The following is a 122494-nucleotide window of genomic DNA, read 5'->3' as shown; positions in this document are numbered from 1 at the left end:
AGAGAACTCCTAAACCTGATAAACAGCTTCGGTGAAGTAGCTGGATATAAAATTAACTCAAACAAGTCAATGGCCTTTCTCTATACAAAGAATAAACAGGCTGAGAAAGAAATTAGGGAAACAACACCCTTCTCAATAGTCACAAATAATATAAAATATCTTGGCTTGACTCTAACTAAGGAAGTGAAAGATCTGTATGATAAAAACTTCAAGTCTCTGAAGAAAGAAATTAAAGAAGATCTCAGAAGATGGAAAGATCTCCCATGCTCATGGATTGGCAGGATAAACATTGTAAAAATGGCTATCTTGCCAAAAGCAATCTACAGATTCAATGCAATCCCCATCAAATTCCAAATCAATCCTTCAACGAATTAGAAGGAGCAATTTGCAAATTCATCTGGAATAACAAAAAACCTAGGATTGCAAAAGTCTTCTCAAGGATAAAAGAACCTCTGGTGGAATCACCATGCCTGACCTAAAGCTTTACTACAGAGCAATTGTGATAAAAACTGCATGGTACTGGTATAGAGACAGACAAGTAGACCAATGGAATAGAATTGAAGACCCAGAAATGAACCCACACACCTATGGTCACTTGATCTTCGACAAGGGAGCTAAAACCATCCAGTGGAAGAAAGACAGCATTTTCAACAATTGGTGCTGGCACAACTGGTTGTTATCGTGTAGAAGAATGCGAATCGATCCATACTTATCTCCTTGTACTAAGGTCAAATCTAAGTGGATCAAGGAACTTCACAAAAAACCAGAGACACTGAAACTTATAGAGGAGAAAGTGGGGAAAAGCCTTGAAGATATGGGCACAGGGGAAAAATTCCTGAACAGAACAGCAATGGCTTGTGCTGTAAGATCGAGAATTGACAAATGGGACCTAACGAAACTCCAAAGTTTCTGCAAGGCAAAAGACACCGTCAATAAGACAAAAAGACCACCAACAGATTGGGAAAGGATCTTTACCTATCCTAAATCAGATAGGGGACTAATATCCAACATATATAAAGAACTCAAGAAGGTGGACTTCAGAAAATCGAACAACCCCATTAAAAAATGGGGCTCAGAACTGAACAAAGAATTCTCACCTGAGGAATACCGAATGGCAGAGAAGCACCTGAAAAAATGTTCAACATCCTTAATCATCAGGGAAATGCAAATCAAAACAACCCTGAGATTCCACCTCACACCAGTCAGAATGTCTAAGATCAAAAATTCAGGTGACAGCAGATGCTGGCGTGGATGTGGAGAAAGAGGAACACTCCTCCATTGTTGGTGGGATTGCAGGCTTGTACAACCACTCTGGAAATCAGTCTGGCAGTTCCTCAGAAAATTGGACATAGTACTACCGGAGGATCCAGCAATACCTCTCCTGGGCATATATCCAGAAGATGCCCCAACTGGTAAGAAGGACACATGCTCCACTATCTTCATAGCAGCCTTATTTATAATAGCCAGAAGCTGGAAAGAACCCAGATGCCCCTCAACAGAGGAATGGATACAGAAAATGTGGTACATCTACACAATGGAGTACTACTCAGCTATTAAAAAGAATGAATTTATGAAATTCCTAGGCAAATGGATGGACCTGGAGGGCATCATCCTGAGTGAGGTAACACATTCACAAAGGAACTCACACAATATGTACTCACTGATAAGTGGATATTAGCCCAAAACCTAGGATACCCAAGATATAAGATACAATTTGCTAAACACATGAAACTCAAGAAGAATGAAGACTGAAGTGTGGACACTATGCCCCTCCTTAGAATTGGGAACAAAACACCCATGGAAGGAGTTACAAAGACAAAGTTTGGAGCTGAGATGAAAGGATGGACCATGTAGAGACTGCCATATCCAGGGATCCAACCCATAATCAGCATCCAAACGCTGACACCATTGCATACACTAGCAAGATTTTATCGAAAGGACCCAGATGTAGCTGTCTCTTGTGAGACTATGCCGGGGGCTAGCAAACACAGAAGTGGATGCTCACAGTCAGCTAATGGATGGATCACAGGGCTCCCAATGGAGGAGCTAGAGAAAGTACCCAAGGAGCTAAAGGGAACTGCAACCCTATAGGTGGAATAACAATATGAACTAACCAGTACCCCGGAGCTCTTGTCTCTAGCTGCATATGTATCAAAAGATGGCCTAGTCGGCCATCACTGGAAAGAGAGGCCCATTGGACACGCAAACTTTATATGCCCCAGTACAGGGGAACACCAGGGCCAAAAAGGGGGAGTGGGTGGGTAGGGGAGTGGGGGTGGGTGGGTATGGGGGACTTTTGGTATAGCATTGGAAATGTAAATGAGCTAAATACCTAATAAAAATGGAAAAAAATATTAAAAAAAGAAAATATCCAATAAAAAAAAGAAAGAGGAAAAAAAAGAGATGTATTTGCAAGCTACAGATGACTATACCCTTTGTCTGTCAATCTCTTAACCCACAAGCCTACAAAATGTTTGGTATATTCACAAGGGACCCTCCATAGGTCACCTGTTCTCCCCAAGCTCTTGTGTATATTATCATCAGATTACAGTTTGCAGATGTAAAATCTCCCCAAGGTCCCTTCTGGCTTTAGCCAATCCCCATGTGACATTAACTTTCCTGTTCTAACATCCTATAGAAGACCCTCATCCCACCACACAGTGGTCTGTCTCATTTTCAGTGCTGATTTCATCTCAACACCACCATGTCACTCACCCACATCCATTGGCCAGGTGACTGCCATGTTCACAGACACAGCCATTAAACACTGCAGAGTCCACTTGCCAATTGGCTGACAGTGGTCATTGTAGACTTACTGTTTTTGTAGACTGTGTAAAGGTTATTCTTCTGTTGTTCCAATGCTGATTTTTCCAACCTTATATCATGTTTCAATTCAGGCAAAGCATTGAAATGATTAAGTAAAGAGTCTCCTGTCTCAAGTTTGTATAATCAATTCTTATCATTTATTCTCTGCCTTGTCAATAAATGCTGATCACACAATGGCTGGGCAGAAAAGAGAGTAGGGCAGGACTTCTACTAGCCAGAGGGGAGAGAAGAGGAGGAGGGAGAAAAAGAGGAGGAGGGAGAAAAAGAGGAGGAGGGAGAGTTGGAATTGGAGCCGTGAGGGGAGGGCCTGAGAAGACACCAAGGAAAGAAACATCTGAAACAGAGAGAGCTAGAGTAATATTAACCTGCAAGTATTACGGGATGGAGATAGGAAATAGACAGATTACCATAGCAAGTTAAGGTAGATCATTTAACTGCCTAGGTATGGAGGTGCAGCTTGCAAAAAATCTTAGTTTCTCTGTGTAGTTATTGGGGACTCACTAAGGTAAAGAAATACAGCTGTTGGATTAATTTACTGATTACATTTATATTAAAATAATTCATTTTACAGGTCACAGCTATGTGAACTCCGCTGTAACCAGGCTTCCTGCAGTCATGGTGGTCTTCCATGCCGGGGATTCCCAGGAAGCCGCCAGCATTTCTCAGCCTGAAGTTCATCTCTTCTCCTCCTTGGACACTCCCAGCCTTCACTTGCACTCTTTTATGACACTGTGGTGAGCTCACCATAACAAACACATGAATAGATATGTGTGTATGTCTTTCCATAATGTAACAACTTATGTAGTAACAATAGATTCATGTCAGTCTTACAGAGTAGTCCCGGAGTCCTTAATATAGAGCTGTTAGCAAATACAGATTTTTCCATCTCTGACCATGATTATATTAAGTCTCAAACCACATACATCACACATCATCATCATCATCATCATCATCATCATCATCATCATCATCATCATCATAATAATAATAATAATAATAATGTGTATGTCTGTGTGTGAGAGACAGAGGGAGAGACTGGGGGGAGAGGGGACTAAAGTGGGGTAAAGGGAGCTCCAGGAGGGTTAAAGAGTCCTACTGGATCTTACTAGAGAGCCACAGTGGTTAAAGAGCTAAATTGTAAGACTACGTAGTCTCAGCGTTAAGGAGATTTGTAGCTAAGTCAAGTTATAAAAGTGAGGTGTGGGATTGTGGAGGTCTTTTGAGGCAGACATATACTATATGCCAGTTGGTTCCTTGAAAGACACACATTGACAGTTCTGTGGGTGCCAGCACCCTTCCTCAGTCTGATGTGTTCCATTAGTTCTCCAGTCTTGTTTCTGATGGGGTTTTAATATATCCGTGGGCTAATGCCATGCCAGTTGACCCTGGTAAATTTATAAAATGGTAGTTTTTATTCTTAGGAGTAAGTTATTTGCCAGTCAGTGTCTGGTGAGCGATAGTGGACCAGCAGTGGTACTGACCTGAAAACCCAGAAGCAGAGCCATCCTGCTTTTATGACTGCCCTCAAAATTAAGCCAAATGCGGAGGGCAAAATCACCCAAGGCCACACACAGCCTGAAAGCTTCTGTTTCACACAATGGGAACCACTTACAGCACGGTACAGCCGGCTTGGGACAGGCACTTTCCTCCTCTTCCTTCTGTAGTGCCTTCTTAGCTTTAGAAAACTTACTTTCAAAATGCTGTTATGGAAGAACTGTCAGAGTTACAGAAAATACAGGAAATTGCAAACAGCCATTACAAAAAAACAAAATATTTGTGCCTGGCCCCACATTTATCCGGGAGTAAAATCATTGCAATAAAATCCTTGCTGCCATGATGGGTAACACTTCCCAGGCAGGTAAAGTGGGAGTATGAATTTCCTGTTTTCATGCAAGCAGTGCCTGCCTAGAGTGGAATTGGGTTGATTGAGGGGAGACCACTGACTTCATTCATTCCCCAGACCTCCTGTCCTGGCAAGTCTATAGAAGCCCTGTCTCCAAAAACAAACAAACAAACAAAAAAACAGAAGAGAGTCTTCTTTAAAATTCCTTTCATCCTTTATAGAAACAGAAAGAGCGAAGAAAGAGAGAGAGAGAGAGAGAGAGAGAGAGAGAGAGAGAGAGAAATTGCTTTCTAATCATGTGTCCTTGATGTCAAAAAGTCAAGCAATCTAAATAAAAAGAAAATCCTTTCTAAAAGGTCATCTTCCTACCCCTTTATAAATTTATCATAAAAAGTAATTTCCTTTCAGCTTAAAAGAGTAATTTTATAGCTCATTCACTATAACATATTCTTTTTTTTAATTAGGTATTTTCCTCATTTACATTTCCAATGCTATCCCAAAAGTCCCCCATAACCACCCCTCCACTCCCCTACCCACCCACTCCCCCTTTTTGGCCCTGGCATTCCCTTGTACTGGGGCATATAAAGTTTGCAAGTCCAAAGGGCCTCTCTTTCCAGTGATGGCCGACTAGGCCATCTTTTGATACATATGCAGCTAGAGACAAGAGCTCCGGGGTACTGGTTAGTTCATATTGTTATTCCACCTATAGGGTTGCAGACCCCTTTAGCTCCTTGGGTACTTTCTCTAGCTCCTCCATTGGGGGCCGTGTGACCCATCCAATAGCTGACTGTGAGCATCCACTTCTGTGTTTGCTAGGCCCCGGCATAGTCTCTCAAGAGACAGCTATATCTGGGTCCTTACAGCAAAATCTTGCTAGTGTAGCTCATTCACTATAATATATTCTTATAATGCCCCGGATATTTACTAAAATGTGCCTATCATTCATTCATTCATTCATTCACTCATTCACTTATTTTATCCACCTTTACTCATTCACCCACCAATCTGCCCATATCTTTCGAGTGCCTATGTATGTATTGATACATCAATCTCTTTATCTCCTCACATATCAATCCATGTAACCACCTATCCATCCATCATCCATTCACAGGTTTATCCATTCATCCACCCATGCATTGTGTCTATCCCATATATTCATGTTGATCCATCCATCCATTCATCCATTACCATATTCATTCTTTCATCCCATCCAACTATTCAGGTGCTCATTAATCATCCATTTATCCATCCACTCACACACCCATCCATCTGTCCATCAATCCATTTGTTTATCCATCCACTCACACAATCATCCATTGATCCATTGCCAGAATTCTTCTTCCTCCTTGCTGTTATCTCTCATTGTGACAAGTAATCAGATAACTCCTCTCTGCTCCCACAGATTTACCTCCCATAATCCCAAGTGGATACATCATACCCGCAGAAACTACTTATTTGTCCTCCCGACTGAAATATAACTTCTACAAAGACGTGAGTACACCTTATACACTTCCCAAATACAAATCTTATCCCTAAAGTGTTGTATGCGTATCATTTATTCTGATGCATCAACCTAAGGAATTTCAACTGAGTTCTAAAAGCAGGGTTTACTTACATACTTTTGTGTTCTTTTTTTCTTTTTGCTGTCACAATAGTATATCCAGGTCTACTTAGAAAGAGATTATGTAACCTTTCAAACTGTAATTTCATCTAGACAATGTGGAGTATCTCATTTAGAGGTCTGTGCTTTCATTGCATTCCGGAATTAATCTACTTGATGATTTTACCCCCCTGAAAGTTACTCTTCTAACTCAACAGAACCAAATGCATTCCTGATTCCCCCAGAAAAAGGGTATGCTTATAAGTCAGGGGATGTTTGGTGATAGTCAGATCTTGTCTTGGGGTTTCCTTGCTGTGAAGAGACACCATGACCCCACAGCTTTTACAAAGGAAGGCATTCAATTAGAGCTTACTTAGAGTTTCAGGGGTCTAGCTCATCATTGTCGTGGTAGGAAGCCTGGCAGTATTCAAACAGACATGGTACTGGAGAAGTCGCTGAGAGTTCTACACTACATCTGGACTGGCAAGCAGCAAGAGGAGATGGTGAGGCACTAAACCCAGCTTGAGCTTATAAGACTTCAAGCCTGCCCCCTAGTGACAAGCTTCCTCCACCAAAGCTACACTTACTATGACAAGGCCACACCTCCAATCAGTGCCACTCTCTGTGGGTCTATGGGAGTCCTTATTATTCAAGGCACCACAGCCCTCCCCTCAGGTTCACTTAGTGCCCTTCCTTGTTCACATTCGAGAGGTGTTCTTGGTGAGAAGCTCTGTGTGGCAGTGTGTGGTTCCAGAACTATATCTAGCAACTAAAAATTCTGAGTCTGGCAGCAGTAAGGAGTGTAGGAATGCAGCCTATCTTTCAAAACCCCAAACTGTTCCTATTTTTCCCTTAGACCAACTGTGTACTGTGGTTTTCTTTCCATGAAAAGCATGTGAAGAACCTAGCTGAGCATTATCACACCTGCCAATGTGTATTGATCACAGACTTCCCAGCCTGTAGGAATTTGGGCTGAAATCACCACTCCTGGCTTATAGCCTCCAGAACATGGGAAGAACAGCAAACTGAACTTTTGACCATCTGTTCATCATAGTCCTGCCTGCATATTCTAGAGCTCAAGGACCTAGGGATATCTCACGTCCTGGTATCTCACACCAGGGGATCAGCTTCCTACAGTGTTGAGACGTGAAGATAGATTGGCCTTAATGCTTAATTGCCCCTAGCAACCTCTTGCAGCAGGAAGGTCATTGGCCTTCTAGAAGTGAAAGCCTGAGCTTCCTCTCAATTAAAGGAGGGAGTGTGGGTCAGGAGAGGAAGAGGATGTCAGGACCTCTTCAAAGAAAGCAGACCACTTTGAGCAAGTCTGTCATTTGGAAGATCACAGACTTGGAAGGAACATGAGTGAATTTGTCATCATGCCATTCAATCAGCGCATGACCCTAGGGACAGCGGCAAATTCACTTTCCTATGAGCGTTGGAAGTCATAGGCTGATACAGAGGGAGACACAGATAGGAAGGAGAGAGAAGAGCAGTGCCAGAGTTGGTAGGGAAAAGCTAAAGCTCATGGGCAGCCTTCGGGCACATGATGATGAATGGTCTTCTCTGCACATCCTCCCAGGGGCTTTAATTCATTCTGTGCTAACACTGATGAGCCGTGAGGCACCATTCACTCCCCATGCCCTTAGAAAGGTTGTAGCGGCAGCAAAGCACCTTGCCATCCACGGGATGCTCACCTGAAGCTCATGGCACTGAGGTGTAGATCTGGGACACTGGTAGTGATTTTATCCAGACATCAAGATGAAGTGCTGTTCCAGGGCTCTCAGACACAAGAAAATTAATTGAATGCTGTGTGGAAATGCAGCCCCCTTAGTTTTTACAACCAACTGAGCAGGACCTTGACATTATTTGTCACCGTAAGAAAAGCCACTGTCTTATTTTCTTTCTTTTTAAAATTGGCACATTTATTTTTTATAAATCTCCCAAAGCACTCTAATTTCCAGGTTGTCTTGAAACCTATAAATGAATTCTACATTCTAGAACAACCCTGCAGTTGTTTTTGTTTTTGTTTTTTACATCATCCAGTATCAGCAGTGTCTTAATGCCTACTATAAAGTTGAGCTTAAAGCAGTCAAAGAGAGGTATAATGCCTGTAATTCCCAAACTCAAAAGGTGCTCAGAACATGAGGGTTGCCAGTTCAAGGCCAGTCTGGGCTACATAGTGAAAACTTGTCTTTAAAACCTGGGCTGAGCTTATCAGAAGCATTAGCAAACCAGATGAGGGCATACCATCTTAGGTTGATGGACATGTCAGTCTTTTCCCTTCCCTTGCAGCAACCTCAGCTCACCAAAGTACGAGCAATTATGCCATCTTCTCTGCCTCTTAGGCCAAGGATACAACGGTCATGTTGGGAAACTCTTCTTCAGGATAACCCTGTAAAGGTGAGCTGAACTAGAACTACAAGTTAACAGGTGCAAAGAATTCAGACTCCAGCTCATTTATCCTAATGGCTGCTGGGCCTGATGACAGCACTCTGGATCCAGCTATGGGAGTATGATATGGTGTGGCATGTGATTTAGAACTCCCTGAAAACTCCTGAGAGAGACAAAGGGCCCTTCAACATTCCCACTCCACAGAGCAGCTGTGGAAGGCACACACGGTACTTGAGCATCTGACGTCAAACCGCAGCAGTCAGGTAAGGACTGTCATTTCTTCTCCACAAACAGGAATTTACTGGTTTCCTTAACTGGGCAGTGACACCTGGCTTCCTATGTTTCAGCTGGGGAGGGTGTCCTTGCCCTGCCTGAGAAGGGGTGTCTGCAGACTGACATAGTCCCTGCCAAGAGATTATCTGGCATCCTGGATGAGCAGTTGGTGTATCCAGCTAGAAGTGGGAGTGTACTAGGTATCTCATAAAGAAACAAAAACTTAACACTGCAGTGTAGTTGAGCTGCATGTTGCTAAAAACTGGGATGGGGGAACTTTCTACCCCTCACTCTGCTTGCTCTGCCTTCCACTGTGCCAGATAAAGAGTACAGAAAACAATTCCTTCTCGATCCTAGTACTCAGGGTAAGTGCTTGCTGTCGGTGCAGTCAGTTTCTCAGAGGCTTGGTGGGCCCAAAGCAGGTCATGACTCTAATAGTATACGGATTCATATTTCCAAAATATCCACTTGATCTCTATGGTTATAGGAGAGACCCATGAAAATGGAAAGCTACAGAATGAACTCTTTGCTGACGTGTGAACTGGATATTAAGCCCCTTCTTTTGTCCACTTTGTCTTTGTGAAAACTGTCTATCTTCTAAAGCAACATGGCCAACATGGCTACACGTCAGCGGAACCTAACACCATGCTGAGAAGATGACTCTGGGTGGGTATGGCATATTCTGAATTCCCAGATGAGAGTCACTGTATAGCTTTGGCTCACAGAAAGTTATTTGCCACAGTTCACACCTTTAGACATTAGGAGAGTGTGCAGCCATATCACAGACACTGTGAAAGCAGGCGTGTAAATGGCCGTGAGCCTGACACAGAATCCAGTTATGGCTACATCTCTTTAATTGAATTGAGCTGACTGTAGTTAGTGGCCACATACACAAAAGTCCATAAGCCTTGACTCTATCCTGGACATGGTGCTCACTGGCTGAGATAAATAAGCCAGTACAGCCTGAGGCTCTCACAGGCTGAGGTGCTCACATTACATCTGGACTATAGAAACTGTCATCACTAGAAGTGGTGGTTTTAAAGTCTGTGGGAGAACCACTGTCTATTTATCTCATTTCTGTCAACTTGTGTCTCTTCTGTACATGTGTCTTTGGTTTATTCTGACTTAGGTAAATTGGCAAATTGTACGCTGACCTAGGTTTAAGTTTGAACAAAACCAAATGATTCTTTGAATTCTACCAGATAAGTTAATTAATTTTAATGCAATAAATTATTCATTTTTAAATCCTAGGAAACTTTAAGATGATTCTCAAATGAGCTGGAAGACTGGAGTGACCATTACCACCTCCCCCAACAGGAACATTGTAACTACAGTATGTTCTTTAACCAGGAATGAAACTCCAAAATCATCCTTCATAAAAGCTACCCTGTTCTGGTTTTCCTAGTTCTCCAGTCTGTCTGTTTTTTATCCAGAGATGCAATGCAGGTACTATGTTGTGGTGTTAGCATCGCAGACCCTTAGTTTCCATGGCTTAAAGATATTTTTTCTTAAAATAATCATAATCAAGTTTATGAATGAAAACACACACACACACACACACACACACACACACGGCCAGGCATGGGAGTCAAATACTTCACCATCTTTATTGTATGTAGAACCTAAAAATGACAATATTATGGAGGTGAGGAATAGAAACTAGTGTCAAGGCAGAAATATGAACCAAGGAGATTATGGTCCAAGGTCCATGTTTAAGACAAGAAAATTCTGAAGCCCTAAGATGTAGCATTGTAACCACAGAACTAGAACTTCAAGTAACAGGTACAAAGAATTCAGGCTACAGCTCATGTATCCCGATGACTGCTGGTCCTGATGATATCTATGGAAGTAGGATATAGTGTGATTTATGATTTAGAACTCCTTGAAGACTCCCATGAGGCACAGTGTTCCTGGAAGTTGGTTAAAGATTTTAGGAGATCTCATCACAAAAATCCCAGAATTTGAGTAGAGTTCCTTAGAACAGAATATGAGGAGACAATGTGTCCTATCAATTTTTATGTTAACTTGACACTAGATAAAGTAATCTGAGAAGAGGAAGCCCCAACTAAGAAAATGTCTCTGTAAGATACTGCTGTAGGCAAGCCTGCAGCAGCAACCTCTTCATGGCCTCTGCATCAGTTTCTGCCTCCAGGTTTCAGCCCTGCTTGAATTCCTATCCTGACTTCCTTCAGTGATGAACTATGGCATCCAAGTGTAAGCCAAATAAGCCAAGTTGCTTTTGGTCATGGTATGTCATCACAGCAGTACTAACTTAACTAGTACAGAAGTAGGTACCAGGATAATGAGGTATTGCTATGATAGACCTGACCATATTTTGTGGAAGGACTTTGGTAGTTTGGGCTAGAAGATACATTGAGTGTGGAGAGCTCAGCGAGCTGTTTTGTTGGAGCTTTGAGGATAAGAGTAGTACAGAAAATGAAGGCCTGACTTGTGAAGTTGCAGAGGAAAGCCAGGGCTCTACTAAGCCATTTTGTGTGAAGAACCTATAGTTTCTGGTCAACAGGAGCTGAAGAATCAGCTGAGCTTAACGGGAGGCCAGAACCACTAAAGTAAAACCTTTGACTTACTGAGACAATTGATGCTGGTCAGCTGGAGATTAGAAATTCATGGTGATCGAGACCAGCATCATTGAGGTGGAGTCTGGAAAGTATTTTCTGAGAATCAGCACAGGGAAGCTGCGTTCCAGAGGTAGCTCAAGCTGACAGCTGATCTTGTTAGTGTAAGAGTCACCCAGGTGGTACAGCTTTTGGGTTTGAGAGCATGAAGTGGTCATGGAGAACAGCTGAGGCTTTGCACTGCACAGGCCAGAAGAGACCTCTGGTAAAGTGGTAAAGATGCAGCCTTCGTAGCAGTTGGAGGCTGAGGATTGAAGGAGTCACACAGAGAAGCTGAAGCACCATGGAGTAGCTAGGAGAGGCTATTGGTGGAAGTGCAGCTCAGAATTTTGGAGATGCCAGTATCATGGGACAGGCACCCAGAACAGCAACAACTGTGGAGTGGGGTCTGCCTTAGGTTAGAAGACAAGCTATGTGTGATACAGAGGCTGGAGATGGAGACGTGACCAAAACCCTTTGAACTGTCCAGAAAATTGTAAGTCAATCCCAGATATTGGATATTTTGTTATTTACATCATTGTTGTTTGGTTTTGCTTTGATCTGATTGTGAATGTGCCCTGGTTCTTCCTTCTTGAAGTAAGAAAGTACTTAATATTGATTTTATAGAACCCCACAGTCAAAAGATTTTGGACTTTTCAAAGAAAATTTAGATTTCTACAGAGACTGGATATTTTAAAGGGACTCAATTTTCAATATTTAAATTTGTAAACATTATGGGACTTTTAAAGATATTTATGTTTATAATATGAGATCTTGAGATGAATAAGAAAGGAAAGTTTTCATCTTAGGGGTGATAAGTTTGTATGTCAAGTTGACAAGGGGTCAATTGTCCTGGGTAATTTTATGTCAACTGACACAAGCTACAGTCATCTCAAAGGGCCAGATCTCAATTAAGAAAATGCCTGAAATCTCAGAAATGGCTGACTCTCAGAAGGGGAAAAAGAATAGGTATCAGAGGTGAAGGTAGGGAGGGAACTGAGTAGGAGAGGGGAGGGGGAGGGGAATAGGGTGGAGGTGGGTGGGATCAGGTATAGGAAGTGTAGGGGAGAGAGAAGGGAAATCAGCAGTTGGGGATGGGTAAAATCTAGGATGTGCCAGAGAGCTGGGATGGGGGAGGCCCCAGGGGTCTGTGGGGCCTGAGACTCCTAGCAGTGGGGGATATGGATCCTGAAGTGGCCACTTCCTGTAGCCAGGGACTCCCAGGGGAGGGATAAGGGCAGCAACCCATCCACAAAGCTATCAACCCAAAACATGTCCTGCCTACATGATGTGCAAGAACCAAGATAGAGCTGAGAGGGAGTGGCCAACCAATAACTGCCGCAAATTAAGACTTATCCCATGGGCAAGCACCAATCCCTGACACTATTAATGATATTCTGTACACTTGCAGACAGGAACCTAGCACAACTGTCCTCTAAGAAGCTCCATCCAGCAGCCAATGGAAAGAGATGCAGAAAGCTACAACCAAATACTGGATGGTGCTCAGGGAGTCTTATGGAAGAGTTGGGGAAAGGATTGAGGAATCCAAAGAGGACGGGGCTTCCACAGGAAGACCAACAGGTCAACTAACCTGAACCCTTGAAGGCTCCCATAGACGGAACCACCAACCAAAGAGCATACAAGGGCTGGACCTAGGACCCTACACATATGTAGCAGATGAGTATTTTGGTCATCATGCGGGTCCCCCAACAGCAGGCAGGGGGCTGTTCCTAAATCTCTTGCCAGCCTGCCTGTGGATCCTATTTCCCTAAATGGACAACCTTGTCTGCCCTCAGTGAGAGAGGGTGAGCCTAGTCCACCAGCAATTTGATGTGCAGTAGGAGGGAGTTTCCTTTTCTCAAAGGGGATGGGAAAGGAGGAGTGGGAGGAGGATCTGCATGAGAGGGTACCGGGAGGAAGGGAGCTGATAGTAGGATGTAAAGTGAATAAATAAATAAATTTAACAAAAAGAAAAAAGAAAATGCCTCCTTAAGGCTGAGTTGTAGACAAGTGTGTAGGGCATTTCTTAATTAGTGATTAATGGGAGAGGGCCCAGCCCATTGTGGGTAATGCCTTCCTTAGGCTGACCAGCCCACTGTGGGTGATGCCTTCCTTAGGCTGATGGTCCTGGGTTCTATAAGAAAGTAGGAAGAGCAAGCCATAGGGAACAAGCCAGTAAGCAGCATCCCTCCATGACCTCTGCAGCAGCTCTAGCATCTAGGTTCCCACCATATTTGAATTTCTTCCCTGGCTTCTTCATTGATGGGCTGTAATGTGGAAATGTAAGCTTCTCCAAGTTGCTTTTGGTCATGGTGTTTCATCACAAAGTAGTGACCTTAAGGAAGACACAATGTGAGAAAGGAATTAGAAAAAGATATAGGGGGAAGATGAGAGGTAAGGCCAAGAAGAGATGATGAGAAAGGAGTGTGAGGGGAGGCTGAGAGAAGATGTGAAGGCAGCCTGTGAGGAGAGGGTGCAAGGAAAGGATGCGAGGGATGAAGAAAAAACATACAATGTGAGGAGGGATGGATCATGAGGAGTTATGAGGAGATGTGAAGAGAGGCTCACATAAGAGATGTGAGGTGTTTTAAATAAATCCAGCCAGTCCTTGCTTTTATACACTGAAGTTCTGTCCACACATGGATATAATTTTTACTCATCACTGTAGTTTGATAAAGATGAAAGGAAACAAAAAATTGCAGCCTGTAGTTCAGAGGGAAAATTGTAGTTTTTAACATTTACTCTGCTCCCTTCATAAGAGTAATTTTTTTTTTCTAAAAAGAATTCTAAAGTTCTTTAGGCACTCTGATTTGGCCTCCAGATGCCATTGAAATGTGTTTACAGATGTGTGATAAGACTTCCGGTGAGACACAACACACGTCTACTCAATGAGAGAGGAGACAGATGACAGTCCAAAGAGGGATACCACAAAAATCCAACTTGGATTTTTGGGGTTACTTGCAGAATTATGGGTGAGGAGTTACTTGCAGAAGTGGAAATGACTCGAAGACAGCTGCATGTCCAAACCTCACTCCAGCATGGGTGACAGAGACAGCTCATGATCTGGGAACCTGGAACACAGTCCACAGCCTGCAGGCAGCTCAGCCTGTCAGTACCTCAGTGGGCCTCGGAGTTCTCTTTGCACATTGGCTTTTACTGTTTAGTCCAACAGGCAGGAGCCTGATGAATCTGTTCAGGGATTGTGGGTTGGGGGATGTTATATCCTGAATGACACTCTTTATTCGCCCTTTTAAAAGTAGATATATTTCGGTGACTTTTGGAGAAGGACCCTGGTACCTCAGGGATATGCAAAAGGTTCCAGGTTGCTATTGCCACTAGGGACAAGCAGAAGACAAACTCCAGCTGATGTCAGGTGATTCATATCTTCTCTTTCACGTGGTAGTTTTACTTGTTCTATTTATTCTGTTTCAATTTCTCATATGTATTTCATATATGTGTGTATGGTAGTTTATTAATCAAAGTATCCTGTTATCCTCTCATTCCCTTACCCGGCCCCCACCTAATTTCTTCTTCCCAAGTATGCTTTCTATTTTACTGGGGTGTGTGTGTGTGTGTGTGTGTGTGTGTGTGTGTGTGTGTGTGTGTGTGTGTTTGTGTGTCCTTGATCAGTTGGTTTCATCATCTCAGGAAAGTATATGCGTTAAAGGGGTTGGGCTTAATAAGTTTTTTCTTTCTCTGAATATTAGACTTCTTTCTGTGTAATAATTTTAAATTAATGTATTTATTTTCTTTACATCTAGATTGAAGCTTCTCTTCCCTGCTCGATTCCAGTTCCTTCCTCTCAGCTCACCTCCCTCTCACCTCCCCTCGCCTCCCTTCCTCCTCAGTGAAGGAAAGGGCTCCCATGGATATACATCTGCCTTGGCATATCAATTTGCAGTGAAACTAAATGCATCTTCTCCTAGTGAGGCTAGACAAAGCAGCCCAGTTAGGCAAAAGGAAGCCAAAGGCAAGCAGCAGAGTTAGAGATAGCCCCTACTTCGGCTTTTATGTGTCCCACATGAAGACCAAGTTAGACATCTGTTACATGTGTGTAGAAGGGCTTAGTCTGGCCCATGAATGCTCTGTGGTTGGTAGTTGAGTCTCTGTGAGCCCCTGTGGGCCCTGATTAGTTTCTATAAGTTTTCTTGCGGTGTTTTGACCTCTCTGGCTCCTGCAATTCTTCCCCTCCTCCTTGTACAACATTCCCCAATCTCCATCTAATGTTTGGCTGTGGGTCTCTGCATCTGTTTCCATCAGCTGCTGAGTGAAGCCTCTCTACTGACAGTTATGCTCGGCTCCTGTCTGCAAGTATAAGAGAATAAATATCATTAACAGTGTCAGTGGTTGGCTCTTTCTCATGGCAGGGGTCTCAAGTGTGGCCAGTCGTTAGTTGACCATTCCCTCAATTTCTGCTCTGTCTTTATCTTGGCCATCTTGTGGCAGGACAAATTGTGGGTCAAAGGTTTTGTGGATGGGTTGGTATCTCCATCCCTCTATTGAAAGTCTTGCCTCCTACAGGAGGCACCTGGACTAGATGGAGGGAGGGATCTGGGTGGGAGAGGTGTTAAGAGGAGAATATAGATCAAGTATGAGGAGGTCAGAGGGAGAGAACTGGTGGAGGGGAGGCCTTTCTAGGATGAACTTGAAACGTTGGACAAGAGAAACTCCCAGGAACCTATGGGGGTGACCCTAGCTAAGACTCCTAGCAATAAGGGATATGGAACCTCTCTGTCTTTCTAGGTCAGGGGGACTGAATGTCCTCTAGGAGTGGCACTTTTTTCCTGACCACCCAGGACACACAAGCACTTGGCAGAAACACAATACTAAACAAACATAGAATGGAGCCACTCCCACCAGAAGCTTGAGTGGGCATCAGAGCACAGAGTCCATTTATACAGGGAGATCAAGTCCCCAGAAAATCATCCAGATTCACATTTCAGAAGTTAAGACCACAGAGAACACACCCAGCGGTGCACATCCTGCTTCTTCCGCTGCTGAGAAAAGGAAAACGTTCAGGTTGTAAAACTTTTTATTTTCCCCATTTCTGAGAGAAATCTATCATTAAACGTGTAAAATTGTCTATGGGAGACCATTATTGGGCAGTGTGGCAAATAGGTGCTCTCCCTAACAAAGCCTGGTGGTACCCGTTCCTATTCCTTCAGTTCAGGTGTGCTAGGGCACCTACAGACCCATATTTACTATGATGTGTTCATCTCAGGATGTTCCTACAAAGTCAAGGATTCAAGAATCTCAATGTCCAAGACTAAGAAAACAAAAAGTTAGAAAGTGGATGTGATCCATTTTGGATCTTGTTTCGTCTGAAATCATGTCATTAAAATCCTCGTGCCATAAAAGATGCAGCCACTGCCAGGGACTTACTTATTATAAGTGCTGAATTCTTCATGTTAGCTATTCGCTTCACATAGATGTGTTTGAAGAGAGAGATTTCCCATTCTCTAGTTACACCTTTCTGATGAATTGGGGACCAGGTCTGTTTAGCACTACAGGTTGACAGTGTGTCTTCCTGGTTCTGAAGATGGTTCAGTATCCTAAAGTGACAGCCTTGGACTTAGGAGGACCCACCTGAGAGGCCTGGGTATTTATGGTACATCCCACAGTACTCTGCTGACTATCTGATTATCTCTTCCACCACTTCAGCTCTAGAATGAGAACACTTGGAGCTATGGCAATAATGCTGGTGGTTATGGGAACTGTAATTTTCCTCTCTTTTATCCTGAGAAGCAGAGACATCTTGTGTGGTAAGTAACAAATGATGTGGGATCTTTTAGTCTTGTAAAGTTGTTTTTCACACTCAACAAACCAAACATGTCAGTGCGGTTGCTGAGGATCAGTTAAAGACCCTTTTGTGCTTGTCAAAAAGAATAATGTAATTCTTCAGTTTAGAAGGATTAAATTATAATTCCTCCTTTAAAAGAACTGATTTTTCCATTATTATAGAATAAATCATTTCCATTTTATCTGTACATATATCTTTTAAAAGGTTGTGACAATTTTTGTTTCTTTGTTAGAAAATCATCTCAAGTTAAATATCTCTGGTATAGCTAGGTTTTGGTTGAGTTGTATGGGAAATTATAGTAAGAAAGCTACTGAAATATATGGATTAACATAATCATTCTTTGCTATAAAGAAGAAAAACAAAGGATAGAATGAAGGGACAGAGGGGGAAGGGGATGGGAGGGGAGGGAAGGAAAAGAAAGGAACCTGGAAAAAGAAGGGAAGAAAACACAAGTAGTCACCCTGAAGCAAGCTTCCTGGTGGCAGGATGCTGGAGAAGGGCCACTTGCTGCCTCCAGTCTCTTAGATACAGCCCAGCCATTGGGCCTTAGCAACCTCTTCTACATTCAGACCTACTTCCTGCTAGGAGCTACATGCTGTTTAAATTTTCTGTCTGAACATCATGACTGTACTGCAGTCACCCTGCTGCCTTCCCAGGCTCAGGAGCTCCTAAAGAAAGCATCCTTCCATCTTTCCTTCTGGGTATCAGCACTGTCTACTCTATAAAGCACTTCTTCTGATGGGCATGTCACTCCCCTTCCAAGTCTGACTACCACTACAGGTATTCCTGGTGAGCATTAATAACTTGGGAATTGTGTTTCCATGACAACTAAAGAAAACAAGAGGGGTTCTCCTTTTAAATCTCCAAGAAAACCTAAGTATCCCCATTTGTACCAATCCTTCTAACATCTGGAACATGACAGGTGTTCAGCACACCGAAGGAAATAAATCACTTTTTCCTTTTGTTCAATAGCTATCGAGACCCTAGAGGAATAAAGCAAGACTGAAAAGATAGAGGTCGAGTCTAGTCAAGAACTCGATATTGCACCTGTGAGCTGTTCACAAAAACATCTGCACAGTGTGGCTTTAAAGTTTTGAAATGATATTATTTTACAAAATGAGGATATGGAACATCTGTAACTCTGCCCACAGAGTGTTTGTTTTGTCCTTGAAACAGGGTTTCAGTATGTAATCCCCATAGCGCTGGAAATCACCATGCAGAACATATAGATCTTCCTGCTTCTACCGCTGCCTCCAGAGTGTTGGGATAAAAAGCATGATTTACAAATCTGTAATAGTGACAACTCTTTTGCTTACATTTTAATAGTATATAATAATGTACAACATGACTTCTATAATGATAGTGCACTTTAGAGTGTATTTTACCATTCATTGGGATATTTTTAAGCTGGCTTCTTATCCATCTACTCTATAAATTTCTTAGGTAGAAAATCTGCTGGTAGTGATGCCACACATTGGTTGGCAAACATGGGAGAGGATGAAACAGGAGAATCACAATGTCAAGGTCAGCTTTGGCTGTACCTTCAGTCTGGAATCAGGGAGGACTTGCTGGGCATGTGTGAGGCCCTAGAGTTAATAATTTTTTTAAAATCATCAAAATCACTACTCCTACCCTTCTACTTCTGCTTGGGGTCGTAGCGCCCCTGTGATCCCACCTGAGGCAGGAGGATCATGCGAACAAGGCTAGCATCAGATGTATAGCACATTTGAGTGAACTCAGCCTGGACTTTGCAAGACTCTGAAATAGAAATTGCTTCACAATGGTTCAATTTTCTATTCTTTAATATAAGAACGTTTATCAGCTGAAAAGTAAACAGTGCCTTTGAAACAGTAAATATTCACCAGTAAAATGTATTTGAAACACAGTTTTCATATGATCTATTTCACTACAACCAAAATTAAATATACTTGGAAAATGAGAATGCAGATGACTTTGTGCATTTGGGGGACATCAATGACACTTTGAGAAGCAAAGCTATAGGGGACAACACACACACACACACACACACACACACACACACACACACTTACTATGCAAAGCCAGATGCCTCAAAGCACAGAGGAAAAGAAACCTCGGCACCTGGAAATTCAGTAATAAACTACTGAAAATGAAAAAAAGGTTTCATTTTCTCCTAAAGTATACCCATGACCATTATAAATCTAGGAAAACTTTGCTCGTAGCCTCTCTTGACAACCCTCTGTAGCACATGCTCCATGAAGCACTGCGTATTCCTCTCAACAGACTGAGATGGGCTTCCAGTGTTTGTGCAAAATTAAGATCCATGTGAAATTATCTTTATGGCGAACTCAGCGGCTCGTTGTAGCTGTGAAAAGAAAATAAGATGCAAATGAACAGCGTGAGCAGGAAAGCTGCCTGCAAATCCTGAGATTGGGAAGCCAGCCTAGTGGGGGAGTCTAAAAGGAAAGCTGGCCAGCTCTGTTCCAGTTCACCAGATTTCTGAAAACAGAGATCATCAAAACACGATCCACACAGAACGCTGAGTGAATCCCAGGTGACCAGAGTCAGCCAAGGGCAGCACGTGGGAGCCTGGGGCCTCTGTGGCTTTGGACAGGAAGACATTGGCTTTCTTTCACTTCTTTTGCTTTGTATTTGTGAACATGTCTGGAAGTATGTAGCCTGTTTCTTTGTCCTGGCATACGGTATCTTCATGTATAATGGCTTCTTGCATTCCAGTTATGAATATGCAAGAGGTGGGATTCTAGAGGCCAGTGTGCCTCCCAGAGCAGATGGCACTTTCAGGACATACACATAGAAAGCCGGGACAGGGAATAAGTCATGTTACTCTCTAGAATTTGGATTTCTGTTCTAGACAAACAGAAGAGACCAAGTTGAAATTCTTAGGATCATTGACTCTAGCCTCAACCACAAGTCCGAGATAGCCTGGCCACCTGCCTGCTGGGTAGATCTTGAGATGCAAAAGAATGCCACAGGTCTTAGAGAAGCACTCTGTTTCCCCCTGCTGGTCAAGAAATCCATTGCAGAGTATCTCCCCACTCCCTACCAGGAAGAATGAAAGGAGACTCCAGGTCTCTAGGCAGCCACACACTTCCAGGAACCCACATTAACAACACAGCTGCCAGCCAGTGGCCAGGAGGCAGTCCCCATTTATCTGCCTATTTGAAGCTTGTTCCCTAGTAAGAAACAACCCTTCTCTTTCCCTTCTTTCTTTCCTTCCTCGCCAAGTGTCTGCCCCAGCAGCTCCCCTGAGAAGTCAGCACACAGACCAAGGTCTGCTGGCAGCCAGTTTTCTCTTGTTTATCCTTCCTTTGCCTGTCTAATTCATTCGGCCCCAGAAAGTTGAGGGAAGATGGGCAGAAGAGAAGATGCTCTCCTCTGATGCGGATGAATGAGACACCTCTAGTCATCCCAAACATAATTAATTTAAAATCTATCCGGCTCCACAGAGAGTTTAGAAGATCACAGAGGAGAAGTGTTTCTGTGGGAAATTTTTCAACAGAAAAATCTTTAGTTCAAAGATAAAATTTGAAATAATCAACCTTTCTTTAAAGTTGGGCAAAATGGAAGCATAAGCAATACATGATCGTGATAATTTAAATATCAGCTTAATATTGGTCAATAATAGGATATTAGTTCACTGGCAGCTACTATTCCCCAGAAATGCACATGACACTCACATATGCATGTGCGCGCGCGCACACACAAACACACACACACACACACACTCACACATATACACAGACACACACAGAATTTTTCTCCATAGGTAATTGTTCTACACAAGCATTTAGCTCTCACATAATGCTTCTACTAAGTTCAACCTCCACCTGGGTACCAAATAGGTAAAGACTATGTAGTCAAGCACCCTAAGGCTCATAGTGCACAGGGCACACAGTGAAGAACTGATCCTGTTTCGTTCGGCTGTATCCCACTCAGAGGGTCTTTATTCTGCTAAGAAAGAGGGAATGAGTTGGATAATTTAAGTAGACACTTGAGGGGATGGAGGGAGTGGACACGGGTGTGTAAGGGTGCTTCTGCCCATGTGCATGTGTATAGAGGCCAGAAGAGGGTATCGGGGTTCCTACTCTATCACTCTCTACATTATTACCCTAAGACAGTTTTGATTACCGAACCTGAAGTTAGACTGGCAGCCAATAAGCCTCAGTAATCTTTCTATCCCTGCTCTGTGCAGTATTGCAGTAAAAGGTGCATGCAGCCATGTCAAACTCTCTTCCTGGATAATGGGATCTGAGCTGAGGTTCTAACGCTTATGCAGTGAGTGTTCCTATATACACTAATCCATTTTTTTAGTGCCGGATGGCAATACATTTTAAAGTAAGGGGGAATCAAGCTACCATACCTAGAGCTTTGACAATTAAACCGTATCCTTGTAGATTTCGAGGATCTTAACAGTCCATGGAAAGGAGTGTGGTTTTCACTCTGTGGACATCAGGGTCTTTGTGTTGTGAGGGGAGGCACAACCCAGCATGTCTATATTTAGAAAGCCACCTGACTTACAGCAAGAACAAAAAAAGAAGTGAGTTGTCTGAGACATAACTTTTCCCACTCAGCAATGGGGGTGTACAGAACTTTCCAAAAGGCATTAAGGCAGTGAAAGGAAAAGACACACATTTTCAAGGGTCCCCAACTCCACTTGACTCCAGACAACATGTCAAAGACTATCTTAGTCATTGTACTGTTGCTGCAAAGAGAGACGACGACCAAGGCAATGCCTATAAAAATAAAACATTTAATTGGGGACTTGTTTTACAGTTTTAGAGAGTTAGTCTAAGATGATCATGGTGGGCAGATAGGCATGGCATTGAGAGCTTTGCATCCTGACCCGTAGGCTCCAGGCAGAGAGAGAGAAACAGACGTTCACGAAGGGCGGGGGGCAGCAGACTGATCCTATTGTGGGCTTTTGATACATTTACACCTACCCCCAGTGACACATCTCTTCCAACAAGGCCACACCTATTCCAACAAGAACATATCTCCTAATCCTTCCAAATAGTTCCACTAATTGAGCCAAGCATTCAAAGAGATGAGCCTATAGGTACCATTGTTATTGAAATCATGACAGAGGCCATGAATACTAGTGGGGACAGAAGTAGTTCAAGTTGAAGATGAATATTTGGAGGAGGATAGCCAGAAATAAAAGCCAAATTAAGCAAAGATGTCATAGAGGAGGAAGAGAAGAGAAGTCAAGAACCAAGGCTGGGGCAAATAGGACCATAGACAAGAGATCCAGCATCTTCTGGCCCTCTGAACTCAACAGGCCTATCACAGAGAGCCCTGCAATGTGTTTATAAACAGAGAGAAGAAATAACATGCTCACAGTAAGAGCACTGAGCAGGATGTCGCATTCCAGCTGTGGTGAAACTGCTCATTAAGGACAAAGTCCATCATGACCAGATAGTTGCTGGGCTTGTCACATTAGGGGAGATAATGTCCCTTCAGTAGTGGGTGTTCTCCTTCCCTGCACTTGTTGAGAGAATTCTAGGTCTCCATGCCTATCTCTACCTGAGGAATGTCACAGAGCCTCAATGAGTTCATAAGACCAATTTCATTTCTTCTGACAAAACCTGTTTCAGCCAGCACCTGAGATTCCTGAAATGCTTCCCCACGCCCTGGTGCCCTACGCTCCCAGCCAATGACATTTGCCTATCCTAGATACTCCTACCCTCGGTCCCTCAAAACCTTGTAAGCTTTCTATCACCCTAAGTAAAGTTGATCTGCTTACTGACAGCTGGCCCCAGTGTGGTCAATTACCATACATAATTGCAGAGCCCCCTCACTCCCACCCAATGTGTGCTTGGTAGCTCTGCTCCAACCGCCCTTGTGGACAAAATTGGCCTGCAATCCATAAGAGCAGGGAGAGCCACACCAACATCACTCAGCAATGGCCCAGTATCCTGACTCTAGAGCCCACACGTACAGCCTCCCTGCTAGAAGGCCAGACTGGCCCACCCAGTCTAGAGAAAGAGGGTTTTTCCCAGCTGGGAAATTCAGAACCCAGCTGACTTCAGGAATGGAAATGAGATTTGGATACAGCAACATAGATTCAGAAGGAAACTGAGTAGACATACTGTGTGGTCTCGGGAACTTATGATCTTAAGGGCCTCAGACTCTCCAACAGCTTCCTGTCATGTTGTTTCTTCTTGCATCAAGTATCAAAGCCAGATTCTGTCGGGGGCTAAATGTTGCAAAGCTCTCTCATTGATACAATTTCTGAAATATGCCGTTATTTAGTTTGCTTTTACACAATATTTTTCATTTTCACATAGATGTTAATGCTCAAGAGTTCCAATAAGCTGATCATTTCTCAAGACCACATGACTTTCACTGCACCCATCTGCCCTTGAGGAAGAAAGCTAAAGCTGGCAGAGTTGCTGCACTGGGGGGTCTGTTTTTATGGTGCCGTGTTTTATATCCTAGGGAAGACCATGAAGTCCCATGTTATCAGTGCTGTGGAAACGAGCCAGCTCATGGTGGACCATGCAGTCTACAACACCATGAAAAGGTGAGTGACAGTGAGTGACTGTGTTCACCATGACGTCCTTTTGCAACTGAGGCATTAAAGCTCATGTGAGAGTATCCATAGCTCCACTGTGATTGGCCACAGTGCTCACTCTCACAACTTTGCTCAGAGAAAACAAAAATCAAAATCTGGAGGTCTAATCACAGTCCAAGGTGCCATGATGACAGAGCCTGAAGCTTGGACAGGAATAACCTTAGGGCACTTTACAGAGAAGGGGGTGCTGTGCACACAGGCTTGGTGCCTAGCCACTGCAATGTCAACATGACACTACCTCAAGCATAGAACCAGAGCCTTAACCTGCTCATCACTGTTTCCCAAAATAATTGACTTTACATACTAGTTTTTAATTTTAAAAATGTTTTCTAGCGCTGTATGTGCATGTGTTGCCCACATGCATGTCTAAGATTGATGTACATGCAATGAGCATCAGAGAGCATCAGCTCCCCTAAAGCTGCATTTACAGACAGTTATAGACCACTGAGTGGCTGCTGGGGATCTAATCTGAGTTCTCTAAAAGAGAAGTCAGTGGCCTACACTCTGAGCCATGTCTCCAGTCCCTGTCATCACACTTTTAAATATGTGACAGACACCATTGCTCATGGCATCATGGTGTCTCATTCGCTGTCCAGAAAGCATCAAAAACATACTAGGTTTACATCTTCACAAACTTATTTTATTGGAAATTGGTGAAAAGTTACAGCCTCTCTCAAGGTACAAATTATTACCTGACATCTTCTGATTTACTTCAAATTTCTATTATTCCAAGTAAAAATTGTTCCACTATTCGACATTAGTTAGAGACAAATTGTTATCTGGCTATTTAAAAAAAATTTGAAGGTGAAAGAGGAAACAATATTCTCTGAGCAGATGAACTGATAGGAATCATTAGAGAAGAAAGAGTTTTCAGTCGTGTGGAATGCTCCTGGAGTCTTAAAGCTAGAGGAGTTACCCACTGGAGGTGGGAGAGGTGGCAGGAAATTGCATAAACCTAAGAGTTTCATGATGTCAACCTCAGTCCAGGGCCTACAGCTGATGACATGGGACCCCATGACTGCACCATTTGGGGAGGAAGAAGCATAAGGCTACACCAGCATCATGGCAGCCTTGCCTGTGATCTGCAGTCTGTGCTTCTGCAGCAGGAAGTAGAGCCAAGTCTAAAAGCTGACAAGTGTGAATAAGACCTGCTTTCAGTCATGGATGGGCCACCTAGGAAGTAGCTCCTAGCACATCTTGGGAACCAGTTACACTCAGTAGCCCTTTCTGGACCTGAAGGGGTGAAGTCACCAACTCTTCTGCTCTCTCAAACCAAGAATCCTCAGCCGACCAAGGAGATGAGATTTCCTAGCTCAAACGTTCACTTGTGCATCAGCAGAGCAAAACTTATATCCATATATTCATTAGGTGGTCTTCTATCTATCTATCTATCTATCTATCTATCTATCTATCTATCTATCTATCTATCTCCCATTGTCCTGGCTACTCCTCCCCTTCTTTCCCCCCAGTGGGGTTGCTTTGGCAGGCAAAACATGGGGAGTGTTTGACTGCATCTCCCCATACCACTGATGCTGTAGGGGCTGGGCTTTAGGAAAGCTCTGAGACACCACTCCGGGTGGAGAATGCAGTCTAAGATGTGTCAAGCCAAAGTTGTGGTTCCCTGACTCTCGGAAAGCCAGTTGCCACTTAGGGGTCACATAGAAGAGTCTGGAATGAAGGATCGTAGGTCCATATGCCTGCAACGAGGTCAGGACTGTTGGGGCCTGAGGGCTGAGGACAAAGACAAACCCAGGGCTGGGGAAATGGGGAACTCTGGTTTAACTCATTAAGGAAAGTAGCTGCAGTGAGGCCTTCTATGGGACTTAGGATGCGGCTCTGTAGGCAAAGGCCTCCTCCATGCTCCCCATAGCAGTTTCAATGAAAAAGACAATCCATGTTTATCCATACCATTTATTGAATGTTCCCCAATGGAAAATGGGTGTGTATCAACTTCTCAGGGTGGACCAGAGATTAAACACCTTTGGCAGGGAGGAGTGTCCAGGGAAGGGAGCTTATTTGGCTAAACCCTCAGGGTCTCTAGGTACCTCCTTAGCATGGAGAACTCAGTGTTGGGCTACAGGAACAACATGGAGAATGTAGGCATGTGTTCCAGGTCAGGAACCTGGCAGGGAGCAGGAAGGTGCCTACTGTCTCAGGTGGGTACTGAGAGCCAGAGTCGCAGACCTGCTCTACCTTACCAAGTTTCCCGGCACAGTCCACAGTCCCACACCCCTCCCTCCCTCCCTCCCTCCCTCCCTCCCTCCCTCCCTCCCTCCCTCCCTCCCAGAATGTAGATCGACTACTTTATCTTTTCTCTGCTGAGAGGCAGCGGGTCTGGGGACGACGTGGGAAGCTCGAGGCAACTCAAAGTACCAGGATCACATCCTTACCACCTCCTGGAGCTGCAAATCTGTTCCCTTCCAGCATTCTAAGTCAGTTCCTGATTCATGGTTGCCCACGGGCTCCAGGATATACTCATCTGGATTATCTGTGCTCAGATCTGTGATGTCATCTCGGTGTGCTGACACTGAGATATTCTAGGTTCTGCCTGGCAGCAGGTTGAGAAGCAAAGGGCATAGGATGACTTATTGAGGACAGCACTGTGGCTCTGCATTCTCCACTCCGCAAACACCCGGGGGACTAAAGGGAACATAAATCTGACACCTGGCTCCCCTCCTTGGCTTGTCACATGAGGAATGCTGAGCCAGCTAAACACAAAGTTCCCGAAATGGGAGTATATAATCGATATCTTTCTGCAAAGAGAAGGACACACACCTCTCATTTAACACCTTCCCACTCCCTGCAGCTGGAGTGTACTCCCGACAAAATGGCTGCAGATCTTCACTGTAATCGGAGGTTTAACGGTTAGAGCAGTCTGTTCTGCACCTCCCTGGGGAGAGCAGCAGAGGGACAGCTGACTGGGCAATCGATAAACGCCTCACCAAGCCCCGAAGATCAGAGCATAGGGCAGGCTGGCTACGGAAGGGAGGTGAACAGCAGGGAGGACCAGTCCTCTTGAAGAGCTGTGTGATAGCCAAGGGGACAAACCAGAGGAAGATATGGGCATTGATCCATAGTAATGACCACTACCATCAGCAAGCTATGAGGACTAGAATGTCCAGTCCAGGGGTCTAGGCACCAGGCCAGCCAGTCTCCAGTGACTGTCCGCATCAGACAGGGCAGGGTACTGGCATCACTGATCAGCCAGCCAAGGTTTCACTTGCTGTATCCAGATAGGACTCCTGGATACCCAAGAAGCTCTGCAGATCTCTAGTGGATTCTATTTCCCTGTTTGGCAGCAATGAGCTACAGTTGTAAGCTTGTAGAAGCAACAGTAAGTGTCACCCTTTAGTGTCATAGTCCCTGTGAGTCTCAGGTATTGGGGCCCTAAGCCCTACAAATGTCTCTACCAGGCCTGGAGTTTTAAACATTTAGCCTTTGGCAGGGACTAATATCACAGCCTTCAGCCTAGAGTTTGAGACCCTTGACTCTAAGGAATTGACAGTTCTATGAGAATATTCCAGCAACCAGGGCCTACAGGTTCTCTTCTCTGATATCTTACAGCTTGTCCTTCCTTCATCTCGGCTCTCTACTGCCTCATCACCTTTTCATCTTTCCATCTGATTTCTTCTTCCTGCCAAGCTGCTCTCAAACTGGTCAGCTGCTTCCTCGGCAGTCAGGCTCCTGGCTTCTCAACTCCACCTCAATACTAGCACCAATCACAGCCATCAAGGCTTGTGTTTTGAACCGATTGTGGCTTTGCCCCAGTGCCAGTTCAATGAGATAGGAGATGTGCCCCTCTAATGAGATAGAAAACGTTCAGCAAGGCTCATGGCAGCCAACAGCCTGGGATGGACAACTTTGAGGAGCCAGGATGATTAGCAAAGCTGCGGACTTTGATGAAGTGTCTGTGGTGTTCAAGCTGTTAATCTGACAGTCTTTCCTCAAAGCAGCTAGAGCAACAAGGGAGAATTTATCAACCACTAAGAGGGAAGACAAATCACCCTACACCCAAAAATTTGCCTGTTTACAAAGAGGAATGTTAGAGGAAGTGCTCACAATACTAACATTAGAACATGACATTTTCTCTGTTAGCAACATCCTCTGACCAAATATACTTTAAAAATATGTATCTATCTTTACGGGCCACGCTTCTGTCTACCACTGGCACTTCTGGCACTTAGGAGGACATAGTCCTGCTACTAGTGAGGGAGAATGACCTCCACCTCTGAACTAGGGTCTTCTGCCCTCTGCCAGTTCCCATGAAGCTTTGACCAGTTCATCTTATGGTTCACAACCAGAACCTAAGTCTTCTCAAGGCTCAGGATGTCATTGGATCTTTTACTGATATGTGGGCATGTGGAAAATATGAACATTTGACATGTCACATTTCATGTCGTGGACACTGGAGAACTGAGTCACTTATTTCCAATCTATGTGAGTTAGGTGTGTCTGTATCTCAGTCTTGTTGCTGTCACTCATGTCTACCTTGCAGAAGCTACGCAACTTACATGAGCTAAGTGTTAACTTCCTCGTCTACATAATTGGCATAATTACGTTATTTATGTCTTGAGGTTATTAAGTTTCCTTTGTATTGTATATCTTGGGGTGTGCGGCATGTTGTTTGGATAGACACACAGATATAGAAAGGATTACAACAGACGCCGTCTATCACCTGAAGTAACTGGTTTTGTCCTGTGGTAAGAGCAGGCAGGATCTCATCACGTTTTCAAGCTACAGTGTGACATAACTGCAGTGAAACCCCTGAGACATGACATGCTCAGAGAGCAGCATGCAGTTTAGGCTATTACTAAGACATGGAAAGTATAACATTCCATTTATTCACAGTATGACAAAACTGAAAAGAGAGCTGCTTTCCCTAAAGCCACAGTGATGTAAACCTGGGTCCATCAGGGAGAGTTGACAGCAAGAAAGGGACATTGGTGACAGCTTCTGGGCTCTGCTTGGCCTCAGATCTTCAGAGGTCAGAATCTGGAGGATTTAGTGATCCTCTCTGTTCCAGCTGAGACTCTGCCCTGCAATGACCACCTGACCCAGGTTATGGTGAGAACCAAAAAAAAAACTGCTAAAAAGAATCAAGGTACTTGAGATATGGATATTTTTAAGAGAAAATATTGGCCATATTCTTCCACACCCAGTATTACTATTCTCTAGTTGTGTTCTATCCTTTTTTACTGAGCCCCACACTTCTGTGGCTCAGAGCTGTAGCCCATAGTTCATGGTCTGGTATATGGAGTCACTTAATAAATGGTCTGTTGATTTACTGTGTGTGTATGTATATGTGGTAAATGTGTTAGTGATAGAGGCTGGATGGAAGAAATGTGTGTCTTCAGATTCATATGTAAATGCATGAAGAAGCCAGAAGTCAACTTCTTGTACTTTGAGACTTGATCTCTCATTGGAACCTGAGGCTCACCAGTAAGGATATGCTGCAAGGTACCCAAGAATGCTACCTGTCTCTATCTCCCCAGCACTGGGCTTACAGAAACTTACACTACGCCCAGATCTTTCTAGAGATAAGATATAAGTACTTGCATGCTTATTCATCAAGTACATTTGCAAACTGAGCTGCCTCTCAATCCCCATTTAACTTGTGACTCCTTATGCTCTAGAAACCTCAAGAAAAGGGAAGTCCTTTCTCCAGCCCAGCTTCTCTCTTTCTTTAAGCTGCCCGAGTCCACCAGTGGGGCTATTTCCCGAGCAGCAGAGATTATGGAAACATCAATACAAGTCATGAAACGTGAACAGTCACAGTTCTCCACGGGTAAGCAGCCGCATGCCTCCTCCGCCTCTGCTTAAATCCATTCATAGATTCTTATTTTTTGATTCTGTGATATACAGTCTCTCTCCTATTCAAATACTATTTGGAGAAACAGCTAAACATGCTCTAATTGATGTTCTAAAACACACTGGGAATTTTTCTGTAGCCTTCCCACCTAGTGAAACATGGGGAACACATTCACTCATAAGGGCTTTCTGGGGAGACATTCATTCAGGTTGTGTCTTGTCACAGCAAGCAGAGGACTGGACAGGGACCTCAACTTCCCAGTTTGTAACCGGGACATTCTGACTTAGTCTGTTACCCAAGGAATAACACCCCATGGGCTTCCCAACAATGAGACTAGTCTGCAGTTTCTGACAGTTCACACGGTAGCCACAGTAGAGTACATTTGAAGAAAGCAGAAGCCAGATTACAGCCTCTGAGGACCTGAGATGCTGAAGCAAAAGTGGATCCAGTCCAAAGATGTATCATAACTTCTATGGTGCCACACTCAAAAATAAGCTTTCTATTTAACGACCTCAGTGAGATTTATTTCCAGTGCAGTGTTGTGAGCTATTTGATCTCTTAAATTAATCTGGTGCTGCTTTGCCTGATGAGATGAACTCACTTCAAGCCAGTATTAATCACAATTCTCCGATCCTACACTGAATAGTTAAGTTCAACTCGTACAGCAACCCATAAAGTCACTCTGAAAAAAGGTTTCATTTCAGACCACATAGTTGAAAGACCTTTCTAAGTCCATTTGGTCCCTATCCAGGAGTGACATCAGCTTAGACAGTGGTAGAAGTGATGGTAGGGTGACCTGTCCTCAGGATGGGAGTCTACTGGCTCCTGCTTCCGTATCTTAGGGCTCTCAGCCCAGGGAGAAAGCATTGCAAAGACAGGCCATAATGTGAAATTGATAATGTAAAATACCCTAAAGGATATGTTAAAGTTATTTACATTATAGACTTAGCCACTCTGTAGCATTTAAGATATAAGGAAGGTAAGCTGATCCAAATAGACTTTCTGCCACGCCTGCCTAAACAGCCAATCCAAATAGACTTCCTGCCATGCCTGCATAAACAGCCAATCCAAATAGACTTCCTGCCACGCCTGCATAAACAGCCAATCCAAATAGACTTCCTGCCACGCCTGCATAAACAAACAGTAAGTGCACTGGGTAGCTGCACCAAGTTGTTCCTGAACATTGGTTTGTTGACCAGCAAAAGTTCGGTCTCTTTACAGGACTTGATTTGCTGTGCTCTAGCCAATAAGGAGCACATGGCCTTTATACAGCTGACCCACTGTCGGGTTGCTCGGTAAGGACAGGTGTGGAGAACTCACGGCTGAGATGCTTGCTCCATTTTTCTTCTATCTGAAAATAGGATGCATTCCTTTTGGTTGTGTTTTCCAGTGAGAATCTCAATTTCATTAGTGTACATTCATCACTGTTTTATAGGGTCATCTTTGAGTTTCTTTAACCTTGATTTGTTGAATAGCATAAACAGTGACAGAACTGGGAAGAAAAACAGTAAATATAAACAAAAGAGACTGCATTCAGAGGTGCTAACCTAGAGAAATCAATGGGAAGAAAAAAATAAAGGCTTTTTATAGCCGAAGGAATGAATGCTATAAGCAAGCTCAACCAAGGTGGGTTCCTACGGGAAGATACACATCCCGCCTTAGTGCTCTCCTGGGTAATTGTGAGATGGGAATGTCTTGTACCGATATAACAGGTTGGTCCCGGTGATGGGTCTTGTGAGATGGGAAATAACTTTGAGGAGTAGCCTGCTGGCTTGTCTTCTTAGAGCCAAATGGGTGTTAGGTTGCTTTGCAGAATCATCATGAAGCAATAAGGTAAACAATCACCCCCATACCCGCACACATCCCACACACACTCCTAGCAGTGAAGATGCTTAAGGGGACTGAATGAAGAGGCATTTGACTAAGAGGGAGATGGCAGGTTTTCTCAGAACAGTGACTGAGGCTGTACAGGAAGCCCTGACTTAGATGTTGTGGCTATGGCTGATTGGAAAGATATTCTGTCGGGTACAGATGTCACACAGAGTCTGGTCTGTAGAGAGAATATCTTATGTATTGTATGGTTGCATCGCCTGTCAATTAAAAAGTCTACGGCCTATAGCACAGGCAGGAAATGGGAAGTGGGACATCCAGAAGGTGAAGATTCAAGAATAGAGCCAAGCGCAGGAAGATAAGCCCAGGGAGATATGAGGAGATGGACAGATGGTACCTGAGCATAGATAACCAGCCCCATAGCAGAATGTAGGTTAAAATAAACGAGATATTTTAAATTCATTCTAGTCAGAGAAGAGCCTAGCTATATGGCCAAGGTATTTGTAAATATATTTTGAGTCTGAGTCTTATTTCTGGGAGCATGGGGCTGGGAGGAAGAACCAACTGAATCTAACTTCAATTCTGGTCTGTCTTGTTTATACAGATGCCTTATCAGCAGACATTCTGGGCACAATTGCCAACCTGTCAGGATGCTTGCCTTTCATGCTGCCACCAAGATGTCCTGACACCTGCCTGGCAAATAAGTACCGGCCCATCACAGGGGCGTGCAACAATAGGTACTGTGTGAAGACCCTCTATTCATCATGAGCCTCTCAAGACTTGTTCATAACCACAAGTCACTGCAAAGTGGGCTCTAGATTCATGAACTGTGGCCATCCACCTCTCTGTGTGTCCCATTAGCTCACACTCCAGCTCTCTGCCATTGCTACCCTCATGCTGTGCTATACCCACATAGAGGTGTCAGAGGAGAACGTTTGCTGTTCTGTCTCACTCTTACTTTCTAAATTCCCAGAATGGATTACAATCACCTAGTATCCCAAGCCAGATACTTACCATCTTGGATTTCTCCAAATCTCCTACTGCCTCTAGTATGTTACCAAGACCACCTGCTTCCTCCCACAAACCTGACTGAAGGAACAATTTGAAGGGCATCACCCTTTGTGGCATGTAGCTCTTGCTTCCCTTTATGTATGTGCCCTCTTAGACACAAACCATCACAATGCCCCTTTCCTCTTTGTTAGGGGTTGGTCTGATTCTGTTCGTATTCATATGCTAAATTCTGTACGAAAAGATCTGGTTGCCTCAAGATAGAGCAATTTCCCATATACACAAGCCTTTGTTGTGTAAACCTTACTCCCCAATTTAAAACTATTGGTTAAACAAAACTGGCATCAGCCAATTACTTCGGGAAATCGAGAGAGGTGGAGTTTGAATTACTGGGCAGGAGTTGCACATTGGAACAGCTAGGAGAAGGAAAAAGGAGAAAGAGAGAGGGTGTACAGAAGGGGGAAGGCAGGGAGAACAGGAGGTCTCCATTAGCGATGATGGACCAGCAGCACCTGCCCAAGTGAAATGCCTCCCCAGGACACCAGACCACTGCAGCAGAAATAACCCAGGAACATGCAAACAGCAAGTGTCTGGGGAACACAGTTGGGAAAGGAGCCAGCCTAGTGTTAAGAGAATTAGATTGGGGTAATCCCCAAGTAATTACACAGAGCCTAATAAATAAATCATAGTTTGGGTCGCATTCATTTGAAGCTAGATGGGAATAAACTTAATTGTTATTAATTTACACCTCTTGTCCTCACCCAACTTCAAAGCAAGATTCTAGCTCAGTCTATTCTTGGGGGGCATCCCACCTAGTCCAGACAGATAGTTATATCAATGCTTTGACTATTTCCTTCATGTTTCTCCATTTTTACCCTTCTCTTTACCCTCTCCTAATCTTGGACTCATATATACTCAGGGGTGCATAACCCTGCCTTGATTCTACACAAGTGCTGCATATCAAGGCTGGGTGGAGTTAAAAGAGCATCCAAGAAGTGTGTGGAGTGGGCATGGGTAAGGGATACTATCTGTGGGAAGTGACACCCTTAAGGGGAGACACTGCATACACTCTGACAAATCTCTTCTGGGATTCTTTCTGCTCAGCTCCCAGAAGATTACAGCTCTTTCTTGGGTTCTTCCAACCATCAAAATAGACTGGTGTTAGGTAGTTTCCAAATGTACTAGATGGTCTTGACTGTCTATGTCCAAGGTGTACTACTTCACACTACTGTCTACCTTTTCAACTGGGCAGGTCCCTCTTCCCAGGACCCTGGCTACCTCTATCAGAGTTGACTTCTGCAATCACCATGTAGTTTGAGATCAAGCTGCTTCTGTTGTCTTGCTTTTGGCACATTTATCCTGAGTTCAGCAGTGTGCCTCAGCTCCGAGGTCACCACTTACCCAGGCAACAGCAGGATGCTTCCTTCCTGAGCCCTTCTCTCCAGATTTCCAGTGAGCCTTGGCTTTAGGCACACGCCAGCCTCTATCTTCAGAGCTGGTTGTGTGTCTCGCTGCTATATATCCAACCCCTGGTTGCTGTTATACAACCTTGTCTGTTTTTCTCCAGCCCAGCGTTCCCACTGTGTATACATGAGAGATCTCTCTGGAATTCCCACTAGCCTTGGCAAAAACTTCATGATCCTACCCTTAGGGACTTTACCTGGCATATCCCCTCATTTTTAAGCTCTTGTTAGAATAGTGACTACCGCTTATTATCCTGGGTATTTTCTTTCTGTGGGTCACACTGAGGTTGTCTTAGTTTCTTTTCCTGCTGTGATGGTAAAATACCCTGACAAAAACTGAAGGGAGAGAGGGTTTATTCTGACGTACAGATCTGGGCTATGTCATTGTGGAGAAGTCAGTGGGACAGGATCACAAAGCAGCTGCTCACATTGTATCCCTGGTCATGAAAGAAAGCACTGATCAGTGGTTGCTGCTTGGCTGGCTTTCTCTACTTTATATAGTCAAGGATCCCCTACCAAAGGAATAGGCTCACACACAATTAACATGCACCTTCCCATATCAATATAAGCATGCACAGATATCTACCAGATGATGCTAAGTTCTATCAGATTGATGATCAACACTAACCATCAGAGTGGGCTTCTAATCCATCATCTTACCCGTAGGTTCCTTGTTTGGTAATTTCTGTGACATTTGTAGTGGGAGCTAAGGGGAGCTTTGTGTGTGTCTATATAAATGATGTTCAGTGTATTTAAGACATTGTTGTTTACATGCTGAACTGTGTTAGTGCCTTATCCTGAGCCAAGGAACCTCATGTATGTGAAAGTTTATTGCTGAACTCTGATAATTATGAGAAGAGGGGTATACAGCTGATCCCAGAGGTCGTAACCCTACTAGAAAGACAGAATGCAACAGAAACAGAGACTTCGGTCATATGCTAGGAGCCAATGTGGATCTTACTATCAAAGAATAGCCACCTGGACATTGGCTTTTTCTTTTTTCTTTTCTTTTGTTTTTGTTTTTGTTTTTGTTTTTCAAGACAGGGTTTCTCTGTATAGCCCTGGCTGTCCTGGAACTCACTCTGTAGACCAGGCTGGCCTTGAACTCAGAAATCTGCCTGCCTCTGCCTCCCAAGTGCTGGGATTAAAGGTGTGTACCACCAATCACTGCCCAGATTTTTCTAATTTAATTTTTTTTTTGGAGGTGGGGTGGGTTTGACTTTTTCTACTCAAGGAGTTAAAGTCAGGTGGCTGTGAGGAATGGGACAAAGCAGAGTGCTTTCCCCAGTCACCACCACCTATAAACATGATTCTGATTTGGATCATTGGTTCTTGCTGATCTGATTGCTGTTGGCCTCTAGAAAACACCAGGTGACTGCCCTACTGCCATTGTCTCCTCCACCTCCCAGCTGAAGCTCTGCTGAGCATCAACCATTCCCTTGGTAGAGCTGCTTTGGTTGTCACAACTTGGCTGCAGGAGCAATTTCTCTCCCTGGCCACTGTTTCCTTCCCTGAAAGCACAGCGCTAAGTACTACTTACAAAGGAGCGTATACCACAAACCTGTATCCCAAGGAACTGAAAACTCTATCACGTGCAGGAATGCAAAGGGAAAAAGGCTGGGCCCACCCACACACAACTTCCCTGTGAGTGGGTGTTAGAGACTTAGAATTGCCTGCTTAGAGGGATCCTGAGACTAAGAAGATGGATAAATTCTCAGCCCTTCGATCCAACAGTTGCCTTTCAGAACTGTTTCTCAGACCTGGGTGTTTTATTTACCCATGTAGGCTTTTTCTCTCACCCTTGCTGTAATCTTATTATTGAGCCTTTCCCTGTAAGCTGGAGCCTTCAGCTCTATTTGTGAAGTCCTAACAAAGTGATGACTGTTTTTGACAGCCAGGATTTGTAGAACCACATCTGCTTCCTATACCCAACCCCATGTTGGTTGGGTTTGGGAACCTAGCAGTAGAAAGCATGGATGTTCTGTCGTGTTTTTAAAACAGTCTCCAGGAAAGAGTCTGGAATAAGGAAAGCAAGCTAAGATCCAACTAAATACTGAAGCCTTTGATGTACCTCAATGGGCAGGGGACTCACACTGAAGGGTGAAGAAAAGGCCATAGCAGAACAGGTAAAGATGGTGAGCAAGATGTGTGAACATCCTGCTCATACATGCTTGGCACTATGGTGGAATCCCAAGTATGAGATGGTCCAGAGCCATGTCTCTGGCCTCAAGACTTAAACATATTGTCTGGTTGAAACAGATAAATTGTGTTACAAATACTGTGTGAAAAAAAAAGTGCCTCCCAGAACATAGAAGGGGCATGAGAGACCCCAGAGAGTTCAAGTGAGGCCAGCCCTTCTAACAGAAATAGATTAAACAACAACCCATGTCCATGAGAGCTTGCTGCTGTTTGGCTTTCTCTGCTTTATATCGTCCACGACACCCTATAAGGAGAGATGCCCACCTACCTCCAAGGGCTGTCTTCTACTTAAGGAACTAAATGGAAAAGAAGGGGCATGTGAAGCTCTAGAAGAAGTGAAGGAACACCAAGTGTGGGAGCAAGAGCCCTCCCCTGCAGGTGGATGCAGATTGTGTGGTACTCCTTAGAGGACAGCCTGGGATCCAAAGCTTGGCCCTTGATGGGCAAGTGTGACCCTTCCAATTAGCATGGAAGCAGATGAGGACAGGATAGGGCAGAGCATGCATCCCAAACCTGTGAGATCATGCCCAAGGCCTCTGGAAAAGGACACAGATGAGAATGTGACTCACCCTACCAATCATATGTGTCTTCTGGAGCCTAGTGATAATTGCTATGTCTGTCACCATAAAGTGACTCTTCTGCATCTAAATTCTTTGTTCTTTGCCCCAGACTAGAGCCTTAGAATGTAACTCACCATGCTTTTCCAAGGAGAACAATTCTGGAAGGCTCTCACAGAAAGCAGGTGACATGCCTGTTCTCAGAGTATTCCTGCATCTCAGAGTTAAAGCAGGCTTTTCAGCCTGTGGAAAGCCCTAATGTGTCCTGATGACCTTGTGGTCTTATTACTGCCTTACCACAGTTGACTCAGGGGAGTCTAACCTTAGCCCAAATAATCGTGCCTCCCACTCAAAGACAGACATGTGTCATGGTCTGCAGAGGACGAATCCTACTGAGGACCAGCATGCCAGCTTCTTCCCTGCAGGCTAATCTGTACTCACTCCTCTTCCTGAGGGACACTTCTGTGTAATCGAGTCTAAAGACATAGAAATAATTCCTAGGGGAAATGGCAGACTCTGAAACAGAAATGTAATTGTTGTGTTTCTGTTTCCAGAAGAACTCCCAACTCCATCTGCACACGGAATGCAATTTGTTATAGAGGTTTCTATAGTCATTCCCTGATAGTTAAATGAAACTTGGAGTTTGGTTTCCAAACACATTGTGAAATAATCGAATTCCTGATAACTAACAGTTTCAATTAAGACCATTCCAGAAGGACTAGCTAGCAACAGGTATGACGCTCTGGGGGAGGCCTGGTGATTTCTGGGAATCTACGTGCACAGTAAGTCTTTTCCCCAGATGCATGTCTTCTGGGCACAAATTCACAGGTACCTTTAGTCCCTACTTTTATCATTTGGGTTTTAACATAATTCATGAAATTGTGATACTTTTTTAAGCTTTCCTGAGAGAAATTAACACACTCATCTCCTTTGGGGGAAGTCTATGCATTGATAGTTTTGCTGCTTCACACAATAGCTGTTACAGACATGAACCCATGCAGAGTCCAAGTCATACTTTAAGATTCAAAAGGGAAGATGTCACTTAACAAGGTGCAAACTAGATATTCCAAATCAAAACAATCTTCTGGATTATGTGGGGTATCAGTGAGCCCCAATCAAACTCATTAACCTTAAAGGAAAGGGAGAAGTTGGTGCTGGTATCCGGTAGTACTCTCAGACATGGGTACAGTGGCTCCAGAAGAGAAAAATTTAAACTCTTGAAGAAGGTATAGAAAAGCACATTTCCATCTGAGAGGTCCCAACATGTTTCACTGACCACAGCAATGACAAGCCCACTTCCGGGATGGTTTAGCTGTCTCCAGTGATGCAGCTCTTGTCAGAGGTTCCCCCCACCCCCAAATCAAAAACTAAGTTTCTTCATTCCTCCAGACCAGCTTTTAGAAGTATAGTGAACCCCCTTGGGTCACTCTGGGACCACATGACTACTGAGGTGTGCTGAGCAGTTCTGTGTGCCTGTCTCATGCAAAGCAGTCACCTTCCTCATTCCATATAATTCTACCTTAGTGCATGCCCGTAGAAGTGAGAAAAAAAGCTAATCTTATATATGACCCAGGGCTATTCTGTTGTTTCTCCTATGTGTTTGTGCTGAGTAAATGGCCAGAAAGACAACCAAATGGTATCTCCCAGCACAGCAGCTTCCCTGTTGAGCTGGAAGTCTAAGAGCATCTTTCTTGTTAGAATGTGGAATACTGAGGTGACTACAATACCTGATGCCTAAGTCCAGTCACTGGAGCTCTGATGGGAGAACAGGTACCACTCCCTGGAAAATCACTTTCAGAACTGTTTCTGTTCACGCTGCTGCCAGCATGTTTGAATGGCCGCCATGAACCCAAGCCTAATAAAGGAAGAGCTGACGATGAGTGCAGTATGATACAGCGACTCCACTAAGGATGAAGGCTCGTTCAGCACATGCTCGTGGGTGTTTATGTGGTCCAGAGCCAACGAGAGGCATTCAATAATGTCCATCTGGGGTCCCGTTAAGCAGCTGATCCTAACTGTCCAGGTTCAGCGATATACTGTGTGTTCACAACAGTGTTCTTGAGCACCTAAGACCTCTTAGTGGGATTCTGAAATATAAAAGCCATCAGGTGGAAAAAAGAACTCACAGCAAGGTTGTATAAACATGTTAGTTTGACTGGGTGAAATAAGGCCTCTGAGAGATGTACTTTGTGGAGTTACAGTAAGGAACAGCTGACTGTAACAAATCTGTGCAAAAGGCTGGCTGCCTTCGTGTTGCTAATTAAAAGCAGTACTCCAAATTAAGCCAACTGGTGGGCTAGATGTCAACGAAGTATATTAATAGTAGAATTGTTTTCCGCTTGCTGTCTCTCCAGACGTACAAAAATTATCAAGTCTCTTTGGAGCATTGGCCTGTTACTAAGTAGTCCTCCTGGAATGTTCTTAGGTGAAGCAGCAGACTTGTAAACAATGCAGACTTGTAAACAATGAAGCCTTTCCCCTCCAGGGCCATTTCAAGCAGTTCTTTGTAATGCATAACCAATCCCCGTTTTATCTGCAGAGCATCTCAGACAAAGAAAGGGTTACAAAGTCTATCCACAAGAGTGAGAGTAAGGAATAAAACAAATGTTGAAATACTCCAAAAGATCTTTAAAATCACTAACATGGGCTAGGGAGACTGCTCAGCTTGTAAATTGCTTTCTGCACAGGGGATCAATTGGGTCCCCAGAGTCCGTGTAGATGTCAGGTGCACAGGGCAGCCCATCTATAACCCCAAAGCTCAGGTTGTGGAGACCAGGGATTTCTGGAGCAAAATGGCAAACTGATAGTTTACCAGACTGCCCAAAAATAGAGGACACTGGTTCATTAAGTCATAGGTAACCTCCCTACATGGGAGTTTTCCTTCTAACACAATCTGTAGGGCTGGATTTGTAGATAAATCCTGCTTAAATTTGGTTTTACCAGGGAATGGTTTATTTTTTTTCCACCTCTGGGAATTGAAAGTTTTGTTGAGTACATTAGGCTGGGCTGGCATCTGTGGTCTCTTAGAGTCTGCAGCATATCTCTCCAGGCCCTTCTGGCTTTTAGAGCCTCCATTGAGAAGACAGATCTGCCTTTATGTTACTTGGTCTTTCTCCTTTGCAATTTTTACTATGCTTTCTTTGTCCTGTAGGTTTAGTGTTCTGATTATTATGTGCCAAGGGGACTTTCCTTTCTGGTCCAATCTATTTGGTATTCCGTAATGCTTTCTCCTTTAGGTTTGGAAAATTTTCTTCAATGATTTTGTTAGAAATATTTTCTGAGCCTTGACCTGGGTTTCTTTTCTTTCCTTTCTTCCTATTATACTTAGTTGGTCCTTTCATGGTGTTGCAGGTTTCCTGGATGTTTTGTGCTAGGAGGGTTTTTTTTAGCTTTGACATTTTCTTTGATTGATATAACTAATTTCTTCTATTGTACCTTCAATACCTGAGATTCTGTCTCCCATCTCTTATGTTCTATTGGTGAAGCTTGCCTCTGCAGTTCCTATTCAAATTCCTCATTTCTTTTTTTTATTTCCAAAATTCTCTCAATTTGGGGACTTTTCAGTGCTTGTTTTGTTTTTTATTGATTCTATTTCTTTTCACAGGTCTTGAACAATTTCATTTATTTCCTTCCACTGTGGTGTTTCCTGGATTTCTTTAAGGGATTTCTTTATTTCTACTTTTAGAAACCTCATTTTATACAGGCTTTTAAAAGGTGGTTTTATTTATTTATTTTTTCCTGCGCCTCAGCTCTTAGAGCCTGCTGTCATAGAGCTGCTGAGTTGGTAAAGACTGTCAGTCCTGACTGGTACTGATTGTGTTTTTACACTGGTGTCTAGGCATCGGGTTGGGAAAAGTATTGTTCTAGGTGCTGATACCTGGTCTTGTCCTTGTTGAGTGGGTGTTTTGTTCCTTGGTTTCTGTTTTTACTCAGAATTTTAGGAAAGTGTGTTTTGGCTGTGTGTGGTCTGCTAGAAACTTTTATGTGTACATGGTAGGTGTGGCCACTGTAGGTTCCAGGAAAAATGCGTTTCTGGGAAGTGGGAATTGAGGGTTAGTCCTAAGGCTAGGGGTTGTAAGGGGTTCACAGTGGTGAGGAGAGCAAAGTGTTCCGCCATGAGCTACTTATCTTGGGATAGAGGTAGAGAGTGACGAGAGTTCACTTCAGGTTTGCTCTAAGAATCGATAGAATCGAGCTGGGGGTGAAGCTGGAGGATTGGATCGGCAGGACTGGGAGAAGATAGAACGGATCGGCAGTCAGCCTACCTGTTTTCCTGGCAGGAGTGGTCTGTGGGTTTGCAGGGAGAGCCTGCTGGAGTTAGGGATTGAGATAAAACAAAGGATGGCCAGAGGGAGATTAGGAGGGAAAGTTCTGTGGGGTCCACAGGGGATGTGAGCAGGGGCAGGGAAGGCTGCGTCAGGTGCTCTGTCTCAGAGTTCTGAGAGAGAGTTGGGGATTGAGTTTCAAGGGAAAGACAGGTGGATTAGGTCCGCATTTGTGTTACTTGTTTCCCTGTACTGCTCAGCTGCTGTGTTTCCAGGGAGTACCTGCTGGCTTAGAGGCCTGGTTGCTAGGATGAGTTGGGGACAGAGAAGTTGGAGAAAAAGATAGTCCGGATCTGTTGGGGATGGGATCAGAGAGGAAAGGGAGACTGCAGCAGGCCTTAGATTCAGTTACAGAGCTGGGAGTCAGATTGGGGCATTGAGTCTGGGGGAGCAAAAGGAGAGGTGAGGCTCTGGGGTCAGCCTACTGGCTTCCCTGGAAGGAATGAAGGTTACAGTTTTAAAAGTCAAAATCTCAGGCGTTTCTATGTCAAATTCCTCTCTTTGTGACCTCTCAGGCCGTGAACAGTAGTCACCCACCCACCTTTAACTCCGAAACTCTGCTCTGCCCTTCTGCACCTTTCTGACCTATCCCTCCAATTTCCAGGACGCAGATTAAGTCACTGAGCACAGTTCCCTGTTATGGGGCAAGAGGTAGGCAGAAGTGGCCACTTCCCCCTCTTCAGTAAAAGGGTCTGGGGAAATCCTAGACATGTGAACTTGTAGTCACTAACAGAAGTTTATTACAAAAATTCTTTTTGAGATATACAAGAAAATGAACCTACAAATGAGCTTTCATTAAAATCACTTATTAAAGCCAAAGAAGCCGCACAGTTTGTAGTGTTCTTGCCTAGCATGCACAAAGCCTTGACTTCAAGTGTCAACACCACATACATTGTATATGAACATGGTTAACACATGCTTGTAATCCCACTACTAGAGAGGTAGAGGCAGGAGGATCAGAAATTCAAGGTCATCCATCGTCAATTCAAAGCCAGACTAGGCTACATGAGACTATATCAAAACCAAACATGTACTGGACTATCATAAAACAACAAAAGCCAGGTGGTGGTTCTACTTAAACAAGGCTTGAAAAACATCTGCTTTTCATTGGGATTAGTAGCCAATCATTAATATTTCAATTTCTCAGCTTCTGGAGAAAAATGTGCCAAACAGTATTTAATTATACCCTTTGGCTTAGAGGTGCTGTCCCTGACATACTTAGAGGCAGCTTGGGAAATCAGTAAAGATTGATCAATTCACATTTGCCTTAATGTGGGCCTGAAATATATTTTTACCTAGTTCTGTTTGGACCAAAGAATAAAATCACAGGTCAGTTTGAGTGTAGAAAAATCCTCCTTCAGCCTTGGTGATAGGGCTCATTCTTAGTTCAAAGCAATTAACTTAGAAAAAGATCTGATTTTATTTTTAATTCAAATGCACATACTAATATGTACCCCCTCCGTAGTCTTCTCACTTCTGGTATTTTCCTAGGTACCTTATTTCTAGTAGAAATACCATCATCATGATAAGTACAAGGACCCTGGGTGTGTCTTGATTAAAGTTGTTTAAATATTACAATATTTCAAATAGTCCCTTGGATTGCCCCAAATATCTGTTCTCTGAGTATGACCCCCATAGTACATTCTAGAAGGACAAGTGCCCTACTTTGGAGAGAAACTTTAGGGAGTGTCCTGGATAGAGCAGTGTGAGGCATTTATCAGCAGTCAGAGCTTCTTGAGATAGGATTCCCCCTCAGGAAGGTTAAAGACTAAGCTCCTAGAAGTCACTTCCTTCCACATACCCCAGAGAAATCTATCAGGAAGACCAACTGCTAAGCCCTATCTAGAGACTTAAGAGATGTTCCCAGAGTGTATTATCTTGAGTGAGTTATACTGTATTGAGACCTCAACATTTCTTCATTTTCTTCCATCTCAAACACATCCCTTCATTTGTTTCCACAGAGATCACCCCAGATGGGGAGCCTCCAACACAGCCCTAGCAAGATGGCTGCCTCCTGTCTATGAAGATGGCTTCAGTCAGCCCAAAGGCTGGAACCCTAATTTCTTATACCACGGCTTCCCACTGCCCCCGGTTGGTACTCATTTAGAACCTACTTCAACATGACAAGAACAGGTTTTCCATAATGCTATAAGACTCCTCATAGCCTTGGGGGGGGGGGTTGATGGGTGACTGCTGGGATGATCTATTATTATTTTTTATTTATTATTTATTTATTTATTTTATTTATTTATTATTTTATATATATTATATATATTATTTTATATATTATTATATATTATTTTATTTATTATTTATGTATTTATTATTTATTATTATTATTATCATTATTATTATTATTATCCCATTATGTTCCCAAACTCCAGAAAAAGTTGGAGCCCTGAGGTATAACACCTGTGGATGAGGCACTGAAGGTTAGACACACTCAGCCAATGAGGAGAACAACTGAGACTTAAAGTCACTCTCATCTAATTTTATACCTTTTCTCTTGATAAGCTCTTTAGTGTTCTTAAATAAGTTCTTTTATTCATAAGGTGGAAGACAAGGTTCAGAAATGACCATGCATTCATTAATGAATTCACTCATGCACACAACCAGAGGCATACTGGGGGGGGGGGGGCATGAATGCATTCATTTCCTACTTGTCCTTTGGTCCAACATTTGCCATTGGGTCCATTGATCTACAGCATCAAAACATGGTCCATCTTGACCCTAGTTTGACTCTTCACATCAGTGGATAACTCGGTGTTTGTTTATATGCCACATTCCACAACAGAATGTTCAAAGTGTATGATAAATATAGCAGGTACTCAGCTCAACATAGATAAGACCAGTTACCAGAAGTGAGGAGCTGACTCAGTCAACTGACACCTTCACCATCATAAAGCTCTCCAATCGAGATTCACCCCTGTACATGGGCAGTTTTTCAAGTATCTTTTTAGTGAGAGAGCCAAGTGTTTCTAGTAGTTGGTAAGGACCAGTAGGTAGAGTTGGGTACCAGGGTTCACGGAGAAAGCATAGTATATCTGTCTACCCTTAACTCCCCACCAGATGTTTCCCTTCCTATTGTTTGCTCAACATTGGACCAGTTCGAATCCTGAGGTCTTTTGAGCTCTTTACTGAGACTGAAACTGTACAAATTTGTATTATTTGTTTATATATTATCATCATTTACAAGAATCAGCACTTAACTGTGTTTACATGTAGCCTTTTATTCTTGATTTTATTCGTTTTTTATTTCTTAATTTTTATTCTTTTCTTTCATTTCTTGATTTTATTCTAAAATTAATAAAGTTTTGGTGACTATACTAACACAGATTTTAGATGTTCAGTTCTGTAGGTCAAAAGCCTAAAGTGTCTAAAGTCAGTGTCCCAGGACTGTGTCCTTTGAGAGGCTCTCGTGGGGAATCCCACTCCTTGACTTTCGCACATTTGTTTGTGGTTGGGGTGCTGAGCTTCACACACGTAACACAAGACAGATGCTTTTACCACTTACTATCTCTTAAGCCTCATCTTTCCTAACTTCTAAAGGCTACACGATGGCCTACTCTATGACTCCTCCAACGAAGTCTGCAAGGTGGAATCTATCCATCCATGTCTTCCACCCCAAGTCACAACTCTCTAACAATGGTCAAGAAGGCTCTCAAAAATTAAAGACCCATGTGACCAGACTGAATATCTCTGCATTCAAGCCCAAATGTGTCAGTCTTCCATCTTGGCTCTTCCCGTTATGGCCACAGCAACAGGTCTTTCCAGGGCTCTTCAGAGCCGTGAACAAGAGCCTCACCATGAATTTAAGACCTCAAGGTCTCCATTATTGATCACGGGGCAGTCTAACCACACCACTGCAAGCTGTTCTCTTTACCCAGGTACGGGAAGTGACAAGGCACCTCATTCAAGTTTCCAATGAGGCTGTGACCGAAGATGACCAGTACTCTGATTTTCTGCCGGTGTGGGGACAGTACATCGATCATGACATTGCTCTCACACCACAGAGCACTAGCACAGCAGCCTTCTGGGGAGGTGTCGACTGCCAGCTGACCTGTGAGAACCAAAATCCTTGCTTCCCCATACAGGTAATTTCCCTCAAGTCTTTATTGATTATGAAATGACATGTGACTTTTCAAACACTAAACAGAAAAGCTTAACATAAATGCAAAGTCTCCTTTGCCCCCATCCCCAGGAGCTTTCTACGTATTTACACTCCTTGGACATTCAATGCACTCCTTTTACAATTCCATTTTATGTGTGCAACTTATCCCATCACTCCCACACCATATGGTGTGTATGCTCTAAACAGGTATTGTCACTCAGCAATAAGTATTACTCCTTGCCCATCACCTAATCAACACAAATTTATTTTATGATTTAAGATTCTAAAAGGGCACACGAGCTGAAAGTGACATCTAGTCTCCCCTTTGCCACAGCTTCCCTCAAACTCCTCAGGGACCACTGCATGCCTGCCTTTCTACCGCTCCTCCGCCGCTTGTGGCACTGGGGACCAAGGTGCTCTCTTTGGCAACCTGTCTGCAGCCAATCCGAGGCAGCAGATGAATGGCTTGACCTCCTTCCTTGATGCTTCCACTGTGTACGGCAGCTCCCCTGGCGTTGAGAAGCAGCTGCGCAACTGGAGCAGCTCGGCAGGACTGCTGCGTGTCAACACTCTCCACCTAGATGCTGGCCGTGCCTACCTGCCCTTCGCAACAGCCGCCTGCGCTCCAGAGCCTGGTACCCCACGCACCAACCGCACGCCCTGCTTCCTGGCTGGAGACGGTCGCGCCAGTGAGGTCCCTGCCCTGGCAGCGGTACACACCTTGTGGCTGCGCGAGCACAACCGCCTGGCTTCGGCCTTCAAGGCCATTAACAAGCACTGGAGCGCCAACACTGCCTACCAGGAGGCGCGCAAGGTGGTAGGGGCACTGCACCAGGTATGTGCCTCTGTGCAGGGGCGGTACAGACAGGAAAACCTGGATGCTCCTAAGATGTGTCCGCAGGGCCATTGTGAGCCCAGGGGAGTATCCAGTGGGACCACCATGGGCTTTCTTAGTTTCTGACAGTGTCACCTTGGGATATTTAAGTGGGGATGTCCACAGCACAAGTTTATGTGAGCAAAGTGCTCCTACTACCAGGAGGCTCCTTGTGGCTTTGTTGTCCAAGCACTGGGTCATCTCTAGTAACTGTAAGCCACAGACCTCCTGCACCCTCAACTGTACCCAGAAGTAGACCCTTCAATGGCTGCTGCCTGGTACTTGGAACTCACAGAGCCAAACAGGTTATAGCTCCAATACCCTTAGTAGCAGGCCTGTGAGGTGGGTAAGTAGATGGATTCTGGCTTATTTCTGTTGTGGTAATAATGAAGTTCCTAGTCATTTCTGTCACGTTAAAGAACAGTTGATTTTTCGATCTTTATTTTATGATTCTTTTTAAAAACCAAAGGATCTTAAATGGAGATCCCTGTTGGTCATTGATCAGTTGTGCAAGAGAAAAATCATATTAAAAATCAATGCAGCGCTGATGTCACCATCTCCCTGGGTTGTGATGGAGGACTGAGTCACTTTATACTAACCCCTTCCCATGTCAGGTTAGAACAGGCTCTGTGCTGGGCACTTGACATCATGCCTGTGTCCTCACAGAGACCCTGTGGAGAAGATAGCTTTAATCTTGCCTAGCAAGGAATAGGAAGTGGGTGTTGTCCTCCTGTACATAGCTACAAGAGACAGCCTGGAGCGACTGACCTGCCATGGCCTTGGGCACCTGAGGACCAGGCATTAATCTTTGTGTTGCTGGGAGAATATGAGCGTCCAGAGGACATGAAGGCAGGCAACATTCAGTGCTGGAACATCTTTACCAACCCACTGAAGTAGTCCAACACTCCAGGACGCGTGCATACACGGTAGTGCGCATTGGGTGTCTGTCACCGCTGATTAAGGAGTCATGTGCATGATATATAGTGTGTTAAGGAGTCATGTGCACGGTGAATATGGTATCTGCACTCAGTATGTGTGTGCTTTGTGTGTCTGCGTGGCATTTGTCATGTGAGTTTAAATTGCGCCATGCATCTGTTCTGTGTGTATGTTTCTGTAGTGGGCTGTATTTGTCTGTGTCCATTTATATTCATGTCTGTGTACGCCTATGCTGTGCTGGGTTAGATAAGAAAGTAGAAATGAGTTACACGACGAAACCTTGAAGCTGAGGCGCATCATAAACTCCGAGTGCAAGGTGCTTCGCTGAGCAGCTCTACCTTTGCTTGGCAGGCATGCGTAAACATATACTGTTGTTGTTTTAATCACTGTGGGCACCCTTAGCAGAATCTCACATCAGTATCTATGAAAGGAGAGAACCAAAGCAGCTTTGTATAGTAGCTTTCTAACATGATCAGATCCTCAAAGCCCTGCTGGCCAGACATTGACTTCTTTGTGCAGAGTGGGGTATCAGTCCATGACAAAGGTGCCCCCACCCCCCAAGGCTGGCTTCCCCTCGTCTTGTGAGATGAATCTGCAATGATTCTCTCCCTGGTCACAACTTCCAGACCTGGCCAATGGGGGGTTTCAGTTCGTTTGGTGTTTCCCAGTCTCTGAAGATAAACGTCACAGGGGCAGGGATTCGGGCCCTTACTTCATTCATCTTTCCTAGCAGCTGGAATGTGCAGGCAAGGGTAGCCGCCTCATGAGTATGCACTGAGTTTCTCCAGAGGTGCGAGTCTCAGGGATCATCCCAGAAGTGCCTTTCCCTGCTGCCTCCTTTAGGGATCATATTGTCTAAGTGACGGTTGGCAAGTCATCCAAAGATGGGAGGCTCAGGAGGCTGCCGCACACAGGTCCACAACTGGCCGTTCTCATGTACAAAAATGCTGTGGTGGGGGAGGGCCCTGGTTCCGTGTTTCTCCTTGGTAAAGTTCTATAGTATTTGAGGTGTGAATCACTGCTATGTCCTTACAGGAGCTCAGTAGTTAAAGATGGAGGGTTCAATTCTGCATATCTGAAGAACTTAGCTGACCTGGACGTTAATCATCCAGTGGCCTGTTCTCAATAGGAAAGTGTTAATAACCTCAATGAACAGAAAAGATGCTCTCTAGATTTATGTTATCATCCTCCTCAATCTAGTGTCTCTTCCCTCCTCCTCCTCCTCCTCTTCCTCCTTTTTCCCCACCTCCTCTCTTTATTACATTCCTGTGGGTTGTACTCTTACCTGATGGGTATGTCCTTTCCCATACTTCTGCCTGAGTCTGTGGGCTGTGTCCTTCTTTGGGAGCCTCACGAATCCTATGATGATCTGTCCTAAGGATCCCCAGGCACAATCCCTCCCTATTGCTTAATCTTTAACCTTCAGTTGACCTACAGGTATCCCTGGGCTGTGTTGAACGCCGTCCCTGCTCAGAGAACATCTCTCTCCCCCTCTATAGATCATCACCATGAGGGATTATATCCCCAAAATCCTGGGTCCTGATGCCTTCAGGCAGTATGTGGGCCCCTATGAAGGCTACAACCCCACTGTGAACCCTACTGTGTCCAACATCTTCTCCACTGCTGCCTTTCGCTTTGGCCATGCCACAGTCCATCCACTGGTGAGACGGCTAAACACTGACTTCCAGGAGCACACAGAGCTCCCCAGGTTGCAGCTGCGTGATGTCTTCTTCAGACCCTGGAGGCTTATCCAGGAAGGTATGCCCATCCTCCTGACTTAATCCTACAGCTAAGCACAAGCCAGGGTAGCCCAGCCTGAGCCTTCACCTTCCATGCTAGTGCTATGTAATTTATCAGTATTTAGAGGGAATGAGTATATTCAAAGCCTTTTCCCCATGTGTGTGTGTGTGTGTGTGTGTGTGTGTGTGTGTGTGTGTAAGAGAGAGAGAGAGAAAGAGAGAGAGTTAGTTTCTGTGTGTTTCTGTGTGTCCAGTTGCATGTGTATGCAAAAAGAGGCTGAAGGACAACCTCAGATGTAATCCTTAGGAAAGCAATTCACTTCCTTTGAGAAAGGGTCTTGAATTGACCTGAAGTTCACCAATTAAGCTAGACTGGCAAACAGCAAGCCATAGGAATCCCTGTCTTTGCCACCGCAACACCATAATTACAAGCACACAACCATCACACCCTACAATTACTCCCCTGGGTTCTGAGGAATAAACCTGGGCTCTTGTGCTTGCTGTGCATCTCACTGTACCGACTGAGCCATACCCCCACCTTGCCCCCAACTCCCAGTCCAGCCCAGCGTTCTAAGTTTTTTAAAAGGTGACATGTTTGTGAGAAACGCCTTGACTCGCATCTGGAGCTCTTCAGAGCTCAGGATAGATTATCCAGGTAGAGTATGCTCTCTTTGTGTTTGGAGACAAAGAAGTAAAAGTATCGTGCTGGAGAGATGGCTCAGTGGTTAAGAGCACTGACTGCTCTTCCAATGGACCTGGGTTCAATTCCCAGCAACCACATGGTGGCTCACAACCATCTGCAATGTGATGATGCTGTAGTCATATACATAAAATAAATAAATCTTTATGCCCCAGTACAGGGGAACGCCAGGGCCAAAAAGGGGGAGTGAGTGGGTAGGGGAGTGGGGGTGGGTGGGTATGGGGGACTTTTGGTATAGCATTGGAAATGTAAATGAGCTAAATACCTAATAAAAAATGGAAAAGAAAAAAGAAAAAAAAAAAAAAAGAAGGTGATCCCGAATTAAAAAAAAAAAAAAAAAAAAGAAGTAAAAGTGTCCTGGTGGTCATGCCTCATAGATGGTGCTGTCATTTCTTACCCATTAAGCACTACGCCTGTTCTCTAGTGTGAGAACAGCACTTAAGCTGCAGAGGATGCTGGCATTTGAAAGCAAAAACAAAAACCCAGCAAACAGCAGTAACAACAAAACCCTGCAGCTCTCTGGCTCTTCTCTGGAGGATTGTTTTCATGTTTCCCCACATCTTTCGTTCTGCCCATCCCCACCCCCCATGTTCATCCTGCCCCTCTGATCATTTCTAACCTGGCTCCAAAGTAGGTGCAGGGACAGGTTGGAGAGAAGAGATGATGGCAGCTGACATCATTTCCCTCACCACTGATAATCACATTGCTTTCATGCAGACCATGAGAAGGGAGGTTTAGGGGGGTCTTCCCAAGTCACTCTACCCAGTTCAAGATGTATTATACATTTGCTGTTGTGTGGGGGGTAGAGGGAGGGGAGGTAACCCAAGGGAACTGGCCTCTCAGTAGATGTCATTGCATGTAACTCCAGATTTGTGCAGCTAAGGAGGGCAAGACCTGGGAAGTGGCTGCTTTGCTTCCTTTGAGGCCCTCTGGGAGGATGGCCCAGACTTCAGTGGATTATAGAACAAGGTTTCTGAGAAACTTAGAGTTTGCCAGAGCAGGCCACATCTTACTGCTCCAGGCAGTGGAGGCCAGTGAGTATTTCCTCTGACTCTAAACATTCTGCTGCTGAGAAGTGACTAATAATGAACCCGAGTAACGTGACCTTGGCACATGGTTGGCTATTGGTGGCAGTGTCCTAAAGAACCTGGAAATCTTGGGGTTGCGTAAGGTAATTTTGTGAAGGTGCACAGACATTTACCAGTAAATGCGCCTTATAACTGAGAATCTATCCTGGGTTCCCCAGAACTCAGCAGGGCCCTGGGGACCTCTCTTGATTTGTACGTGGTGCCTTTCAGGTGGTTTGGATCCGATAGTGAGAGGCCTCCTGGCGAGAGCAGCCAAGCTGCAAGTCCAAGGGCAGCTGATGAATGAGGAGCTGACCGAGAGGCTCTTCGTGCTGTCTAACGTGGGCACCTTGGATCTGGCATCACTGAACTTGCAGAGGGGCCGGGATCATGGCTTACCAGGTTGGTCGGGTCTAGAGATGGTGTGGCTCAGTGTGTGCTGAAGGAAGAACTCTCGGGCTCGGTATCTGGTATAAAGTGAAATGTCCAATGCGCTGCCAGTTTCAGAGGAGTAGATTTGAAGGTTTTCTTTGTTTACCTGATTGTTTGGTTAGTGTTTGTGCTTTTAGGTAAGGTTTTGGATGTAGCTCGTGCTAGCTTCGAACTCATGATCCTTCTGCTCCAGCCTCCCAGGTAAGTGGGAGTATAGGTATGTACCAAGCCTGTCACTAACTACATAGCTGTATGTAGACTGACTCCCCTCAAACGCCACAGAAGAGTCTGTGCCTCTATCTGTGAAATGTGTTTGAGATGTCTTTTCTGATGTGTTTCCTTGTATTCTCTGAGCAAAAGTCCCAGTCTGCAAAGGGCTTCCAACTACAGAACTCCAGGACCCTGATGGAGTCAGCACCATGCAAGTCTATGGAGCACTCAGGGTTCCCCAGGAACTACCACACTGATGCCTGGCCTAACCCAGAGGCCCACTCACAGGGCCAGTGTCCTCTGCCCTATGACTATGTGTGAGAAAAGGCCCTATTTGCAGATGCTATGACCCAGGCTGCCATTCTGAAACTGACTGCAGAGTCCAATGCAGTTGATTTCATCCTTCTGAGTCATTTTTTTCCCTCACTGCAGCCTTCAAAGGGACTGTAGCAGCTTGGATCTGGAGAGCATGTATATACTGGGAAGTTATAGAAAGGGTCCCTTCTGTGTGTGCTGGCAGGCCACGTACTCTCTGTACTTCACCCTGAGCTCCGGTGCACTAGCTTTCTCTGAGCTGTTGAAGCCTATTTCTGCTGCTTACGGCCCCTGAGAAACCTCTCTCCCAATATTCAAGTGTAATTCATCTGCTCTTTGTGCTTCAATTGTCCTGAGAGTAAATGATCGTTCAAGTGGATATTTAATGAAGTAACTCCTATATTTCCCCAGCCTCTGCGGCAAGCAGTGGGAATATATGTTTTCATATAAATCAAATTCACTGATTTTATTTTGCTTGCCATGAGATTACGGGATCTGTGAGGGTCTGGCCTAAAGCAGTACGTAATGGAGTCAAAATGCTATGGGACGTGTCAGGACTCAGGAGACAGGAAAGGAGAAAGCTGTCATCTTGCTAGATGGCTCCGGAGAGACATGATTGAGGTGACCCAACTGGAATTAGAGAACAAAGAGAGGACTTCCCAGTGCGCCACCACTTACCAGGTCCAGCTTTGCACAGCAGACACTGAATTGAGATAGAGCAATCTTCTTGACCAGGAAGCTCAGAAGTCATTATTATAAAAATGTAGTATGGTGTTTGGCTGCATCAAATACAATGCAGACACTCCCCCTACACACACACACACACACACACACACACACACACACACACACATCTACATTAAACAGACTCCAGCTTCTCCTGAATCAGAATGGAGGGAGCTGCCATCATCACGCTCCCACCAATACCATCAGATGGCAGCGCTCATAAAGCACAACTTTAAATCTCAGTGGTGATTTTTCCTCACTTTGGCTTTTATTTGCTGTAACCTGTTACCTCTGTGTTTTTCCCTGTAGCTAGGTGCTCCCACACCCCATTCAATGGCTCAGCAAGGCTCTTGTCACTCCAGCATCACTTCCCAGACTCTGCACGGTCATTTCTTCAGATTCTACCTTATCCACACACGGGGTTCACCATGAGTCCCCAAAGTGTTTATCCCATTAATGCCTCGTCACCCCTATGGAGACCTGGCCTAGTCCTCAATGCATTTCTCTGTGTGTGTTTATACAATACGTGCTGAGCGTCTAGGTGCAGAAAGCAGTGAAAATAACACAAGGCAGACTCTGACAGAATGCTGATGGCAGGATGGGCAGGTGAGGGGAATGACAAGGAACTGCTGCCTGCTCAGTGCCTCAGGGTGGAGTCCCACAGCAGACTGTGGCTGGCATCTTCCATCACTGTCAGGAGGAAGAGAGACTTCTGGAAGAAGTCCAGATGAGGAGGATGAGGCCAAAGGCAGCCTGTAAGGAGGGTACTGGAAGATCATGTCATGTATCCAGTGGAGAAAGCAGCCCAGCAGAGCCAGAGCAGTACCTGTAGGGTCAATGGGGAGTGAGAGATGCTGGGACCATGAGGCCAGGGATGGCCTTTTCCAGCAATGATGAAATCATCCTTAAGCAGAGAGAGAATCTGCAGAGGCAGTCACATGAAGAAAGATAGGCATGTACATATGTGTGTTCTGTGTGTCTGAGTGTGTAAGATAGTGTCTGTGAGTGTATATAAGAGAGTGTGTGTCTGTGAGTGTGTCTGTGTAAGAGAGTATGTGCTTGTGAGTGTGTGTATAAGAGAGTGAATATGTATGTATACAATAGAGTGTGTGTCTGTGAGTATATATGAGTGAGTGAGTGAGTGAGTGAGTGAGTGAGTGAGTGAGTAGGTGAGTATAAGAGAGTGTGTGTCTTGTTGTGTGGATATATGTGTATAAGATAGCATGTTTCTGTGTGTGAAAGAGAAACTGTGTGTCTGTGTAAGAGGGTATGTGTTTATGAGTGTGTATGTATGTGTGAGGAGTACATGTGTATAAGAGTATGTTAGTGAGTGAGTGTGCCTAAGAGAGTGTCTGTGTTTATGAATGTATATGTAAAAGTGTCTATGTTTGTATGTGTATGTATGCGTGAGGGAGACAGAGAGACAGAGGGAGAAACAGAGAGAGAGACAGAGACAGAGAGAGGAGAGTCCTAGTGTGCTCCTGCTCTCCACGAGCTCTCAGTGCCCTTCTGGAGCATCCTCAACTCTGAAAGCGGTGTGACCGGCCAGAAGAGTTCTGCAGGGAAAGACTGGCCACTCAGAGTATAACTCCACTAAAGAGTTTTGACCTGGTACCCTTTCTAACTCCAATTCACATTCACCCCAAAACACACTCATTGTAAGAGCCTCAAGTCTATGCTACGTAGTCTGTCCTGTTGAACTCCATAGCACTGACTGTCATGCCACAACAGCAGGGTCACTCTGCAGCAGGGACTAGCAGACAGGGCTGTGTCTCTGCAACCCTGGCTTCCAGGGGTCAGCAGAACCCATGGGTAGACTAGTCAAGCTTAAATCCCTGTAAAGTCAGACCTATGCTCTCTTTCTTGTACAGACTACAATGAATGGAGAGAGTTCTGTGGCTTGTCACGCCTGGAGACACCAGCTGAGCTGAACAAGGCCATTGCCAACAGAAGCATGGTCAACAAGATAATGGACTTATACAAGCATGCTGACAACATTGACGTCTGGTTGGGAGGCTTGGCTGAAAAGTTCTTGCCGGGGGCCCGCACTGGTCCTCTGTTTGCATGTATCATTGGGAAGCAGATGAAGGCTCTGAGGGATGGGGACAGGTCAGTACCTGTGGCAAAGTATATGTGGTATGCACTCTGGGCATAACACAGGGCTCCATATTAGACTTGTATGGAAAAGTAAGGTCTGGGCTCAAGTGCTTAAGTGACCCTGAACAGGTTTTCTCTCAAATGTTTCATCCTTGATGATAAAACGAAGTTGTCACCACACAAAAGGACCACAAGACATAAAGAATATCTTGTTCACTTAAAAACATGACCATTGTTTTCCCATATTTCTAGTCATAAGGTTGAAAAGGCATATAACTCAAATTGTGACAACCTACAGCTTCCATCTTTGACCATTCACTGACACCACGCATACTGAATGGATGGGCCTGCCTTGGTGCCCGTGTGGATCCCTGCTAGTGCCCTGGAGCAGTCTCCAGCCAAACAGACTCATTCCTGCTTCTCTACCATGCCTCGACCTCCATCCCCTCACAGTTGCCTGTCCTTGCACTTCCTCCTTCCTCCTTCCTCCAATTCAACCTAAAATTCTGTACTTCCTGCACCCAGAGGAGGTTAGGGAAGCAGAGTCATTTATCAGTGTGCCCCATGGTATGACACCATAGAGTGACCAGCAGAGTGTAAACCATGAACCATTACAATTATGGAACCACACATTAAAAACCAAGGAATCATTTCTTTCTGGTATCTTTTAAGTAAGCAACTCTATCTATCTATCTATCTATCTATCTATCTATCTATCTATCTATCTATCTATCTATCTATCTACCTATCTATCTATCTATCTATCCATCCATCCATCCAATGTATATGAGCATACTGTAGCTGTCTTCAGACACAACAGAAGAGAGCACTACAGGTGATGGTTGTGAGCCACCATGTGGTTGTTGGGAATTGAACTCAGAACCTCTGGAAGAGCAATCAGTGCTCTTAACCTCTGAGTCATCTCTCCAGCCCTCATTCTGGTATTTTTAAAAGTTCCCACATACTGGATTCTCACTCTGCCTGCCTCCTCCCTCCATCCATCCCTCTCTCCCCATTAGAGTGCTTTTCAGGCATAGCTCAGATTTTAGCCACGTCCTTCATACTCTTTCATTGCCTTTGCTAGAAATGTTAGCCATTAATTTCTAGGATACAGCATTTCTCACACCTACAACACCTGGAAGAAATCCTGGAAGTTTTTTTTAATCTTCCTTGAAACTGTATCTTTAGAAAAATGATGTGGCTTGACATAATTAGGACAGGAGAAGACACGAGCTTGGTAGGCAGCTCATTTCCTAAGCTCCCTTGAGTATGACATGGCTTTTGGGTCATATTCAATGCCAAAGTCCAAGAGCCTCTGGCAGATGTTAGAGTGATGCTGGGATTTTTCACCCTAGTGTTTATTACTGGATGTCTCCAAAAAGCAAAACTCCAGTCAACCATGTCTCTGATGCCTGATTCTCACGAGCCCTGTGTGTTGTGGCTACCCTATAACAGGATTCTCCATGGGGGTGTTGAGTGCATGAGGAAACAGAAATAAAGGAGGCTCTTTCACGTGCTGTCCAATACATCTGGGGTCCTTTTGCAGGTTTCAGCTCCTTCTCCCCTCTTAAGGGAATTTGTTCCCAAGTAAGAATGAAGACATGTTTATACGGTAAAGGGCTATGGAAAATTGGAGCTTTGTCCATGATATTGATATTCTAAGAACTAACATTATTTTCTTTCTCTCTGATGTCCCTGGTTTGGGGGTGGGATAGGAACAAGAATCAAACTTGGACCTTGGGCCGAGCAGCACCTCTCCCAGTGGCTGATGTTGCTGTTGCTGCCCTTGCTTCTGAGGCAGAGCTGCACCCATACAGACTCAGGATAGCCATTCCAATACAAGTTTGACAGCTTGTGGCCCATCCCACAGACAACCTCATGCCCTCCTTTTCTCCTCCATGTCTCCGATGCCAGATTCTCACAAGCCCTGCGTGCTGTGGCTACCCTATGACAGGATTCTCCATTGGGGTGTCAAGTACATGAGGAAACAAAAATAGCAGAGCATGCCACCCCACTCACATGCCTTCTCCTGTGTAGGTTTTGGTGGGAGAACACCAATGTCTTCACAGACGCTCAGAGGCAGGAACTAGAAAAGCATTCACTACCTCGGGTCATCTGTGACAACACTGGACTCACCAGAGTACCTGTGGATGCCTTCCGTATTGGAAAGTTCCCCCAAGACTTTGAATCCTGTGAGGACATCCCGAGCATGGACCTTGAACTATGGAGGGAGACCTTCCCACAAGGTAACTCCAAGCCTCTTGTTATTTTATCGTGTCATTAACGTCAGTTTAACCTCTCAAAGAGACCGATTTTAAACCTGCCCTGCTGAGAAAGCACCGGCAAGACTGAGCCTTGTCTTCTCGTATAGAATGGTAGCACCCCCAGCAAGACCAAGGAATCAGAGCCGAGAGGTCTGCCACCGTTGGCAAGCCTGTGTTCTATCTAGGTTCATACACTGTGCTTGGGAATGCCTGGGAACTGGCAACCCCCAGATTCTCCTCCTGTCATGGGCTTTGTGCCCATGAGATTTGAGCATTCCTCTAGAGTTCTGGCAACCATGCATGAGAACAGAGCCTCCTGGGATCCTGCTGGCTCAGTCTTCCTGGCCAAGGAGCAGCAGATGAGATTTCATTTAAAAGCAAGTAGTGACTGACATTTGACTACATAGAAAAGATGTAAGACTGAGCCGGGACCTACAGATTCCAGATGTTTAATTAGCAAAGTAAATGTTCTCACCTTGTTTTTAGCTCTATGCATGCTTAGGACAGACTGAATTATATCTCATGAATTACCACTGACTCGGAATATTTATTATTTTCACATGTATGCAGGTGTATGTGTGTGGTGTGTGTATATTGTGTGGATCTTGCATGTGTTTGGGTGCACATTTGTGAACACATGCATCTGGAGACCTGAAGCTGACGTTGAGTGTTCTCAATCTAGATTCATCTTACTTTATTGCGGCATGATCTCACACTGATTGTAGAACTCCCTGGTCTGGCTAGCCAGGTTGCTCTGGGAGTTCCTTGTCTTTGCCTCTTGTGTTCTGGGATTGTGGTCAGATTGCCATGCTCAACCAGACACGGGCTCTGGATACCCAAACTCTGATCCTCACGCTTGCACAACAAGCAACTCACCCACCGAGAAATTTTCTCAACCACACAAAGTGTTTACTCTTTCATTAACTATGACATCAGATTTGTGCCATGTAAGACTTGGCTTCAAGTGGGAGCAGAGGAATTAGCTACATGGCAGGCATTTCTTTAAGGCCTAGAACCCATTTGCCATAAGAAACACAGGGATGCCAATTGAGAATGACACACAGGGGCTTGGGAGGCGGCCTCAGCCTCAGCAGCAGCGGTCGCCATCTTGGTTCCGGGACTCAGCAGAACTTAGGAAATTAGTCTGAACAGGTTAGAGGGTGCGCCAGAGAACCGGACAGCTTCTGGGACGGGCAGAAGCACAGAGCCGCTGAGGCAGCAGCCTGGGCGGGCCGCAGACAACCGGCCACCATCCGGACCAGAGGACAGGTGTCCGCCTGGCTTGGGAGGCGACCTCAGCCTCAGCAGCAGCGGTCGCCATCTGGGTTCCGGGACTCCGCGGGACCTAGGAAATTAGTCTGAACAGGTTAGAGGGTGCGCCAGAGAACCGGACAGCTTCTGGGACGGCCAGAAGCACAGAGCCGCTGAGGCAGCAGCCTGGGCGGGCCGCAGATAACCGGCCACCATCCGGACCAGAGGACAGGTGTCCGCCTGGCTCGGGAGACGGCCTCGGCCTCAGGAGCAGCGGTCACCATCTTGGTTCCAGGACTCCCTGGAACTTAGGATTTTAGTCTGCACAGGTGAGAGTCTGCACCACAGAAGCTGACAGCTTCTGGGAACTGCCAAAGCAACACAGCTTCTGAGAGAGGCCCTGTTTTGGGCCTTCTTCTTCGACCAGGAGGAGGTCCAAAAACAAGATATCTGTGCACCTTCCCTGTAAGAGAGCTTGCCAGCAGAGAGTGCTCTGAGCACTGAAACTCAGAGACGGTAACAGAATCACCAGAAGAACAATCTCTAAACAGAGTCAACTATAACTACTAACTCCAGAGATTACCAGATGGCGAAAGGTAAACGTAGGAATCCTACTAACAGGAACCAAGACCACTCACCATCATCAGAACCCAGTACTCCCACTTCGCCCAGTCCAGGGCACCCCAACACACCCGAAAACCTAGACCTAGATTTAAAAGCATATCTCATGATGATGGTAGAGGACATCAAGAAGGACTTCAATAAATCACTTAAAGAAATACAGGAGAACACTGCTAAAGAGTTACAAGTCCTTAAAGAAAAACAGGAAAACACAATGAAACAGGTAGAAGTCCTTACAGAAAAAGAGGAAAAAACATACAAACAGGTGATGGAAATGAACAAAACCATACTAGACCTAAAAAGGGAAGTAGAAACAATAAAGAAAACTCAAAGTGAGGCAACACTGGAGATAGAAACCCTAGGAAAGAAATCTGGAACCATAGATTTGAGCATCAGCAACAGAATACAAGAGATGGAAGAGAGAATCTCAGGTGCAGAAGATTCCATAGAGAACATCGGCACAACAATCAAAGAAAATGGAAAATGCAAAAAGATCCTAACTCAAAATATCCAGGAAATCCAGGACACAATGAGAAGACCAAACCTACGGATAATAGGAGTGGATGAGAATGAAGATTTTCAACTCAAAGGACCAGCAAACATCTTCAACAAAATTATTGAAGAAAACTTCCCAAATATAAAGAAAGAGATACCTATGAACATACAAGAAGCCTACAGAACTCCAAATAGACTGGACCAGAAAAGAAATTCCTCCCGACACATAATAATCAGAACAACAAATGCACTAAATAAAGATAGAATACTAAAAGCGGTAAGGGAAAAAGGTCAAGTAACATACAAAGGCAAGCCTATCAGAATTACACCAGATTTTTCACCAGAGACTATGAAAGCCAGAAGAGCCTGGACAGATGTTATATAGACACTAAAAGAACACAAATTCCAGCCCAGGCTACTATACCCTGCCAAACTCTCAATTACCATAGATGGAGAAACCAAAGTATTCCACGACAAAACCAAATTCTCACATTATCTCTCCACGAATCCAGCCCTTCAAAGGGTAATAACAGAAAAAAACCAATACAAGAACGGGAACAATGCCCTAGAAAAAACAAGAAGGTAATCCCTCAACAAACCTAAAAGAAGACAGCCACAAGAACAGAATGCCAACTTTAACAACAAAAATAACAGGAAGCAACAATTACTTTTCCTTAATATCTCTTAACATCAATGGTCTCAACTCCCCAATAAAAGGACATAGACTAACAAACTGGCTACACAAACAAGACCCAACATTTTGCTGTTTACAGGAGACACATCTCAGAGAAAAAGATAGACACTACCTCAGAATAAAAGGCTGGAAAACAAATTTCCAAGCAAATGGTATGAAGAAACAAGCTGGAGTAGCCATCCTAATATCTGATAAGATTGACTTCCAACCCAAAGTCATCAAAAAAGACAAGGAGGGGCACTTTGTTCTCATCAAAGGTAAAATCCTCCAAGAGGAACTCTCAATTCTGAATATCTATGCGCCAAATACAAGGGCAGCCACATTCATTAAAGAAACTTTAGTAAAGCTCAAAGCACACATTGCACCTCACACAATAATAGTGGGAGACTTCAACACACCACTTTCACCAATGGACAGATCATGGAAACAGAAACTAAACAGGGACACACTGAAACTAACAGAAGTAATGAAACAAATGGATCTGACAGATATCTACAGAACATTTTATCCTAAAACAAAAGGATATACCTTCTTCTCAGCACCTCATGGTACCTTCTCCAAAATTGACCACATAATAGGTCACAAAACAGGCCTCAACAGATTCAAAAATATTGAAATTGTCCCATGTATCCTATCAGATCACCATGCACTAAGGCTGATCTTCAATAACAAAAAAAATAACAGAAAGCCAACACTCACGTGGAAACTGAACAACACTCTTCTCAATGATACCTTGGTCAAGGAAGGAATAAAGAAAGAAATTAAAGACTTTTTAGAGTTTAATGAAAATGAAGCCACAACGTACCCAAACCTTTGGGACACAATGAAAGCATTTCTAAGAGGGAAACTCATAGCTCTGAGTGCCTCCATGAAGAAACGGGAGAGAGCACATACTAGCAGCTTGACAACACATCTAAAAGCTCTAGAAAAAAAGGAAGCAAATTCACCCAAGAGGAGTAGACGGCAGGAAATAATCAAACTCAGGGGTGAAATCAACCAAGTGGAAACAAGAAGAACTATTCAAAGAATTAACCAAACGAGGAGTTGGTTCTTGGAGAAAATCAACAAGATAGATAAACCCTTAGCTAGACTCACTAGAGGGCACAGAGACAAAATCCTAATTAACAAAATCAGAAATGAAAAGGGAGACATAACAACAGAGCCTGAAGAAATCCAAAACACCATCAGATCCTTCTACAAAAGGCTATACTCAACAAAACTGGAAAACCTGGACGAAATGGACAAATTTCTGGACAGATACCAGGTACCAAAGTTGAATCAGGATCAAGTTGACCTTCTAAACAGTCCCATATCCCCTAAAGAAATAGAAGCAGTTATAAATAGTCTCCCAGCCAAAAAAAGCCCAGGACCAGACGGGTTTAGTGCAGAGTTCTATCAGACCTTCAAAGAAGATCTAATTCCAGTTCTGCACAAACTTTTTCACAAGATAGAAGTAGAAAGTACTCTACCCAACTCATTTTATGAAGCCACTATTACTCTGATACCTAAACCACAGAAAGATCCAACAAAGATAGAGAACTTCAGACCAATTTCTCTTATGAATATCGATGCAAAAATCCTCAATAAAATTCTCGCTAACCGAATCCAAGATCACATTAAAGCAATCATCCATCCTGACCAAGTAGGTTTTATTCCAGGAATGCAGGGATGGTTTAATATACGAAAATCCATCAATGTAATCCACTATATAAACAAACTCAAAGACAAAAACCACATGATCATCTCGTTGGATGCAGAAAAAGCATTTGACAAGATCCAACACCCATTCATGATAAAAGTTCTGGAAAGATCAGGAATTCAAGGCCCATACCTAAACATGATAAAAGCAATCTACAGCAAACCAGTAGCCAACATCAAAGTAAATGGAGAGAAGCTGGAAGCAATCCCACTAAAATCAGGGACTAGACAAGGCTGCCCACTTTCTCCCTACCTTTTCAACATAGTACTTGAAGTATTAGCCAGAGCAATTCGACAACAAAAGGAGATCAAGGGGATACAAATTGGAAAGGAGGAAGTCAGATTATCACTTTTTGCAGATGATATGATAGTATATATAAGTGACCCTAAAAATTCCACCAGAGAACTCCTAAACCTGATAAACAGCTTCGGTGAAGTAGCTGGATATAAAATTAACTCAAACAAGTCAATGGCCTTTCTCTACACAAAGAATAAACAGGCTGAGAAAGAAATTAGGGAAACAACACCCTTCTCAATAGTCACAAATAATATAAAATATCTCGGCGTGACTCTAACTAAGGAAGTGAAAGATCTGTATGATAAAAACTTCAAGTCTCTGAAGAAAGAAATTAAAGAAGATCTCAGAAGATGGAAAGATCTCCCATGCTCATGGATTGGCAGGATCAATATTGTAAAAATGGCTATCTTGCCAAAAGCAATCTACAGATTCAATGCAATCCCCATCAAAATTCCAACTCAATTCTTCAATGAATTAGAAGGAGCAATTTGCAAATTCATCTGGAATAACAAAAAACCTAGGATAGCAAAAACTCTTCTCAAGGATAAAAGAACCTCTGGTGGAATCACCATGCGGGACCTAAAGCTTTACTACAGAGCAATTGTGGTAAAAACTGCATGGTACTGGTATAGAGACAGACAAGTAGACCAATGGAATAGAATTGAAGACCCAGAAATGAACCCACACACCTATGGTCACTTGATCTTCGACAAGGGAGCTAAAACCATCCAGTGGAAGAAAGACAGCATTTTCAACAAATGGTGCTGGCACAACTGGTTGTTATCATGTAGAAGAATGCGAATCGATCCATACTTATCTCCTTGTACTAAGGTCAAATCTAAATGGATCAAAGAACTTCACATAAAACCAGAGACACTGAAACTTATAGAGGAGAAAGTGGGGAAAAGCCTTGAAGATATGGGCACAGGGGAAAAATTCCTGAACAGAACAGCAATGGCTTGTGTTGTAAGATCGAGAATTGACAAATGGGACCTAATGAAACTCCAAAGTTTCTGCAAGGCAAAAGACACCGTCAATAAGAGAAAGAGACCACCAACAGATTGGGAAAGGATCTTTACCTATCCTAAATCAGATAGGGGACTAATATCCAACATATATAAAGAACTCAAGAAGGTGGACTTCAGAAAATCAAACAACCCCATTAAAAAATGGGGCTCAGAACTGAACAAAGAATTCTCACCTGAGGAATACCGAATGGCAGAGAAGCACCTGAAAAAATGTTCAACATCCTTAATCATCAGGGAAATGCAAATCAAAACAACCCTAAGATTCCACCTCACACCAGTCAGAATGTCTAAGATCAAAAATTCAGGTGACAGCAGATGCTGGCGAGGATGTGGAGAAAGAGGAACACTCCTCCATTGTTGGTGGGATTGCAGGCTTGTACAACCACTCTGGAAATCAGTCTGGCGGTTCCTCAGAAAATTGGACATAGTACTACCGGAGGATCCAGCAATACCTCTCCTGGGCATATATCCAGAAGATGCCCCAACTGGTAAGAAGGACACATGCTCCACTATGTTCATAGCAGCATTATTTATAATAGCCAGAAGCTGGAAAGAACCCAGATGCCCCTCAACAGAGGAATGGATACAGAAAATGTGGTACATCTACACAATGGAGTACTACTCAGCTATTAAAAAGAATGAATTTATGAAATTCCTAGCCAAATGGATGGACCTAGAGGGCATCATCCTGAGTGAGGTAACACATTCACAAAGGAACTCACACAATATGTACTCACTGATAAGTGGATATTAGCCCAAAACCTAGGAAACCCAAGATATAAGATACAATTTCCTAAACACATGAAACTCAAGAAAAATGAAGACTGAATTGTGGACACTATGCCCCTCCTTAGAAGTGGGAACAAAACACCCTTGGAAGGAGTTACAGAGACAAAGTTTGGAGCTGAGATTAAAGGGTGGACCATGTAGAGACTGCCTTATCCAGGGATCCACCCCATAATCAGCAAACAAACGCTGACACCATTGCATAAACTAGCAAGATTTTATCGAAAGGACCCAGATGTAGCTGTCTCTTGTGAGACTATGCCGGGGCCTAGCAAACACAGAAGTGGATGCCCACAGTCAGCTAATGGATGGATCACAGGGCTCCCAATGGAGGAGCTAGAGAAAGTACCCAAGGAGCTAAAGGGATCTGCAACCCTATAGGTGGATCAACATTATGAACTAACCAGTACCCCGGAGCTCTTGACTCTAGCTGCATATGTATCAAAAGATGGCCTAGTCGGCCATCACTGGAAAGAGAGGCCCATTGGACACACAAACTTTATATGCCCCAGAACAGGGGAACGCCAGGGCCAAAAAGGGGGAGTGGGCGGGTAGGGGAGTGGGGGTGGGTGGGTATGGGGGACTTTTGGTATAGCATTGGAAATGTAAATGAGCTAAATACCTAATAAAAAATGGAAAGAAAAAAAAAAAGAGAATGACACACAGACAAACTTATTAACCACTTCCATCCCAGGCTAAGAAATGACCAAGGAAACCTCTCTGAAGCCTCCATCTCCAAATGTAATGCTATGCAGATACAGGGTATTGAGGTGTAAAGTGTTAATGAAGAGGTGCAACTCTGCCCACAGTAGGGCTGGTGGTCTAGAGTCTTTCTTTCTGGTGGCCTTACTGCATTTTGACCTTCCACGTTCCGTAGATGACAAGTGTGTCTTCCCAGAGGAGGTGGACAATGGGAACTTTGTGCACTGTGAAGAGTCTGGGAAGCTGGTGCTTGTATACTCCTGTTTCCATGGATACAAGCTGCAGGGCCAGGAGCAGGTCACATGTACCCAGAAGGGATGGGACTCCGAACCTCCTGTCTGTAAAGGTCAGTGGTATCATGTGGTGTGGTTAACAGTAATTACCAAACAATCTATTTCCCTGTGGAAAACATCAGATCCTTCACCAAAGCATTACTCTGAGCACAGGTATCCCTAGAGCTGATCTGGCACTGAGGAGAAAGAATGTCTCTCTGTTGTCCATACCGCATTGCTTTCTCCAGATGGCAAAACATGGAGACAGTCACGTCAAATCTGGACTCATGGTGATTTCAACGAGGAGTGAAGAAAAGGAGCTAATAAGTTCTAGACAAGGTTAGGGACAGAATTTTCAGACCCTGTTCCCCAAATGAAATAGCAGAGAAGGTTCTCACTCCTGGTGAGACCCATAGAAAGACCCAGAACAATCATGCCTTGGCGCACTGCCTTCCCAGCTGTGTTCTTGGCCTCCTCCGGCTCAGGAAATCAATTTCCTGAGAGCAGAAGGAAGCAGGCACTCTCAGGTCCTACTGTAAGGTCTCCCCTGACTTCCTCCACCCACTTCTCTCTTATGACTGTGCAGAGTAGGAATCGCCCCCAATATGGCTGGGAAGCTGGCAAGAGTGTTAACCTCTTGAGGAAAAGCCTGAGTCCTGACTTTTGTCTGCAGAGACAAGTCTGTGAGAAAGGATACACCCAGGCTCTAGTTCCCTGCCAGTGAGACTTATTGATACCTTAGGGAAAGATTTTAAGTAAAATCTTTCAGTTTTACTTAAAATCTGCCTCCTATAAGTAGCACTTCTGCCAGGGGCATGGAGCAGTGAAAAAAAACACAGTGGCCCTGCTTTTAGAGAGAATGTATCGTCTCAGTGTCTGTCAGCCACATCAATAATAGATTCCTGAACAGGAGACAGAGCCTGCATTCCAAGTGTTCCCACAGAATGGGGGACATTTAGCAAAGTCTCTGAATGCAGAGGTGATATCATGAAAGGACTTGGCTGGTTTGCAAACAGAGATAAAAATCCAAAAGTTTTGTTTTCTTTTTAAGAGCTCTGGAAAGCTGGTATGACTCTGTGAACATGACAGACACCTCTTAACTCCCACATCCAGTTTCTGAGGGTGAACTTCAGTTTACATCTCCTTTGGCACAAGGATGAGCATGTCATTTTAACTTTGAAACCCAGAGTGTTTTTTTCTTGAAAGGTTATAATGCTAATCATTTTTAAACCCTGAATAGTAAAGAAGAAGAGGGTCAAGGCTCAGCCTTGGCCATGATTGACTCCTGTGTTCTGCACACCATGGCAGACAGTCATGTTGGGTTCCCCCAGTGCATAACTGTAGTCTAAGACCAGGACAAGGAAGAGAGGAAGCAGAGATAGGAAAATTGTCTGGCAGCCTGGTGAACTGCCCAGGAATCAATGGGTCTGAAGCCTTCCGGGTAAGAGATGAAAGCTACTGAGAGAATACACCAATCTGACCTGGATCCTGGGATGTAAACCAACAATTCCACTCCCCCAGACTTGTACCAGTAGAAAGTGGGCTGTGAAGGCCCAGAGCTGACAGACTCCCCAGCTCCGTTTGGGATCTGATCATGAGCCACAGTGGGCCAAGGAACAAGGCCAAGGACTTTATTACTCAGAACACAGAGATTCTCTCCCAGAAGACAGAATGCCCGTGGAAAGAATGATAGAAGACCAGATGTTCTATGAAGTGGCAACATCTGTGTGCAGGTGTTGTTTCTGACACCTGCTACTTTGATCACTCTGAATTATCACATTTTGTAGTTAATCTTCATTAACATTATGACAAACCTCAAAGCTTTCATGCTGGTTTGGCTTAGCAATTAAACAAAAAATGCTCACTTTACTAGAATTGCAGGTTCTCCCCACTGGTGGTGTCTCACTAGGCTGAGAGTCCCCAGGGTTTGGCACAGTGATATTCTATGGTTGACCAGCCCTGGGGTGCTCATATCTTAGCCTGTACACCTTACTTCCTTTTGTCTAAAAATCTGAACTTTTGCATCCTCATTCAGGCTGTTTGCTTTAAGATTTATGACTGCAAAAGCCTGGCTAAGGAAACCTGTACCTGTTCTCAGCCTGCCTGGGTGGACCTCCTGAATATGAGCTGACATAATAGTTCACAGGGCTCCTCTTAGATGAAATTTAAAAGTAGGACACCCATCCTGCTTCCACCAGACAGTTTTATGTCATAGAGGTCACTGGGGTTTTTATCGCCAGCCCACATCCTTCAGCTGTTTTTATCCTAACTCTTTACTTCTAGAGTGCCTAGCTTCCTAAACTTAAAGAAGTTGTGTGGTACAATTAATGGTCACAAGGTACTAAGGACTTAGTTACCAGTTACCATTGGCTTAATTTCTAAGCTTCCTGGGTGCTTCTAATTATAGGAGCATCAGGTGACATGGCCTCAAATGCAACAAGTGAGCTCATAGTGTAGACGCGGTGAGCAGAAGACCCGACATCCAACTTTTCAGACCAGCAGCCTTACAGGGCCAACGGTTCTGAGATTAAATTGGCCTGGTCTCTGAGTCACTGCAAAGCCAAGTGTGTTAGGAGTGAGGCACCCTCTGGGCAGTACTGACTGTGACCTCTTTCTCCAGTGCAATAACTCCACAGCTTCACACCAGATTGGCTCTTTCAGAAGCTAATTACTCTGCCCCTTAAGGTCACTCAGCTTACTCCTGCCTCCAACTCTTCAAATGTACAGTGAGAATAGTCGTGGGATCCAGCTCTTTGGTGTCTGTTTAAATTGATTAATGAGTGTACAACATCAAGAACAAGGCCTAGTGCCCTTTCAGCACGCCATGAAATACCATGCTGAATACATTAAGGAGGGTCTGCTAGTACTGTAGACCAAGTTTACCCAAGATATTCTACTGAACGAAAACAGAAGTGACAGAGTCGTATGTATGTCTATATGAGAATCCATTCTGATTTATTCAGAAGAAACGGTACCCATTTTCGTGGGATGCACAGATAAAGGTCTTCATGAGCTTGCAAAGAACATGGCAGGACTGAGACCTTATAACAGCAGGAGTTTCTGCAGAGCAAGATGGGAAGAGGGAATAAAGAGAGACTGATTGTTTTATGAATACAATCCATATTTTCTGCCATCCTGTCTTTATAATATTTTGTACACAAATCATGGAGGTGCATTGAGGAAACCTTCTAGGTGCAAAAATGTTCACACTTACAGGTGTCTACACTAAATCTTACTCCTAACTACATGTATCCAAAGAAGGAATTACAAGGAAACAAACTAAGCCTTTAAAGAATGATAGACTATCAATGTGTGTCTAAACAGTCTCCAGCCAGTTGTGAATCCACATGACTGGCTACAGAAGGAAGAGTTACAAGCTTCAGTACTTGACATAGAAAATCCAATGAGATTATTTTATCTTCTCTGTTCAAATCCCATTTAGCCTCTAAAATCCATCTATGATGGCTTGAATGAGTTGACACCTATACTCTCAGCGGGTGGTGTTTTGACAGTCTTAGGAGATGTGGTTTTGGTGGAGAAAGTGTGTCAATAGGGGCAGGCTTTGAGAGTTCAAAATCTTGTGACATTCCAGTTTTGCTCTCTGGTACTTGTGGTTCAAGATGTGAGCTCTCAGCTGTTTTAGCCACCATGCCTGCCTGCTGCTACACTTCCCTACCATGATGGATATCATCAGCACAAGTAAACCCTTCCTTCAACAAGTTGCCTTGATTATGGTATTTTATCACAGTAATGCGAAAGTAATGAACGCAGATGTTGTTAGTACTATGAAGGGGCTGTTGCTATGCCAGACATGAGCATATTGGGCTTTGGAGAAATGTAGAAGACCTTGGAACTTAGGACTAGAAAAGTAGTTGAATGCTGTAGTGTGGCTTAATGACCCTCTTATTAGGATCTTGGAGGATAGTCATGATGAGAGTGCTATAGACTGTGGAAGCCCATGCCAAGAGATTCTAGAGGAGAAAAACATTAGTAACTGGGCTAGAGAGCATTATTGTAATAATATGGTAAAATTGTGGTCACTTTCTGCCCTTGTCCTAAGAACTTGCCTGGGAATAAATTTAAAGGTAATGGTTTAATTTATTTGTTAAAAGAGATTTAAGACACCCTAATATTGATTCTAGCAAACGGTTGTTAGTAATCACTCTTATGCATGTCTCTAATGAAAATCAGTAAGGAGGACGAAAGGAAATCTCATATGACTCAAGGGCTCTAGAGTCCATTGCAGGCTGGTAGGAAACTTTCCAGTGTTATTCACATGGTTCTGGTTTTAGAATCATGAAAGATATGAGAGTAAAGAGGTCATGGAACCTTCCCCTACAATCTCAGAGAGCCACTGAGGTCAGACAGTGTGTGGCAGGGGAGTCCCTACGTGAAGGTCCTTAAGAGATCAAGAGATCCTAAAAGGCCATTGCATAAAGGTGTGAAAATGAAGCCTGTATTTCAGTGAAGATAACAAGATGTTTCATATACCACAGCAGCAGAGTATCTGCCCAGGAGAGCTGAACACAGGTAGAAGAGGGAGAGACAGAGAGACAAAGACAGAGGAAGAAAGAGACAGAGACAGAGAGACAAAGACACAGGTAGTAAGAGACAGATAGACAGACAGGCAGACACACAGAAAAGAGGAAAGACAGATATGTTTAAGCCTTTTGACATCAAACATGTAGCTACAGAATTTGGTATTTTCCATTGAGTTTTGGTCTTGCTTTGGTCCATTCTTTTCTCACCATACCCTTTTCCTCCCTTTTGGACTGGCAGTGTATATTCTAGGCCATTATGTATTAAAAGTATGCAATTTGCATTTTGAGTTACAGGGGTTACAGACTAGATATTGCCTTTAGTCTCAGAAAAGATGCAGACTTTGGATGTTTAAACTATGTTAAAACTCAAAGACTATGAAGACTTTCAGAGTTGGACTAAATGCATTGTGCATTATGATATGGCCATCAGCCTATGGGGTACAAAGAGTGGAATGTACTGTTGTGGATAAAATATCTCCCATAGTCTTGGGCAGTTAAGTAATTGGTCACAGTTGATTTCACTGTTTGGGGAGGCTCATCACGTATGTGCCAAGTTTCAAACACAGGACAATTGGCTCAGGTAACATATCAAAGTGACCTGGCCTCTGGGTTCTCCTAGCATCCCCTATTCCCTACCTGTTACAGGGTATTGCTGGTATATCTCACCCTCTGTCCTGAACTTGTCAGCCCAGGGACTGGACTGCCCTTTCCCCAGAGACTCTTCCCTTCTTTTGGCCTGCTGGATGCTTTCCCTGGCTCCGCTCTCTCCCTCCTAAGGGATAAGTGCATCTATTTCTATATCTGCTTTCAGTAATAAACAGATCTGTGAAGATATGCTCATGGTGATCTGAGGACACATTCTACAGCTTTTGAATAAAACCAAAATTTTATTAGGCACTCGACACTTTGATCTTCCATTCAGGTTGCACTAGAGTTCTAATAAGGTAGCTAGCTAGCCTCAACATGTTTTCTCTTTCCTTTGTAGGAAGCACAAATTTCTACTCAGTGTAGGCTTGCAGCACACACCTCAGGATTAATCATCTGCGAGAAAGCCCAGAATGTGTATGGTCTCAAATTCCCTAGATCCTAGATTGATTCAGTTTAGAATAAACAGAAGTTTTTAAGTCTGAGATTTACTGTTGCCCATAAGAAAGCCATGACCGAGTCCTAAGCATCAGTATCTCAGGATTTTGCCCTATTTGAAAATAAAATCTTTTCAGATGCTTCTAGGTGGCTTTCACCCAGGATCCAGTGTCCTTACATGAAAAGACATCAGGACAACTGGAGAGGACTGGGGAACACCACAATGAGTCTACAAGATGAGACACATTCGGAGTTGTTCTAGAAAAGGAAAAGGGAGAGCCTTGGTGGCTGACATCTCAGTAAGCTCTGGCCTCCAGCACTGAAAGGGGACCAGGTTCTAAGGCTCTCAGCTTGTGGTGATTCCTTGAAGCAGCCACAAAAACAAAAACAAAAAGCATACAGGAAAAGTAAGAATAAGATTCCCCAGATGCATTGCGATGGAGAGGAGGGCATAGTATTTGTCTGTCATCCATTACCTCCCAGAAGCACAGTGTGCCTCACACGGAGGCAGAGCTGAGTCTACAGTTAGCAACAGAGTCTCATACAGTGATACATGCTCATAAGGAAAAGGCAGTGGAGGCTACTGGAAGCCGGAATGTCAGTGTAAGCAGGGACAAAGGTACACCATGAGCCACAGGAACTGCTGAGATGGGCCTGGCCACAGAACCAGGACTAAGGCTCTCTGCAGGTGCTTTACCTCAAACAAAAGAATTATGAGATGGCCAAACAACTGGGAAAGTGGCAAGGCTATGACACTGGTGTCTTTGAGACCAAGGGTGGACCTAGGTAACCTGGAAGAGGCTGCTACATGGAGCTGAGGACATGGGCTCTTTCTTCCCTGTTACTGACTGTGAGTTGTTCCTGCAGATGTTAATGAGTGTGCAGATCTGACACACCCACCTTGCCACCCCTCTGCACAGTGCAAGAACACCAAGGGAAGCTTCCAGTGTGTGTGCACAGACCCCTATGTGCTAGGTGAGGATGAGAAGACCTGCATAGGTGAGTGGCTTCCTGGCAGTGCCTGTTGGCCCATTTCTTGGAAATAAGGAAAAATAATGTGTTTGAGGTTCTCAGACTTTCGTTATGTTCCTAGAGGGTGACCCCAAACTTTCCCAAGTGCCTAATTGAAGCTCACCTTGCCTAGTATCAAGTGGACAATGAGATCCTAGAGAAATTCAAGGAATGGCATCCTTACAGCTTTCAATAGCGTGTCTGAAACACCCTTTTGATGCAAATCATTCTACAGAGTGTGTAGAACAGAATTTGAGGCCACTTCTGTCTGTATGCACCGTTGTAAATTCAAGAGAGCTAATTCAGAAAGAAACCTGCCAAAGCGAACCATAAACCACTGGAGTCAGCATCCTAATTCCCTACGGGCCCAGAAACATGGCTAACCTCACTTCATCCCACGAGAGAGCTCCAAGGGCCAAGAATGAAACTCCTGAGGCTGTCAGTCGGCTAAAGGGCATCTGTCTGCGATTCTAATGCTCTACCCAAGACGTCTTCAGAATTCCTTTCTGAGTGATTAGCACTGAGACCAGAAAAGTGCTGAGAACAGGGTTTCTTCATTTGATGTGTTATCACCAAAGAGCACAGATTCCAGAAACACAAGAGATGGACAAATGGCTCTTGTAAGTGTGGGACTGAAGGTGTTATCGAGGCTGAAATTGACCGAGTCATTCCCGAGTGACAAGATATGGAGGTTTCACACATGCACAAAGGATTCATAGAGCCGAGCACAGTGCACAGGCCAAGTCCTGAGACTCTACAGTCATGTACAGGCTAAGTGACAGTAGGTGGCCTAACACACTGCCAAGTCCAAGCTACGGAAGGATAGAGAGATCTTGGTAAGGCAGTGTACAGGAAAGAAGCCAGGTAGAGAATGAAGGCTGTCTAAATAGTTTTTAATAGAAATACTGGCGGGGCGTGGTGGCGCACGCCTTTAATCCCAGCACTCGGGAGGCAGAGGCAGGAGGATTTCTGAGTTCGAGGCCAGCCTGGTCTACAAAGTGAGTTCCAGGACAGCCAGAGCTATACAGAGAAACCCTGCCTCAGAAAACCAAAAAAAAAAAAAAAAAAAAAAAAAAAAAAAAAAAAAAAAAAAAAAAAAAAAGAAGAAGAAGAAGAAGAAGAAGAAGAAAGAAAGAAAGAAAGAAAGAAAGAGATACTGACAAATTTAAACTCCAAGGCTCAACTTTAAGAAACACTGGTGTTCCAGCTTCCAAGAGATTTTCAGATTCTAGAGAGAGAACAGCTGGGATACAGGTCCCAGCTGGAAAGCCAGTCTAAGCTACCAGGCCTCGGCTGCCTCCTCTTTCACTCAGAATCAACCTTAGCCAGCATTGATCCAACCCCTGCAGCCTGCTGCTGGGACTAGTCCTCATAGCCTCAGGGGTGTGGCACCTTTTACAGTGCTGGACACAGTATGTGAGACTTAAGAAAACAAACATTTCTCTGCTGGGTGGTTTCTAACAATCTCAAGGAGCCAGTGATTAGCAGCCGACAAGAGTCTATGGCAGGGCTGTGATAGCAGAGAGTTGGAGGAAGGGCTGCTGGCCTCAGACAGTTCATTGTGGGAAGTCACTGGGTTAGGAACTTGGCAGCAGCACAGGAGGTATGAAAGCAACATCTGCTCAGACTCCAGGGTCAGATGTTGCAGGTCCCTGGCTAGGCTGGCTCAAGGGCTCTGCCTCTTGCTCTCTAACTCCCAGTGACTAGTTCGATTTGTCTCTATGTGGGACAGACCACTGGGAAATTTGTTGTCTATCCCTAGATCCTCCAAAAGTTCTAACTGCCCATGGCTACATTCTGCCTTCCTGGACCCTAACTGAATTCCACAGTCTTTGCAAATGCGTATGAAGACAGGCTGAGTATTATGCTGTGTTCTTCAGGTGCAGCTGCTGTGTCCCCTCTGTCATGTCCCATCTGAGTCCTTTGGGAACCTTAAGAAGCTCACTGTCCTAGTAACTGTGGCTGTCACTGTTGAACTGTGGCCATCACTAGACCTGAACCTCTCTCCCAATTAAGGGACAGTCCCTGCCAGCTCTCTCTGCCTTCAATTCACTCAGAGAAGGACATATTATCTAAACAGCTTTTTTGCCATGAGTTGAGCTAGGGGCCAGCCAGGTGGGGACCTGTGGCCCTGCTGGGAAGATCTGCTGACCTGTGTCCTCCTGTACAGATTCTGGCAGGCTACCTCGGGCATCCTGGGTCTCCATTGCACTGGGTGCACTTCTCATTGGTGGTTTGGCCAGTCTCACCTGGATAGTAATTTGCAGGTGGTAAGTTCTTCTTTCTGCCTAGTTCCTACACGGGGTGTTTCCTCTCCTCTGGGTATAGCTCTTCTCAAAGCTCCCCTGTCATGAGAGAAGTTGAAAGTCCAATACTACATCAGAGGCTAGATGACTAGACTGTCAGGTATGGTTTAGGTAATAAAAGCGAAGTAGGCAAGATAGGGACAGAACTGCATTTATTCAATGAGAAGAACCCAGATCATGCTCATAACCACTGTATGACCAGAGTGGTGGCAAGCTGTGGCAGTTACTACCCATCAACCACTGTGGCAGGGCCCTATAAAATGTTGTGGGGACAGTCAGGATGCAGCTGTGCTGTCTGAGTAAGCAAGGTTAGCCTCCAGAATAACAGGATAAGGTAGAGGATGGACACAGATCCATAGCATATAGAGCATCGCATAGGTGTTCCCAGGAAACTGTGGCATTATGAGTGGTTCTTCCACTAAGTGGCTCGCACATATCCCAAGTCTCTGGCCATGGTGACTGTCACCTTATCAGTGTCCAGCTTGAATTAGACTGTGTCAGGTTTTCCCTTCCTCTTCCCTCTCACCATGCTCCTTCTCCCTGCCCCATATTCATCTTTCATCTCTCCCTTCTTCCATTTTCTCTCCCCCATCCTGTCTCTGAAAAAAAAAAAAACAAAAACAAAAAACAAAAAAACTTCCCTTTTAAAGTTCATAGCATTCTTTCCCAAGCACACATTTAACCACAACTCATACATCTTGCATCCTCCGGTAACGATATTTACACACTAAGTGGGGCTTGGTAGCTTGTTTTAGGGTTCCAGAAAACAGGATCAGGTCCTACTTTATTTTCTTGGAAAGGCATTTCTTTAAACCATCATCACCAATCTTATAGAAAACTATTATTTTGTTGTAAGAGAGCTAGGATTGTACATACAACCAAATTCCTTCTGAAGAGGAATATACAGACAGAGATGGAAGAAAGCATAACTCTTCCTCATGTATCACAAAACCACTTGCATGCACATGGGAGTGAAGAGTTATCAGGTAGATAGGCTCTGTGAAGTGACAGTGACGTGGCCTTCCATGTCCACGGGGCAGCTTATAAACCTAAAGCTGCAGCAGATGTGACAGGCTATTAACAAGAACGGAAGCATTTGAGTAGCGAGCCTCTGCTTTGCAAATTGGTTTCTCCTTGCAGGCTCTGCAATTTGATGAACACATTTCTTGAATAATTAAAAGCATGATAAATTAAATGAGGCAGGGTCAGGCAGGGATGCAGCTTTCGCAAGCTACAATGAGTGGTTTTGCTAACTACTATGCCTAGAACTCCTGACACTGCCAAAAACCACAAACCCCACTCTCCACTGGTTCCTCTGGAGTCAGGTTACCATTTAACAATCTGAAGGATGCCACAGAGAAAGTCTTTCTCTGTGGTCCCCTGAGTGACTTCCCTGACTCTACGTCCAGAGAGGTGGCTACCGTTTCTGTCTGTGCCCAGCTCCTGTGGAACAGAGTGGTCTCAGGCCCTGGAGTGGTCTTCTAAGTTTTGGCAACATTGACTAGATGTGTGTTTATTCACAGGACACATGCTGATAAGAAAGCCACATTGCCGATCACAGAGAGAGTGACCACCCAGTCAGGATGCAGAAAGAGTCAGGGGAGGGGGATTTCACCACACAAGGCCGCAGCTCAAGACACTGGACAGGTGAGTACACACGGGCAGGGGTCTGTCGCCCCATCCCAGATCCCAGGGATGTCCTAAGACTATCAGCTGCTTCTACATCTGCGCACGGGTGCCCTCCATACAGCTGTGTAATGCAGAGCCCTGTGCTGTCCTGCACTCCAATCCTTGTGACTTTCTTTCTCACACTAATTACATTTTTCAACGACTGATAATTTGTCAGAAGTTGAGCCTACTATTTAAGAAGTACAGATGAGTAACTGCCAGGTAACTGCCAGGTTCAAAAGAAACTTGGGACTAATGGCTAATTGTGATGCTTATTATCATACCAAAGCACATGCTAGCCTTGGGTCCTCTCAATATAGCAAGTACCTGTTAGAGAGTCCAGGCTGGGTTCCTAGCTCTTCTCACCCCACCCCTACCCTAAACTTCTCCAGCTCATGGAGGGGCTTCCCTCCCCCAGCTTCTCAGTCCCTGTATAATTCTGGCCATATGCTCTTCTGGCTCTTTGTCCCCTCCCTCTCTTGGTTCTCTTGCCCCACCCCCTGCCACTCTCTTTTGGTCCTCCTCTCTCACTCTCTGCCTCAATCTCTCTCTCTCTCTCTCTCTCTCTCTCTCTCTCTCTCTCTCTCTCTCTCTCTCTCTCTCTCTCTGTGTGTGTGTGTCTGTGTGTGTGTCTGTGTCTGTGTCTGTGTGTGTGTGTGTCTCCCCCTCTCCTTTCATGGCCTGGTTCAGTCTACTGGCCATGTTTAGTCTACTACTGATTTTCATTCCTTGCTCTAGACTCTCCCAGATGCCTCTAGCTGTGTTCTCCCTCATATCTATGACAAAAACCTTCCCTCAACCATACCTGTGAGCAGTCATATCCTTACTTTATGCATCTGGTGCTAAAATCCAGAAGAGGCATATATGAGTACCCTAACCAGCTCAGCCACTCCTAACCAAGCCAATCTCCTGATCTGACACCCCTAAGGCGTGTGTGAATCATTTGTCTCTGTTGGCTTCCGCCACCATCATATTTGTTTCCAAGCTCTAGAGTCTAACTCTTCAGCTGCTTCTGCCCTATAAAATTAATTATTGTAATATAAGTGTAAGTGAATTAATCTCGCAGCTGTATATCTTTATCCTAGCTATATAATACAATGACACGGAAAAATTAGCATCTATTTTAATACTTCACCTCGATATCTGGGCAGCCAAATGCTCTATCTTCACCTCCTAAGCTAATCTGGCTACCCGCCAGCCATGATCTCAATATCCTTGCTTCTTATTGGCCTGGCTCTTTGGGCTTCAGGTGTGTTTCTATGATCTTTCTCTCTCTCTCTCCCTGGACCCCCTTCTTCATTGCTTCAACTCAACTCCTCTTCCCCTTACTCCTTCCCTTGGCTGGTGGGAGTTCCTTCCACCCTATTCTCTCTTCTACCCAGCCATGGAGTAAGCAGCATTTATTGACAAGGCAGAGAATAAGTGGTTAAAAAAAAAGTTTATACAAATTTGAGACAAGAGATTCTTGACATAAGCATTACAATGCCATGTGTCCAGATTGAAATGAGTTATGAGGGCAGAGAAATCAACGTTTGAACAATACAAGGATAACCTTTGCACAAGTGCACAAAAACATGCTTACACTCCCCTCTACTTGCTCTAACCTGTCATCTTTCCTTGCACACTCAATAATTGTCCACTAATCTCTCCGGCTCCTGGAGCGATCTCTCTGCTAAGACAACTTACTCCTTTTCTCTATTCAAATCTTCCCCTTTCCTAAAAGCCTTTCCCAGTCCACATCTTCAGCTGCTTTCTCATCTACCTGCTCTATCCACTAAGTTCTTCTCTCCTAGGTAATTATCACCCCAGAGCCACCTGCTTTGCCTACTATTACTTTAAAAGCCACACTGATGTGCCAGGATGTTTTTCTCATACCCTTTGGTCCCCATCAATGGAAAAGGGGTGACTCTCCTCTATAATTTGGGACATTTCTCTTTCCACTTGGAGATACTCAGGTTGAATATTTTGTCACCAAGACACCCTTCTCTTTCCCATCCTCTCTTTCTCCCCATATGTTTCTTTCTGGGGTCTCCTCACCTCCTCACTAGGGGGTGTTCTCTAAGCCCTTCAGCTTCTTTATGCCCCCCTGAGTCTCTACCATATTGGAATCCTCACTCTGTGGAGGTCCTGCTTGCAACCCTTGTCCTTCATGGTGACCCTGTTCTCCTGTTTCTCTTAGCTCCCTCTTGGAACTTATTGGAACTTTCATCTAGTAGAACTCCTGTCTCTGACCCTTTCTTCTTCCCCCCTTGGACTCAGAGATTTCATTAAACCCTTGCTGTCTTACTGAAAGCACATTGTTCTCACTACAACTCAATGGCTAAAAATGGCACACTTGATTTCCAAATTCTTTCATATGGTAACAACCTCTGCCACTGCACAAACAAATGGCCCCCACATCTCTTCTGTATAAACTTCTGCTGCTCTACATTCTCAAAAGCCTCTTACCTCTAAGCTTTTTCTACTTTCCAGTCTTAAAATCTTTTATCTCTACAAATTCTTTGCTCTACTCTCAAACAAAATCTCTTAAAACTATTGTGTAAACTCTTTAACTCAGGATTTGTAAGTTTATTGGGTCTGTTTCTTTTAAAAAATCTGTAAAACCTGTGACAAAAGGCTTAAAACTTGTAACAAATGTCTGATAATTGTTAAAAAAAAACCTATATGCAGGTAATCTTAGTCTACTATAGCAGCCTACATATGTGATTCAACTCTTGTTTAAACAAATCGACCCATGACAGCATACTGTCTATGTAACTTGAATTCAACTCTTGTTTAGGAAAATAGATGTTTTCAAATAGCAACCATGTTGCTCACCTCCATCTTGGCTGATGACTTCATCAGGATGGAAACAACCATGTGGCTGGCAGCCATCTTTACTAAGGGTATACAGGGTACATGTAACTTCACCACCATCTTAGTTAAGATGACTATTTGATATAAACAAACCAAGGCAACAATCATAAAACTTCTTAGTGCTACTGAACCCTCTGCTCATCCTTTTATCTCCTCTTTAGACTAAGGAGGAAACAGGATAGATTTTTATGTGATGATAAATTCCTAAGGTTATAAAGGTATGCTTTTGTCAACTGAACTTTAGAGATGGCTGTCTCACTGCTTATGTCTTTGCTAACTGTTCAAGCCCAGGCTTCTAGAAAATTTTAGATAAAGAACATATGTTTGGTGAATAAGGAATATTTAATAGAGAAGGTTTATAAATTTCTAAAGTTATAAAGGTCTACTCTGGTAAACAAAAGCTGACTTAGAGATTTGTGACTAATCACTTATATCTTTATTAATTGTGTTCGACATCAGACTTCTAGAAAAAAATTTAAAAGGAACGTGTTGATAAGTTATTTCTCTGTAGGTGAAATGAGCCAATTCAAACCAGAATAAAATAAGTATAAATACAATAAACACAGGTTTATTGGGAAGTTGCTCTCAGGCTCTCAGGTCGTGAAAGAGCTTAGTGAGGTCACAGTGTGGAGGGAGACAGAGGGAAAGGGGAAGAGAAAGAAAGAAAGAAAGTGTACACGCAGAGAGAAGGAAAAGAGTGGGGAGAGACCAAAATGTCTGGGCTATAGGAAGAGACTCTGAGGAAAAGGCAGAAAGGGCTGGAAAGTTCTCAGTAGAGGGCCCATATGCCAGGAAGGACTAAGGGATGCTGGGAGAACATGGAAGCCAAGTCTACTTCAGTATGTAAATTATAAACCTCAGCCCCTTGTTCCAGGTCTGAAACTTCACACATGTTTGATAAATAGGATATGTTTGATAAGTAAGGCTTATGAATTCCTAAGGTCTATTCAGCTTGGAAGAAACTGACCTGAAGATATATGTCTTTGCCACTGTGTTTATGGCTCAAAGTTTTATTTTGATGCTAAAGGATCTTTAACTAAGTCTTCAATTCAAATGTTTAAGTGGGATAAAATTGTAAAATCCTGATCATTATATACGCTATTAACTTGTTGTAGACTGTTAAAGATAATTAAGACATGCAAGTTAATGGTCATTTACCTTATAAATGATCAATTTTTTTAATCTGTTCAGAACTATGCTCATAGTGATGCCAACTACAAATGTAACTCATTTACAAGGATGGGCTTTGGTTAGCTTCCTGTATGTGCTTTCAAAGTGAAGCAAGTAACTAAAGATAAGTAAAAGTTGTTTAAGCAGGTCCACTAAGTAGATGGTCCTCAAACTCCTCTGAGGTCTGCTGACTGTGGCATTTAAAGTGCTTAATGAAAAAGCTTCCCATGAGACACAGAAATGCCAGCTCTCCAAAGAAGACAATGGGGCACAGATGACCCCATCTGGATTGTGGGGACACTAGCCACTGGGAAATGAACTGCTCCATGCCTCTCCCTCTTCCAGGGCTCAGCTCCCTGGACTGTAGACACAGAACAGTAGGGTTAATTGGCCTACTCTGCCTCCCCCAAGGAATGTAGTTTTCCCAAGTTCCTCCTCCACAGGAAAATCTCTCCAACCTTCTGGGTCTGGCAGCTGAGACTTAATACTGTCCTGGGTGACAGCCAGAAGACTGATAAACTCTGCCCCCAATGAAACCCTTGAGATTAGCATGGGCAGCCTCGGGTAACTGTCTAGATAGTGAGTACCTCTCTTGTCATTTTAATTGACGCAAAGGCCATTTGAGCTATACTCCTTGCCCTAATTTATCCTTTTCAGATCTCTGATTATGTTAGTGGCTAAAGGTGGCTTTATCAGTTTAATAGCAGCAAGCACACCAGCTTCTCCCCCAAGGCTGCAGCTACAAGGTCAACCCATTTCCTATGTAAAAGTCAGACACAGTCAGTTTACAGTGCTGGAAGCCATCACTCTGAAAGAGATAAACTCACACAGCAGGGTTCAACATAAAATTTTACTATTCCTTTATTTAAAGGAACTTGTATTGCAATGACTGCTCTGGGTAAACAACCAGCTGTGTGCCCCGGTAAATAATTGGAGGAAAAGGTTTGGAGTTTATGAAAGTTGTAAGGGTCTAAGTAATTAATTTAAGATATGTAGATGCAAGTTGTAAAAGTCTGTGTATTAAGTGAAAACTTAGAGTTGTGAGGGTCCATGAAAGCGATTTAAGATATGTAAATGCTAAGTGCAAGGGTCTAAGAAAATAATTTAATTTTTTATGTGAAAAATGAGAAGTGTTTCAGATTTCTTTTACTCTGTGTATGCTGTTGTTATTATATTAAGACTTCAAAAGTTCATAATTTTAACATGAATCATTGGAGGTCTGATAAGCTATTAATCTAGCTCTGGTAAAGTACTGTCTACTATTATCATAGTCATCAGCTCCAATTGTTAAATTCCCTTTAGTTGTATAGACTTCAAAGAACTTCTCATCATGCTGAAAACATCTCTGTCCAGTCTACATATCCAGTCCTGTAGACAGAGGAGTGTTCATGATTTAAACCCCAAAACTATAGCGTTTCCTATGACTCAAGCTGTTTACAAACAAACACAATGAGGGTTTCAGTGCAGATTACAAACAATGGCTATGCTAACTTATCTAAAACTTTAAATTCATGTAAGCTTCAGGGAGTTCAGACTTGGATCCACCTACAGGTCAAACAGACTCCTGTAGGTAAGTACTCCTGTCAATCAATAGCCATGAAGATGGGTTCTCTCTCTCTCTCTCTCTCTCTCTCTCTCTCTCTCTCTCTCTCTCTCTCTCCCCTTCCCTTAGTCTGGCAACTACTTCCTGAATGGGAGGGGTGTGGTGAAGAAAGGGTGAAAAAGTGAAAAGTTTATTTCAAAACTGTCTCTCAGGAAAATAGTGAGAAGCAGTGGGGGAATAGGGGTTGGGGGGGGGAGGGTGTTCCTCAGGGACTATGTACCTGGGAGAAAGAGAGGTGGTGGGCTGGGTCCAGTGGCAACGAACTGTATATTTCTGAGTCTGAGCTGAGAGAACCTGGAGGCTAGCATGGACCTTGATATACTAATAGGCACCACAGTTGTGTGTTAATGGAAGTGCCCTGTATCTGTCCCTTTTGCCAGAGATGAAGAGATTAGCTCCTTCTAGCAAGTGGGAGCTAGCTTCTCAAGTCCCAGAGGGAATGTCAGCCTTTGTCTAACTGGCAGAACTTGGAAGTTCCTGGAACCTGACCTTCCAGCATTTTTGGTTGTTGACACAGGGTGACTAAAGATATAATCTCTCCTCTAACTGCTTCTCAGCAAAAATCAGGACTTCATTAGTTAGGAACCAGAAAGGCTGGAATACCAGTCAGTCATAAGGCCAGGAAGAGAAGGAGTCGGGCAATGACCAGAAACATGGTTTTTCACTCATTGCCCAAGTTCTGCAGGATAATCTGAGGCTAATGAACTATAGACCACTTTGGAGCCCTTAGGGGCTCAGGCTGATAGCTGATGGTAGGTGGCCGGGGAGGGAAACTTTATCAGAAGATTACCAACCATCAGATAATTTTGCTAATTATTTCCTGAAAGAACTCAAAGGGACAAGGAGCAATCATTAATATGATGAATATGGAAATCAGTGAGCCAAGGAGATTTAAGAGCCAGGGCCCCAAGAGAGTCAAAAATAAGAGTTCTACAAAAGAGTTAGCTTCTGGATGACAAAGAGATTTTTCTAGCTCCTGTAAGTCTTTACTCTTTTCTTCCACCTGGCCAGGTTGGTTTTAACACAAAACAGTATTCTTTATTGCGGAAGAGGCAGGTAACTCCCCTTCAGCTGCTGGTAAGTGGAGGGCCTTTCTATCTTTTTAGGACCACCAAGGCTAGGGAACTGAGATGGTTTTGGAGTAATTGCAGAGCAGGGGTTGGTTCCTGGATAGTGTCTTCTAGCTGGGTGAATACTTGCTGAGATAGAGACAGACTATAACCCCAGCTGCTTGTGGCCAAACTCATAGCAGCCACTGAGACTGCTAGACTAATCCCAATCCTGATTGGAAGGGCTACAGCCCATCAGACCCTGCGTGAGACTTGGAGGGAAGTAGAGAACTCTCCTCTGTGTATTGGATTAGTTGGGGGAAGTAATAGAGTTGGCAAATAGGGACCATGAATGGATTAGAAAAGCCTGTGAAGACTGGGAATTGGAACGGCTTGACTTGGTACCAGAAGAAGGTTCTTGAAATTGAGATGTTAATATGTGAGAACAAAGAGAAGGACTGAGTGGTTATTGAACCGGCAGTCACCTGGTATCACCAGAGAGTAAAAAGAGGCACCGGAGGTATCGCACCAGAGGTGGTGGGGTGGAAGGGAGCACCTGGACAGACCCATGCCAAAGTGTTCCCTCTGAGAAATCAGCTTAGTATAAGAGAGAATTTATTTGGGACCTAAAGGAGGGGGTAGAGGCAGAGAAGGGAGGGAGACAGAGAAGGACAGAAAGAAGAGAGATAAAGAGGAGGGAAAGCTGGCCAGGAACATAGGGGAGAGAGAGAGAGAGAGAGAGAGAGAGAGAGAGAGAGAGAGAGAGAGAGAGAGCGCTAATGGTTCTTCTTATATATAAGCCAGGTTTGTACCTGGCTGTTGCTAGGCAACTGTTGGGAAGAGCCTAGAGGAAATGCTAAGAAGAGGTGATGGAGGGGCATGTTTTGAGGTTACAGAATGTAGAGTTTAGGGTTAAGTGGATAAGAGGCATAGCTGCCTCTCAGGGTTGCTGCAAAGGAGCATAAAGGAAGGATGAAGTTATGTTACTGTTACTGCTTCACTGCTATGACCCACTGTTACTACCATAGATACGGAGGAGACTCAGAGGTTCATTTAGAATAGTCTTCCAAAGGGCTGAGTTAAGAAAGGTCTCCTGCACCTTGGACTTGTAGAGTGATTTCAGACTGTTGAGTAAACCCCCACTATATTACCTAAAAAGATGATGGGTGTTTCCTCAAGGGATCTAAAAATTACCACTCATTTTTTGCCAGATGGGCTAGCCCTGGTCATATAGATTTAGATCTACCCCACAACCCCTTGGACCTACTCTCTAAGGGCCCCCAGATGATAAAAATGACCATACTTGTCATGGTCCACAACACAGTTGTTGAAGTTGTGTGTTCTACCCTGGTTAGAGTGCTGGTACTTACAACTTCAATATAGGCACTCATCCCAGGATGAAGAGTCAGTGCAGGCCAGGAGAAGACAAAGGTACCTGGAATTGTCACATAAATTGAAGTTGGGCTGTTCCTTACTGCTTGGGTATAGAAAGTTAGTGTCTTAGTTAGAGTTTTACTACTATGAACAGACACCATGACCAAGATAACTCTTATAAAGGACAACATGTAATTGGGACTGGCTTACAGATTCAGAGGTTCAGTCCATTATCATCAAGGTGGGAGTATGGCAGTGCCCAGGCAGGCATGGTGCAGAAGGAGCTTCGAGGTCTACATCTTGTTCTGAAGGCAAACAGGCAATGACTTCCAGGAAACTAGGATGATGGTCTTAAAGCCCACACCCACAGTGACACACCTAGTCCAACAAGGTCACACCTCCAAATAGTGCCGCTCCATGGGGCAAACATATTTAAGTCAGCACAGTTAAATCTCTGAGTAGCAGGCAGAGAGCAGACAGAAGGCAGAACGAAGGAGTCTAGTACTATGAATGGTATATATCTGGAACTTCAAGGATTGTCATGGTCCTGCTGTCTGGGAGGTTGGAAAAACAAAGTGAGCTCAGGGCAGGAGGGTGACAGAGAAGGCCATTCTCAGGAACAGGTGGGTAGTAGGAAAGCCTAAGCTTTAGTTGGCAGCTGTACTTATCAGATAAGAGGTCAGGAGCCCTTTTGAGCCGTGATAGATGGATCCAGGTTTAATTCCTTGAAGTTCAGCTGCCATTAGTGTGATAAAGATGACCAGATGTGGGCCCATCCAGCGTGAGTTGAAAGCCTGTGGGAAAAAAACTTTCAAATAAAACCAGTCTCCTGACAGTATGGTTTGGGTATAGGATCAGTTGTGGGCATGAGGGGCACAAGATCAATGTGTTCCCAGAGATGGTGTCTCAGAGTGAGAGTAAGTAAGTCGATAGTCACATAGTGGGGCTGCTTCCACATGAGGTCAATTTCCCAGACGGAAGGGATGCATGTTAACTCAAAGGTGCTGAGGAAAGAGGGGTGTGGCCTAAATTCAAGTGAGGGAAACAGGCAAAGGTTGAGTCCAAGGAAAAGGACTTTAGAAGACAGTTTTGATCAATGAATCTTAATAACTCCATTATCCCTTCCTACCTTCCCCAAGGACTGAGGTCAGTAGGGAATGTGAAGGTGCCACTGTACCCCTAAGACCCTCAAGACTAACTGAGTGACTTTAGGAATGACTGCCAGGCCATTATCTGAATATGTAGATATAGGAAGTACAAACCTGAGTAGAATATCATTCATGAGGTGGGAACAAATAGCTGCTGCAGTCTCTGATGGAGTAGGAGATGTTTCTATCCATCCTGAGAAATGTCTACCATGATAAAAAGATGTATCTGTGCTTTTTATTAGGGTGTGTGTGTGAGAGAGAGAGAGAAAGATAGATAGATAGATAGATAGATAGATAGATAGATAGATAGATAGATAGATAGATAGATAGATCTACCAGTCCTCCCTCAGAAGAGTAACCCCTGATGGGGCTGGAGAGATGGCTCAGTAGTTAAGAGCACCGACTACTCTCCGACAGGTCCTGAGTTCAATCTCCAGCAACCCACTGTGGGCCATAACCATCTGTAATGGGATCTGATGCCCTCTTCTGGTCTGTTTGAAGACAGCAACAGTGTACACACACACACACACACACACACACACTCACGGCTCCCTGTTGGGAGGTTTGGACTCAGGTGGAACATGCCTGGATGGTAGCCTTAAGGAGGGCAAAAAGGATGGTGAAATAAGAATTGGAGGAGTGAGTAGAGAGCTTGAGCCCCAATGTGAAAAGATGTGTAAATAGGACTTTGCTTGAGGGTCAGGAAGACAATCTCTGTACTGTAGAAGGAGTTACCCTTGAAAACCCATGACTCGTCCCATAACATAGAGGGCCTATCATTGGGACTCAGAGTACATAGGGAGTAAGTTTGGAGGAACCAAGAGGAGAATAGAGAAAGGATGATAGGAATGGGAATGTTGGCTTGCCTCTTTGGCAGTGCTGTCAGCAAAAACATTTCCCAAGGTTATATCATTAGTAGGTGTCTGGTGCTCCCAACAATGAATAACTGCTGTCTGATTGGGAAGGTAAGAGGCTTCTAGCAGCTTTAGAATTAGAGGCCCATTGGTAACAGTTGTCTGTCTGGTAGTGAGAAAACCTCTCTCCTGACAAATAGAAGCATGTTAATATCCAGAGACTGCCCCACCTGAGGAATCCATCCCATATATAGTCACCAAACCCAGACACTATTGTGGATGCCAACAAGTGCTTACTGACAGAAGCCTGTTATAGCTGTCTCCTGAGGGCCTCTGACAGTGCCTGACAAACACAGAGGTGGATGCTCACAGTCAATATTGGACTGAGCACAAGGTCCCCAATGAAGGAGCTAGAGAAAGAACCCAAGGAGCTGAAGGGGTCTGCAGACCCATAGAAAGAACAACAATATGAATTAACCAGTATCCCCAGAGTTCCCAGGGACTAAACCACCAACCAAAGAGTATACATGGAGGGACTCATGGCTCCAGCCACATATGTAGCAGAAGATGGCCTAGCCGGCCATCAGTTGGAGGAAAGGCCCTTGATCCTGTGAAGGCTCTATGCCCCAGTATAGGGGAATGCCAGGGTTAGGAAGCAGGAGTGAGTGGGTTGGTGAGCAGGGGGAGGGAATAGGGGAGTTGTCAGAGGGGAAACCAGGAAAGGGGATATTTGAAATGTAAATAAAGAAAATAATAAAAAATTAAGTATCCACCAAAAAAAGCATGTTAATGTAGACTATGGAAAGCATACTTAGAACCTGTGTATATGTTAGTGTAGTGGCTATTCCTGGTTGTCAACTTGACTATATTTGGAATGAACTACAATCCGGAATTGGAAGGCTCACCAGTGACCCTTATCTGGAGGCTGGGAGATCCTTATCTGGATCTTGGGATGGAGATCTTGAGCCATAGTGGCTATGGATTCCAGAAGATTGAATCTCCGAGTTTAAGGAACACACCTTTAATCTGGGGTACACCTTTCATCTGGGATTAAAGGTGTGGTGGAACACACCTTTAATCTGGGCTACACCTTCTGCTGGAGACAATATAAGGACATTGGAAGAAGGGAGCTCTTGCTCTTGCTCCTTCGCCTGCTTGCTGCGTGAGACTGAGTAACTGCTAGATCCTTGGACTTCCATTCACAGCTGCGACTGAACCATTGTTGGGAATTGGGCTGCCGACTGTAAGTCATCAATAAATTCCTTTACTATCTAGAGACTATCCATAAGTTCTGTGACTCTAGAGAACCCTGACTAATACAGTTAGGCAGTTTTGTCTAGTGCTAAGGTGAAGGCTTCTAGTGAGGGCCATGAGCTCTGCATTCTGAGAAGTAGTGTGTAGCCACCTGTGTAAGACTCTGGGGAGCCTTAGCTTACCCCCCCCCCACACACACACACACACGAGTGAACCATGTGGAGCCAGGATCCATGCAAAAAGCAAGAGGAATTTATTGTTCCAGTGCACTGGGGTTGTCCCAGACCCAAAGGAGAGGCAGTGACCACCAGCACCTGTTCGGTGAGTTTTTATGTGGTTTCCAGGGACAGAAAAGAGCATCACCAACCCCCTTTAAACTGATTGGTCTTTAGGAATGAGGTGACAAGGACTTCCCTTGTCTGAAGGTGGGCAATGGTCAGTCCTGAGGAATGTGGTTCCTCCCCGTTGTCTGAGAAATGTTAATTAGCCTCTCCCTTCCGGAGGGGCAAGTGTTTCATGACCTTCCCAAAGTTACTAAACTGACCTTTTCACCTGTAGCCATCTAGTAGCCAGGGAGAACGGATATACCTGAAAGGAGAGCTGGGGATGGAATGGGACAGACAGACGAGAAAGGAACGAAACCAAGAGAAATGTTTCTGATAAAGGTTTAATGTTTAATTTTTTTTTAATTCTAAATATATGGGGGAAAATCCCAAAGGCTAGTCCTTTGTTCTGGCTGTGTTCTGTTGCTTTGTCTCAGCTGGATTTTGTTGCAAAATAAGCTCAACAGCATCTCAATGGGTGGGCAGTCTCTCTAGACACAGCAGGAAGATGTAAATGTAGTGAGGCCAGATGCCTGGCTCCAGTCGGAGACTTGTTTAGCCAACTCAAGACTGGGAGAAGGGCACAGTAGTGCTTGAGGGTAAAGGAGAAAATTCTCCAGCCAGATCAGAGGAGAGGATGGAATCTCTGTCTTGGCAGGAGCCTGTGGAGCAGAGAGATAAGCACATATCTATAAACCAAGTATAGCCATGGCATGTCAAAGGGGAAATAGAAAGTTGTGAGTTTGTGTAGGTAAGGGTTTTATGTGACTCTGGGCAGGAATGATGAGGACAATGGCCTTGGGAAGGTGAGTGAGTAACAGGGTTAGGTAAAGGTCAGGGACCAGATGAAATATCAGGTTTTCTTTAGGATGATGAAAGAAAGCAACCAAAAGAGAGCTTAAAAAGCTTCCCAGGCCAGTAGGGAGTCTGTTGCTAGTGCTTGTAAGCAACCTCTTCATCTAACTGTGTGTCTGGATGTTTGAAAAGGTAGGTAACAAGAGCAAATGTGTGTGTCCTCTCATTTGTCCCCAAATCCCTACAGCCATTTACCATTTTTCAGTAGTGTAAAGGGTTGGTCAAGGTCTGGGAACGTGAGGGCAGGGGCCTGTGGGACTGCATCTCAGAGGCGAAGGAAAGTAGGCATTACAGGCTTACTAGGATTTAAAGGCTCAGCCAGGGAACCTCTAGATGCTTCTTAGAGGGGCTGAGCCAGAAGAGCAGTATTAGGAATCCAGGTTTAAGGTACCTCACCAGGTGAGGGACGGAGAGAGTCTTCTCCATGATGGCTGAAGGCAGGAGGGTCCACAGGTACTGTCTGTAATCAAGAGTGCGTTCACAATTATTCGTGGATAGCAGAAAGCCCAGCTTCTTGATCTAAAGAATAGATAGAAAGTTGAGCTTTAGAAGGGATGACACGGTATTCTTTGTTTCCTAGACAGTAAGAAGCTAAGCAGTATATGGTTGTGACGGTGAGAGTGAGTGATGACATAGTAGAAGGTCGTCTACATATTGGATTAAGTGGCTGTGGGCAGAGCTAGAGAGAGGAGGTCAGTGGACAGAGCCTGGCTGAAAGCCTGTGAGAACCTCTGGGGGAAGACTGTCACAGTAAGCTGGGATGCAGTACCGGTATAAGGATCCACCCAGATAAGAACAAATAGATCATGTGAATTTGAGTGTAAAGGAACGGTGAAGAAACTGTCCTTATGGTTTAGGTCAGTAAAGTAAGAGGTAGAGGAGGGAATCTGAGAGTAGAATATAGTGCTAAGTTCAACTGGGTGGATTGGAATGGCACCTGTGTTAATAATTCTGCGGTCCAGAACTGGGCAGTATGAACTGTCATGGTTTTTTAGTACAGGCAAGATAGAAGCATTGTTGGGTACATGAGTGCATGTGAGACCACCTTTATCAAGAAAGTACTATGTGATAGGTTTTAAGCCCTGTCTAGGTTTTTGGAAAATACGATATTGAGAGTGACTGGTGTAGGAGATAGGGTCCAAGAATAGGATCTTAATAGGAGGAGGATGTGAGGCCACTTTGGAAGAGGAAGTGTCCTATAGGAGTGGGTCAATGAGGGAGTCTGATCGGGGTAGAGTGAAGCATGAATGTTAACCAGTAAATAAGGGGGCTCTTCAGAGGCTAAAAGAGGGAGAAATTCCAGACAGAGTTGGTTGAAAAGGAAAAGTGTAACTTAACCATGATATCTCTGCCCAGTAATGTAAGGAGTGACCCTAGAAGGAACAGAGGAGAGGACCTGTAGTCTTGGGCTGATGGGCTTAACCATCACTGCCCACACCCACCCACCACAGAGATCTAAACAGGATCATTTTCTTCAGAGTAAGTGGGACATAAAGGGTAAATATCTCCCAAATCTATTAGGAATGGTAGAGACTTACCCATTACCTGGACAGTTATCCTAGACTCCTCTGTGATAATCTTGATGGTTTTGTTAGAAGTGAAAGTCCCAGGGCAGTGTCGGTCCTCGGACAGCAGGCACAGAAGATCCAAGAGTCTTTCCTGTGGAGGAGAAACTTAGGGCACAGACCTACCTTAGTGAAGCAAAGAGGTGCAGTCAACTCTCCAGTGTCCTGCTCTTCCATAGTTTGGGCAGGGTCCTGGAGGTAAGCAAAGGGAAGGGCAGGTTTTTCACCCAGTGGCCAGCTTTGCCACTTTAAAGCAAGCCCCAAGTGAGGTTCATTTGTGCCCCCATCTTCTCTTCGGAGGACACCATGGGCTGCGGCCAGGAGCTGGTACTTCTGTCTCTCATGGGAAGTCCTTTACATCTTTCCCTGCTTCTCTCTTCCATTAGACACCTTAATGCCACATCCAGCCAATCTCTCTGGGGAGTGTGAGGACTGTCATCCGCCTTTTAAGCTTTTTTTTTTCTTTCTTTCTAATAGTGGAAGCTAGCTGGAACAGGCAAGCATGCCCTCTGGAGAATTCAGATCTAGATCTGTGTACCGAAGGAGGGGCTCTGCAGGGTACGGAGCTTGGCAGGATTTTCATCTGGCCTCTGAGTGATCTCCCTCAGTTTATTACAACTAATTACCTGATGGGAGGCCTTTTAGAGGCTGGCCAGGAGACAGATAATCATTTCATCTCAGGCTACCCTGCTGAGGGACTGATTCTTAACACTAACCAAGTAAATCCAGTGGGGGGGAATCCTTCCAGGAGACTGTCTCTTTCCCCCAACAGATAGAAGAAACTGTCTGTATGGTGGGCATCACCATGGAGAAGCGACAGGAGAAATAATCTCTAGGGCTACAGGGAAATGGGTACCTGGAAGAAAGGGAGCCAGTGAGTTGGGTGGGAGTCTTCGATGTGTACAGCAATAACCAGTGAGTAGAGGCTGAGGGAGGCTGGAGGTTAGCATGGACCTTGATGTTATAGACTCTATAGGTATGTGTTAATGGAGAATGGAGTCCTGGAAGTGTTCTTTCTCTGCAGGTGAAATGAGTCAATTCATGACAGATTAAAGTATGTAAAGGCAGGTTTGTTAGAAAGGCACTCTGGGCAAGTTCACTGGTGCCAAGGAATGAAGCCAGGGAAGTTACCATGAGAAGGGAGATGGGGGGAGGGGAGAGTAGAGAGAAAGAGAGGAGAGTGTGCATATAAAGAGGTGTATGTATTGGGGGGGGTGTATAGATTATATAGGGAAGAGCCTCTGGAGAAAGGGCAGCCCAGTCCTTGGGATGGAAAGTTCAAGGTAGAGGATAGGATATGCCAAGTAGGGATTGAGGGATGTTGGGAAACCTGGAAGCCAGGTCTGCCGGGATCTGAAGGACTGTGTTGTGTGTCCCTTTTGCCAGTGATAAGGAGAGTGAATCCTTCTAGCAAGTGGGAACTAGCTTCTCCAGTGCCTGGGGGAGTGCTGGCTTTTGTCTAAATACCGGACTTTGCAGAGAGAAAATTTCTTGGAACCTGTCACTTTCACACCCCAACTACCAAAAGCACAAGTCTGGAAGTTTCGAATGCACACCCAAAATAAAGATTTTCCCCTAAGCTCTTTAACTTTACATTTTGTCCCTAGTCCCTACCTGTCCCAGCAGATTTCCAATCAACTGAAGACTGAAAACTGCTCTGAATCAAACCCGTGAGTCCTGGAAGTGCTGAAAGCAGATGTAGACGGCTTCAGATGTTTTTGATGAATTTCCAATCAGCCTGTTCCCCTGGCTTGATCCAGCACTTCCAGACTGCTCCAAAGCTGCCTGTACTTAGTTAGCTATTCCCAAGCGGTCCCGCAGAACCCGGGCAGTGAGCAGAACAGATGGCCCAGGCCTGCCCTCCTCTCTTCCTCCCTACAATTCCAACAGTGGCTTAATTTCAGCCAAGAAGCAGTTACAGAAGAGATTCCCTCGCCTCTTATCATCATCATCATCAACAACAACCCTCAAATGTCAAATCCCAAAGAAACCCCAGGACAAATGGTTACAGTGAGGGTTGGGGTGTCTATTAGCACCAAAGCACATGCTGGCCTCAATGCTCTCAGCTTCACAAGTGACTGTCACAGAGTCTCTGCAGGTAGCCTTGTTCTCCTCAGCTCTTCTCCCCCTACCACCTACCCTGATCTTCTTCAGCTCATTAGCTTCCCTTCCCCCACCTTCTCACCACCTCACTTCTATCTAACCCTGATACTTTGGCCATGTTCCCTCTGACTCTTGGTCTTCCTCTCCCAACCCCCCTTCATAGCCTGGTTCATTCTCCTGACCATGTCCAGTCTACTCCTTTCTCGCTGCTCTAGACTCTTGCACATACCTCTTGCTGTGCTCTCCCTCCGATTTACAATAAAAACCTTCCTTTGAAACATACCTTGACATAGTCATACTCTTCCTTTATGCATTTGGTGCTGAACGCCCCCCCCCACCCTTTGTCAGGTGTAAAAGATATGTACAAACCCAGTTTTGAAACTACATGCAAATATTTCAACATTTACTTCAATATTATCTGAGTTGTTACTTGGAGGAAGTAAAAAAGATTTTTCAATTTGCTTTTTAAAATAAAATGGCTAAAGGGGCTGGAGAGACAGCTTAGCCATTAGGAATGCTTGCTGCTCTTCTAGAATAGCATAGTTTCCAGTATAGACAAGAGGCTGCTCACAAATGCCGGTGACTCCAGGTCCAAGAGATCATAGTCTTTTTTACAGCCTCTGCAGCTATGCACATATATGCACATACCCTTAGAGACTGTAGTGGCTATTCCTGGTTGTCAACTTGACAATATTTGGAATGAACTACAATCCGGAATTGGAAGGCTCACCAGTGACCCTTATCTGGAGGCTGGGAGATCCTTATCTGGATCTTGGTTTGGAGATCTTGAGCCATAGTGGCTATGGATTCCAGAAGATTGAATCTCCGAGTTCAAGGAACACACCTTTAATCTGGGCTACCCCTTTCATCTGGGATTAAGGGTGTGGTGGAACACACCTTTAATCTGGGCTACACCTTCTGCTGGAGACAATATAAGGACATTGGAAGAAGGGAGTCTAGCTCTTGCTCTTGCTCCTTCGCCTGCTTACTGCGTGAGACTGAGTAACTGCTAGATCCTTGGACTTCCATTCATAGCTGCGACTGAATCATTGTTGGGAATTGGGCTGTCGACTGTAAGTCATCAATAAATTCCTTTATTATCTAGAGACTGTCCATAAGTTCTGTGACTCTAGAGAACCCTGACTAATACAGAAATTGGTACCAGCAGAGTGGGGTATTCCTGTGACAACCTGACCGTGTTTTGGGGAGGACTGTGGAAGGACTTTGGAACTTTGGGTTTGAAGATCCATTTGTTGTTAAGAGCTCTGCCAGATGTTGTGTAGGAGTTTGGAAGATAATGTTGAGAACAGTGCAGAAGATGGAGGTCTGGTTTGTGAAATTTCAGAGGGAAAATTAAAGACTCTTTTCAGGGCCATTGCTGTTTTGATTGTGAAGATTCTGTAGTTCTGGTTAGCTGGGGCTGAAGAATCAGCTGTGATTAACAAGATACCAGAACTACGAAAGCAAAAACTTTGCATTACTGGGACTATTGATGCTGGTTAGCTGGAGCTAAGAAATTAGCGGTGATTAAGAAGAGACCAGCATCATTGAGGTGACATCTTCTGGGAAGTGTTTTCTGAAAGCCAGATGAGGCAAGCCAGTAAAGAACATCCCTCCATGGCCTCTGCATCAGCTCCTGCTTTCTGACCTGCTTGAGTTCCAGTCCTGCATCCTTTGGTGACCAACAGCAGTATGGAAATGTAAGCCGAATAAACCCTTTCCTCCCCAACTTGCTTCTTGGTCATGATGTTTGTGCAGGAATAGAAACCCTGACTAAGACAGAGACATACAGGTATACACCGGAATAGAAATAAAAATGAACAAAAATAAGGTTATAGCCAGCATGGAAAAAAAATCAGTATAAATTTGGTTTTTTGCCTCTTACTTCATGTATAGCCCCAGGTCATGTATGATGACATAGGTTAGGCTTGAGTTTCTAGGCACAGATAGCAAGTGATGCTACCCAGCATGTGAGGGCGATGAGTCTCAGAGAATGCAGGATAGAAAGTGAAGATTCAGTCAGTCAGGATGGGCTGCTCCCCAGAATGTAACCACAGCAATATGTTTTATGTCTTGGAGTTGTTGAAAGACTGGTGTGCAAAATGCCCTCCCTACAAGGAAACTAAGTATGTCAGGTGCTAGGTTAGTTCATTCTTATACATATCCCACAATTCCAGCACATATCGAAACATAAGGGCTTACAATACAAATATATTAGATTATCCTCTAAAAATAAAATGTAGGGACAGGAACATGGCTCAACAGGTAAAGGTACTTGGCGTCATCCCTGAGGACCCAGATTTGACACCCCCATTCCCACCTAGGACCCACATGGTAGAGGAAGAGAACCAACTCCTACAGGTTTTCTTCCTCTGACCTCCATGTGTGTGCTGTGGCGTGTTGATGCCTATAAAATAAATGTACTAATTTCTTTTTTAAAAAGTTAATTCAAAGTCACATATCACATAAAAGGCTTGCCTGAAATGACCATTGTCACCCTAATATTCTCTCCTGGGTGGGGCCCTATCACTCCACCCCTTAAGGTGAGCAGAGGTTCTGGGCATACTGCCAAGTTGAAAGTGGCTGAGCCTGCCTCCTGGGGTTCATCCTGCTGGAAGTGAAGGCTCTGCTCTGCTCTGCTAAAGGCAAATGGTACCTTTGAATTTAAATTCATACCGCAGTGACTTGAGTGGCACCTGAAATGTCAGGGGTGTTAGTACTGAGAACAATGCTCATCCCGCCTTCTGTCTTGCAGGAACCTGCAAGTGGATCCAGGGTCCTCCTGTGCGAATAGAGGTCCTCACTGCTTTGGAGCCAGACATTGGCAAAGGCAAGTCTCAAGCTGCCTGGGCAAAGACATGACACGTGTTGGAGTCAGAGACTTGAGGACACCAGATGCTGAGTCTTATCATCAGCCCAAGGCTGCAGTAGCTTCCATCTCATGTGTTTCCACAGGAGCAGTGCAGGCCAGACCGTGCTAATGCCTCTCCTACGCACTAAGGCTAATGGATGCGTGGGAGGAAGGCTATGAGAATCACATAAGCCTGAAAGTCCTGAGAGACGCTGGCATAGACTCCAGATCCTTCTAGACAAGTTCATGTTCATTCAGAATCAGCAAGGCTCTTTCAAATACACTCAGTTCTCTCGTTACGGTCCAGTCACCACAAAGCACAGGCGAAGAAATGCTATAGCATTTTGCTGGTCTGGCTCAGATATCCTCCTCCTCTAGGCTTGCATTAAAGACATATTTACATATGATATGTGTCTTTATAAGCCGTAGAAACATTATTTCACCATAACTATCTTAGCTTGTTTATTAACACTCATTCTCCATCTTCAATCCTTCCTTGTCTTCCCACTCTGCATTGGTCAGCTTCGCATTATGGTAACTGACACTTGGCATGATAAATTATAGGGAGAAAGTTTTATTGTTGCTCATGGTTCTGGGGCTTTGGTCCATGACTGATAGGCCACATAGCTTTAGGCCTTTAGTAAGACAGAACACTGTGTGCACTGTGTGTGTGTGTGTGTGTGTGTGTGTGTGTGTGTGAGTGCGTGTCACATGGTGCAACCAAGCTGCTCAGCTCATGTCTGAAGCACAAAAAAAAAAAAAAAAAAAAAAAAACTCGAGGGAGGGCAGGAGTCCTACCACCCACTTTAAGGGTCTACTCTACTGATCTTCCCATTAGGCCTAGCTCTTGAGGGTCCTATCACCTAATTGTAAAGTGGGTGCAGCCGCTATTGATATCACAGAACTAAAACTAAAGTTACCATTTGATCTGACCATACCACTCCTGAGCATATACCTGAAGGCTCTAAGCCAGCCCACCAAAGAGTTACCTGCACAGGAGCTCAGAAATGGACCCAGCCTAGCTATGCATTAGTAGATGAATAAAGAAAGAAAATGTGGTACATAAACACAATAAAACTTTATCCAGCCTTAAAGAAAACAGAAATCCTGACATTTATATGAAAATAGATAGTTAGGGATTAACTGAAATAAGATTCTGAGAGACAGACAGCATGTTTTCTCACATATGAAGATTGAAGGTTTAATTTTTACAACTGTATGAAAGCAGGGAGGGTGTAGTTACTAAAACTAGAAGGGGGAAATATTTATAGAGGAAGAGGAGGAAAAGAGGGAGAAGGGATAATCAAGGTTACAGGAGAGGAGAGAATGGTGTGAGTGAGAGGAGGACAGGAGGGGATGGGGGAGGGGAGGATGGGAACCATCAGGAGGACTAGATGGTACAGGAGTGAACTGTATAGACCAGCAGGAGGATGGGAGGGCATGGGGGAGGGGAGGATGGGGAGAGAATAACAAAATCAAAGAATATTAACAAACCTAAGAAGCAAGCTGATGGAGCCATTGTAATATCTAACAAAATAGACTTCAATCCAAACTAGTTGGAAGAGATAGGAAAGGACACCAACATACTCAAAGGAAAAATCCACCAGAATGACATTGCAATTTTTAACATCTATGCCCCAAACACGAGGGCACCAAAGTTTCTAAAAGAAACACTGCTTCGACTTAAATCACATATTGAACTTCACACACTGATAATACGAGACTTAAACACCAGACTCTCATCAGTAATCAGATCATGCAGATAAAAAGTAAACAGAGAAATTCTGGAGCTAATTGGTGTTCTAAACCAAATGGATCTAACAGATATTTACAGAACATTTCACCGGAACTCAAAAGAATATATCATCTTCTCTGCACATTATGAACCTTTCTCAAAAATGGACCACATATTCAGCCATAAAGCAAGTTTCAACATACACAAGAGAATGGAAATAACTCCCTGTATCTTATCAGACCACTACATATTAAAAGCTGGATATCAACAACAGAAACCTTACAAACTCATGGAAACTAAACAACTCTCCATTGAATGAAAAATAGGTCAGGTCAGAAATAAATTAAAGACTTTCTTGAATTGAATGAAAATGAATACACATGATATGAAACACAGTGAAGATGGCTCCAAGAGACAAGTTCATAGCACTAAATAGCTACATTAAACAACAACAACAAACAAACGGAGAGAGCTCATACTAGCAACCTAATAGCATATCTGAAAGCTCTATAACAAAATGAAATAATTATACCCAAAGGGAATAGACAGAAAGGAATATTCTAACTTGGGGCTGAAATAAATAAATGAAAACAAAGAGATCGCAAAGAGTCAATGAAGCGGAGAGCTGGTTCTTTGAAAAATAAAATCAAGGAAATCAACAAACTCTCAACCAAATAGCAGAATCAGAAATGAAAAGGGGGCATAACAACACCAAGGAAACCCAGAGACTCATAAGGGCATGCTTTAAAAATAGCTACTCTACCAAATAGGAAGTAAAAAAAACCAAGATAATTTTATAGATATGTCCTATTTGCCAAAGTTAAATTAAGATCAGACAAGCTATTTAAACAGATGCATAGCCACTAGTAAAATAAAAGCAGTCATTAAATGTATCCCAAACAAAACAAAACAACAAACCAAAACAGAACAAAAACCCAGGGTCAGATGGTTTTAGAACTGAATTCTGCCGGACGTTCAAAGAAGAGTTAATACCAATACTCCTCAAATTATCACACAAACCAGAAGCAGAAGGAACATTGCCCAATACATTTTATGAGACCACAGTTGCATTGATACCCAAGCCTTATAAAAAGCCAGTAAAGAAATACAGATGAATTTCCAGTAACATAAATTTTAAAATACTCAATTCAAGAATACATCAAGGTTTATCCACCATGATCAAGTCAGCTTCATGCTAGAGATCAATAAGTGTAATCCACTATATAAACAAACTGAAAAAAAAATACCCCACATGATTATCTCATTAGATTTTTAAAAAAGCCTTTGACAAAATCCAACAACTATTCATGATAAAAATCTTGGAGAAATTAGGGGGTCTAAGGCATATAACGAAGGCAGTTTACAGCAAGCCCATGGCCAACATCAACTTAAATGGGGAGAAACTCAAAACAAATTTCCACTAAAATCATAAACAAGACAAGACTTCACACTCTCTGAATGCCTATTTAGTATAGTATTTGAAACTTTAGCTAGAGCAATAGCACAGCTGAAGGAGTTCATGGAGATATAAATTGGAAAAAAGTCAAAGTATCATTATTTTCAGATGATTTGATATACGGAAGTGACCCTAAAATTCTACTGGGGAACTTCTCCAGCTAATAAACACATTCAACAAAGTAGCTAGAAACAAGATTGATGCACAAAAGTCGGTATACCTCCTACATACAAACGGCAAATGGTCTGAGAAAGAAACCAGGAAAACAATGCCTATCACAACTGTGCACAAATAATACAAATTCACAAATAATACAAAATACCTTGGGGTGGCTCTAACCAAGCAAGTGAGAGACTTTTATGATAAAAACTTCAAGTCTTCGAAGAAAGAAATCGAAGGAGATATCTAAAGATGGAAAGATCTTCCGTGTTCATGGACCACTGGGATTAACATAGTAAAAATGGCCATCTTACCAAAAGCAATCAACAGATTCAATGCAGTCGTCATCAGAGTTTCAACACACCTCTTCAAAGATCTGAAAGGACAATTCTCAGTTTCATATGGAAAATAAAAACAAAACAAAAAACAAAATCAAAACAAACAAATAAACAAAGCCAGGACAGCTAAAACCAATCCTGAACAATAAAAGAATTCCCAGAGGTTATCACCATTGCTAACTTCAAGTTAATATTTTTTCAAGTATTTTTATGGGACTTCTCATTTTTATAGGATCTCTCTCTCTCTCTCTCTCTCTCTCTCTGTGTGTGTGTGTGTGTGTGTGTGTGTGTGTGTGTGTGTGTTTGCATGAGCAGTCTCTGAGTTCTGTGCTTGCTCCCATGTTCTTTTCCTTCTGTCCATTTGTCTTGTCCGACTTCATCATGGTGGTTTTTTATCATATTTCATTTTATGTTGTTGTGTTTTCTTATTATCTCTTAGAAGCCTGCTATTTTCTAATGAGAGACAGAAAGAAAGTGGATCTGAATGGAAGAGGGGGTGGAGAGGAACTGGGAGGAGAAAAGGGATGGAACTATAAACTATAAACTGGTCATAGTGTATGAGAAAATAATCTATTTTTAATAACAAGGGAAAATAATTAGAAAACTACTTCATTTACAAGCTAAATTTTAAAAACTAAGATGAAAGTTCTCAACATCCCCATTGCTGTTGCCCTGGGCACAAGCCTTTAGCCTGACCTTCGGGGACACCTACATTTCAAACCATGATGCTCTCTTTACCCACTGAGATTATCCCAGTGCCTTCCCTCTGACAGGTAGCTTTTAATCCCATCGCTTACAACCCATGACAACTTGGTACCTTCTTGACTGCTCCTATCCCATGACATTTGAATAGAACTCCTAGAGCCTTCCAGGGCCAAAAGGTGAAGGACAGCGGTGAGTCTAGGGGAAAGGAACAAAGGTCAAATAGGTAGACTACATCATCCAGGATTTCTGCGAGGTGGCTTTTGCTCTGTCCATTGTCTCACAGCGCCACCTGCTGTCAGATATAGGGGAATCTCACAGTTGCTGAATTTTTTGCCATTGTATTGGCTTTGCTGGGAACATTTACTTTCTTAAATCCCAGTGAGTTGTTTTGAGACTTGCACACAGAAGCCTTTTCATTTCATCCATTTTGGTTCATTTTTTTTGGTGTTATTAGAGTTGTACAAACAAGGTTAGTTTCTTACTCATCTGTGAAACTGAAGACCGTGGTTTACAGCTGACTCTTGCGTGTGGCTGTTGCAACATCCTCTTAGCTGTGCTGATGGCTTCCCCAGAGTCACATAGCTACATGCTGAGAGTACACACCTGTTCACTCCTTCCTACTATCACCTGCCATGCACCTGCAGGGGCAGATGGGCCGAGGAATGGCAGAGATGCCCAGCGTCTGCCTCACGCTAGACTCCAAGCTCCAAAAATATCCTCGAGTGTTTCAAGCCGGAAGCTGTAAGCTCTGAGTTCCCTTCCCTCGACTCCAACACTAGTTTCACAGTATTTGGCCAGCGTGTTGTCCAAATCACAGAATGTGTTTCTCTGCTGTGCCTTCAGCAAATCTTGTGGCTCCAGGCAGGCCTACTACCCTAAAATAGGAAAAGCCTTAAATAAATGTATGACCCTCCTGCACACTATAGAGGTTCAGGAACACTGGGTATGTTTCTACGGTCCAATAAGAAGAGTGGAAATAAACTATCAAGAGCTACAGAGGAAAACCCAGCATGGAGTCAGACAGTGGTAGACTATTGAGACCGTTAGGCATGAGCAGCGTGTCGGGTTTGTTCATGAAAATGCAAGGGAATTACATGATAGCAGGAAGTGCCTCCTTTGGGGTCACCTTGAGTTTGGCTGAGAGTAAAGGAGAGACTAAAACAAGGTGGCCAAGAACCCAACACTAAAATCATCCTGGTGCTAGTTCTGTGAAACAGCCACCCCATGAGCAATGTCACCTGCATCATAACTGCCACCTGTTCCTGGGGACTACGTGTAGACCTCTGGTGCCCCGCTTGACCTGTGGGTGTTGCGAGTTGCAGTTCGTGGCGAGTGCAGTACAGGCTCTTTCTTTCCTCTCAGCCTCCTCTCCCTGGCTCAGTCATAGCAACTTGAATGCTCAGCCCGGCTAGCCTTCCATCCTAGGAAAGTTGCTCCTAACCACCACCACCACCACCTCCACCACCTCCTCCTTCTCCTCCTCCTCCTCCTCCTCCTCCTCCTCCTCCTCCTCCTCCTCCTCCTCCTCCCTGTGACAAGTTTGTCCTCCCTGTGTCCATCCCACCAGCCTGACCCATGCAGGGGCAGCAGCAGCAGTGCGCCTCGGACCCTCTGGTATGCTTCACAACAATTCATTTGTCCCCGCAGACTCAGCACACAGCACTCAGCACACAGCACTCAGCACACAGCACTCCTGGATCTCCTGTGTCCCCTTTCTATGGTCTGCTCTATCCTGCGAGACCGGGTAGAAGATTGTGCTGTGTTCTTTTCTTTTTACTAAAATGTCCCCGAGTATAAAAGTGGCAGCCACAAGCCTGGTGCCAAGGAAGTAATGGGAAGAAACAGGCTCCCTGCTCCCAAAAGCCCGAACCTGATGCAAAGGAGCTTTCTTCTCCCTGGGTGGGAAGCCCTTACCCCTTTGTCCTTACCCTCATCCCCCACAGAAACAGCACAGGATGCAGTGGGGTGCACTGGAGATGACCCCACTCACTCAATACCAACACCAATAGCCAGCACCACCTTTGCTCTAGAATTAGAGTCCAGGGTGACAATAGACTTAGCCCAGTTAGGCCAGCTGGTGTAAGTCTCCCCTTGGGAGCTAGAGGGTATCCCATATTGGAGCATAAAGGAACTAAAATAGAGGTGTAGTCTGCAAGGAGCCAGCTGTCCCCACCTGGAACACACAAGCCACAGACCCTTGGGCAGGAGAGGAACTGGGTCAGCAAACCTGAGCACAGTGGGATCCCTCAGGTTTTCAGGAGTGGGAGCCTCAAGGTCAGGGGTGCCTTAGTCCCAGAGCACCTGTTTTCCTAAGCAGTGATGCCAGGCAGCAAATGGCTGGCCCATTAATCTTGGGGTACATGGGTGATGGGAGGGTAAGGAGGTGAACACCTTCCTATTGATGACCCGGCAGAGTAGGACACATTCTTCTCAGACATCAGAAGCCCTTAGAGATTTGATTTCTGTAAGCTAATATCAGCAGCGTCAAAGGAGAACCATAGACTTACAGGGCAGAGAGGAAGCTCAGCTCAGCTGCCGGGATGGTGAGACCGTTTAGGGGCCAACAGCTGCAATGGTCTCAAGATACTGCAGAAGGCTCATCTGGTGACATGTGATGACCACCCTTTCCTAGGTGGAAAACTGAGGTCAAGAGCCAGCAGCAGTTCCACTAGGCAAGCTCAGAGCAGCCTCAAAATTGGCAATCCCTCACCTGAGAAAGCCCAGCATGGCACATTGTTGAGCTGGCTGGGACTAAGCAGCCATCCGTGAGGAAGGAGCACCCTGCTGCACTGGCAGCTCCAACCAACAACACATTTTAGACACTGGGAAAACAGTGTCTGCTGTGACTTAGCTCTGGAAAATTATCCCTATACCCAGCTTGCTCTATCATTTTCTGAGACGCCACTTACACCCTAGATGTTAGATGTTACTGCGAGACAGTATTCTTTAAATATGGGGGGGGGGCTTAATTTAGAGAAAGAACATTCTTTAACTGTCCTTACAGTGACGAATTTATCAAAAATAAAGTCTCTATTCAAATAATTGTAGATTTTAATTCACCACAGCTGGATATATCTGATAGTATTTAAGTAAAGCTTCCCTTTGTGAAGGTATTTGGAAGGAGAAAAGTCACACTTTCTTCTGGGATGACAAGGAAAGTCTTTGTGCATTCTGTGTCTCTAGGGGTAACTGTTTCAACTGATGGCGTTGGTGTTCCTTCTGCAAATGTCAGGGAAAACAATTTAGGTGAGCCCTGGGTCCACTTAGGTGCCACCTGAGCAGATGTGGAAACAGGCTATATCACCTCTCCTCTGACTCAGTTTACTGTAAACCATGAGTGCCCTGCCCTTAACGCATAAGCACATCAAAAGAAAATTTGAGACACTGCCAGATGCCTACATGACTTTAACAAACTGGATAGCACTTCAAGTGGAAGGAAGGGTCCCTTACACAGTGATAACCATAAAGACTTCCTAGTTCTGAGCTCAACCCTCGGCCAGCTTCAAAAAGAATCTGCTTTGTGGAGGAATCGTGTGGCCATGTGAGTTCAAAGGTAGATCTGAAGTGGTGTGGAAAGCCAACAGTGGTCACAAGGCAGAGCACGCATATGCTAGTCTGATTCTTTTTTTCTTTCAAAGAGAGTCCCCTTGGAACTGGCTGCTGAAGCCGATTCAGTTTGTTCCTCAAGGTCACTAAAAAGGATGAAGATGCTGCGGGCCTTACAGGCTCCCTCACCATCAATCACTACATCCACAAGTCACCAAAGAGCCCAGGTGTCTGCAGGTATCTTCTGTAAAGCTTTTCGCCTCGACACGTAACGTGGGGTTTAGTAAAGTAAGCACTTTAGTGAGCTATATTTCAAAAATTCACCAAGTGGTAGACAGGGAAGGATATGAGTTCCAAACTATTTTCTGGAAGAAATGTTATGAACATTCTACTAAGAGAACAAATTTCACAATATGTCTGTTCTGGGTCTCCCACCGTGATAAGGAGATGTAGGGTCAGGAAGGGCCATGGGCCAGATGGGGCCAAGGACATGTGATCAAAGAGCACAAAACACCAGAAGCTTGTACCACAGGAAGCAGTAAAAATCAGAATTTAATTCTCACTCCTATGATTGAAGCCAGTGGAAGGAACTAAACGCTGGGGGCTGACGGGAACGTGTTCAGCTAGGAAATGTGCTTGCAAGTAATGATTGTGTGCAAGCTTGTCTTTCTAATTATTGGTTTTATATCCATCTTATTTGTATAATCTGTACACAGTTTTACTTATTTAAACTAAGATTTTCCAAAAGCATAAGACATGCCAAAATATTGTAGATGATCTGTTTCTGAAACTTATGCAAAACTGGTATTTGCTGGGCGATAATGGTTGGGAACACCTGCCATCTTGATGCACGAGGAGAGCGCTTAACCTCTTGCCTCAGTCATTCAAATTCCCCAAAGCTGAGAGGCCACGAGTACCAAACAGGATTGTGCTCCAGGTGCAGAGGATCCAGGAGCTATGGCCCCTTCTGATCGTAAACGATTTCCCTCACAGAGCCAGGCCACCATGACCTCTACCTCTGCACTGAGATCCTCCAGTGTCAGTTGGTGGGAACTTCAACAGAGACTTGCTCTCTTGGTCCTTATAGATTCATCTTCTGGTGAAGGAACAAAGCCCTAAGGGGCATCACAGAACTCTGTGGCTCTATAGCAAGCCTAGGGGTGCTAAACTCTGACATCTTCATTCTTACAAACTGTTCCACTCCTTGGGACACCTTCAATGTTAACAACACTGAAAATTGTTGGAGAGGGCTTTTCCCTGCCACCCCATCCATCTGCTCCCCTAGAACTCTCTGGACCAGTGGAGACGTCTGTAAAAGACCTCAGCATGCAAGATGAGCATTATCATGCAGGAATGAGCACCTGTATATAGGGATGAACACACCCATGTAGGAATGAGCACTAGCATGCAGGATGAGTACTAACATGCAGGATGAGCATTATCATCCAGGGATGAGCACAGGCATGCAAGAATGAGCACAGGCATGCAGGGATGAGGACACCCATGCAGGATGAGCACTAACATGCAGGAATGAGCACCAGCACACAAGGATGAGCATTAGCATGCAGAGATGAACACACACATATAGGATGAGCACTAGCATTCAGTATGAGCACTTCTATGAGTTTCTGAGACACTAGTTCATTAATAGACGGAGTGTGGAAGTCATCACTGTAAAAGAGACAGACTTTGGATGTGTTCATGGTCTGAATGGACATTGCAAGATAAACAAAATTTGCACAGGCCAGGCAGAAACTTTCCTTCCCACATGACTTGATTTAGAAGTTGGGTCAGTGATTCTCTGAGATCTTGGAGTTCATTAGAGATGTTTTGTCCCCGTGGGTGTCAGTATTAGGAAAGCTGTTTGGTGCAGGAGAAGAATCGACCAGACTCTCTATGTGTGGATTAGGAGACCACATACAGAAGTGGCTCAAACCAGTGTTCCCAGCGTGAGATCCAGAGAGTATAACACGTCTCACAGAATGTAGCTCAGCCTGACAGGTGTGTGCTCAAGAAAGCTACAGCTGGCACAACCATCATTGCCATGGGAGCACCACAAAGTAGGCCAGTAGATAATAAGACTTTCTAGAAAATAAGCCATGACTATGAAACAGAAACATATGCTAGGGCGGCAGAGAAATTGCCACAAGATTTTCCCATAAACCCAAGGGAATCCATTCATTTCCATTTCTGCAAGTCATTTCAGGGCATGCCAGAAAGCAGTGTGCTTCGCTTTGCTGCTCACTCTCTAGAGATGCTTCAACCCGGACCAGCTCAAGATGTGGTTGTGGGTAGCTGCCACTCCAAAGAAAAGGGTTAGTTGCCCCATATGGACTGGATAGCAGGGGAGGGCTGCCTCCTAGAAGGGGAAGGTGGATCAGAGTCAGCAGGCTACTCCGCTTTGAATCCAGTTGTGTCTCAGAGAAGTGAGGGACTCTCTTAGAACTTGGAATTACTCAAATTCCACCTGAGGCAGCCAAGGAGCTTTAATGAACAACTGCCTTTGGAATCACCTTTACAGTCTGTGAATTCCTCCAACCATGTTGGTTTTGGACACCACAGAGAGCCATCTTTCCTAGCACAAGCCAGGAGCTCACAGGGGAACCTTATCAGAAATTTACCTTTAGTTAAGCCTTGGCTAGCCTCAATAGGAAAAGATGAGCCTATTCCTACTACAGCTTGGTATACTAAAGTAGATTGCTATCCATGGGAGGTCTCTGCTTCTCTGAGGAGAAAGGGAGAGGGAGTTGAGAGAGGGGAGGGGGGAGAAAGGACAGGGGAGAGGAAGCTCTGATCAGGATGTAGGGTAAATAAATAAATGGAAAAAATACAAAATATAAAAATAATAAAAATTTAAAACCTTTTTGGGTTTAATAATAATAATAAAAAAGAAGGAAATGTACCTCCACATTAGTCCTTTGTGCCTTCAGACAGTCTTTCAGCCATTGAATCCCAATAGCTTTTCCCTGTACCCATTGGCCAGTCTTAGATACAAGAAATACCTCCCTCCCACAGGTAGTCTTACCTAGACATATCATGCTCACCTCAATAAGCATATGGGTAGCTAATCACCACAGAAATGATTGTGAAGGGGGAAAAGAGGTTCCTTAAAGCTAATTTCTAGTGCAGACCTTTGAAATCAGGAGACAGTGCATGGCTAAGTGGCCGTGGGTAGTTCAGGTAAACCCAAGGGGGAGACGGTCATTTTAGTGACCGTTTACAACTGTGACAGAAATGAGAAAAGCAATTGATAAAAAGGCTTTATTGTATGCTCCAGCCAGAATTTATTTGAATAACTTTCTAAATAACCTTAGTCTTATTTTATAGAATTATTAAGAGTTGAATGGGCCAGCTAGATTTTTTTTCAGCTTTGTTACTGAATCCTGGGAAGAAAACTCTAGGGGAGTTCTAGAATACTTCCCCTGACACCAAATTAGCTGGGGCTCTGTGCTGCCCACAGACAGACACTGGGTGCCTGTGAGTGTCATAGGAGAGCCTGGGCTGTGTTGCTCAAAGCATGCCCGGGGGTCTTATGGGCAATGATGCCAAAGGGAGGGACTCAGAGAACTTTAAGACACTCAGGGCTGCAGATGACTCTGTGATAGCTCCAAGAGTATGCTCCAAACCCAAGGCATGTCAGGAGAGCCCCTGAGGTTCTGTTGTCTAAACTACCTGAGTCTGGTTTCTGACACCTCACTCATACTGTTCTAGAACACATGGATGCTGGAAAAGCATCTATATGCAGAGGTTCCCTTCTAATCTACTGCTGATCCTATTGGGTCCTTCTCAAGAGATCCCAAGAGCTCCCTTCCCCCATATTCCCAGAGGCCACACCAAAGAATGTATGGTGGAAAAAAAAATCCTGCTTACAAATATACAAAACAAAAACAAAAACAAAAAACACAAAAGAGAACCAAAAAACAAAACAAAACAAAAACAAAAACAAAAACAAAAAAAAAAAAAACACAAAAGAAACCTTCTCTATTCTTCCACCACTATCCCACCTCCACCCTACCTCCCTATCCCCACCCCACATCCTTCTGCTCAGAGTGCAAGCACAACTAATGGCAGCAGGGAGAGGGAGAAGGAGCTAGTGGGATTCTCTGAGAGGCCGCACTTCTTCCTGTGCCCTCGTGGTTCTGTGGCTCCCTCCCTCCTACCTACAGAGATCATTAGGACAATCCTCAAGCTTCCCAAGGCTTTTCTGCAGTTGATTCATCCAACAAACAAGAACACTTTTACTGGGAAAAAGAAAAAGAAAAAGAAAAAGAAAAAGAAAAAGAAAAAGAAAAAGAAAAAGAAAAGAGAGAGAGAGAGAGAGAGAGAGAGAGAGAAAGAGAAAGAGAAAGAGAAAGAGAAAGAGAAAGAGAAAAAGAGAAAAAGAGAAAAAGAAAAAGAAAAAGAAAAAGAAAAAGAAAAAGAAAAAGAAAAAGAAAAAGAGTAAACCTAAAGTTAAAACCAGCCCCTGTGTCCTCAGAAAAACCAGCTTTGGCCCTGAGTGTGGCCAGCTGTCCACAGGGTCTGTGGTGAGTCTGTCTTCTCTCTTCCTCCTGCTTGTCTGTGGAAAATGGGGACTGCAGATGGAAGCTTCAGCAAAGAGTGTGTCTCCCTGGAAGAGTCAAATTTCAGCAAGTCAAGGGCATGGCCCCCGAGAGCAGCCTTGCTGCCTCCCTCCAGGCTGGTCTAGTTCTCCTCACAGAGGAATGGAGGCTTTGGAAACAGACTCTTAGGAGCTGCTCCTCCAGCTTCCTTGAGACACCAGCCCCCTGTTGTCACCATGCTGAGGTCCCTCCCTCCCTCAGGTCCAACACCCTTGTACCCCAAAAGGGAGATGTGAGTGTCTCAGTCTGTGTGTCAACTTGAAGTGAGCATGTTAGAGCGTTCTCAACACAAACACCCCTTCATACTGGCCTCTCTGGGCCTTAGTATAAAGGAGCAAATTCCAGCACAGCGTTGGTGGTCCCTTATAAAAGCTACCACCTGTGGCTGGGCAGAAAGCCTGGTATTGTAGCATCAGGGCACTCAGTTCAAAAGAGTCTCTACCCTGTAGGGACAGCCAGATGTCTTCCTCTGTCCCTTATGGTACAGCATCAGCTTGAAAAGTGACCTTTGCTCTCAGCTAGCCACCTGCTGTGTTCACTGCATGCCCAAGCGACTGGCATACAGCAGGCTTCCACTTAGGGTCTATGAACAACAAACCAGGTCTTCTTTGCGAAGTGTATTAGCTCAGACCCAAGACCAATATTGGCCAACCAGAAGGAAAGGGCGCCCCGGGTGTCTAACATGGACATTACATACTTCTGCTACTCAGTAGAGCACTAACATGCATCATGACCAACAGCAGACAGGAAGACCTTCCCAAAATACTCTTCTCAAATGTTTTCTCTGTCTTTATATTTTTCTCTTGTATGGGTGTTTTGCCTGCTTGTATGTGCATGTCTGGTCAGAAGAGGATTGGAGTGACCCATGGTTGTGCATCCTCATGTAGGTCCTGAGAATAGAACCTGGGACCTATGGGAAAGCAGCCAGGACTCTTAACCACTGAGCCATCTGTCTAGCTCCCTGAATGGATGCAACTGGAAATAATCATATTCATAAGTCTCAAAAAGACAAGTAGTGTATCTTTTCTCTCATTTGTGGGTTTCAGGATTTATAAATTCATAAAGTCCCATATGTACAGATGACATGAAAATAGAAGAAAAACAGTATAGGGGATCCGAGAGAATTAATGGAGGCGGCTGAGAAAGAGGATGTAGCAGGGTATCAGGAATAGCTCAAAATACATATTAAGCTGCGTGATGATAGCCTTGGGTAACTCAGTATAATACACATTTAAGGAACTGTTAGCAACTATGTAGGGTGTGCTCAGCATCTAACACACTCTCACCATTGCAGGGTCTCCCAAGTGCTCAGATTCGTTTGCAGCCTCACAAGGACTCAGTCAGCCTCCCAGCCTAGCACACTGGCTCATCAAAGCCAGCTCCACTCTTAGGGCCCTAAAGGCTCCAGGGGCCATTATGCTGGGTTGAGTGCAAGTTGTTGTACGAGTTGGATTTGTCATGAAAAAGATTCCCCTGGCACACAGGAAGGGCAGTCCCTACCCTCTCTGCTTTGCAGTAACTGATCTGGGGCAGCTATGCTCTTCAAGGGTCCTTGACAACACCAAACAAGCAAGTTTGTTTCTAAGAGACTCCTTTTCTTTCATCTGTAACCTCCGGAGAGGGCTAGAATTCTCTGCTTCACCTCAATGCTGTGGTTGACACTCACTACCTGGCTTGCTTGTTTCTTATTTATCTGCAAAGGGGAAAGACAACTGTCTGGGTCCTTGTAGCACATTTCCAACTCCAAACTTGAACCACATCCATCTCCTACTGTGTGCTGGGCTGAACTCTGACCAAAGCCACCTCCTACTGTGTGCTGAGCATGTCTTTGTTTGATGTCTTCTGGTATTTCCTCAAAGACCCAGTATTATTCCTTAGAGGGGTTCTGAGCCAGCTGTGGGGTTAGGAACATCAGGCACATAGCAGCCAAAGACATAGCTGTGTTTAACCTGGCCCCTCCAGATGCCAAATTTATATGCTTGGCTGCTTCTCCAACTCCATTTCCTTCCCTTTGTCCCACATTTCACCCTCCCCACCCCAGCCCCCCCCCCCAAAGATTTATTGTATGAGTGTTCTAGCTGCATGTATACCTGCATGCCAGAAGAGGGCAGCAGATCCCGTTATAGATGGTCGTGAGCCACCTTGTGGTTGCTGGGAATTGAATTCTGGAAGACCAGCCACTCTCCAGCCTCTCCTATCTCTTTCTCAAACAAGTTCTCCCAAGTCCCTCTGAATGAGTTCTAGTTAGTGGGCTAATACGGCCCCACCACTTCACAAGGAAGCACTCCCCAGCTTAGCCTCCTCCAAATCCTATAAATCAAGAGCTTCGTTTCCTTAAACAAAATGTCTTGTAGCTACATTGAGACATACTGAGGGACCAGGAACCCAACAAACCAGGCTCTTCTGTTAACTGGCTGCTGCTGCAGTTTGGTGGGTCCTGATTTTTGTAAATAGTCATGTATTCTTTTCCTCCTGTTTACAGGGCTAAGCAGACCAGGATGCCTTCTGCCCTGGTGGACTTAGTTCTGGTGGACTTTCCTTCTTCTTTTAGGAGAGCACTGGCCTGTACATCAAAAAATTCACAAAGAGGAGCGCTGTCATGATTCCTCCACTCTCCAGACACAGGAAGCACCACATTACAGCACAGTTTTCAGTTTGGTTTTCCTTCCCAGGCCTCGCTGCTGAAACACAGCTGTTAAAGATCAGGGTTAACTCCAGGATCCTCTTCATCGGTGGCCAGCCCTCCAGTCCCTCCTGCCTTGGCAGAGCAGGCCTTTACAGCACAAATGAGTGCCACCCTCTTACCAGGTAGGACTCTGAGCATATGCTGCCACCTTGTGGAACACCAAAGGCAGAGCAGGCTCCACTCTGTCAGGGAAGCAGGGTTACCTACTCTGAAATCTGTGTCCCTTGCTGTATGGGATAAAAAAGACTGAAGGTGTCAGCTCCCTCACCCACGAATACAGCCAAAGTTTTCTCCAGCTGTGAGTCAGCCTGTTGTTGGATCCCCTGGCCTGTATCCTGTCCCCCTCTATCCTGATGGAGATGATGCATCTGGGGCTCTTCTGCCAAGGGCTTTCTCACTGTTGGAGCAGCAGGGGCTGAAGTTAAGAGAAAAGGTGAGGATTTCTATGCATCCTGTTCCCATGATGGAAACAGCACCATGGATGATCCCAGATGCTCTCCCTCCCACCGACACCCATCTTAGGACATCTGCAAGGTCTTTAGCTTTACCCACATCTCTTCTTTCAGAGACCAGGTAGCACACAGGCAATCCTGAGCAAGGCAGACTTTGATCACCTGTGCCTCTGGTTCTGCTCTGCTGTTCCTCCGCCCTGTGCCTGTGCAGAAAAACCACACACACACACACACACACACACACACACACACACACACACACACTAAAGCAATATCGTCTCTCTGTCTCTTTGGAAAGGTCTTCTTTTCCTATGCTCCCTGCCTCCCTCATCCCAGGTGTCTGTAGATGTAACATCTGGTGCAGATGATGGAAAGCAGATGGATGCTCAGAGAGTGTGCTCCCCCATGCTTCTAGGTCTCTTCCCAGAGAAAGCCTTTTTTAGGCCTATTTCACACACAGCAAGGAATACTTCAATAACCTCTTGGGGAAGTCTACTATCTTCTCTTCATCTCTGTCTCTGATCTGATCTTTCCTTGCCAACCTCCAAAGATATACACCCTGGATACGGCATCCTGGGGACTGATCATCCTAGCACCTGGGAGAGACCCAGGCAGCAGAGACATTGAGGAAACTGAGGGCCACAACATTTGCTTTCACAAACAACAGCCCAGGCTGAAGAATCGTTCTACAGATAGATTTCCATGTTAGCCAGCCTCTAGCTTAGCCAGAGTTACTGTCACTGTGATGAAACACCATGACCAAAGTAACTTGAGGAGGAAAGGGTTTATTCAGCTTATATTTCCCCATCAAAGTTTATCATCAAAGGACATCAAAACAGGAACCCAAACAGGGCAGGAATCTGGAGCCTGGAGTGATGCAGAGGCCATGAAAGAGTGAGTGATACTTACTGGCTTGCTCCTTGTGGGTTTTTCCAGTCTGATTTCGTATAGAACTCAGAACCACCAGTTCGGGATGGTACCACCTACAATGGGCTGTGCCCTCCTCACCAATCACTAATTAGGGAAATGCCCTAACAGGCTTGCCTGCAACCTGATCTTATAAAGGCATTTTCTTAATTGAGGCTCCCCTCCCCCTCAGATGACTTTGGCTTATGTCGAGTAGACTTAAAAATATCCATCACAGACTTTTGATCTATAAGGTCCCTCTCTGGCCCTGAGCTGGGGCTTGGACCCTCCCCCATGGATAGGCTAGCCCCCACATTCCATGTAATCTTGGGGATTTGGGTAAACATTGGAAAAGTGTTTCTCTTCTGGAACTCTGGCCCTTGCTTTACAGAGCTTCCAGCAGCTCTTGACTTCAGCAGACCTCTGGTGGTCTGGGCATGGCCACTCCCACTAGTAGGAGCCTGAATGTCAACAGAAAGAGTGCCAGGCTGGTACAGCTGTGCAATAACAGCAAGTCTAGTGGAGAAAACCATGAGGCTGCCAGCCTGAGTGTCCTTGGTGGGTGAGCTCCGCACAGCCCAGAGCTGTGTCTAAGAAGCTATTAGCATTCAGTTATGGCCATGGGAGCTTTCCTCATAAATCGAGGTTCACCAGCACACCACCAGGAACCACATTCCAAACCTTCAAGTAAACAACACACCTCACATTTGAGTCAATATGAACATGGCTTTTCGAGTTTCTTCTGCTAACCGCGGAATGGATTAGCACAGTCCTCCCAGGACCAGGCTTTCCACTGAGGTGTTTGTGGAGAGGCCAAGTAGCTGAGTAGCTATCAGGAGGACAGTCCATCTGCAGAGCAGCAGGACAGACAGCTCATCATGCCATTTCTCCTCCCCATCTCCCAGGGTCTCCACCATGCCAAGCTCCATAGGAAAGCTATGCTTCAGGGACAGGCAGAGGGGTCCCTGGACATCAAAACATGTAGAGAATGACCATAAAGGAAAACCCCATGATGAGAAACACTCTCCTCTAGGCAAACCATTACCGTCTTCAAGGTTTGGTGCAGAACGCAGCCCAGAGCTGTTCACTTCAGTTGAACCTAAACTTTAAAGTGTCTCTTTTGACATTTCAAGGAGGTATCAGTTTTAGGAAGACACCATCCCAGGCCTTGTCCCTGCAGAGACATGGAACAAGGCCAACCCTCCCTGGCCCCAGATCCTGCCTACTGGGCAAATAAAGCTCCAGGTTACTACAGGAAGCCAAGAATACAGACTCCCCTGGAAAGTAAAGGCAGGCCACTGGCATGTGTGAGCGCCTTTTCTGCCTCCCTGCCTTAGTTGGGCCAGGCATTTCACTAAGCGCCTCACTTAACTCCACCAGGATATTCTGAAAGGATGCTAGGTCCTCCCAAATTAGCTGGGAGCCTCATTAATACCCAGCCTCCATGCTTACCACCCCATTGTTCAGGGGTACCCACTTCATCTGTGGGACAGCTGTGACCACAGTGTCTCAGCCTTCTTTGGCACCTCTCCCTGGAAAGTACCACAGCAGAGACTTTGGCCCTCTAGTCCCACATGGCTCACAGGGGCTTGGAGAGAAAAACAAAAGTCTTTTGTTGGAAATAGGCTTTGAGAGAGCAGGGGCCTCCCTGGCTCTTTGCTCTGGCTGCCCTGCCAGGCCACCCTAAGCTGCCTAGCTACACATTTCCCACGCTTCGTGGCCTTTGTGGACACTGTACTGAGAAGGCGGGTGTTGAGGTTATCCCAAATCAATGAGTCATTCTCTAAAGATGCATTTTCTGTCCAAAGAGGACTCCCCCGTGTACCCCCATGCACTGTATACAAGCACAGAGAGACACATACTCATGTGCATGTACACATACACACACACACACACACACACACACACAAATGCACACACACTGGACTAATAAAGACTGCATTTCTCTGCCCTCAGGTCAAGGCTAGGTCACTGTGCACAGGGAGTTTCTCACAGGAATGTCCATTTCTACACAGCAGGAGGATCAAGTCTAACTCTAGGTCCAAGCAAGATCTCATTTCCCAAGAGACAATCTGGTTTCTTCCCAAGCCACAGAGGCTCCAGCTGGTTATAGGATGAATCAGGGACCATGTTCTCCCTGGCATCCATGAGTCCCTGGGACATGCATTCTGTCATCAACCTGGCTGATAGTCACTGAAGTCCCTGAACTGTTCCTTTGTGGCCAGAGACACTTGGGTATACCCACATGGAAATCTAGATCACCTTGTTCATACCCAAAGATACAGGTAGGGAAACTGAGGAAAGCAAAGTCTATTATCCTTGTCTAATTCTTCCTGTGAACAGCAGAGAAAGACTGCAGACCCCAGCTGGAGCTGGCTGTCAGCATGTGAGGCCAGCTGGTACAAATGATGCTAAGCCAGGGAGACAATAGGCCAACAGGGAGGCTAAGGCAGGGAAGCATGACTGGGTCATGGTGGGTAGTGGGGTAAGGAGGGTAGCTGGGACCAGAGGCTGGGCTGGTGAGCAGCTGGGCAAAGTTGCCTGAGCTCTGCTCTAGGTAAAGCACTCTTCTCTTGCTCCAGGTACAGACAAGCAAACTCAGTCTGTGGCTGGCATCCTCTACTCCAGCCTTGTACATCTTTAAGGTCTGTAGTGTGCCCTGAATGCATAAGTTGGGATCTCAGACCCAGCACCCAAGAGTGTAACTGTCCTTGGAAGTAGGAGTTTATAGTGGTGATTATGTTGAAAGGAAGTCACTCTGGTATCCAGGCAACTGGGGTCCTTACAGAGAGGTCAGGACACAGAAAAATACAGAGGGACCATCACGTGAAAACACTGGAAAAGATGCCCTTCACAGGCCAGTGAGGGAGTCTCAGGAGACAGGAAGCTGCCAGCATCTTCATCTCTAACTTTGGCCTTCAATGGTGAGAAAACATCTGTGTTGTTTGAGCTGCCTGTCTGTGTTGCTTGGTTATGACAGCTTGCTTTGAGTTGGATGGAATTTGTGTGGGTCTCTCAAGTCTTCCTGTGTTGAAACTAATCCCTCTGTGAGATGTGAAGAGAAAAAAAAGAAAACCCAACTATGGGATTTAATAATTGGGCCCGTGGGAAGTGTTTGTGGTTTGATAAGGTCACTAGGGTGGAGCTGTGATTAAATTGTAATGGCTTTATAGGAAGAGGACAGGAGTCTAGAACACACACACACACACACACACACACACACACACACACACACACACTGTGCACTGTCACCAGAATATAATGCACTGTAGCGTCTCATAATTGCCAGCAAGACACCATCACCAGATGCAACCCCTCATTCTTGAGTCTCCAGGACCACGGGACAAAATAAGGGTTTTTTGGTTTTGTTTTGGTTTGGTTTTTTTCATAACTCACCCATCTGTGGTACTGTGTGGTTAGAAATGGAGATCAGACTACCGCTCAGCCTGTGTTTATGTGTCTTAAAATATTAACACGCTGCGAGGCCTGGGCTGCACCATACTTCTGTGCGAGGTCCAGGAGAGTCTGGACTATGAAGCTGACTCATCAAGAACCCTCAGGAGATGGCTGGTCCTCACCTAGACTGGAGGAAACTGCTTCCCACAAATTTCATGCACCAATACCTAGTCAGTCTCCAGCACACACAGAACAAAGGGGCCATTGAAGCGTCTCCAGCTGGTGCTGCAGGATGAAGAAGTGGAACTTGGTGCCCCTTGTCTGCCCTGTGCTCAGAAGACATTGAGGCCAGATCTAGATCTTGAGTGAGCAAAAGCACAAAAGTGAATCAGAAATGAGACCCTAACAGAGGTTTCTGGAGACTCTGTACTCTGGAAACAGGGCTCAAGGCCACAGGTTCTGAACAGAACCAACTTAGGCTTTCTTCTGAAAGCATCCATTCAGACAAAAATCCAGTCAGGTTGGTGGCAGCTCCCCCTTTCTTTCCAGCACAAACTTGGCCGTCAGTCTCATGTGTAGCATCTACAAACTTCTCTTTCTCAGACATTTTACAGGGTAGATCAGTGCCTCAGATGTGAGGAGAGGTTAGGAGTAAGCTTTTATATGGAGACAGGTCCACTGAAAGAAATCCATCTAGCAACAGGACACTATTCTAACTATTCTAGCTTCCAGACTACTAAAAAGTACACTGCTCTGTGATAACTAATCTTGTCAACTTGACTGTACCTGGAATCATCTAAAACTCAAGTTGCTGGACATACTTGTGAGGGGTTTTCCTTGATTGGATCATTAGAGGTATGAAGACTCACCCTACATATAAGCAACGTGTTCTGGTGGCGATCTATATAAAAGAAGGGAGCTTTTGATTTTTGCCTGCTTGCCTTCACTCTGGCTGGCAAGTTCATCTACACTGATGCCAAAGCATTCTTTTGATGGTATTAGGCATTAGAGAGCCTACTTCTTTGGGATTCAAATTTACACTGAAGACCAGCTAAGACATCCAGCCTATGGACTGAACAATATTGGATTCTTGTACAGGAGACAGCCAATGTTGGACTAGCCAGACTACAGCCTGTAAGACATTCTAATAAGTTTATATTTCATATATATGAATATCTATATCTATATGTCTGTCTCTATCTTTTATATATGTTATTATTTCCATTTCATATATATATGAATATCTATATGTCTGTCTGTATCTCTTATATATAATATATTATATATTATATATATATGAGAGAGAGATTCTATCAGTTCTGTTCTTCTAGAGACTAATATTGACTAATACACCTTCCCAGGGCCAAACAGTGTTTTCCAAGACAGCAGAATCCCAGAGAAGAACAAGGAGCCTGATTTTGTGTGTGCCTGGCTCTCTGAGATTATAGCTCCCTTAATCCTAGGTGTCTGTAAGGCTGGGTTTGTATCAGTTATGCTATTACTGGGAATCATATTGTGGCCCATCCTAAGTCCAGTAGTGACCCTTTGCCTTAGATCCTCACAGAGGTAAAATGGGAGCTAGATGGGTGTCCTGAGGTCACTGGCATGAATGTAGTCATCCGTAGTCCTCCGCCACCTGCAAGTGATAGACTCACCTAATAGACTGCATTTATGACAAGCTGGATAAGTATGAGTTGTTTCTAGACAGTATCTTACCACTTCAGAAGGACATAGCTCATTCTTGAGTCCCTAAGAAAAGTACCCAATAGATTTCTACAGATCTGCTAAATAGACAACAAATCCAATAATCTCTTCAATGTATTTGGCCCTTCTCTCTCCTTGCTGTTTGAAACACATAAATAATGACAGGAGCCTCAGTAGCCACAATGAGAACATGAGCAATGGCTCACCATTATGGGGATAGATCAGCCGCCCTGCTACTATTAAAGCCTTGCTACACAGGTCTGGAATTTTTGAGAGAAAAAGTGCATTGCTGACTTGATACTCAATTGAAACAATCCAGCCATATGTGGGAGTCTGGCAACCGAATGACGTAAACAAATCAATGGGAGGTAAAGGGTTTCAGCACAAGGCGGTGTTGTAAACTTTTGAGACCTGGTGACAGACTGGAAGGAGGAAGCTCTTCGTGTAGTTTATGAATCACTGAAGGAAATGAAGTCATGATCCTGTGTTCGTGATCTGATGTGTATACTTTAATATGTGATATAAGAAAATGAGCAGCCTACTCACAGCTCCTCTGAGTAAGGGCAGCAAACCCAAAATTGTGTGTCTATTCAGAGCCTGAGCCTCCCTTACAGGAGACAGGGTTGTGGACAAGGTTTTGAAAAGAAGAACCACACAACATACAAACTATGCAAAGTAACTTATATTGTCCTCTGAGCAAAGGAGTACCAAAGGGCTTCAAGGGAGCCAACCTGTCTGGTTTTTGGTTCTCTTCACCAACACACCTGGCATGCTATGTGGTAGGGTGCACAGCTGCATCTCTGGTCTCCACCCCTCACCCTGATGATGATAATCACTACAGTTGTTCTCAGGTATTTTAAGGATCCCTTGGTTGGCAAGACCAGCTCTGGGTGACAAATACTGCCGTGACCATTATTAAGAAGAGACAGTAAGTACTCTAGCCACTGAACACCACAGAGATGGCCCAGTGAGAGGTAGGGCCAGCTACATGGAAGCAGAAAATACCATTAGTGGATCCCTGTGATATATTCTGAACAACCTTCCAGAACTGAACGGCCTGTGAATGGTGGAGGATGGAGAAGAGCAAGGGAATCGGCGCTGGGGTATCGGTTGCCTGAGTACACATTTCCTGCACTCGTAGACCATGTTTGTGAGGGGTATCCCTGGGCATAAATATAAAAATGATGCCACAGAGGGAACCCAGGCCTCCTAGCACAGTGTGGAGGGCCATTTCCATGAGAGCTGCCCGAATGACTCAGAGAAAAGCAGAGTGACAGCCCTGGGAGCCACAAAGCTGATGGTAGCCGGCAAGGGCTTACTGTAGTAACAGGAGGCATGGTTCACTCTCCTGCCTAAGGTCTGACGACAGAAGGACCAACAGATGACTGAGATGAGGGGTGTGGTAGGGGCAATGTGAGGAGAATCTAGATATCTGTCCTGGATATAGTGAGCCTGCCTGGAGTTCCAGACCCTCATGTGGAGGTAGCAGATGGACCACAGTGGACGGGAAGCTCACAGGGGGCGAAGACTAGATGCCTCTGCTGCTACATACTTTATCTGTCTCTGGCAATACAAATGAGTCAACAGGATAGGGGCCAGAGGTCTCATCATGGATGCCCTTGTTTCCCATGCCGCAGGTATGGTGGGACCACAGGATGGGCAGAAGTTAGCTGTACTGAAGCATGTGATGTGGGATGTGTTGCTCAAGGGTAGGAAATAGTGCCTGGGTGGGTCTCAGTTCTTCTGAAGAAGTTCCTAGGACCTTGTGGAAAAGCCAGATCCACCACAAATCTACAGAGGAGGGAAAAAATCCCTCTCAGTAAGAAGCAGAAACATTTGAGAGAAGTGGGCTAAGCAACGTGCCAGTGGTTCAGTTTGTGTTCATGCTAAGAACTCAGGTTCCAGGGCATGAAGAACCCTTTGAGAGAAGAGTTGGGTATCCATAGCTCCATTTTTTTCTCCTGTGTGATTGTACTCTGGATTGAACCCATGCTAGGCAAGAATGCTACCACTGTGCTATGTATACTTCTACCCCCTTTTCCTACTTGATGTTTTGATACAAGGCCTTCCTAAGTTGCTCAGAACAGCTTAAACTCATGACTGTCTGCCTCAGCCTGATTTAGTAGCTGGGATGACAAGTGAGAACTACCAGGCCCAGCTTTTATTCTTCTTTAAAGGGTGCTATCACCAGCTGATGTGTTTACTGCCCTTCAAACCTCACTAGGCATCTGGGTCATACCTGTTACACACACATCCAAGGCACCATGCCCAGAGTCTCTGTCCATAGGTCAGAGTGACCTGGACCCCACACCTCAACAGGTGCTTGGTTGGTGCTGCTAGCCTGGGAACCAGCCTTGGGACGCCCTAGCCTAAACAGAGGCCTGTCTCAGTTACTAGTAAACATTTCTAATGGGGACAATTTGCAACATTTGTTGGTCAAACAATTGGGGGAAGAAAGTCCTTCTGAGCAGACTGGATTCTCCCCAGATGTGCAGGGTGATGTCAGAGCATTCATGTTCCAGAACCAGGAACATTAGTCACACCAAGCCTCAAACTGTAGCTGATTCAATATGCTTCTTCTCTGCCATCCTTGGGGAGGCATTGTGACCCCCATACAAGACCCAGTGGTGCAAGAGACCGGCTCAGACGTTTGTTTACTGGAATCTAAACACAGCACTGGGAAGACCAGTTAGGAATACAAGCACACCGACCTCCCACCCACCACCACCACCCTTCCTTCCTGTCCAACTACGCGTTCAAATGTTCCCCAAGAATCCTGGGACACTGCACACAGCAGAGCCCAACTCTGGAACCTTAAGTACCTGTGCTGTATGCCCACCCACCTCTTTACCTGCTTCTGCCTTGCTGCAGTTTTGTCAAAGACATGGATAAAACCCCCACAAATCTACAAGCCCAGAGGTGGCCATGACACATTGACAAGCACCATAAATACCTACTCCACGCTCCTAGGATAGAAGGAATCACTGACAGTTCTTGTGTCAGAACCTCAGTCTCCTTGGCAACAGTGTTGAGAGGAAGGGTCTTTAAGAGGATCTGTCCTCACTGATGAACAATAGCGTGATGGGTCTGCTGTTTTTCAGATCAGGGCAGAGGACCCTCTCTTGTTTTCTTACCTTCCTTCTTTCCTACCCTCTGCTGAAGAAGGCCCTTCCCAGCTGAAGCTTTGGACTGCCCAGGCTCCAGAACTATTAGAAACAAATCTCTATGAAAAAAAAAAGATCTTTGTAAATGTACTCACTCTGAGCCCCTCTGTTGTATCAGCCCCAAACAAGACATTATATAAATATATGTATAAAATAATTACCTACGTGAGTGTTTATATATCTAGGCTAAGTTTTACAAATGGGCAGCACTCATGGTGCATAAACACATTTTTACCCCTGTGAGGTCAGTGTTTACCTCATAGACCATGTCCTTACGGGACTGGGGAGCTAGGGACCCCCTGATGTACTTAACTGGGTTCTTCATGAAGACCAAGGTCTTGCTAAGTTTTTGCGACAACCATCTCTCTGTATTTTTCCTCTTATATGACAGAGCAGTTTGGCTATGTGATTAGCATCTGTCAGACTCCCTGTGCACCCCTTCCCCCATGGCTGTTGCCAGGGAGTGAAACTCAACAGTGACCTGTGATGTGAAGACTGGGCAGGAGCAATTACTGTCCTTCTAAAAATCTCAAGTCTGTGGCTGTGAAGGAAATTGCAGGGTTGGAGACAGCAAAAGCAGCCTCAGCCCCACCATTTCTAGATGCCTGGAGAGCTGATATTTTGAAGACGAAGACGAGGGATGTGCTAGGGAGAGATGGACAAGTGCATCAGGGGCCTGGATATGCTCCTACCCCGGAAGCTTTCTGTTTATGTAACCACCACAGCCCACTCTGATTATAATGAAAGACCACAGACAGGCAATATAACCACTCATTGGAACCTTGGCCTCTGCATAGGGGCAGTGCAAAGGAGGGAGGTCTCCATCTGCTGCCCAGAGAATGAAAGGAGCAGTTTCTACAGTTTGTAGTGTGTGGGCACTGCCATGGTGGGAGAAGTGCTTCTCCCACAACAGATTGAAGAATGCTATGATGAAACCCACAGCCGCTGTGCATGGAGTTTTGTGGAAAGGCTGCATGTGGGGTCATCTAGGGATCTTTGATCTGTTGCAGCAAGAATGAAGCTTCTCAAGACAAAAGCATGCTGGGACAGTGGCCACTACAGCTGCATTCCTTCACCTAACTTCAGAGAAGTTTCTCAGAGGTGTCTGTGGTTGGCCTGAAGTCTCCTCCAGGTGTAGATATCTGGATTGGATTCTCCTCTAGATGCAGGAATGTTGAAAGCAGCCAACTGACAGTGTGAAGAACTACCAAGAAGTGGCTGTATGGTCGATTGCTCTCCTGGCACCTGGAAATAATGGGGCTGAACCTGCTCTTGCTACCTCGAGCTGGAGTGGTCCTGCAATTTCCTTCACAGCCTCAGACCTGGGAACTTTGTAAAGACAGCAATTGGTCCTGACACACCTGAGGTCACTGTTGAGTTTCACTCCCGGGAGCAGCCATGGGGGAAGGGGTGCATAGGTCATCTAACAGTGCTAATCAAGTAGCCAAATTGCTCTGTCATATAAGAAGAAAATACTGAGGGATGATTGTCAGGACTTTCTTCCCCAGTAAACAATTGTTTTCAGTGATTTGTAATAATGCCTGACCTTTAGCCAAGTGTATGGGGAGGGCCAGGTCCTCCTAACCCTGCCTAAGAGTCTTAAGGGGAAAGGCATGTGTTCGCATGTGAGCACACACACACACACACACTTCTTACATGTACACCCATGTACACATGAACACATACACACACATGCACAAAATCTAGGGTCTTGCTTAAGGCCATTTTCTTTCCTGAGGTTATTAGGCAAAGTCAGTAACATGCTACAGTAATGTACAAGACAGACAGAAAAGTGTGCACATGGTAAAATATCAGTGGCAGAGCAATGCCTTACAGGCTCTGTGCCAAATGTCTATTCACTAAATCCTGAAAATGGCCCTTGGCCTAGGGCTGATGTTCATCATTTTGCAGATACAATCAGATTCAGAGATGCTGAGCTGCACATGAGTGTCACAGAACAGCTAAGACACAAGTGTGGCATCCACAACAGGGCTTTGGTGCCACTGGAGGCCATGTGGCTGTGCAGCCTCAAGTGCCCCACTCTCCTTGCCAGCCCCAGAGTCTCCGCTGGGGTTGTCCTTCCAAGTTTCCTCACAATGAGCTCACTTCCATCTCAAGGTTCTTCCTGAGGGCAACACTGTTGTTGATACAAAAAAATGTAAACAAAAGATTATTTTCAAAATTAGAACCAGATCTTAAGGAAGAGAATGAACCTCTCACAGCAAACTCCAGTAGAGTCTGTCCACATTTTAGTGTAGTCGATCACTAGCTGCTGTGCTAGGGACACCAGGGTTCTCTGCAGAGGTCATGACCTGGGCTATGGTCCAGGCTACAGAGAAGCCAGGTGCCCTAGATTTGCTGCAAAGACTTTCTACATCTGGTATTCATATGCCTGAGGACTACTAAATAAATAGTCACCCAAATCTAACGTGTAGAATTTGGCCAAAGATGGCCCTGTACCAGCCTCTGTGGCTCCTGTACCTGCTGGCACTGCACTGAATATGTTGTCATTCATTCATTCATTCATTCACTCGTTCATTCATTCACTCTTCAGAAGGAATCTTAACCCAAGTGAGCAACTTCAATGCCAGCCTGGGCTACATAATAGTTCCAAGCTACCCTAAACTTTAAGAGTGAAACATGATCTCATCAAACAAACCATGAAACATACAAGTCCATTAATGAAGATACTGGTCCATTCTCTTTTCATTTTTCACATGGACCGTCTCAAAGTTCCTACTACCTCTTTGTGTGTGTGTGTGTGTGTGTGTGTGTGTGTAACTAAGCTACCAGCACATGAACATGCAAGGAACGAACCATGTATCATTTATCTAACATGGATTTTGAGTAAACTTGGAATGGGAGCCATTTGGACAAGCCAAAGTCCCCCAGCTAGGAAGGTCCTACATGTAGCGAGACAACGTTCATAACTCTTCAACAAACCAGCTCTTCGGGGAAAGCTCTGGGTTTTTCATGTGCCAATGTCAAGTTCAAGTGCTCCCATCACAAGAAATCCATGCTACCATGATGTTCTGAATCAGAGTCCTAGACATGCACAGGAGACTCTCTTGAACAGGTCCATTCAAAGCCATTAGCAGTAAGATATGGCTAGACTCCAGCCAGCCTGGTAGACAAGAATTGAGGGGTCCCAGGAAATTGCTAGTGGAGATTGTAGCCCAAAAGTCTCCTCCATACCTAACACTGAAGCTGCGCAGAGTGTCTGTGTCCTCGCTAAGCCTAGTGAACTTGAGCACAGGTTCTAAGATCTCTAAGGCCAGATTCCTTGCTGAGGGGCTGTTCTAGTTGTAGATAAATGTTGAAATGAAGCACTAAGCAAGTTTTTTAGGAGGCATTTGAAGCCCAGTGAGTATTTACTCTAACCATTCACCTATCCCCCCTCTCTTCAGTGTACAGACAATCAGACACTTGGATAAAGTGCACTTTTTAAAGATCTACAGATGACTTCTAAGCACACTCAGGCTTGAGGAGCTCTGATTTCAAATGCCAGCCTGAGTCTGTCAGACACTCGGGGGCTGATTTGAAGCCATCTCCAGGAGAAATAGTCAAATATCCAGATTCGTTCCTTCTCCACATGAGAGAGCT

The 122494-nt window shown here is 44.6% G+C and overlaps 1 protein-coding gene and 3 long non-coding RNA genes across 9 annotated transcripts; 3 read left to right on the top strand and 1 right to left on the bottom strand.

Annotated features, from left to right (window-relative positions):
* The first annotated feature begins 3290 nt into the window (after nt 1-3290).
* Gm32084 lies at nt 3291-10664 on the top strand. 2 transcript variants are annotated; one of them, XR_381415.3, is made up of 6 exons: nt 3291-3560; nt 6072-6160; nt 8562-8669; nt 8758-8923; nt 9421-9599; nt 10185-10664. It is a non-coding gene; the product is annotated as a predicted gene, 32084 (long non-coding RNA). The 2 variants fall into 2 exon arrangements; XR_381414.3 differs by having other exon boundaries at nt 8562-8923.
* A 3045-nt stretch (nt 10665-13709) lies between these two features.
* Nucleotides 13710-15891, top strand: Gm40873. The gene is made up of 2 exons (XR_872634.1): nt 13710-14921; nt 15310-15891. It is a non-coding gene; the product is annotated as a predicted gene, 40873 (long non-coding RNA).
* Nucleotides 15892-16126: 235 nt separating this feature from the next.
* On the top strand, nt 16127-94452 carry Tpo (thyroid peroxidase). Of its 4 annotated transcripts, none has more exons than XM_011243856.2 (17): nt 16127-16567; nt 17210-17310; nt 23787-23871; nt 29556-29707; nt 32166-32298; nt 43075-43204; nt 45001-45207; nt 45559-46059; nt 48534-48792; nt 50772-50942; nt 54095-54332; nt 56358-56566; nt 64333-64503; nt 70921-71052; nt 73235-73334; nt 74894-75017; nt 90697-91817. In XM_011243856.2, the coding sequence occupies exons 2-17, from the start codon at nt 17217-17219 to the stop codon at nt 90736-90738; spliced, it is 2748 nt and encodes a 915-aa protein (XP_011242158.1). In that variant the 5' UTR covers nt 16127-16567; nt 17210-17216; the 3' UTR covers nt 90739-91817. The 4 variants fall into 4 exon arrangements, 2 of the variants coding, with proteins under 2 accessions (XP_011242158.1, NP_033443.1); NM_009417.3 differs by lacking the exon at nt 90697-91817 and adding an exon at nt 93948-94450 and having other exon boundaries at nt 16487-16567; XR_003950045.1 differs by lacking the exons at nt 70921-71052; nt 73235-73334; nt 90697-91817 and adding an exon at nt 93948-94452.
* Nucleotides 86998-89644, bottom strand: Gm15691. 2 transcript variants are annotated; one of them, XR_872629.1, is made up of 3 exons: nt 89063-89644; nt 87921-88043; nt 86998-87331 (listed from the first exon to the last, which is right to left on the bottom strand). It is a non-coding gene; the product is annotated as a predicted gene 15691 (long non-coding RNA). The 2 variants fall into 2 exon arrangements; XR_872630.2 differs by having other exon boundaries at nt 87043-87331; nt 87916-88043.
* Nucleotides 94453-122494: the final 28042 nt, after the last annotated feature.

The sequence above is a fragment of the Mus musculus genome, chromosome 12 (assembly GCF_000001635.26).
Source record: "Mus musculus strain C57BL/6J chromosome 12, GRCm38.p6 C57BL/6J".
Lineage (NCBI taxonomy): Eukaryota > Metazoa > Chordata > Mammalia > Rodentia > Muridae > Mus > Mus musculus.
The sequence above is the reverse complement of the archived record's forward strand: the minus strand, read 5'-3'. Positions and strand labels throughout refer to the sequence as shown.

Coding starts and splice junctions, on each gene's coding strand:
- Tpo (XM_011243856.2), top strand. CDS start 17,217: ATGAGAACACTTGGAGCTATGGCAATAATGCTGGTGGTTATGGGAACT. Junction 43,205..45,000: donor ACGGCTTCCCACTGCCCCCG/GTTGGTACTCAT, acceptor CTCTTTACCCAG/GTACGGGAAGTGACAAGGCA. Junction 46,060..48,533: donor TGGTAGGGGCACTGCACCAG/GTATGTGCCTCT, acceptor CCCCCTCTATAG/ATCATCACCATGAGGGATTA.